This window comes from Podarcis gaigeae (genome assembly GCF_964106915.1).
Source record: "Podarcis gaigeae genome assembly, chromosome: 12".
In the NCBI taxonomy this organism is placed as follows: domain Eukaryota; kingdom Metazoa; phylum Chordata; class Lepidosauria; order Squamata; family Lacertidae; genus Podarcis; species Podarcis gaigeae.
The window spans coordinates 24,955,402-25,099,580 of NC_139688.1; the positions used below are offsets into that span (position 1 = coordinate 24,955,402).

Genomic DNA, 144,179 nt, shown 5'->3' on the forward strand with positions numbered 1-144,179 from the left:
GGAGATTGCTGCTTCAGTTATAAGATTTCTGATGGCTTGTTTGATAGTTCTATAATCAAGTTGGGAGCCACTTGAGTTAAATGGCCGGCTAGGTGACACTGTGCTAACATTACTGTGATCCAGCTAAGTGGCAACCATCCCATGGATGTTTTGTAGGAAGTGGGTCTGGCAGAGTGAGCAATATGTATATATATTTGACTTTGAAATCAAATATATGCTTCTGCTTATTAGTTCAGCAAAGGAGGAAACACTTGGGCCCACACACCTAGAGAAATCATCTCAAAATGCAATCTTCTATGAAGCGTCCAAGTCTAAGGACACATCCTATTAAAAATAGGCAGTGCTGTCCAAGCCTCAGCTGCTGTGACGTTCCCAGCTTGGAATGCTGTTCCTAGTTAACCTCCTTAATTTTCTCTCGCTGATCTCTCCTCATGCCATTCCAACATAATGGCATTTTGCCTGTCCTGAAGGCAGTGCTCCCGGCTACAGGATGTAGCAGATGGCAGGTTACAGAGGAGAATGCAGACAGAATCTGCTGACCAGTGGTTCTTCACCTTTAAACTTCTGCCCACCAAGGACACAACATTATCATCAAATGCTCCCCAAGTCATGAGCAAACAAAACTAAGTACAGTGGTACCTCGGGTTAAGTACTTAATTCGTTCCAGAGGTCCGTACTTAACCTGAAACTCTTCTTAACCTGAAGCACCACCTTAGCTAATGAGGCCTCCTGCTGCCGCAGCGCCACCAGAGCATGATTTCTGTTCTCATCCTGAAGCAAGGTTCTTAACCTGAAGCTCTATTTATGGGTTAGCAGAGTCTGTAACCTGAAGCGTATGTAACCTAAAGCGTATGTAACCCGAGGTACCACTGTAGTATTAGGACTACCAATGCTCTTGCTCCCAAGGGGACAATGGTAGAGAATCAGGGATCAAGCTGGGTCTCAGCACAGGGAAGGCATCTCTGAACCGGGGCTCTTCAAGGTGGCTTTGGGCTGGTGCAGGTTCCTTTATGTCTTCAGAGCGAGAGAGGTTTTTCCTGAGGGCCCAAGTTTTTCCAAGGTCTCTCCAGGAGATTGGCCAGGAGATTGACAGGTGTTGCCTATTGTTTTCAAGATGGAGTGGCAGAGCGCGGGCATGGGGAGTGTGGGAGGAAGTAAGGCTGGATGGATGGTCATGTAACTGTTCTTTCAGGTGTTATCAATTATACACACACACACATATATAAATTACATAATATTACATATACATTATACTTGTAAATTCACATTTTTCTTTTCATTATGTATCAACATTTAGTCATTTCTTACTTGCATTTTATCGTAACCCTGTGTCTTCCTTCCACCCGTGCATGACTTCCTAATTTTTATATTATAACTTTATTATTGTGATTGTATTCTTATATCTTAAAAATTTAAACATAACGTTCTTGTATTTCTGTTTACAGTGGTACCTCGGGATGCGAACGGGATCCGTTCCGGAGCCCCGTTCACATCCTGAAGCGAACGTAACCCGCGTATGCGCATGCGCGGGTCACATTTCGGTGCTTCTGCGCATGTGTGTGCCATCATTTTGACGGTCTGTGCATGCGCGAGCGGCGAAACCCAGAAGTAACGCACTCCGTTACTTCTGGGTCGCTGCAGAGCTCAACCCGAAGTTGCCTAACCTGAAGCGTATTCATCCTGAGGTATGACTGTATATTAACTTTGTGAGATCAATCTATACATATCAATAAATTTTTGTTGGAGCATCTTTTAACCATGTATTCGTCTACACACTTCCATTCCTGTTTGATATTTTGTTTAGATTGCATTCTAATTATTGCCATCAGTTTTGTTTCAGGTGTTGTTGGAATACAGCTTCCATCCTCCCTGACCATGCTGGCTGAGGAAGATGGGTTCTGGAGTCCCAACATCTGATGAACAGGTTCATCATCCATGTCTCAAGTGATAGAACAGAGAGGTGACAGACTCTGGTAGATCATACAAACAGAGAAACATGCTCAATACACACACACACACACACACACACACACACACACACTAATTTTTACCTGAGCCTAACTGGATTGAATTAGTCTCAGAAGCAAAAAGGCAGCTAATGTAATTCTTCAGGGATTGATATAAAATGCCAGCACTTCCCAGAAGAACTGACAAGGGCCTTATACATAACTGAGCTTCTGTGGTTAAAGAGCACTTCATGTTGACATTGTTATTTTGCCAAGATAGGCCCCAGTGTCGTGGGGTGAGCAGGCTCATCTCCCCCATCCCACTAATTGCCGGCATCTCTGCAAGACGACATTAGAAAGACTAGTGCAGGCTATGAGGTACAGTGCTGAACAGAGAGTTCACCCCCACCCCACATCTCTGCATCAGTTCATCAGTAAGCTGAGCTGTTTGACCTTTCTTCCTTTCCTCTCTAGACTCTCTCAGAGCAGAAGCTTCAGTGATGAGCCAGGTACCAGGTTGTGCGTGAGAAAGTGGATGCTCCCCTCTCTTCCCTCATGGTTAGTTAGTTTCAGTATATGCTTCCTATAGAATATCTCAAAGCCATTTAACTACAGAAACCACAACAATATAAAGCACAAAACCATTTCAGATGTAAAACCAATTGAATCAATTTCATCAGTAAAAACAATTTCAAACCTAATCCTGATACAGATTGGGATAAGAAGAAAAATACATCCACTTAAAAGGCTTGTTGAAAGAGGAAGAATTTCAGTAGGTACCAAAAAGCAACTTATCTGATGTGTAACAGGAGGGAGTTTCAAGGGGCAGGTCCTACCACACTAAAGGCCCACTTCCTGCACTGTACAGGTCAACTCTGCGTGAGATGGAACTCTTAATGAGACGGAAATGGAAGACCAGGAAGGATAAGGAAATAGGTTTGGTTCTCACTTCAATACAAACCTACCCAATGCATGCCTCCCAAAGCAATATGTGAACCAAAAGAAATCCTACCCTTTCCTGAATTTTGCAAAGCATTTCTCCAATCCAAAAACTATGTACAAAAGCATGCATCATAGGGGACAGTGGGCATAAAAATGCACATATTGTTGAAAATAGCATTTAAACGCATTATATGCTAAAATGTGCATATTAGGCAAACTTGCATACAAAAATGAGGACATCAGGAGCAGTGTGCATTAAAATGCTGACCAATTTCTGTTAGGACCTTTAAAAATAAAAATAAAAAATTGCAGACTGATGCAGAAATGTGACAAATTGCACTTAAGACTGTAAAACAGAGAAACCTGCATTGACAGAATCATCCATCCCTAATCCCGGACTAGGCAAGTCAGAAATAAATTGCACAATAGCTCTCATCATGACCTTGAATAACAATTCAGAGTCTTCTTTTGGAATATTTTCAGCAATTGTCTTTTGTCCTGGCATTCATTCATTCTGCACATTAAGGCTGAGGGCAAAAATAAAGTAGATTGGCAGAGCGGATTGGAGATATGATAATGGAAAGCCTGGCACTTCCTATTAGAGGAGCTCTTGCGGAATTTGAGAGATCTTGCTAATGTCTTGTCATTGCTAGCTCTTAACATATGATGTAGTTATACATATTCTAATGCATTTGCTCTGCATAAAGACAGGCTACACACAAGTTGGTTTTAATGAAAGCAAATTGTTACACATTAAAGCAGCAAATGATGTTTCCCAATTTGTTTTAGTTTTTACCAACACAGTGCATAGGAGGGGCATTCTGGGAAGCATTTTGTAGACAAGGGTGAGGAACTAGAAATGGCCACACGGTACAGGGGTTGCCAGATATTTTGAGCCAGTGTGGGCACATTTTGAGAAAGTGTCACGGGCACCAGTCTCAAAATTACCACCAAGGAATTGTGGCTTAATGCAAAATGACTGCTATTGAGGTATGTAATAATGCAAAATGGTTGGCATGATGGCGTAGCAGAAGGTCCCATGTAAAAGAAGAGGAAAAGAGGCAGGGGCATAAAATGTCATAGGCATGGCTGTCGTCAGCTCCTCACGTCAATGGGGTAAAGGCCCTGTTAGCCAGCACTGCATTTGCTCATAAAGGTAAAGGGACCCCTGACCACTAGGTCCATTCGTGACCGATTCTGGGGTTGCGGCGCTCATCTTGCTTTATTGGCCTAGGGAGCCAGCGTAGAGCGCACGGAAACGCCGTTTACCTTCCCACCAGAGTGGTACCTATTTATCTACTTGCACTTTGACGTGCTTTTGAACTGCTAGGTTGGCAAGAGCAGGGACCAAGCAACTGGAACTCACCCCGTCGCAAGGATTTGAACCGCCGACCTTCCGATCGGCAAGTCCTAGGCTGTGTGGTTTAACCCACAGCGCCACCCGCGTCCCGCATTTGCTCATAGAGAGAAGCTATTTACATCTCTTCTTTGTTTAGAATGGAAGGGAAGAGGTGGGGGCATCTAATGAAATATGGGCATGTTTAATGGGGCGTGCTTGGTGTAGGAGAGACCAAGCCAATGCAATCAGGATCTGTTTAGGGGCTATTGACTGAGGCTTTTATGGGCACCGTAGGTGGGTACACTAGCATCCATAGGTGTTGCATTAGTGACCCTCAGTCTGTGCTCTAGAATGAGCAGAAATTTCTTCAATGAGTTGATGCTGGGGAACTGTCTTCTGAGTCAGGTGCCACTGTGTACTTAGAGCCCAGACTCGGAACAATCACAATATTTCTGTTGTGTTTTGCTTTCTATCCATGTGTGTACTGAGATGAATAGTATTTCATTCTTCCACATCAGCTGTTTTGTCTGTAATGGATACTGTTTGTTCACTCAAGGTTTGTAGGGAATCCAGATGATCACTAGCAAACCATTTTCTGTACCATTTTCCCATCCCTTTTTAGAACTGGTGTGTGTGTGTGTGTGTGTGTGTGTGTGTGTGTGTGGAGCTTATATTGCAATTGGGAAACGGGAAACTAAAGAAGTACAACTGGTGCAGATCACAAAATTGTAGAGTTGGAATGGACCATAAGTGTCATCTAGTCCAACTCCCTGTAAAGCAGGAATCTTTGTGCCCAACATAAGGCCCAAACGCATGACCCCTGAGGTTAAGAGCCTCATGCTCTACTGGATGAGCTATGACACAGTGAGGTAAGCTAAGTGGGTGAGCCAATAAGATAAGTCAATGGATGATAAGTCAACGACTTGGATGATGGACTCAAGGGCATCCTGATCAAATTTGCAGATGACACCAAACTGGGAGGGGTGGCTAACACCCCAGAGGACAGGACCACACTTCAAAACGACCTTGACAGATTAGAGAACTGGGCCAAAACAAACAAGATGAATTTTAACAGGGAGAAATGTAAAGTATTGCACTTGGGCAAAAAAAAATGAGAGGCACAAATACAAGATGGGTGACACCTGGCTTGAGAGCAGTACATGTGAAAAGGATCTAGGAGTCTTGGTTGACCACAAACTGGACATGAGCCAACAATGTGACGCGGCAGCTAAAAAAGCCAACGCAATTCTGGGCTGCATCAATAGGAGTATAGCATCTAGATCAAGGGAAGTAATAGTGCCACTGTATTCTGCTCTGGTCAGACCTCACCTGGAGTACTGTGTCCAGTTCTGGGCACCACAGTTCAAGAAGGACACTGACAAACTGGAACGTGTCCAGAGGAGGGCAACCAAAATGGTCAAAGGCCTGGAAACGATGCCTTATGAGGAACGGCTAAGGGAGCTGGGCATGTTTAGCCTGGAGAAGAGGAGGTTAAGGGGTGATATGATAGCCATGTTCAAATATATAAAAGGATGTCACATAGAGGAGGGAGAAAGGTTGTTTTCTGCTGCTCCAGAGAAGCGGACACGGAGCAATGGATCCAAACTACAAGAAAGAAGATTTCACCTAAACATTAGGAAGAACTTCCTGACAGTAAGAGCTGTTCGACAGTGGAATTTGCTGCCAAGGAGTGTGGTGGAGTCTCCTTCTTTGGAGGTCTTTAAGCAGAGGCTTGACAACCATATGTCAGGAGTGCTCTGATGGTGTTTCCTGCTTGGCAGGGGGTTGGACTCGATGGCCCTTGTGGTCTCTTCCAACTCTATGATTCTATGATTCTATAAGTCAAGAACATGATAAAAATCCACGTAGCATTATCTGAAGAGGTCTGATTATGGAACAGCTTCTGTGAAGAATGTGAAGGGTCAGTTTGGATAGTGTCAAGGGACAAGAGAAAGGACACACTGTTGGCTGGAGGAGGTGAACACAAGTTGCTTTGCTGGGAACTCATAGATGCTGAGCTCTGGATAGCTATTCTATCAGTCAAAGAACAGGGAACCCCAAAGAGAAAGAAGTTAAAATAGACATAACTTGAGTGTGGTGTCCTATGTTTACGAGCATGTTTAAATCTGGAATAGAAAGCAATAAATTGAGAGAAAGAGGAAATGCAAGCTCAATATTGCTTCAATATATTTGATTTTGGAAGCCACTGCAAATGTTCCATTGGCACTATATGATATATGCCCTCAGAACACTGAACAGGCTTTTATAGTAATTCCCCCTAAAGGCTCTTTTACAGGAGAAATGTCATAACAATAGGAAACGAGCCTGCTTTTCTGTGCAAATTTTACTTAAAAAAACATGAACACAGTTGCTCACAAGTGCAACATAATTAACAATAAAACCCATTTAGTTGCATAGGGAATATTATCCTATTTCCATTGTGTTTTCCCTCTTCTTTCGAGGCCCTTTTTCTCATTTGGTTTAAACCAGAATCTGAAACAAGGGGGAAAGGCCAAAGTACATTTTGGATTGTTTTATCCTGCCAACCATATTTCATAAACACAATCCCAGCATGTTTCTTCATCAGGTGAAAATGGATTCTGTATAAACTGTAACCTGACTAGAGCCGTGTATATATTATTGGCTTAAAATGCAGTGAGGTTGTTTCTCTTCTCTGTGTTTCAAATCTTGTTCTTACATTGCTGTACGCACCTGGGAAGGTGTTTGTCTTCACCTAATGCTCAATACCTGATTTATTTCCCCATGCCTGCAGCAGGGGCTGGCTCACTCCTGAGGCAAAGTGAGGCGACTGCCTCATGTGGCAGGATTCACAGGGGCAGCACATTCAGCCTCCAAGTAATGCATCAGCACCTGTGGCTGCTGTGGTAGCAGTGATGGCTGCAGCGCCCTCCTTGGTCCACTCCTGAGGTTTTCAGTTTGGGAGTGCTGCTAGATCTAGCCCTTACTTTGAACTGGGTGTTGGTGGCATGAAGGCCTTTTGTAAGCTTTAACTGGTGCACAACTGCAGCAGCTCTCAGAGAGAGGTAGCCTGAAAATGTTTACCCATTCTCTAATATTATCCAGGAACAACTACTGCCGTATGCCATGTGTGGGGCTACCTTTGAAGATTTCCCAGAAAATTCGGGGTGCAGGATACTTCAGCGAGCCTACAAAACAGCAGCCCATTGTTCCAGTTTCAAAATAGTCATACAGTGCTGGCTTCCCAGACGCTATTGGGAACAGTTCAAAGTACTCTACACAAATCTGTGCATGTTTTACAACCAGGCTGTCTGAAGGACTGCATACCCCTGACTTAACTGGCCCAAAATTTTGAGTGAATCTGGGGAGACCCTTTTAGAGGTGCCCCACCACCCGAGATGAGCTTAGTGGGGATGAGGGATCATACCTACTCAGTGGTGGCACCTCAGCTCTGGAATGCCCTCCCTGGGCCCATATATACCTAACAGTTCCCTACATGCAGTGCTTTTTTCCTTAAAAAATGTTTGCGCTACTTTCATTTTGCCTCAAGAAAACCCCCATTTTATATTTCAAATTGGGAAAAATAAATACAGTAAATGGACAAAAGTACAAAGATTCACAAAATGTTTAGGGGTATGCGTACCCCTGTGTGGTGCCCCCCCCCCCGAAAAAAGCACTGCCTACATGAGTTTTAGGTACCAAGAGGTAACAAGTAGAAGTATGCATTTGTTCAGGCTACTTGGAGTTCTATTTGCTACTTTTAAGAGTTTTCATCTCTGCATTTTAGAGTTACTTGTTTTAATGTTCTGCTGCTAGCTATTTTTACCTCCTGCTTTTTTCTTTTACTTTACATTTATTCTAAACATTTGATTCATGCTTTATACAAACCTCAAAAAGCCTCTTAAAGAAGTGGAACATGAATCTATTAAACACACAAATTTGTCTTTTGAATCAGGGAAGATATTTATAGATTTATTATATCGGTACCTGTGTGAGGGGAGATAAAACTGTATTAAGTTCACACTGGATGGTGCTGATGTCCTTATTTCTTTCTCCCTCATTTGATATTTGTAAATGCCTTCGAGGACATGCAGAATGTTACACGGTGTACTACAGAAACTTAATACTGTCTGCTGAACAGAAGCAGTGAACGGAGGGGTTTCTAACAAGCACTAAAAGGCACTATACCAGACTTTCTGAAACATTTGATACCCAGGCCACAGGTTCGCCCCGCAACACTCCATCGCCCTTGATTAAAACTGGGTGGAAATGTCTTCCTTAGACTGAAGATGAAATGGGTTGGTCCTGTGTCACAGCAGGATTGAGCAACCTGCTTCAGACAACGCTGCGGAATAGATGGAGGCAAAAGTTTGTGTCCGAATGGTTCAGCAAAACATTTCCAAGTGCTCACCCTGATAGTGGTGGGTAGGAACATTTTGGGCTCCATTTTAGGCAGCAAAATGTATTGGGCCAGCAGTGGACAGTCACTGAAAAGTAGGGTTGTTCCAGAAGCATATTTGCTAAATGCAAGGTGCTTCCAGACAGGGACTTCATTTGGAAAATTTACATCATTAATATATTGGTTATTTGGGCTTTTCCCAGAATAGGAAAATTTCAAATTAAATGGGGCGTTTTGATGCCAACAACACCATGCGGTTACTGAAAAAATGAGCATTCATGAGGAGCACCAATCCCATAATAAATATCCATCTGGCAGCTCCCATAGTCCAAATGCTGCCTATTCCTTTCTGCTCATGTGAATGAGAATGGGGAAGTCTTCTACAAGTTTCAAGCAGATGCCTTGCAGATTGCCTTCCTTCATGATGTTACTGAGACCACATCCATACCATACAGTCCAACAAAAGCTGAGTGGTAAGTACTTGCCTGGTGCTGAAAATATGCCAGGGAAGCACATTTCAAGCATGTAGTTTCACACAGAGAATCCTGGGAACCATAGACCCCCCCCCCCATACAGAGCAGTTTACAAAGAGCAAGTATGTAGCAAGAAGTCAAAAATGTAGGATGAAATGCCGGAAGTCTGAGCACATAAACAAGAGTGGGGGTAGAGAATATTTATTTTGCAATCTAACATCCTCTAAACACGACCTAATAGGGAGCTGTGCCAGGGATGTTAATGGGTTCAAAGACTTTCAGAAATCATCCTAGACAGTTGTGATAATGACAGTCTTGGTTTAAGCGAGAGATTTAGGTGTAAATTATACAGTTATGCAAAATGCAAGCCCCCAGCTAGAAATGTGTTGCTGAAGTCCAAGGGCACACTGGGCAGTGGGGGGGGGGGGATGGAGCTGCATTATAAATGGATGAAAACACACACACGTCAAGTTATCCAATAACCCTTATCAAGCTGGTGCAGACTGTAATATAAAGTCAGGCTCACATTTCAGGCTCATGTTCCTTCCCCTTGCCTTTCCCATATTGGCCCGTGTTCTCCTCGACGTCCCCTTTCATAGCCAACCATAGTTTTTCATTACAGCCAAACTGGGCAAACATTCAAATATGAATCCAAAGACCTAGTTTTGATTTGCAGGCAGACTGTGGTTTGTGCAATGCATAGTTTGCCCACTTCAGATGTCCAACAAACTCTGGATTGCTGTGAAAGAGAAAGTCAGGCAAGCCACAAGGTGAGAGAGGAGGAAGCAAATAAGCCCAAGGTGCCCTCACATAACACCAGTATAGCATTAAATTCCTAGGGGCTGAGGTCCCCTTGCCCCCCCCCAATAAAATATTTGAGCCCCCACCAGTTGATGGGCATTGCCATTCAAATGGTGCTTGCGCGCCACATCTCGTGATCTATTATGTGGGGCAGGGCTTACTCCCCCCACCCTCAATATTTTAGTCAAGTTGGCACCCCTTATTCAAACCATTGGCTTGGAATGCAGGAATCAGATTTCCAGGGCCAGCCCAAGACATTTTGCTGCCTGAGGCACATAGCAATGTGACATCCTCCACAATCCACATACAGATGCTGACTGAAGTGGCAGCTGAATCTGACTTCAACACTGCATCTCCCATGAACCCTTGGGCAACAGGCTAACTTAGGAAGTGCAGGAAAGGTGGTGTAGCACACATAGCTTTGACTTCCAACAGAGAAGAAGAGTGGGGCCTTAGAAGAAATGCCTGGGGGCTGCTGCCCCTGCCCTTCCACACCACCCAGCATTTTCCATATGGTGGTGGTCACATGATGTTGGTTTCTGCTTCCTTCACTGAGCAGCGAAGTGCTTGTCACAAGACAATGTTTACATTCCACAGTCAAGTGCTGTTGGGTTTTCTCACGGGAAAGGAGACTGGATGTGACGTACACTGGTTTCCTGTTTTTTCACTGTTCTTTGCAGTTCAGTGTGATTCTCTCCGTGTTTTAGAGGAGAGAGGATGCCTTTCTCTGCTCCGGCAGAGGGAAAATGTTTTTCTGTAAATTACCAGTTTTGAAGTGTAAATAAAGTAATATAGAGCATGTTGGCACGTACTTTTCATCATTCCGCTGTGCACTGGACACTGCTTATCTCCAACATTTGGTTCCGGGCCCAGAACAACGCAGTGTTTTGAGAATGGACTCCAGAAGTCGGGCTCCTGGCAAAGGAACAAAGGAGCAAAGAATTGGAGTGCCGGCAAAGGATCGGAATGCAGAGGGCCGGATCGGACGATATCTCTGCGCGTCAAGATGATTTGATGAGGTATGTGCTACAGCTCCGGGCAGCCTGCCAGCTTCTAATTAATGGCTTTATGGCTGGACTTTGAACTTTTATAGCCGGTTTTGCCGTGGCACAGGCAAAAGGCTAGAAGGATAAATTTTTCCTATGCTGGGGGAAATCGAAAGTAAAGCAGCTGCAGCAGTGTCGCAGCATGAATTTAAGACAGCAGAGAGAACTTTCACTTTTGAACTTGCCTTTGGAATGCGGTTTGAAGCAGCTGCAGATAAGCAAAGCAGTTAAGCAGAAAGGCACAGGTTCACAGGCAGAGGCTGTTTTTTGAATTTGCTTTTGGAATGAAGCAGCACAGACACAGCTTGTATGAAGCAGCCTGATTTAAAGCAGCAGAGATGACGCAGAAGGCTAATGCCATAGTCATGATGGCTAGCTGCAGAAGGCTGGATGAGGCAAGTGGGGAATTTGATGCCAATCAGCCAAATGCTCAACTCACAGTAGCCTGTGATACTGCCATGATTCTGAATGAAGCAGATCGCCGGGGTGCTAGCTGCATGGGCAAGGGGGAGACTTCACAGACGTCATCCCATAGTGCAGTGGAACCACCAGATGGCGCCAAAGCTTTGAAGGCAGTGAAATGCTACTCGTGTGGACGTCTAGGCCATATGAAGAGGGAATGCAGATATCCCAGGGCCAAGACAGAGCAGTGCAGCGAAAGCTCATCGCGTGGAAAAGGCCGAGGCAAAGGCAAAGGTCCGGTGTCCAGGACAACGCAGCACAAGGCAATGGTCTCACGCTTCACTCCAAAGGTTGCAGAGGTCCAGAAGACGTCTAGATCTTTCTTCGTTGTTGATTCAGCGGCAACCCACCACATGTGCAACGATAAGCGACTGTTCGTGTCTTTTACACCACAGGAAGGTGCGATTCACCAGGCGGATGACCACACAATCCCCAGTAAAGGCTACGGAACTGTTGTTCTTCACAGTTTGGACTTATCGATACAGGATGTGCTTTATGTGCCAGATGCCAAGCATAATCTGCTCAGCGTTGGACAGCTGAATGAGCGGAAAATTGACGTTTCCTTTAAGAACAAAAGGTGCATCATCACAAAGAAAAATGATTATGTATTGCATGCTGAATATGTTGATCGTTTGTATGTTTTGTATTTTGATGATGTTGTGCAGGATGACACTTGTTGCATTGCAGGTTCTAACAAAAGTTTGCATGCAGAATGTATTCACGATTTTCATCGAAAATTTGGTCATTTGCATTTTGAGGCAGTATCTAAAATGCCTGCCTTGGTTGAAGGTATGACTATTAAACCCTGCAGGTACCACATGAAGTGCAAGGCATGCGCAGCAAACAAGGTAAAAATGGCTGTGAAAGGTAAGGTGTCTAGTAGGCAAGCTACAGAACCATACCAGGTTGTTCATGCTGATTTGGTTGGACCACTAGCGCCCTCTTTGGGTGGAAACAGGTACTTCATGGTTCTCATTGATGCATTTTCCAGGTATATTTATGTGTACAATCTCAAGCAGAAATCAGAGGCTTTTCCAAGGTTCAAGGAATTCTGTGCTTGGTTGGAAAATGTGCATGGTAAGAAGGTAAAGACTCTTTTCAGTGATCGCGGGGGAGAATTCACTTCTCAGCAGTTTGAAGCTTTTCTGACTGAGAAAGGAATTCAACACGATTTGTCTAGTCCTCGCTCGCCATGGCAGAATGGACTTGCGGAACGAGCAAATCAGACATTGCTTCAAGGGTTAAAAACCTTGCTGCATGATGCCAATCTTCCAGAGAGTTATTGGGCCGAAGCTCTCTCATGTTTCACTTACAGTTATAATCGCAGGTTATCTTCAGCGATTGGTTGTACCCCCTATGAGAAGATGTTTGGCAAGAAGCCATATATCAAACACATGAAAATTTTTGGTTCTGACATGTGGGTTCACTCACCACAAAGCTCCAAGTTAGACAAGCGTGGATTGCATGGTATCTTTCTAGGTTATCAGAAAGGGTCTTACAGAATAATGATGACTGACTCTAAGGAAATTAAGCTCACAAGAAGTGTTGAGTACAATGCCAAGTGGGGGGAGAATGTGGGAATTTTCCAATGTTATCCTGATGACAGTGATGAAACTGAGGATAGTCAAAAGCAACCGCAACAACCCACACCCACTGATGAAGGTTCTGATTCTGAGTCTGAAACTGAATCGGGTGATTCAGAGGATTTCAAGAGTGCGAAAGCCTCTATGCGACCCTCCGAAAGCTCTGATCAAGAATTGGAGGAACCATTGTTCACAATAGGTCACTTTTCTCCTAAGAAGGAAGAGGAGAGTATTGAAGACTTAAGGCTAATTCGCAGGTCACAGAGAGCAACAAAAGGCAGACCTCCAAAGAGATTTGCTGATGAGTTTGCTAAGATAGCAGTAACAGCTGTTAAAAACTCCAAGAAGGTGTTTGAACCTTCAAGTTTCCAAGAAATCCAGGATTTGGATTCAAAGGAAGCTGAGCCATGGTTAAATGCCATGAAGGCTGAGCTTGATTCCTTGGAAAGGAACAAAACATGGGACCTTGTTCCAGTAGTTCCAGGAATGAAACTGCTTGGAAGCAAATGGGTCTTCAAAGCGAAGACAGATCAAAATGGCAAGATAGTCAGACACAAAGCCAGATTGGTAGCCAGAGGTTTTGCACAGGTACCAGGTGAAGACTATCACGAGACCTACTCACCCACCGTGAGGTATGAGAGCATTAGGCTTATGCTCAAGCTAGCTGCAGAGGAGAATCTACACATTAGTCACCATGATGTGAATACAGCTTTTCTGTACGGATCTCTAGGTGAATCACTTTATATGCTTCCACCTGATGGCGTACAGGTAAAACAGGGATTTGTTTGTGCTCTGAAGAAGTCCCTTTATGGTCTCAAACAAAGTGCACGGTGTTGGCACACAAAACTCACTGAAGTATTGTTTTCTCTAGGTTTTAAGCAAGGGAAAGCTGATCCATGTGTATTTGTCAAAGAGGAGGGGCAAAAGAAACTGTATTGTTTGTTTTATGTTGATGATCTTTTATTCTTTTGGAAGGATGTCACAATGTACAATAATGCCCTAGCTCAATTGAAAGAGCACTTTGACATGAAAGATCTTGGTGAGGTAAACAACTACCTATCTCTGGAAATAGAGAGAGATCAAGATGGTAACATTCTAGTACACCAGTCACGTAAAATTGCTGATGTGTTAAGCAAACTAAACCTGATGGATGCTAACCCTGTAGACACACCGATGACAACAGGTTATCAGGTAGATGACACTGGAGAAGCATTTTCTGATACTACACTGTACAGAAGTGTGCTAGGCAAGCTAAACTTCATTGCCAGATGTTCAAGACCAGACATTGCTGTTAGCTGTAATTTGCTAAGCAGACAAGTCAACAATCCTACTGTTAAGGATTGGAAAGCTCTGAAACGCATAGCCCGGTATTTGAAAGGCACTATGCATTACAGACTGAGATTTAACAATCAGAAGTCTGGTGGTCTTGAGATATTTGCAGATGCAAGTTTTGGAAGTGACACTACAGACAGGAAAAGTACGTCTGGAGTTTGCTATAAGTACAATCAGGGTCTATTTGATTGGTCATGCAAGAAGCAAACAACAGTTAGCTTAAGTACTTGTGAAGCTGAACTGAATGCACTGTCTTATTCACTTAAGGATTGTGAATGGTTGTTACAATTGTGCAAAGACATGAAAATTCCTGTCAAATGTCCAATCCAGGTTTACCAGGACAACAAAGCATGTTTGGCTTTGCTGAATTCTGAAGGTTGTAAGCAAAGCACGAAGCACTTGCAATTGAAGTTGCAACATGCTAGGGAACGTATTCAAAAGGGACTCGTAACGGTGTCCTATATGCCAGGTAGTGAAATCCCTGCTGATGTATTGTCCAAGATTGTATCAAGGGATCAACACTGTACCTATGTGCAGAAGTTGGGTTTGTGCTGATATTGTACGAACACGCTGCCCAGTGATGTTCACAGAAAGGGGGAGGATGTTGGTTTCTGCTTCCTTCACTGAGCAGCGAAGTGCTTGTCACAAGACAATGTTTACATTCCACAGTCAAGTGCTGTTGGGTTTTCTCACGGGAAAGGAGACTGGATGTGACGTACACTGGTTTCCTGTTTTTTCACTGTTCTTTGCAGTTCAGTGTGATTCTCTCCGTGTTTTAGAGGAGAGAGGATGCCTTTCTCTGCTCCGGCAGAGGGAAAATGTTTTTATGTAAATTACCAGTTTTGAAGTGTAAATAAAGTAATATAGAGCATGTTGGCACGTACTTTTCATCATTCCGCTGTGCACTGGACACTGCTTATCTCCAACACACATCACCCTGCCTAGTAATAGTAGAGGCCGGCCCTGGCCTTTATTCCTTTTTTGTTAGCAATTAGATTGGATGCTGCCTGCACATTTCCCCTTATTTCTCAATATATAAAAGAAACAGAAACTTACTTTATATGAAATGACATCTCAAAATGCAACGAAATGTTCACATATGCCATTGAGAGGTCCCGTGCTATTTTTTTCTAGAAAAAGAGGTGCTGGAACAAACACCTCCCTCATTCTCTTAAAATGGCAATTGTACCCACCTAAGAGGTGCCAGAACTAAGATCTGGCAAGTTCCAGTTGAAAAAAGTTCTGGAGAGCTTGGAGTGGAGTGGAACAGGTCTAGACTGTCACCAGTTAGCTATGGCTTCATGATCTGCTTGTGTCTCCTACTGAATCCTGTCAGGAGAAAATTATTTGCTGGCCTAGGATTCAACCTGACTTCATTCCCTTCATTGCTACTGTACTCCTCTCTGCAGGGGATCGCCTTACATATTCTTAATTGCAGAGACAGCTTGTAAAGCTGGCAGCAGTTTGTACTTAGAAATGGATTTTAACAGTGTGCACTTCATTTACTGCCTTGGAATTGAGACCTGAATCACAGCACCCAGCAAAGGCTAAGCTGACAGCTCTTGTCACGGGGGGGGGGGGAGGGGAGGGGGGTTTAATGGAGGCACTAACATTTTACTGTAAGTCTCATGCTCTGAAAATGGATGGTCCAATGTGAAGGATCGTTTCAATGCTTGATTTTCACACCGCAAGACTTCTGACACATCTATCTAAAATACCAATTCTCGTGCCACTACATGTCGTCTCTCACAGCAAGGTGTTTTTTCTATTTATGGGAAGAGAATAGCACCATCTCCACAGTCAATATGACTAGTGGAAATGTGACAGTGCCAGAGCTGACCTTCCTTAGGGCCCCTCCAGCCAGGTATTTTATTGCAAGTGTATTCTATAGTCTGCCACGCGCTCTTGACCCAGTAATAGGGCATTAGTGGCGGACTTACTCTGCTTCAGCTTCTTCTGCAACGCATTCCCAATGCTACCACATTATTGCTCTCTGAAGGGCCTATAGTGCAACAAAAACAGGACAAAAATAAGCCAGAGCATTTGTGGTATAAAAGGCCACGAAATTTCAGCAGGAAGTTGTGGAATATGTGCTGATCAGAAATGAAGCAGTGTGACTGCCCCAAAAACTTTGCAGGTACAAACAGTATTAAAGTAGGATCCAGTACCACAATGAGCACACAAATAATTGTGAATGCGCAATAAAAAGGATGTCTGGGGGGCCCTTAGAATTTTAAGAATTGTCCGTGTAGTGTGTTGGGCTAGTTCCCCATTCTTGCCTGTCTGTGGCTGTCAGTACTGTCAGTGGCCCAGTACATAATTACTGTAGGACATTCACTATTACAAAATATGATGGCAAGTATGTCCACATGCCATTGTTTTGTTTTTAAAAGGGATAGACAAATGGCAGATACGTTTATCCATAATGTTTAGGCTTGACAAGTGGGATTTGCAACGGCATGGGGTACCTGTTTCAGCCAAGCAGCCATGCTTTCTTCCTGAATATTTCTGTCTTTCCTTCCCCCAGCAGATTTTGCGGCCACTGAACATGCTCAATACTCACCGAACAGCTTTGTGTGTCCCCTGCTACATTTCAAAACAATATCTTTTTCAACTTCTGCAAAAGTGGGAGTTCTCTGAAGCCTGCTTGAGTGTGGGTTGTGCCACTTTAGCATTGACAATAAGGATGGACAGGCCTGTCCATTTTGGTTCTCTTGGTTTCTCATTTTTTCCCTGTTCTTAAATTTGGTTCTCTACATTTCTTGGGCGGGGAATGCATGATACCAGTGGTGGGCAGAGCCAAAACTAGCATTGTCCAGGACCCAGAGCCAAAAGTGGGATGCCATCATTTTTTGTGCTCTCTCTCTCCCCCCCTTTTCTGCTCACATCTCCTAGGTTGCTTTTGCCAGAGGTCTGAACAAATCACTTGCAGAAGGCTTTTCCTCCTCCTTCCATTACTTCATCTGTTTTGGCTCCTTCCATTTTTCTCCTCCTGTCCTGCTTCTGTCCTTCCAAGAGCCCCGCATTAACACCCTTTAAATTATGCCAAGGGCTGCATGTAGCCCAGGCTTCCTCAAACTCGGCCCTCCAGATGTTTTTGGCCTACAACTCCCATGATCCCTAGCTAGCAGGACCAGTGATCAGGGATGATGGGAATTGTAGTCTCAAAACATTGAGGGCCAAGTTTGAGGAAGCCTGATGTAGCCCAAAGTCATAGGTTGACCATCCCTGCTATGTATTTATCCACTGAACTCAGTGGAACTTCCTTCTAAGTAGAGATGCATAGGTTTGGGATGTCAATTTACCTAAGGCTGAGTACACACTATGACTTACTCCAGCTCCTGTGCGCTCCCACTGTTGGCATGAATACACATGACATTAGCCGCAATCCTGAGGAAAAACTACTGTTTGCTGCACTTTCCCCTCAAACCAGCTTCCATTCGATTAGAAAATGGAAGCTGCAGCCAAGCTGAGGCGTACACAGTTCAGGCAACCATTGTACATTTGCAGATCATAGCTTCAGTGACTGAGGTTCAGCACAAGGAAACAAATCAGGTAATGGGAATAGGGTAAAGACATCCCCATGCTTTGTCTGTTCTGTACAGCAACTTAAAAATGCAACTTCAAACATAGTGAGGGGAAACTACCTTCCTGCATTTCAAGCCACTAATGTACATAGCCTAAATTTAAGTTGATGAGGCATTTGAAGGTGCCATCCATGAAAAATAAATGAGACCTACAAAAGATTGCCCTTCTATTTCTTTTGTTGAAAAAAAAATGTATTTCTTAATAACTGCTAAAGTCAGCCATCCACCTGTAATGTAGATTAGGAACCTCAATGCCCAGCATTTCAAGAAGGAAACTGATAATTCAACTCCGGGAATCTAAGGCCCCTTGAGCAGGCTATTCCATTGCAAGACATTAATTAAAATCTCACTTCTACTTTAAATTATTATCACGCTGCAAAAGCAGAGTGCTGAATTCATCTTTTGGCAAGCCAGCAGCAAGCTGAAAAGGAAGGAAAGGAGAAATGGTAATATTTATAGGATGACAGAAGGAAGATTTGGGACCATTTAATGGTAATAGCGAAGCCCACAGCAATCTGCCAATGTCAGAAAGAAGCCCGGCTATATTCAATATTAATGCCAATCGCAAATGGAACCGTCTTCCTAGATTAAGGCATGATGTAATTCTGTTTCCGAAAGAAAAGTTCTGTGATCTCTCTCCAGCTGCTGCAGCTCAAGTTTCCAAGTACAGCTGCTTCACCAGCAGCCCATGACTTGGAGAGAATGGAAAAGGTGGCAAGGAAATTAAAAAGAGGAGACAAAATTAAAATAGTTATTGCTTTGCTTTACTCTTTCTAAAGTTTCTCCAAAAATTAATCTGTGTTTGTCAATACTGTACACATCTTGCATGTGGTGTAGTGGTTAAGAGAGGTAGTCTCGTAATCTGGTGAACCGGGTTCGCTTCCCCGCTCCTCCACATGCAGCTGCTGGGTGACCTTGGGCTAGTCACACTTCTCTGAAGTCTCTCAGCCCCAGAGTGTTTGTTGTGGGGGAGGAAGGGAAAGGAGAATGTTAGCCGCTTTGAGACTCCTTTGGGTAGTGATAAAGCGGGATATCAAATCCAAACTCTTCTTCTTCTTCTTCTTTCATTATTGATAGCTGGAATTACTGCATTTTTCGCCCTATAAGACGCACCAGACCACAAGAAGCACCTAGTTTTTGGAGGAGGAAAACAGAAAAAAAATATTCTGAATATCAGAAGCCAGAACAAGAGGGATCGCTGCGCAGTGAAAGCAGTGATCCCTCTTGCTGTTCTGGCTTCTGGGATAGCTGCACAGCCTGCATTCGCTCCATAAGACACACACACATTTCCCCTTTTTAGGAGGGAAAAAGTGAGTCTTATAGAGCAAAAAATACAGTAAACTTGCATTTCAGTGTCTATTAGCATTATTCTTGTGTTTATATATATTTGAGGGGGAGGGGACAGAGCTTTGAGGAAGCAATTCTATGCACAATGACTCAGAAGTAAGCTTCTGAGTGAGTATACATAGGATTGCACTAAATCTGAATGTGAGTGCCAAGATGAGTGTGTGTGTGTGTGTGTGTGTGTGTGTAGAAGAAACCTCCAGTTTCTACCATGCTGGATTGTAGCCTACTGAACAAAGGTCAGGAGCCAGCCAGCCACTACAGGATTGGCATTTGTCTCCTGGAAGTTGTGTCACAAGATAACGTGGCTTCTGCTTTACAAATTCTATGCAGACTGACCTATTCTGTAACTCCCAGACTAACGTGAAGATTTGAAAATAGGTTTGATCCTCACTTCTCTATCATGAGGCGGTTTTCAGCTCAAAAACAGAATCATATTCTGACATAAAACACAATCAGAAATGCATGTTTTGAGAAGGAATACATTTTAAGATAAAGTAGATTTTAAATATATATATGTATTTTTGCATATTGATAGTATCACATTTATAAATTGTAATAAGTGATCTAACAGAGCAATCTATATACAAGGACCCTAGCTTGTGCCATTTGTGACTTGTTGTTTCATTAAATCAAATACAAATTGTAAAAGAAAAAGTAAGTAGTACAATATGCATAATGATGACGATAAAACACACAAGAAATGCCTATTTAAATGTGAATTTTCACACAATTTTTTTTAAAAAATAAAATTTGCAGAAAATGTGTCAGAACAGAAATGAACATTTGGGGAAGAAACATGGACTAGAAATAGACTGATCCATCAAACAACATCAGCGGCTGTTTTGTTTCTCCTATCTGAAGTATTTTGATCCATCTGGCTCAGTGGTTTATTAAGCATTGGCTTTGCATGTTGGTTTGGAACGGTTACCATGCCATCTAGTGTTTACTTTACCTTACTGATGGATGATGTGCAAAATGGCAATGACACAATAGCTTTCTTTTGTTTTATTAAAAGTGTTACAATAGCACCTCAGGAGTTTCAGGAGGTTTTTAATGTTTGACATTTTATTATGTTTATATGTGCTGGAAGCTGCCCAGAGCAGATGGGCAGGGTATAAATACTATCTAGTTAATAATAATAATAATAATAATAATAATAATAATAATAATAATAATAATAAATAACAACAACAATAATTAGAGTGGAACCTCGGTTTTCAAACATAATCCATTCCAGAAGGCCGAGGATCAATGGGCTGGCTGCAAAGTTAATGGGGGGGAAATAAAAAAATGCACCTCAGAAGCTGTTCAACTTCTGAGGAACGTTCGAAAACCAGAGCACTTACTTCTGGGTTTTCAGCATTTGGGAGCCGAAATGTTCATGAACAGAGCCATTCAAGTTCCGAGGTTTGACCGTAATAGTCATCTTTGGAAGGGATTTCTTCCAAAAGACCCTGTGCACTAATTTCTCAGGGGCACTGAAGGGAAGTCAAGGCACATTAAGAAAGATGTCATTCACCAGATGCCATTGGACTCCAACTCCCACCAGCATGGTCAATGGTAAGGGATAATGGGAACTGTAGCCCAATAGAATCGGGAGGGTATCACTTTGGCTATATTCCTGCCTACATGGTTTGCTTTTGAAGCAACTCAGCTTGTTCAGGTCCTTGTGTTAAGGCAGGATCCAGAGCCAGAGACACAACAAAGCCAGGAAGACCAGTGTTCCTCAGACAAAGCCACAACCCAAAGCACAAAGCCATCCACTCATCAATTTTATTGCATATACATATGTTATTCACACAATTACCCTGTGAGGTCATGAGTGACTGGCCTCAAGTCACCCAGTGAGCTTCATGGCTGAGTAGGGATTTGAAGCCTGGTTTCTTAGGACCTAGTATAACATGCTAACCACTGCACCACACTGCCTCTCTATATAGCCCCTTCTGAGTAGGCAGGAACAGTCGGGAGCCTAAGAGCCTTCTCTGCCAAATGGTTCACCACATAGGGCAGCTGCACGCAGAAGGGAAAGTTCCCAGTTGCCCCTTAATTTGCTGCAATTAGCAGATGAATAGTATATTTGCCTCCAAGCTATTTAAAAATAATAAGTCTCCTACATATCAAATCCTGTTAAAGGAACAGGAAAAAGACCAGGCCATGTTTATTTCCCTCGCCAGTACAGTGGTAGGCTTATTATGTCCATGTAGTGTTTATTCCATGAGCATCCTGTACCCCTGGCCTACCTGGAGGCAATTCCCGCTGGCATATACGGTACATCAAGTCCAAAGTTCAACTGTCAGGACCAGTGGTCTGGGGGTCAATCCATGTAAGCAAAGTCCATATTCAAACAGTCAGGAAACACAGTCCAGGGTCAATCCAAGTAAGCCAAGTCCAGAGTCAAACCTGAAGCACAGTCCCATTGTGCTTGTCCCAGGGGGAAGGTTACCGTTGGTGTAGTCAAAGTCCAGTCCTGGGTCACCAGCCTGGAAACAGTCCACAAGGAGAGGGGCGAGGTCCAAAGCAGGAAGCCGGGTGGGGACAGGAACACTGGAGGGTCAGGTCTGGGTCCGGGCAGGAACAGGTACTCAACAACGACGTTGCTCCCGCAACCTGGGACCGGGCTGACTGGCCTTTATCTTCTCTGAGACCAGGGGCGGTCCCGGCCCCCAGGAGACCCGCCTCTCCTGGCCTTAAGGCGAGCACTCCTCCTGGGAGAAACCAGTTCCCTTCGCCTCTCTGCCCTGAGCCTCTGCAGTTCAGGAGAGGCTGAAGGGTTACTGGGCCCAGGGGGAGACTCACCTGTAGGCACTGAGTCCTCAACCACCTCTGGAGCCAGAGTGGATTCACCTGGTGCCTGCTCCTGAGAATCCGGCACAGGTGCAGGCGCTTCAGAATCAAGGCCCTGCCCCAGTTCAGCCGGCCCTGGAGGCGGGGACTCCTGTGCAGGCTGGGAGTCCTCCGGTTCAGCCTCTGAATCAGATTCCCAGGCCATCACACCCATAGAGGTCCAGGAGCATCCAAGCCAAATTCCCTCAACATGGGTACTTGAGCAGATAAAGCACCTCAGCTCTGCTTCCCTTTTATGCCTTGCATTTTGATTGCAGCACCTGGGCATGATGAGGCATGTGACCTTCACCTGTCCTGAGCCTACTCCAGCTGAGGAATCACCCCTCCTTCCCAAGCTAATGAGCCCCACCTGGGCTGTGGGCCCCTGCCTACCTCAGCCTCCCAGAGCACGCCTCCTGCTGCTCCCTACGCCTCAGAGCTTGCCTTGTTCGTGGAGACTGTGGCCTCTCTGGCTCTGATGAGGGGCCTGCTCTTCTGGTCCCTGCATACTGACTCCCATCCCCTTGCCATCCTTGTATACTTTCACAACCCCAGCCTCTCTTTTCCCATCCCCGTCTTGGCCTGGTGGGTCCCAGTCGTGGCTGCACCCCTTGCTGGGATCCTCTTCCTCTTCCCCATTGTCCTGCCAGTTCATGGCAGTGAGGAATAGTCCTTCTCTTGGATCTCACCAGCCAGATTCTCCAACCTTCACCTTGCATTTGCACTGTTTGCCTTGACAAGACCTGGAAATTTTATGTGATGATGCGAAATTGACAAATGACTCTCTCCTCACAGAGGCCAGGGAGCAAGGGCTTTTCCTCACAATGCTGTGGCCATTTTGTGTTTCTGGAACAACTGAAGAGTGGTGATCCTCCCAGTGTTACTGGTCTAGGGCTGGGCCCAAAACATTCGGCTGCTTGAGGCGAAGGTGAAACTGCCTCCCCCTCCACAAACAACAACTGGCTGAAGTGGCGGCTGAATGTGGCCTTCAATGTGGGCAGTGGGACAGCATCCTCCATAAGCAGGCTATCTTAGAGAGTGCAATGCGGCATATACAGATATTATGTATTATGTGGCATATACAGGTCTGTTGCTATGCACCCCTCAGTATCTGGCACTCTGCCCTGTACCGGACTACCGCTCCCATAATCCATGACCATTGTCCATTATGTCTGAGGCTGATAGGAACAGGAGTCCTACAAGATCTGAAGGGCTGTGGGTTCCCCACCTTTGCTTAACAACAATGTTGTTTACCATGCTGAACTATGGTGAAATTTCAGTTAACAGAGGCATAAATGGGGGTGGGGGTGTGAACTGTGCTGATTTTCTCATGTCAGGTTTAGGAGCTTGACCAGAGATAGGGATAATTCTACTCCTTGTGGCTGAATTTAAAGCAGCCTTTTGTGCATTTGAATACACCCTCAGATAAATGTAGATGACTCAAAAAGATCAGAAGCAGCTGCAATCCATTAGCAGGGCAGTAGGTAACAGAGCAGTCCTTAATGCATCCTGCTTTTTGCAAAATCAGTTCTTCACGATTAGCTTCATGCCTATAGTGACTAAAGGCACCTCACCCTCACCCCTTTTCAGATTATCAGTTTCGATGCTAGTGGCTTTCACCACAAGTCTCTGTGCCTCCTGCTCCATTTCTTGACAACTGCACAAAACTCTTAAATGATGGCAATACATCTTGGAGGAAGCCGAAAGAACAGAATCTGCTGTACCTATAAATACTGTCCATTTTCTCTGACACTCCTATAAGAGCTTGTTTGTTTGAGTTGCAGGCATGCATGCATGATGAGTATTGAAAGCACAGGAGTTCTCAGTCTGTGCAGTATTTTCTCATCCACTATAGTAATTTCCGATAAAGCTGATTGTACTTCATGTATAGAAGGGAGAACAAAACAGAAAATTCAAGACAAGGTGATACGAAGCATGTTACATCTTCCACATCTTATAAACCCAGCTAGAATAAATAACTTTTACCCACAACATTCCACAGCTGATATATGTGTCCTAACATTATCTTGTACAAATCTTGTCTCCTTAAATAAATGAAACAAATATCACTCTTGAAGAAAACGACTATCATTCTAATCTCCCTGAACAGGTATGGATAATTGCTATGATCTTGCTAATAATTTTTACATGCCACGCTTTTGGAAGCTACTTTAAAAAATGGTGGACCAGGTGAGCTGTGTACCTGCTCAGTCTGCTGTCCAAGTGCTGTTAATGGGCAACTTTCAGGCCCCTCTGCGCAGGATGGTATCTGGGCAGCTTCTGTTTATGGGATGGGGTAGGACATCTTACTCTCTGCCTTGAGTAGCAGAATGTATTGAGTCTGCCATGCTGAAAATGAATCTCAGAAACTTAATGCTGTGATTTCTGTTTGTGCAACAGAATGTTCTCTCCCTTTCCTTTCCCCATGTAGCCCCTAAATCTGTTCTAGGGGTTCCCCCAACTCTCTAGGGCAAAATTGGGGAGGATGTGCATGGGGAGGAGGGAAGGAGAGGGAGGAATGTCTCATGGCGCAAGCAGAAATCCTTGCACTAGCGGGATGTGTTAGTTGGATATTGCTGCCAGTGGACCAAAGATTGAGAAGATGACAACTCTAGCCCTGAATAAAGTAAATCTCCCTGTCTCAGAGGCATCCTTGAAAATGACAAGACATGACCCTGCAGGAGATCTCAGGTACATGCTGTTTGTCTGGCTCTGATCCTGCCATGACTTATTTCTTCTTGAGGAGCCTCATCCTGCCCATATTAAACATGCTCTCCAAGGCCACTAGCCCTGCATCTATTTCTCTTTGTTCCATCCGCTCACTGTACATACAATTGTTAAAATTGGCCCCCTGAACTCTGGAAGAAGCTACTACAAATGAAAGGAAATTGTTCATATACTTCACATTTCCTTATACATCAAGGAGGCTCAGGGATGGACTTTTATTCATGAAGCAATTGTCAAACATCGGAAGTTATACATTACACAGCAGGTTAACATCTGAGTCTAATTAATTCAGATGAGCAGAGCTGTCCATATGACTAACTGGTGGGACGCAGGCAATTAGGCTCCAGAAATGATGCAAACTACTGAATAGTGCGTAATAGGATTTATTAACTCAAGCCAAATCTTCTGACTGCAATTAGGGCTTGTGCTAAAAGCCCCACAGATGTATTTGTATAAGTGTTGGTACAATATAAACTCTTAGGTTTGAGAGAGTATCTTATTAAATTCAATTTGGAGAAGACGTATGACGCTTCTTGTTTACAGAGTCAAACACGAAAACTCTGGTTTGATCCTAAGTATATGCAGGGAAAAAATCCATTCAAATAATTGGCAGTGCCTTCTATGTAAATGGATTTAGAAATGGATTTGGGTTGCATTTTCCTCTGAAAATCAGTGGGATTTCAGCAATTAACTCAGGGTTTGAAGCCCATTGATTTCAAAGAGATTTGCAGTGCAATTGCATATGTGTTTTCTTGGAAACAAGTCACCTTGTTTTAACAGGACTTGGTCCCAACTAAGTGGAAATAAGATTGCCACCTAGGCTATACCATATAACCACTTACCTGGGAGCAGGAATAGCAGGTGATGAAGGCTGTGGTAGCAGACCTGACCTCCCAGCCCTGGCATCACTGCTGCTTACTTTGTTGTTGTTTAGTCGTTTAGTCGTGTCCGATTCTTCGTGACCCCATGGACCAGAGAACGCCAGGCACCTCTGTCCTCCACTGCCTCCCGCAGTTTGGTTAAACTCATGCTGGTAACCTCGAAAACACTATCCAACCATCTCATCCTCTGCCGCCCCCTTCTCCTTGTGACCTCCATCTTTCCCAACATCAGGGTCTTCTCCAGGGAGTCTTCTCTTCTCATGAGGTGGCCAAAGTACTGGAGCCTCAGCTTCACAATCTGTCCTTCCAGTGAGCACTCAGGGTTGATTTCCTTCAGTATGGAGAGGTTTGATCTTCTTGCAGTCCATGGGACTCTCAAGAGTCTCCTCCAGCACCATAATTCAAAAGCATCAATTCTTCGGCGATCAGCCTTCTTTATGGTCCAGCTCTCACTTCCATACATCACTACTGGGAAAACCATAGCTTTAACTATACGAACCTTTGTTGGCAAGGTGATGTCTCTACTTCTCAAGATGCTGTCTAGGCCTGTCATTGCCCTTCTCCCAAGAAGCAGGCGTCTTTTAATTTCGTGGCTGCTGTCACCATCTGCAGTGATCATTGAGCCCAAGAAGGTAAAATCTCTCACTACCCTCATTTCTTCCCCTTCTATTTGCCAGGAGGTGTTGGGACCAGTGGCCATGATCTTCTTTTTTTGATGTTGAGCTTCAGACCATATTTTGCGCTCTCCTCTTTCACCCTCATTAAAAGGTTCTTTAATTCCTCCTCACTTTCTGCCATCAAGGTTGTGTCATCTGCTGCTTACTAGGACAGTGCAAAGGCAGGACAGGGTGGTGGCAACGTTGGGAGAGGGCAGTGTGGGCACACCAGAGGCAGCACTGGATTTGCACCACCCAGACCTCACTGCTGTGCCGCAGCTCAATAAGGGGCAGTGATGCTGGTGTTAGGAGGTCAGGTCAATTATAGTATCACTCCCTGCTGGGCATAAGGCTGTAGCACTGACCCCACTTACCTGGGATTAAACCCAACTGAATTCAGTAGGACTTACTTCTGAGTAGGCATGGTTAGGCTTGCACCATTCTATTTAATTCCATGTGACTTTTGAGAAGGCACATATAAGATTACACTGTAGGAAACATTTAATCTTCTCTGGGTTGCAGCCAATAACATCTTGTCACTTACTGTTTTCCTCACATTTCTTCAACTTCAAAGTTAAGTGGAATAAGTGTGTTATTCTACGCTGCATTCCCAAGGCTGGAATTGAATCCTATGCATATTAAATTGGGGATAAATCCACTGAATTCAGTGGGGTTTATTTTTGAATAAACATGTATTGGATTAGACTGCAAATTTCAATCTTATACGAGCTGCCCTGCCAAAAAGCAGGTATCCTTGGAGCAACAGAAATTAGCACCTACTTTTCATGATACTGAAGGCACAAAATCTTCAGCGACTGGGAGGTTATACATTTGGGGAAACTTTCCCGCTGCAGGGGTGGCAACAGTAGTCTAACAATGGTCCAGGCTTCCACCTGCTTGTCTTTGAGAAGGCTGGCTCTTTATACTTCCCTTTGTCATGGAGGTTTTATCTATTGAAATCACCTTGCATATTCACAGCTCAGAACAAATAATCATTGCAATCCTTCCTTTTCACCATGTGGCCTGCTCCAAGTTAGATAACACACACTTTCAATAAATCATAGTTGGGGGTCTGCAACTGCCAGAAAACTGCAGCACAGAGGGGTGGCTTGTAATGGCCCTCCTGTGAAGCTACTGGCACCGGGAACTACGGTAATATCTAAGTGTTAGCAAATACCTGGAACAGACAGACCGACCAGCTAGGCTGGTGGACACTCCCAGCAGCAAATTGCCTATGTGTTTATCTCCGAATTATCTCCAAATGTCTAATTGTAGACATTTTAAATTACATGTAAAAATGAACAGCTCCCCTTATGTGGAATGCGCTTTAGACCAGCAAATGACATAATTAACAAATAAGCATCAAGAAAAGAAAACAGAATAATCAGCAATGGTAAAAGGTACAACAAATGTTTCATCGGATGCATATATCTTACTATATAATAAAATTGTAAGGTTGTTGTCATGCTGCAGTTTGCATGGCTACTAACAGGACAAGACAGGCTGGGACAGCTCCCAAACAAGAATGCTGCCATTGTGCATGTCATACTGACACTGATATTTTGACCTCAGCAGCCGAGGTGGAAGACAGCAGAGGAGAATGGATCCTGGGGATCTGTCTCAGCCTGTCTTGCTTGTTCCTCTGCAGCTTGCCTGGGCCACAGTTTGGCAGAGCTGTAAGGGGAGGAGCATGGTTTGACTGAGCAGGCAGGCAAGTGAATGAGGCTAGCAAGGAGGTGAGGAGGAGGTAACTGGAGGCAGGTAGATGGAGGTGGGCAGGGTGGAAAGTAGAAGATCAGATCAGTGCAGCTGCTTGTGAGAGAAGGTCAGATCCCCTGTTGCAGCTGCTTATGGGAAGAGGTCCTTCTTCCCTTCATTCACCTGCCCTGTCACCACCACTGCTATAGATGATGTGTGAGTGCACTGGGTGTCCTCAGTTTCAGCAATCCAAACCTGTAATCAAGGTTTTGAGTGATTTGTAAGGGGGTGGGGTGCAGGTCTGGGCAATCTGTAAAGCGAGGGGCATGCAGCTTGGATGATCTCTAAGGGAAGTGAGGAAAGGTGTTGGGCTGAATTTGTCTTACCAGCCTTCCTTCCCTCCCTCTCAGTTCCTTTTCCTTTATGTGTCATGTTCAGGCATTGGTGGTCCAAGCACTGGTTACCTTGAGATGGGATTACTCCAGTGTGTTCTGTGTGAGACCAAGCTTAACATTGATTTGAAAGCTACAGCTAGCACAGAACATGGCAGCTGTCTGTTAATGGGTGTAGACAGCAGAGAACACCCTGGCTGAGGGATCTGCACTGGCTGCTGACATACCAGTGGGCCAAATGGAAGGTGTTGGTGCTGGTTTATAAAGCCCTAAACAGCTTGGGACCAGTTTACCCAAGGGATCATTTTATCCCACTACGTTCATCAATGGAGGTGCATCTAACAGTGTCATATTATGTCTGTTCTCTAGCCAACAGGAGCAGAGCATTTAGTGCAGCAGCATCAGTGTTATGGAGCTCCCTTCCCATGCATATTAAGAAAGCTCCCTCTGTTTTATCCTTTAGATGCTTGCTAAAAATGCCTCGTTTAACCGAGCTTCCCCTGAAGTGTAACCAGCTTCTGTATTATCCCTTTATTGGATTGCTGAATTGTTTTTAGCATGCTGAATGCTCATATTTATGCAATTCAGTTGTTCAGTGCTTATAGATAATTTTGAGTAGCGGTATGCAAAGTGGTTTAGGCCTTTCAGCAGGGACTGCCTGGTTACTGTCTGTTGCAAGCAGCTGTTGGTCTGAAGCGGAGTGCAAAAACACGGTAAATAAAACAAACAAACTACTGTTTCTTTTTTAGCTGGGCTCCACTTCTGCAGTCTAGGCTGCAAAGCCAGTTCCTATAGAAAAAAATGGCACGTTGAAGAGGACTGGGGAGCTGTAATTTGAAATGGGTTGTTTCAAAGCTGATTTGATCATGTCAATTTGTACTCTTAATGGCAGTATTAGAACTAATTGCCCTGGCTGGAGTTCAATATCATGCCACTGGCCAGTTAGGATCTGCTGGAGTGTGATGTGCTCTGCTTAATTTGCATTCACAGTGTGCTTCATAATGATTCCTTGAGAAGTCGTACTGCGAGTGTGTAGGAACAGCCGAGCAGATTTGGAAGATGTGCTGCAAATGCTCACTCGCAAAAGCAAGCAAGCAAACAAACAAACCCTTCGCTACCCAGGCTAATGTAGGATGTCTGGAATTGCCAGGATATAATGAAATTTGTACTTGTTTCTTCGTTTCTTTGTTGTGTGAGTGTCTGCACGAATACTGTATACAGAAAAATCCAATGATGGAGAGACAGGCCTTTGGGGATGTAGAGTGGAGCTGTGCTTGATCATTTCATGCTGCCTTCTCTTTAGAATTCTCCTGCATCCCTTCATATTCCTCCATGTGTGATCTGAGTGTGATGATGTCTTCTAAAAGCTCACCTCTAGGCAGTTAAGTGTGATGGGGCAGAATGAGGATGTGCAGGGCTTACAGGGACCTGGTTCAGTGCAGCTTGTCTGCTTCTGGGGACTGAGTACTTCTAGACCAAGCAAGATCCATGCACCATCAGATTCCAAACCAGAGCCCGCTAAAGTACGATTCATTTTTTGTTTAGTTTTCATGAAAAAGCCACATTCAAGTAGCTAGGCAAGCACTGTTCCTTTTCTGTGCAACCTCTGTATGTGTGTTGTGACAATATTCTTCATCCATCTAGAGAAGTTTGCTTACTTATTTGAGAAAGGCACTTAAATTTATCTATTTAAAGCACACCCAGGGCTGCTTAGAGAAGATCAGCAGCAGAAAAGACAGCATTCTCCCCCCGCCCACCCCCCAGCTTCAGGCTTACAATGTAAAAGACATGACTCAAAAGGAAAAAGGGATGGTGGGGTGGGAAGAAGTGGCGGGAAGTAAATTCATGCCCCAGGTCCTGGAGAGATGATCTTGCCGTGCTTGCTGCTTTTGGAATAGTATACTGGCTAAGGAGGAAAAACCTGAGACTCAGACTGTTTATTCCCCCACAGCTGGCTTTTGAATTTGTGTACCCATGACAGTACTCACGACACAGGGCTATCCTTGGGAAATATTGAGAGAGATATTTTCCAATGCATTTCAATTTTCAATGCATGTTCAATGCATTCCTCCTCAAAGCAGCTTCAATTCAAAAGCAAAACCCAAGCCACAGTCACCTTGTGTGTACATTTGAGGTCGCCATTGCACATGCGTGGATGACAGCACATGTGCAGGTGACAGCTTCAGGGATAGGAGTTGCATAGGCAGTAGATCACTGATGGTCCATGGTCCATGGCCTGTGGAGAAATAGAATGGCACAATAGGATGCAGGTGCCTCTCTTGTTTCCTCTGTTAGATGATAGCTCACGCTTCACTGAGTGCTTCCCAAATAGGCCTTCAGAAGCTGAGCAATTTAGCTGTTGTGAAATGAAAAGATGCAAAAGGGAGTCCATATGACTGACAACAGGAGTGAGCTTTATTCCATCCTCTGCACTGAAATGGAGAACACACAGGCTTCCCCCATTGTAAAAGCCAAGGCTATTTTGCAACTGCAACTGCAGCATCACCCGGTACTGTGTAACAATGGGGTCTTTCCAGATTACAGCTTTTTTCAAGGCGCACGCAGTCAGCACTCAGGGGTGATGGAGAATCCCTTTTCTCCAAATGAAAGGCATCCTCAGGAGTCTCCTCAAGTGACAGGATCCCCTGGGGGAGAATGTTATGTACTGAAGTTCTTAGCCTGGGCCAGCAGGGGGATACTGTAGATAGTTATGCAAATAAGGGATCGAAAGTGACGTTCAGTGATTGGATAGTTTTAGAAAATTGTTACAGTTACGTTGTACTGGAGCTCTATATAAGCAGGCTGGCTGAACCCTTCAGTTCAGTTCTGTTCTGGCCTGTGAATAAACAAGAGCTGTTTGAAGAATCGCTGTGTTGTCTGATATGTTCACCCACAACTTAACAGAGAACCTCTGGAGGTAATCCCAGTACACTGAGATTTATAGCAGCTGGCAGGTTGACGTGGGAAAGAGCAGTCCTTCAGATTCCCTGAGGTTCCTCCAGATGACCTGTCTAGTGAACATTCAGCCTACTTTGCTTGGCCAAAGCTTGCACAGAGATTATACAATGCCCAGTCTTCATTGAAGATTCATCCTGATTTATTTGTGTGGAAATTACAGTATATGACTTCTGGTCAATTTATCCCACACATTTCAGTTCATTTTACAATCTCAAAAGTATGTTGGTGGGTTGTTTTTTTAAAACTGAATTTGCTGTACCAGAACTCTTTAATCCACTTTAATTAAACAAAGCTAAATGTCTGGAATGTGACGAATCTCTTGCACAAAATAGTGACTGTCTGGAAGAGACCCAGATAAGCACCAGCTCTTGTAAATAGACTGAGAGCTCTTTATGCTCTGGCAAGATATGCTCCCAATTACCAGTTTAGGATTTAAATTTCAGCAACCCACTGATAATATTTTTCAGAAACCATTTAAAAAAAAAAGCTCTACTGTACTGTGTTTCCACATCCCCCACCCAATGTAAACCACCTAGGAATCCTTCTGGGTCAAAAATCAGGATAGAAATCAATTGATAATTTTTTTGAAAATCCAGACAAGATGCTGGTAGCTAAATTCTGGGGATGTCTAACACAGTGCTGTTTGCTGTTGTGGCTCTTTGGGTTGTGAGCAGTGGTATTTCCTAACATAGTTGTTGGGGTTTCTCTAGGATGGAGATGATTGAGATTGAGTCAAGGATGTTTCACATTTAAGGCCTGTTCTCCTGGAGAACTGAGCTGTGGCCCCTTCCCTTTGTCTGCATCAGCCCAGATATTGCCCTTGGCTGGAAGGCCAACTTCAATGAGGTCATTTGCTCACCAGAAGGCATCATCTAGATGCATCTTCAGATGCAGTCCTGGTCTTATTAAAACCAATGGGTAAACTCCTATAGATCTTAATGAGATGGCAGCTTGGACTCCGGTTACCAGTGTCTTCAGTGCATGACTGGACCAAGACATTTTTCTGTTTAAGGTATGTATAGCAAGCCATGAGGCACACACACCTCTGTCCTGGGGCCATAGGAAGAGGCTGCCTAATAGTATTGATCAACCAAGCTCAGTACAGTGGTACCTCAGGTTACAGATACTTCAGGTTACAGACTCCGCTAACCCAGAAATAGTACCTCAGGTTAAGAACTTTGCTTCAGGATGAGAACAGAAATCGTGCGGCAGCAACGAGAGGCCCCATTAGCTAAAGTGGTACCTCAGGTTAAGAACAGTTTCAGGTTAAGTATGAATGAATTAAGTTCTTAACCCAAGGTACCACTGTACCGGCAACCTTGACTGGTAATTGCTCTCCAGGTTTTCAGGCGGGATCCCACCTAGAGATGCTAGGGACTGGAACTAGGATCATCTGCTTGCTCTAGCAGTGAGCTATGGCTCCTTGTCCACATTGGACAAAAGATTCCTGCATTGCAGTGGGTTGGACTAGATGAGCCTTGTGGTTCCTCCCCACTCCTGTGCACCGGCTGACTCACTTTCCCATTAGGGCAGAGCCAGTCCTCCCTGAGATCTTTCATCTTTCAAATCAGCTGAAGTTGGAAAAGTGGATGCACTTTAAAAATAGGGTTCTAAAAATAGCATCCTCCATAATTCACAACAGGTCAGGTGATCTGCCTTTCTACCATGCTTCCTCTCGCTTTGTTCAAACCTGTTGTTTTTATGACACTGCACAGCAGCACAATAGCGAAATATTAACATAATTGGGAGATTCTGATTGAAGGTATCCAAGGAAATGGAATTTCTCCTTGAGCAGTTGATAGTTGGCTGCGTAGCGCCTATAGAAATGGACCTGAGAGGAGACCATCATCTTAGGCATACATTTGTGGTATATACATTTTGTTACATAAATAAATATCAGGGATTCCACTGAATCGATTGGAATTTGATGACTGCCAACATGAGCTTGTTCTGTACTTCATTACAAGTGCCTCCAGTCCTGTTCATATTTCTTATGTAAGAAGCATGCATGAGATAGGCTGCCCAGCTATGAAAGGCACATACAAGTGGACTCCTGTTGGAAATCCATTCAGCATCTGCAATAGCTGAATTGTCACACAAGCTCCATGTTCCGAAATAGCAGGCCTCTGAATGTCAGGTGCTGGGAATGGACAATAGTGTGGAGCTGGCATGACTAATGACTTGACTAATGACTTCACTGCATGCCCTGCGTGTAATTTTCCCAGAAGCAGCTGGTTGATCACACTGCTGGAAACAAAATGCCAGACTAGATAGACAATGTCCTGATTCAGCAGGACTCATTTTATGTACTTAATCTCTCCATAGACTTTTCCCTTTTCTTTCTGCTTTGCTTTGTTGAATGCCCTGTAGCTATTTCAAATTTACTGTAAACCAACTTGAACATTCCAGACACTCAGATCTGTCTGCATGACTAAATTATGCCAGAGTTTGTTCTGAAATATACTATTGCTGCATGTTGCCCCAATCTCCCCGCGGTGCGAGATTCTAGGGGGTTCTTGGTGGCTTACCCAGGGTTCCTGTTTCCCTTTGGAAATGAGGCACATCTGAGACTGTGGTGTCTTTATGATAGATGGTTTATTTACACACACACACACACACACACACACACACACACACACACATATATATATATACAGGGTGAGTCCTTTAAAAGAGGCCCTGTGGATACAGAGTACACAAGTTCCACAGGGCCTCTTTTAAAAGACTCACCCTGTACAACCTGAGCCTATGATGGAGCGGTTTGCAGCATTAATACTGCAAGAGGGTCTTGCTTCTCCTGTAGTTGTAGCCTGGGATCCAAACAGCCTATACCAGACTGCAACGCGTTCTCACATCACAGCCAACACTGAAAGCCCAGGAATTTGGTGTGTATATGTGTGTGTGCTCCCTCAACCTGCTCTCTTGCCTCATCCATCCCCATGATGGATGAACCCCACCTCCCTCTCTAGGGTTGTCAGAGCATCATCTCTGACACACCCATGGTGCTTGTTGTGCAACCCACCCTGGTGTTATCAGATACCCAGAAGGTGATATTTCACCAGTCCTGGCCACCTCTCTGAAGACATAGTCACCTCCCCCTTCACCTAGGTCCAGGAGGATCCACTATGCCGGCTAGGCATAGTGAGAGATTGTAGAAGATGGGTGCACCTCATTCCTACACCAAAGGTGTGTGACGGTGTTGCAACAACATCCAAAGTTTGGGCAGTTAAAAGCACTTGCTTTTGTTGCAGCTGTAGTTAGGATTAACCATGTGCACTGTCTGAAACCAGTGATTTGCATGTGTACCAAAGTGATCTAAACATTAAGGCCTTGGGAAAGAATCCTTCTTCAAGGCTTTTGTTTTTTCAGCAGCTGGGAGCCAGGACATCTACTATTCTACCACTCTTTAAGTTCATACGCTGGCACAATAAAATGCCCACTTCAGCAGGTTATGCCTGGGACTGACTTAGATCCCCCCCAGTTGAATAGGTACTTGGTGGACTCCTAATTTATGAGATGCCAAAAATAGATGTTCACTGGAGCACCAAAATCCTTCTCCCACCTTGTACAGACACCTTTGAAGGGCAGGAATAAAACATAGTTCCTTTCATTGGATCACCCTGATGAATATCTATTGCCCAGTGCCATCACTGTATTGTAGAAAATTCGATGACACTCACAAAAGCGGCCCAGGACATTCTGGCATCTCCAGATTTTTTCAGCACATCAGCCTCTTCTTATGACATTTATGGCTTCCCTTAAGGGACTCTGGGAATTGCAATTGGTGTTCGCATTCACAATGTTTATCAGATTCTCGTTGGGAACTCTCACAACACTGTATGTATATATATATATATAGCCTGCAAGATTTCTTGCATGATCAGGCACGTTTTCACACATGTAATTTAAATCACCTTCTGAGATTTCCTCATGCTCTTTAGAAGAATGTGTCATCGTATAAATCGAAAGCACTGATGTGGGCTGTCCATCCCCCTACCGCCAAGATTTCCCCTCTTTCTGTGCCACAGTACAATTAAAATACAATACAGAACAACAATACAGTCATTAAAAGCCAGTAAAAATTAATCACAGGCACAAGCCCTTGAATGTAACATGTATGGCAAGCATGAGGGTGAGGCAAAGAGTCAAATCTCTCAAGCCAAGCAGGGGAAAGGCCTCACCCTGGCTCCTCACATTGAGAGTTTCCCTGAAGGTCCCGAGAGTTTAACTGGACAGGGCAGAATGGTCTGTCTCCTCTGGTTAAAAGAGGAGTTTGTGACTCTGCTCTCCCTATCTCAAGGGTGCCAACTTGAATAAAATATTGGGGGAGCCCAGGTGTGAATAGAAATGCCCATCAACGGGGGGGGGGGGGGTGTTCAATTATTTTATTGGGGGGAAGGGACCTCAGCCCCTAGGATTGGCTCCTATTCCCCACTTTGTCATTTCCCCAACAGAAATCCTCCTAGGCTGCGATTTGCTGGGGGAGAGGCTGGAGGAAGAGGCAGATTTATGGCAGCAATCCCCCCCCCCCCGCGCTTCTTCTGCTAGTGGTAACTTTAGAGGGGTGGGCGCGATGGCTCATGGCAGCCGCCCACAGATGGGGGGGGGGGGATGGTTGGCTAGCCCTCCGCCTGGGCTGCGAGCCTGATCTCCATCCTGCCTCTTCCTTCATCAGCTGAGTTCCCGTCTACCTCTGGCCCTCCGCTGACTCTCTGCACATGCTCAGAGGCAGCCTTTGCCGTTTCCAATGAACCCGGGTCTTGTGGCTAGGAGAGCTCGCCCGCCCCGATCTTCCCAAGGCACAGATCTCCCTGAATCCCCCCCCCCCAACTTCCCCATCCCTTCTCTCCGGATCTCTCCTCCTGCCTCTGTGAGACACGAGCCAGCGAGAGTTTGAGCGACTAGCTAGGGCTGCCGAGGGGCTGGGATGAGCTGAGGCCCCTCCGGCGGCAGCTCGTCTCCCCAGACCCCGCAGGAGGCAAAGCGGATCCGCCAGGAGCCGGAGGGGGGCGGAGCCAGAGCGGCGTCGAGGGACGGGAGCGAGCGAGGGGCGGGGCGAGAGCAGGGGAGCAGCGCCGCCCCTGCTCTGCCGCTCGCCGCCGCCCCTGCTCTGCCCGACGGGGTCGCCTTCGCTGCAGTGGGAGGCGGGCGGGCGAGCGGGGGCAGCGGCGACGGCGGCCGGATCCCGCGGCAGGCAGGCAGGCAGGCAGGCAGGCAGCTCTCCTCCCCACGGCGGCGGCGATGCGGGCGGTCCTTGCCCTGGCGGCTCTGTTGGGCAGCCTGCTCCTCTGCCTGTGCCTCGGGTGGCTCTCCGCCGATGGCTCCGGCGGCTCGAGGTACTGGAGGGGTCTTGCCTGGGGGGGCTGCTGGGGGTGGCGGGATCCCACGCGGCGGGGATGCAGTCACGGTCGGGAGAGAGGCCAGCTCCAGCTTCCCTGCACGAGAGAGGCTTCCCCAAGGCAGGGGGCGCGCGTTTTTTGCGGGGGGGGGCGGTGCACGAAGGTGCCCAGGTCTTTGCTGTGGCTGGACTGGGCTCCTTCCTCGCGCCACTTAATGCTCTCGGCTGGCCAACTTGGGTTTGTCTCGCTTGCTTGCCAGGGGCTTTGAGAAGGAGGTCAGGGCGACGACGGGGGGCACCCCCAGGGTGATGCGATCTCTCCGGGCGCCGTCGGCACCTGCCAAGCTGGAGCCTCCGTTGGCCACCAACAGGTAAAAAGGCTGAGCTCGTGTTGTTGTTGTTGTTGTTGTTACGGCTTTTCTCGCCTCCGTGTTGGGTTGGACCGAGAAGGGAGAGTTGCGCTGGTCCAGCGTGAGAAAGGCAGCCGCGAACATCTGGATTGTGGATCATTGGTGTTCCAAGAAGGGCCGATCATCTTGAAAACACCCACGAGTTCCTGGTATTGTGGTTGGTCCCTGATTGTCCTGCTCTCACTTCGAGATCCCAACTTTCAGGGGTCAACATACGGTGACCTTACTTTTTCTTTTCTTTTTTTCACAAAACATTGTTCTTGTAACGTGCCTTTTGGCTTCACCAGCAGCGGTGAAAAGCTTGGCGGTAGATTATCTTATACCTGTATTATATCAGTTACTTTTAAAATTGCATTTTAAAGTGTTAACGATATATTGCAACTGAAGCAGCACAAGGAATCATTTGTTCATTTCAAATTTTGTAACTGGTGGTGGAAACCAGATTCCTTTCCAGGAAAAAATGAAATCAGAATTATTTCCCATTTAGGTTAGCAGAGGAGCCATCTTCAGCTTTGAAGATATTCTACCCCCACTTTTGTTTTCTTTATTCTTTCTTACTTACTTTATCCATCATCTTCGCTTCGCTTCAGTCCTTTCTGCTGTGACTCACCATCCTCAAGCTCAGGTGTTTCTCTTTCAAACACTTCAGCTGTGATCCACGAGACCACAGTAATTTTTTTCTTGAGAAGTTTCTTGTCGTCTCAACCCACTCATTAAACTCCCACGGCATAAATAACAAAAATAGTTTTAAGATTTGGTGTGAAAACTTGCAGAAATGGGAAATGTCACCAGAGTAAGATGAACATTTTCACACAATTTGACCTTTGGAGAGTTCTCAGGTCCAGCCCCCGCCTGCTTTTAGAATCCCAGCAGTTTGTGACTTCAATTCTATACCAGCCTCCCAATCCCATTTAACCAAGAAGTCTTACTTCTGAGTAGACATGTATATGATTGTACTGTAAATAGCCAGTTAGGTTCAGGTTTAAGAGGAAGATTCTGAAAAAGTTTTGCATGAAGAGAGAATTCAGATTGAGAACATTCTTGTGTCGGCAATCTTTTCCAGCTGTATGGGATTGATAAGGTTTCTTTTGGGTCTCTGTTTCCATTGTTTGGTTCTACTGTTTTTAAACCTAGTAGCTTTTATTGTAGGATTGTAAATTGCCTTGAGATTCATGTAGTTCATATAACAACAAAATGCTATATTGCCTGGAATGGACTTTTTGAGAAGATGCTTCAGAGTACTGTGATCATTTGTGTTTATAAGGGGTGAGACAATCTTTCAGGTGAACTGCTCCCAAGCGGTATATATGGTTTTATCCACCAAAGCCAATACCTTGAACATAACCTAGTAGCCGATTGGCAGCCAGTGCAATTTCTCCAGCAATAGAGGTAATGAGCGGTTGAGTCACTGCATTTTGCATCAGTTGCAGCTTCCAGAATCCAGATCAACCTCAAGGGTAGCCCCGCATGGAACACATTGCAGTAATCCAGCCTGGAGGTTACCAGTGCATGGACAGTAGGCAAGATAGGCAAGATCAATACAGCCAGGGAACTGACCAGTGTTAATTCTATTGAGCTTGGAGCTGATCACCATGCAAACTCCATCCCTTAACTGAGGGCTAAACAGAATGTAAGGGGTGGGTTATCTGGTTCGGAGCCTTGCATTACAACACTGATGGATGAGCTCACATTATGCCTACTAATATTTTGATCAGGGCTTTAAAGGGGAGTTATTGCCTTTGGGTGGGTTCAGCAGTAGGTTCAGACTCCACAACCAGAAGATCTGAATCCCTTTTCTGACGCTAGCAACAAATTCTGATTCTCAGGCAGGTCTACAGGTTATTCTTCCCCTGTATTTTGGGTGGGTTGGGGGCTTTCTCTCCGTATTTACATACCTCTTTTCCTCCAAGGAGCTCAAGTTGGTGTTGATGGCTCCCCCACATCCCATTTTATCCAACAACCTTGGGTGTTGAGAGATGGTGGCTGGTCCAAGGTCACTCAGTGAGCTTCATGACTGAGTCGGGAATTTGAACCCAGGCCTCCCAGCTCCTAATCCAACACCCTAACCGCTACTTCACTCTGGTGTTCAATTCCATATGTGACAGGATTCTCCTCAACCTGACATTATAGGCTGCTCTGCATTGGTTTTAAGTCTCCCTGGAGAGAGACTCGTTCTTCTTATGTAGCTAGTTCCTCAGCTGATTTGTGCCTTTTGCAAGTATTTCCCCCCAGCATTCGACTGACATTTTTCTATTACTAGTGCGCTTGCTTCTACAGCACTTCCAATATCGAATAAGCCTTCCCACCTAGATTTTGATGCTGATTAAAGGTATAAACGGAGGCCTTACAAGTCTTATTCCATTACAATTAATAAAGGATTTGCCAAGTTAAGCCGAGCAGTGATTACTTTCTTTTTTCCTTCTTCTTTTTAAGCCATGGCACAGAACATCCATTTTCTTTGTCAAAACTCTTTTACAGTAAAATAGAATGTTTTCCTGTCTCTTTGGCCTTCTGTGACTCCTGTAATTTCAAATTACTTTAGGGTTCAAAAGCAGTGAAGGACGGACAATATTTATTTCATTCTGTGATTGAATGTTCAACATTTGCTGCACTTCTGTAGAACACTGGGGACACCTCCAGGGGCAATAATTGTCAATCCACTTATATAAATCTCCCAACGGCTTTTTTAAGAGTTCCTTTTGTTTGCTTACATCTAGTGTTTAATTGTGTGGAAGGAAAGATAAGAAAATACTTTGCACAAAAAAGGCAACCACAGGAGTGGCAATGCAACAACAAAAGCCTTTCCCGGTAAGCCTTTCCCTACCAGGATGCCAGGTGCTGAACTGCAGGACACACAAACAGATGTGGTGCCTCTTACAGTTTCCCCCCAAACATTCTTGACTCTCCTGTCAGTTTCCATTAAAGTTTGCAATGTGCATGTTGTAGGAGCAGCAGTCTGGCAAGAGAGATTAACTGACTAATAAAGAGGGGAAAGCACCTCTTTCCAGGGATGAAACATTACATCGATATAATGCACTGGAATTATTTGGCTAAAAATTATGGCTGATTATTGTAGAAGTGCTAGCAAAGTCACTTAAGTAATGCAGATGGAGTCCAGTGAAAAAAGAATCTTTGTAACACTTTATTGAGGAAAACTGAGGGAAATGGTGCATAATTTAAAGAGAAAGGAACAGAGGGGTTCAGTCCTTGTTTTGTTCAACCAAATATACAGAGGAAAACTCTTTAACAGGACAGGACATTTGCCATCTCAGTGACCCAGCCAAATGGGTGGCGTATAAATAATAAAATTGTTGTTGTTGTTGTTAAAGAGCATGCCACTCTGGTTGCTAAGCAGTACCTCCACCCACCCCCCCCTCTTGGCTAGTTGACTTTAACATTAACAGAATTAACCCTTGAGATCCAAATAGAAATATCTCTGCTATTGCACTTCCAGAAAAGTGATCGTGTGAAATTCTTTCCACCAGTTGTCTACTCAGCAGCATGCTGCCACTCCTATTTCTAGGTCCTGTGTGAACTGTCTCTTCCCTTCTCCATCCTGTCTCCTGACTATCTCTTCATCTCATTCCTCTACACCCCGTTTATCTATACCTCCATATCCTCTATGCCCACTTCTGCCCAATTTTATTATTTTGTTTCTACTTTCTTGCTCGACAGCTCCTCTATACCACACAACCTCTCCAGGCACTTGGCCAGGCAAGAAGGGTTTTCTCCAAAACTGACACCACACCTCCCACACAGCTCCTGCCCTGATATTTGACCTTCCACAATGACAGACTTTGCCTATAGAGCTTAGAGTGCTTATAAACATTCTATGACATCACAGCAGCTCACGCAATGACCTGGCTTGTGCGTGGACACAAGAAACAGGGGTGGTGTGTGCTTATGTGATTGTTATTTTTTTCATGGCTCCTGTCTACAACAACAGACCCTTTTGGAGAGGCTGTGAAATAATTAACTAAATGTAATTAATTATTAACCGTGCTACAGAGACCTCTGTTCTTTCTTCTGTCAGAACGTTGTACCCCTGAGGGTAAAATAGTTATTACAAAGAATGGGAATAGTTACTTAGCACATAAGTAATGGACTGCAATATACATTGCTCAGCAAGCCTGGCAGCTGTGCTAAATTGACTGCCATCATTAACATTCTTATTTCCTCCCAGACTATGTCTTTAAGACACATTATGAAATAGCCTTTCTGGGGTGCGCCTGGTAGAACTGATATGCCGGAAAGCATCAGCCAGCTACCCCCACATTTCTCCTGCAGGGGTGTTGACTTCTGAACTCTCCCTTCTATAGCTGTCCCTTTAACAGGAATAAATAGGTGATTATGGCCACATTCACACGCTGCATTTAAAGCACTATGATACCACTTTAAACAGGCATGGCTCTCCCAAAGAGTTCTAGGAGCTGCAGTTTTTTTTAAAAGGGCTGAGAGTTAAGAGACCCACCCCCCACCCCGTTCCCCTCCCAGGGCTACAAGTCTCAGAGTGGTTTCACAGTCAATCCTCACAGGGAACTCTAGGAATTGTCATTCTTAGAGGGGCACAGCGGTCTCTTAACAACTCTCAGCACCCTTCACAATCTGCAGCTCCCAGAATTCTTTGGGGACAGGAACCATGGTTGTATAAAGTGGTATCGTAGCACTTAAAAGATATGGTGTGGACGAGGGGTATGTTCAGCTTCACTTGCTGCCAGTCATACATCTCTTCTGTCAGTCATACATCTCTTTTGCTAAAGGGGCAGAAAATAACCCCCACTCCTCTTTTCTTCCTGAATGACATCTCTACCCCTGACAAGTGCAGGAGAGGTGGAACTTAGCAGGGACCATGCTTGTCTTCCAAACGCAGAAATACTCTTGAAGAATCTGTGGAGCCCATTATGGAAATGAAGTTTGTCAATGTGATCAACTATCTCAAGTCAGTGTTCCACCTCAGGCTGTGTTGTGGGTGAGCTTGGGGGTTGGCTTCTTTGTGCCAAATTCCATCCCAGCACAGCCCTGTACGTTACTCTGCATGATCTTAAGACTCCACAGCTGCTACCTCTCTGCTCCTGTTTCCCCCAATCTAGCTGCATAGGCCACATCTTCCACCCTGTCTCTTGCATGTTCAAAAAGCACTCCCTGGATCTGAGGACAAAAGGCACCTCAGCTTTTCTGGAGCACATACCTTTGGAATAAGGTCCAACCCCTTTAAGCCCAAGCAATCCCCCCCCCCCCCCGTCCAGCTTGGAGGAAGCAGAGCTTGTTGTGCAGGACCACATAGATCTGCAGGTGGCTTCTGACACGTCTAGCAAATCTGTGAGGCCTGCTGCATGCCCTGATCTTGAATGCACAGTGAGCTATCCGTGGTCCTGGCTCTAGTCAGCAGATCCATGCTTTGGCTCCTGGCTGGCCAGAAGGCCCCTGCGAACCACAGCAGGAGCCCTGAGCATGGACAGGAGTGGGTTTATTTCAGAGCAGAGCTTAGGGCTCATCTACACTTGTCCCATGATTCCTAAGCACGGGCTTGAGAGGTCTTCCTTTTGTCTCACTGCTTTCCCCCGGAAAACACTGTATACAGTGGTACTTTGGGTTAAGAACTTAATTCATTCTGGAGGTCCGTTCTTGACCTGAGTGAGGGGTTCTGGGGAAGAGGACGTCATCCCATTCTCACCAGCTGCTGAACCCAGAGTAGCTATCAATTGAATTCAGCATTCAGTAGTGTTCTTGCCCCTCCAGGCAGAGTTCTGATTTGATTAGGCTCTCTTTTCACTGAGCTTGCTCATGTAATCTTTCTGCACCTGAGTTAAGGAAGAAAATAAGCTTGGTGCTTGAAGAGGAAGGAGATCACAGCCCTGAGGCTTCCTTGCTTCGCTTTATAGTCTCTGTGGACATCACCTTATTACCAAGCAATGACATAGTTCAGTAATTTTAGATTCTTAAGTTAATGGCCTTACAAAGGCTCTCTCTTTTAGGGGATAATTACTTTCCTTTGAAATGTGGTCATCCAGCCCTGCCCCTGTTGCATTTGAGGGGCCTTCCTGCTGCTGCTGTGTGGGGCCCTGGACCTCTGTCTCAGAGTCGGGCCCTGATGGCACTGCTGTTTCCAAGACTTTTGGGCACATGCTATCAGTTGGCCACCCCTGCCTTAGAGGAGAGTGACTTGTTGATGATCCTTACCACAGCATTTTCCGAGGGTCAGTCTCTTCTTTTCCCATGGCTGGAATGAGTCCTTGAACTTTGGTTAATGCACAGGGGCCTTTGCTTACGGCAAATATGCCATGCTGATCAGTTTATGGGACAGGCAGGGCCAGTCCTGCCATTAGGCAGAATCAGACACCTGCCTCAGGCACCGATTTTGAGTGCCATAAATTGGCAACAAACTGTTAGTTACTTAATTGATTGTGTCTGTATTTTGACTGACCGGGAATGTGGAGAGATACTTGTGGGATTTTCTGCCTTAGGTGCCAAATGAATTTTATTGGCTTTGTGGGGAGGAGCGGGGAAGCACTTTCTGCTGACCCAAACCAGCTTGGCTTTGTTTAAAATGTCCTGAGATTTTTCTGGATTTGCTGCAGAAACTGGAATTCAGAATGCTAAATATGCTTATTAATTCCCATTCCAGTGGCTTAAATAGTTTGAAGGTTTGATCTTGCTTGGGGCTGTCCATACTATTAGGAAGAATGAGGCAACCACCACAGGCAGTAGTTGCTGGGTGGGGTGTGTAGGAGCAACATGTCGGAAGGCAGATCTGAATGTGTCACTAGGCTTACTAGCCTGCCATCCTGATGTTCCCCCATTGCCAATGTCAAAGACAGATTCAACTGCCAATGCAGTTGGCTTCTATACATGGACTGTGATGGAAGGAGTGGAGTTCAATGGTAGGGCATCTTCTTTGCATGCAAAAGTCCTAGGTTCAATTCAATGGTCTGAGAAGCTTCCTACGTTCCTAAGAGTTCCATATTGATCTTTGCATCAGAAAGCAAAATGTCTTGAGTCAGCCATGGGGCGTGGGAAGCAGATGCCTGCCGTTGATGTCTGGCTTCAGCAACCTTTCATTGGCCTAAAACATTAGTGACAATTCCATTGGGGGAAGGGGGGGAGAGTGGGAAGAGAGTGTCAGACAACCTCTTACACAGTCGCCATGATTAATGTCGGAAGACAATTTGTTACTTCTGCCGTTTAAGATTTTACAGTCCATTTCACCGAGCATTTAGATTGCATATTACCTTATTAATCAAAGTGTCACGAACCCTAAAACAGCAATGCAGTCTCATTATCTAATTTGACAAAATTAGTGGCAGAATACTTAAGAAGTTAAAAGCATGTATCCTATTGGGGAACAACAATTGGTTTATAATGGCCATAGAGTAGCTGACTTAATAAAAATGGGAGAGAATGAAGAATGAATAGCAGTGTTAGAAATAGAAGAACATGGTAGGGTATTTTCAAAATTTATACATATTTTGTCACTTTGGGGAGTGTCAAAACTGTAATATGGGGGTAGGGAGCCTCAGGCCAGTGGCCAAATGAAGCCCTCCAGTTCTTTCTAACTGGCCCCCAAGCTTCTTCCCAGACCACACCCCTCATTGGCTCTACTTTCCACCCACCTTGAGTGTTTTCCCATGGCTGGAATGAGTCCTTGAACTTTAGTTAATGCCCCTTGTTTGTCTGGGATGGGTGATAGAGAGTTGTATGTGCAGAAACTAGCCTACATACAAAGGTATGATAACTTCCATTCTTCCACCCATGTCCCCTCTGGGCCTGCCCTCCATTGCCATGTGGCCCCAGGATGGTTACACAGAAGGGAATGCGTCCCTCAGGCTAAAGAACACATCATCGTCCCCAGCTGTAATAGCAAGTGAATCCTGGATTTGGGGAAGAAGGATCATAGTTGGGGTGGGTGTCTATCCAGTCTGTATGCCAAGATCCAGCTGCCCATGTGCCCATGTGCCAGGCATTTGAGACAAGTGTAGAGTCCAGAAGGAGAATTGTAGCCAGCAATCAGGGAATCTATCAGCTCTTTCCAATAGTTTTTGAAAGGAGAGGGGAAAGAGTGCAAATATAAAGAGCATGTATTGTGAGCTGGCACAGTTTTTGACTTCCCACTTGAAATCCAGAAGCTAAGATGACTAGAAGTAATGAGTTTTAGGCAGTATGAAAGTCAAGGCTAAGAAAGAAGGGAATGCTAATATGCAGAAAAGGTCAAAGTCACCCAACCTTTGAAAGCTGGAGATTATATTGTGATTGGGTAAGAAAGCATTGGACCAGGAAATATAATATTACCCAGCTTTTGGGAATCATTGGCTACCGCAGAGGAACTGCAGCAACAGAGCTCGTTTTTCATGTTATTAGCTTTCATTTTTCCCCCTAGAGGTGGCAGTCATTTGCACTCCCATGCACTCAGAAGGAAACTGAAAGCGAGATCCATGTTGTGTGTTTCCCAAGCACAAAATGTCAGGAATGGCTCCTGGATCTCAAAAACCTGAAGAACAAGAGCAAAATGATAGGTGGCCTGGAGACTGGAGCAGAACTAAGCTGAGTGACACTGGGCTATTTGCTTTTCTTCTATAAGTAATGATGGATTTTATTTAAAGCCTGTCACCACTCTTAGGACACTCTGAGGCCCGTTGGCTGTGGAAGATGGAGCTTCTTTGCTTCAGTCCCTTTTCGGCTTTACACTCTCCTCCAAAATATTTGAGCGGGCACACCTGTTTCTCATGACAGCATAACACATTTGCAATTCTTGCACAACCTCATGCTGGGATAGTTGTGAACTCGTGCTGTTCACAAACAATTGCATTCTAGCATGTTGACTTGGTCTGCTTTTGCACTGTCCCATTAAAGCTATTTAATAGAGATACATTCAGAGATAAACTCAGTGTTTGATTTTTATGGTTGTGTGTGTATCTCGGAGCCAGTTTTCAATACCACTTTTATTTTTAGTGCGGCACTCTATTTTCTCTTGTATTGTTGTGTGCCTGTCATTCATTCCTACTGTGAAGATGAAAGCTATGTATTTGGAGACATCATTGCCAGGGGAATGAACAGCGGTCTCCTTCTGAAGGCAGAACCAAGGTTGAAGGGGGAGAGGAATTCTGATCCTGAAATCTCCACCCACCTGACAGAACCATGAACTTATTCAGGGGATTAAGATGAACAGAGGTGATTTAGAGTAAAAGGGGAGTAGGGCCAGGGGTGGGCATGGGTGGGATGTCTAGGAGAACATTTGCCAACTTGGTGGCCTTCAGATATTTTGGACTGCGTGCTTTGGGTTGTGGCTGAATCTGGTGCACAGCCCTAATATCTGAAGAGAATGCAGGCAAATTAAATTTTCTGTGTGGAGCATTTCATGCCATGTTGAGGTGGTTGCCTGAAGTCAAGGCCTAGAAAGTAGGTTTAAAGCAGTAGGTGGAAGCCTTTGGTCCTCTGAATGTTGTTGGACTACAACTCCCATCATCCCTGGCCACCTGAAGGGCTGAAAGTTCCCCACCCCTGTCTTAAGAGCACACACAGCAATAACACTGCAGAAGTGAAGCAGCACAGAGTCTCAACATGATACAAACAAAAGGTGGCCTTGAGTTCAATCATGGAAGAAAGGCAAAGGTAACAAATATATCTATAATGATGCTATTTGAAATGCACATTCATATTTGAAATGAGCATCTTGGGTCTTTGTAAATGCCATTAATGTTTATTGTTAAAATAGATGTGCCTTTCTGAAATGCAATTATGTTGAAGCTGTGTGTGGTTAGATGATAGATAGCTAGATGATAGATAGATATCACATTTCTGATTTACATCAAAATCAACACAACACACCGAATAATTCAAGCAAAACTCACCTCTTTATAATAAAATATGCTTCTGGTGGCAACTCAGAGCAGCCCACTTCTGGACAGAAACCATAGAATGAGAGTGAAGCAGACTTTGCCATCCTGAGTTTTCTCCCCTCACAAGCTGGAGCTGCTGCTGCTTATCTTTCCTTCACAGCCATCCATTGTGCAGCTGCTGCCAAGACCATTTTTATTCTTTCAAAGACTGATTTTCCCTTTTATGTTAACAGAACGGCTCCCAATCAGACTGGAATTCAGAAGTCTGAGCAAGCCTCAAAATGCAAAGAGTTGTGGAACAACAATTGGTCTTCATCTATCAAGAAAAAAAGGTAGGGAGGTCTGCTTCTGTTCTTAAATTCAGTTGGTTTACATCCAAATACAGCTGCTAAACACAAACCAGGTTACCCAAATGTGTGTTGGCAGTAGTTCCAAGGGTGAGATGCTCAATGCAAAACCAGGGTTATAGTGAAGTCGCGTTGTAAAGAAATGAGTTACAAGACTGACTGAGGTTGCAGATCAAAGTGCAGAGTGGCCAGACCTGAATCTAGACCTGGAATCCATAATCTCCAAACCTGAGTCCCTCAGGCCAGTGACAAAAGATGGAGTGAAGGACTTGAACTGGAGCCTGAAGTCCACATAAAACAGGCACAGGTAGAATCCCAGGTTCCCAGTATTTATATAATTGACATCTTGGGGCACCTCTCAAGGCCCACTGCTGATGCTTGTCCTGGGCAACTGGGAGATTGGGTCTAGCCACCATTAAAATTCCCCCACAATGCCCTCAATATAGTATCACCCTGCGGAATTGTGGGAAAGATAATTGGCAGCTACTGCCATCTAATTTCTGTTGGAAGTGCAACAGCAGGAATTGTGCTGCTTGTAACTTAACAGTTAGTTCTGCTATCAATATGTCAGTTAACCAAGTTGGGGGGGGGGTGTTGTTTAAGCAACAAGGCAGAGTGGAATGATATTTGTTGAGGTAGCATGTGACATTATTGGCAGTGTGATTCCGAGGGAGCATTTCCTCTGTATGTTTGGTTGAATGTCTCCCTGCTATGTACAAGACCTCAACGAGAAAAGAAAAAACTTCTCTGTTCCTTTTTCAAATTTGATGCTGTTTTTGTGTTCCTCAGCAATGTGTTGTCAGGATTTCTTTTCTCTCTGGACTGCATTATTTAAATGACTTTGCCAGCCACCCCACCAGCCCCTATCAATGGCACCCTGGCAATCTAGGAGTATAATACTGCTGGTCAGGTACAAGGGTTGATGCTTCACATCTTATCCCTCTTCCTTTCGGTGCTTGAAGAGGCTCTGAGGCTGGAGCTCATACAGTTTCCATTAGTCCGCTAGCCCAAGTTCAACTCGGAGCAAACCCACTGAAATTAATCAAGAACTAACTTTGGATTCAACCTCAAGTCCCTGTCTACTTCACGTCCCAGAGTTCCTGGATGTATGGTGTTCTTTGTTGTTGTTTTTCTAGCCCAACAAGCATATTACTTCTAATTTCTTCCCTTTCTTAGTCCCAGAACTTCTGGTTCCACTGTAAAACAGATGAGCAACCTGTGGTCTAATTTCAAAAAGTCTTTTGCAAGCAGCCTGTTGAGTGGGAAGGAAGGAGCACCAGATGAGAGTGGGAAGCAGGCGGTGGAAAGAGGGACTGGAAGAAAGAAGGGTGGCAGAAAACAAAGGAGGTGGGCCTGCCTTGTTTTTGCTCTGGCCCCGCCTACCACTGGATTCAGCCCCCCCCAAGGGGAAAAGGTTGTCTCACCATGTCCTCTCACATGATGTGTCCACAAATGTTAATGCAGTGGTGCACAAGGGCAAAGCAAGCCTCTAACAAACACCCTCAGTGTTTTGTTCTTTTCTCTGTGTATTGATTTTTATGCTGCATGTTTCAACAAGCAACAATGACTATACCTATTTCAGTGAGGTATTTCATTTTGCTTCTCCTGAGAAGTCTCTCTCCCCCCCATTCCCTTTTTTTCTTGTTAGACTTCAAGCATTCCAAAATCCTTCATTAGGACAAAAAAACCATCAAGACACTATCTTCATTTAGGCTTCTTCTTTTTTAAAGTGTTTTGAACAGCAGATAACGTTTAAAAGTTTGCCTCAGTTGAATGAGATGCCTCTAGGTCCGCTCTTGCATTCAAATTGCTCTGACAAGTCACAGTGTGATGGAAGAGCACACAGCACAGCATATCAGAGCAGCAGCCCCTCGCAAGGACGTGTTGTGCAATTCTGGACCACCACTAGGGAGTGGGGAGCAAGGAGAGAAGTGCAAAGTCGTGATTCTGACGGCTCAGCTATGGTGACAGGCAAACTCTGCAGTAGTCAGCGGAGCAGCTTACTGGTGCAATACCTGGCTGCTAGGATGGGGTGTGGGGGAATTCCTGCCTATATCCTTAAGACCAAGGATAGCCAACCCATTAACACATTTGCAAACCATAGAAAATGTTTTGGACACCACCTCTGTGATGCAGATCTCTGCTTTCCAGGTGTAACCTCCCCTCCCCATAGCATAAAGGTAAAGGGACCCCTGACCATTAGGTAGGTCCAGTTGCAGACGACTCTGGGATTGCAGCGCTCATCTTGGTTTATTGGCCGAGGGAGCCGGCGTACAGCTTCCGGGTCATGTGGCCAGCAGGACTAAGGCGCTTCTGGCGAACCAGAGCAGTGCATGGAAACACCGTTGACCTTCCCGCCAGAGCAGTACCTATTTATCTACTTGCACTTTGACGTGCGTTCGAACTGCTAGGTTGGCAGGAGCAGGGACTGAGGAATGGGAGCTCACCCCGTCGCAGGGATTCAAATCGCCGACCTTCTGATCGGCAAGTCCTAGGCTGTGTGGTTTAACCCACAGTGCCACCTGCGCCCCCCCCATAGCATAATTAGGCTTAAAAAAAACTTTCTATTGGTTATGAAAAGCTTCTTTCACACTAGTTCAGATGGGAGCCTGTGGCTGTCAAGGGAGACCTGTTATAGCACATGTGTGCTCACAGGCATCATGTTGCAGTTACAGATAGGTAGCCGTGTTGGTCTGCCATAGTCAAAACAAAAAAGTTTTTCCTTCCAGTAGCACCTTAAAGACCAACTAAGTTAGTTCTTGGTATGAGCTTTCGTGTGCATGCACACTTCTTCAGATACACTGAATCATCATGTTCATGTTGAGGCATCATGTTGGTGAACCATGCTTAAGGCATGAATTGGGGAAAGGATGTAGCTCAGTGACAGAGCATCTCCCTTACATTCAGGGGTCCCGGGTTTAAACTCTGGCATCAATATATGTCTGTTATCAGAAGATTCCAAGGTCATTAAGGAGAAGCCTGCTTCCTAATGAGTTTGTAACATATGCTGGCTGGGAAGGAGATATCTCCCCTCTCCACATTGTGGTGTGCAGCTGTGTGCTGTCCCCATCATCTCTATCTCTCAGATCTACTTAGTTGCTCCTTGAAGGCTTCTGTGGCTCCTTAAGGCAACCGAATTTGCAAGCAAGTCACTCAGCTTACCCAAGCCCATTAGAGAGCCAGTGTGATGTAAAGGTGAGAGAGCCAGACTGGGAGATTGGGGTCCGAATCTCCACTCAGCTCACTGGGTGACCTTGGGTCAGTCACCTTGGACCACTCAATGCCTCTCAGCCTAACCTACCTCACAGGGTTTTCTGAGGATAAAATGAGGAGGGGAGACTGTTGTACACCACCTTGAGCTTCTTGGATGAAAAGGCATGGATAAATGAATGACAGCAACCAGAGAACAGCTGGCCAAGATGGGAAATACTAAACTTTGGCCACAGCTTTATTGTAGGGAGATTTGGGGAAAGGCAATGCAAGGTCATGAATGCCTTGCTGAAAAGAGATGTGTGTATGCAGGAGTGCCCAACACTGACGTGGTTAGGCCTCTCCCTTTGTAGAAAGCAGCCATGCTATGGCAAGACTAGGCCAAGTGATGGAGGATATGGCTTTCGACAGCTATTAGGCAAGATACATACTGTGTTTTGCCCCCATTATGTAGGCTACTGGGGGCTCAAAAATCAAAATGGAGACTGGAGTTCACCAGAGGTCACCTCACCATCCCTTCACTAGATCAATTGTTGGAATTATGTAAGACCGTAAGAAACTGCCATATACTGAATTAGACCACTAATCAGACAGCCCTGTCTAGACTTATTGGCGGGGAGTGTACTGCAAAGAGGTCTTTGCTAGCCCAGCTAATTGAGCTCTTTTCAGCTGGAAGTTCCAGGGATTGAACATGGGAAATTATCCATGCAAAGCATAGGCTTTTTCACTAAGCCTCTTCATTTTATATTTGTTCATACACATCTCCTCATTATCTGAATTCATTGTGTGTCCTACTAGTAGATCCTTGCCAACGTAAATGGAATTTCCATTCATTTAAATGTCTGATTAGCTGATCAGTTTTGATGACCTTTAAGTTATTTAGCTACCTGGGTTCCTTCTATTTCCCTCCATTATCACTATAAGATTGTCGCCTGCTGTTCACACTTGTGCACCGTTTTCTGCAGGCTGCATCTGGAGACATTGGTCCTGGATGTACCATTTACCCACATTTGAAGCAAAACACTCCACTTGAAACACCCAGTTCGTATTGGGTTGCATTTTGAATATGTTTGTAATCCCATGAACACTGATGGGATAAATGATTGTCATCTTATAAGAAAGAAAGAAAGAAAGAAAGAAAGAAAGAAAGAAAGAACAGCTGTCTTAAATAATTACAAAAATAACAAACAAAAATGACTGCCCTGGCTTTTCAAAACATGAATTATTATTTTTTTAAAAAAAATCAATGGAGACAGAATGAAGAAGTTTCAAAATGTGCTGTAAACTGAAATGCTTATCTCCTTCTGCAAAAGCTGTCAATAAAAGCCCTGAAGTCTCCTTGAGAAACAAATAGGCACTTAGAGACCAAGCAGAACTATTTCATGTTCAAAAATGAAAGGTAGGAGATTGAAGACTTTTTCCCCTTTTTGTTTAACTGGTATTGAATGGGCATTGTGCAGCACAGCACACAGTTAATGCTTGATTCTAACACAACCTCAATAAAACCTGTGAAACTCTCAGTCCTGCCCAATTTGAGGGGCTTTGTGGATTGACAGTAAAACTTCTAAAGCAATACAATACTTAAAGGTATCTTGTTTATTTCACATTAGGATCTGTTTTCTCCACCACCTGCCACTGGCTACAGATAAACAGCCAGTTTGGAAGCCTCTGTTGACTCAAAAGTTGGGTGAAAAAATTGTTGGTTCACTAGCATGGGGACATGCAGTGGAGGCTGCCTTCACCCTTCATTATATATACAGCACAAGAAGACTATGGCTTATCCTCCCCACCAACAGCATACGAATCAATATAGCTAATTTGACTCAGCACACACTCACCCCCACCCCCACAACCAAACTACACTGCAACCAACCGAATGCAACCAACCAAACTCTGGACCCTCCAATCTCTTGCAATGCCCACAAAAATAAATAAATATTTAAATAAAGGACCTACCCACGTGATGCTGATACAAAAACCCTGCACAAAGACTATGCAATAGAATGAAATATTGTTATCCCCCCCCTCTCTTCTCTCTTTCCCCCCAACTGCACTATGTATATGACTACAGTGTCTCAAACTGAAAGCAAACAAACTGTGAAAAAGATTCTATGAATGGAAAGTGGACACACTATATATGTACTTTTTAAGTTTAGTTTTATTTTGTTTGTTTGTTGCACAAGAAAATCTTTAATTAAAAACTAATTATTAGAAGTTGGGTAAAAGTAAGTAAATTTTAAGTGGGTGCTGCTGCATCTGTTGTTGCAAGAAGCTTTGCTCTCTTAATTCCTTTTATTCGACTTTTGTGTCACAGAAGTGACGATGGCTCAACTATTGCTGAGGATGAGGCGTCTATGCAGAATCAGGAAAGCTGCCGATAATCACTTCTAAACCTCAGGATAAATGGGACTTGGAGGGATTGGGATAGAAAGTGTTGAGAGCTTAAGGGAACAGAACAATGTCAAGGTTTATCACGCTTCCCTCTCCAGTTAGCATCTTCAGGGTGAGAGATTTGTTGCTCAAGGGCTCCAGTTGCCATTCTGAACTTAAGTTTCTTTCAAGAGTTGATGTTGCTATAAAGTCATGTGTGAGGAGACGTTGGGGTGATCCAGCTGGAAGGTGACAGAAAAGGATGAAGTGGGAAGAAGGTACTGATGATTCAGCCTGTTGGAGGATACAGGTGGGGTCAAGAGATGCCTTTGGTGGGGGTCCCAGATACTGAGAAAGAGAAGGGGAAACAGGAGCAGGTCAACTGACATATGGGAAGAGAAGTGGGATCAAAAAGGACAGCAGCAGCAGAGAGTATGGATGAGTTGGAAGCTAGGAAGAAGGAAGAAGAATGAAGAAGAGAGACTGAGATGAGCTGGAATGGAGAAAGGAGTGGGAATGTGTGAGTGAGCATGGAGGAGGAAATGGAGGAGGAAACAGAGAGTCAGGGAGTAAAGGGAGGGGGGACGGACAGACGCAAGGAAAGTAACAAGGGATGAGAGACAAACTATGTTCTCCAACATTGAGCTGATGTCTGCTAACTAGTCTATACAGTGGTACCTCAGGTTAAGTACTTAATTCGTTCCGGAGGTCCGTTCTTAACCTGAAACTGTTCTTAACCTGAAGCACCACTTCAGCTAATGGGGCCTCCTGCTGCTGCCACACCGCCAGAGCACGATTTCTGTTCTCATCCTGAAGCAAAGTTCTTAACCTGAGGTACTATTTCTGGGTTAGCAGAGTCTGTAAGCTGAAGCGTATGTAACCTGAAGCATATGTAACCCGAGGTACCACTGTACAGTTGTACCTTGGTTCTCAAATGCCTTGGTACTCGTACGTTTTGACTCCCAAACACTGAAAACTCAGAAGTAAGTGTTCTAGTTTTCGAACGTTCTTTGGACGGGGCTTCCGCAGCTTCCAACTGAGTGTAGGAAGCTCCTGCAGCCAATCAGAAGCCGCGTCTTGGTTTTCGAACAGTTGAATGGACTCCTGGAAAGGATTAAGCTCAACAACCAAGGTGCCGCTGTGTATCCCTGTACTTAATGTAATGGGCAGTGTGACCATGCCAGATACTTCTACAGGCTCAATGCTACATAGTTGGAAGGATTCTGAAGCTGTCCAACTTCCACACTAAACAAGAATCTTCAGTAACCTTTTTAGATTGATCTGTTATTCATATCATGTTCTACTTGAGCATGAGATGGTATAATCCATCTTCTGTGTTTTATTCTTCAGGATCTATCCCCTCACAGTGAATAAATTGGCTTATTTATTAGAATTATTTATACCCTGCCTTACAGCCCCCCATGGAGTCCCTGGAGCAGTCCACAAACATACATGTATTATACTAGTCTCTTTCTCTCTCTCTCTCTCTCTCTCTCTCTCTCTCTCTCTTTCTTTCTCAGTAGGTCCTTCATGTGACCATTGAGCTGGCGTCTAAACGGAGTGCTTTGATGTGCTTTGAAGCTAGACATTGGTTCTGTGGCTTTTTAATATGTTGCCAGTCCAATGACATCTCTTCCAGAATCTGACAGTTGTTCTCATTTTGTGATCTCCAACTTGCTGATGTCCTGAGGCAGAAGTCTGCTTTTAGAACCGTGCAGGAGTTTCCCCTCGACAGCATAATTGCCCCAAGTCACACACACACACACACACACACACACACACACACACACACACAGTGTCCTATCTGTTATATCAGCTTTATAGTCTTTCCCCTTAATTTATCAAGATTTTCCCCTTAGGCCTCAATCTTCTAAGTGAAATTATTTTGTGGTATATGATGATATTCAGCATCAAAGAATGGAACTGTCAAGCGGTTTTCCCCACAGCCAACTAATTCTCTTTCTGTCTCTCCCTGGCTGAACTGCAGCCTGCAGCTAATATAACCATACTTTTTATGTAAGTGGTTGCTTAGTAAAATCAGCTAAGTTGGAGTGACTTGGAGGGGGCTTGTTTTAAGAAATCTTCTTCGGATGTGTCTATCAGCTACAATGTGTCAATGTCTATTACATTGAAATGTGTATTTTAAGAACAATTCTGTTCTGCTCATCCTGTTTGTTCTGGGTCTCTCTTTTGCTAAGTGTCCCTTTTACAAAAAGAAGAAAGAAAACTATTCAGCAGAGTCCCTCGCTTCTTGGCTTTAAGGCTTCATGACCTGCTATCTTTATATGTGCTGTAAGGGTGCCTGACCTTCAAGGCAGAGAGAGCAGCCACCTGTCCTGTCATCTCAGATGATCTCACCCTTTACATACCCAGCCGATCACTGTACTCCTGCAGATCCCATCTCATCAGGAAAACCCTTTCCATGTAATGTAGGAACTGGGCCTTGAATGTGACAACACCCACCCGCCGGAACTCCCTCTCATGATATATCAGGCAGGTGCCATCGCCATGGTCCCTTCAGTCCCTATTGAAAACCATCCCTTCCAACGAGCCTTATCTCTAAACCACTGAGCCTCTTGGGCTTGCCAATAAAGAAGGTTGGTGGTTCAAATCCCCACAATGGAGTGAGCTCCTGTTGTTCTGCTCCAGCTCCTGCCAACCTAGCAGTTTGAAAGCACGCCAGTGCAAGTAGATAAATAGGTACCACTGTGGCAGGAAGGTGTTTCCGTGTGCTCTGATTTCCATCACAGTGTTCGGCTGCACCAGAAGTGGTTTAGTTATGCTGGCCACATTACCCGGAAAGCTGTCTGTGGATAAACACCGGCTCCCTCGGCCTGAAAAGTGAGATGAGCACCGCAACCCCATAGTCACCTTTGACTGGACTTAAACTTCCAGGGGTCCTTTACCTTTTAACTATCAGTGAATATTTTTTTAAAAAAGGAAATATTATCTGTATTGGCCTATGAATGAATGAATGAATATATATGGTTTATTATTTAGGTTTTTGTTTTTGCTTCAGGGTGTTTCACAGGAAGTGATTCGTGCATGAAATTGCCATCATCTCAATGATGGTTTTCTGGGGCTGATGTTCTGCTGGACGTGTTCCATTATTGGCTCCAGTTGGTAGGAATCACTTGCTTCATCCTGGCTGTGTAGCTGGTGTGGCAGAGAACAGTGATCGTTTGGAGGGGCCGCCAAGGATGGGAACTTTAACATGATAATTGCCAGAGTGTTTGTGAGTGGGATCTGAGGGGTCTCACTCTGCTCTTGAAATCCCCCATGCTACTTATTGCTAGCTAGCAGAGCTGCTCCAGCAGTGAGTGATTCCTGGTGGTCTCCTAGCGTTGAGTCCCCAGACAGTGTTGTTGGGGCATAAGATTGCACACACCCTTACTTTGAAAAATGTACACAGGTCCAGCTTAGACAACTTACAGTATATGTATTCAGGAGTCCAGCTTTTCTTGGTCCCTTCCCCCATTTCTTTTTAAATGGATCTTTCCCTTATTCCCAATCAAAGGAAGCTGCTGAAAGCAGGGAGCTGGGATAGGGAAAGATGTGTGAACCTCCCCAGGTATACCAATGTTTCCCTCCTATTTTAGAGCTGGGAAACCAGGACCCTGCACTATTTTTGGAAGGGTGCAATGAAAATAAGTTATGTTGGAGAGTATGGAGTTATGCAACCCTCCCAAGCAAAGGAGATAAGTAGATTACAACTTTTAGAAGACATCTGAAGGCAGCCCTGTATAGGGAACTTGTTAAAAAAAAATAATGATTAATTTTGTTTTTGTATATGTTGAAAGCCGCCCAGAGTGGATAGGGCTACCAAGTCAAATGGGCAGGGTATAAATAATAAGACGATGATGCTGATGGTGATGATGATTGAATAGGACATTCCTATTTTCATCGGAGAAATGTTGGAGGGTATGTACCCACTTGGAAGTAAACGTCACTGAACTCAATATGGCTGCACTTTCAAGGCACAAACAGAATTAGCACTGGCAGCCAACACACAGAATATTTGTTTTTCAAAGTCGTATGAAGTCTTGTTTGCAAGATGCTTTATCAAGGGGCGAAACATTTCAATGGCTTGCATCTTTGTGAGGCCTTCCTTTGCCACTGAGGCTCATTGCATCTGAATGTGATGTTCTGCTTAGAATGCGTCTCGGCAGACAAACATGCATTTTTGCAACAAAAATATTGAACAGCCTTGAACACAAAAGGGAAGCTGTTGAAAGAGCCCAAGAAATAAATAAATGAACATTCAAGGCAGCGCAGGGCGGAATGTTGCTTCACAAGGCTTGCCTGTCTCTCCAAACATCATAAATGTTTAAAAACCTGGTTCAACAAGAAGGAGATTATCTGTGGCACAAATGGGAAGAGATGTGTGTTTCAGAGAGACTGTTTCAAGTAGGGCTGCCAGGTTTTTTCTTCAGAAGCAATTCCATTATACTGTGGAGATCTGTGGAGCAATGTCCATGTTGCTCAGCTGGAAATTTCCAACTTGAAGAGCTCACATCACTTGCTGACCTTTTACCTGCCTGCTCGGCCTTAATTCAAAACCATTGCTCATCTTCTGCTGTGTGTTTTGGAAAGTGGTTTGTCTGTCTGATTTCTACACATCTGGACACCTCTTCAAATATCCAAATTTTACATTATTATTCCTGAGATCAAGGAGCAGGTTTTCATCTATGTTTAGATAGAATTGGATGCCACTTGGAATCAAGATGGTGAACTGTGCCATTCAAAGCAGTTTTTAACCAACATTTACATATTTGTTTCTGAGATCAAGAAGCAGCTTTTCATCTATGTTTCCCTAGGAAGAGGGACTGATTGTTAAACCTCGGTGGGAATTGTTGCTGCTAACAATTCTCAACACCCTTTACAAACTACAGTTCCCAGGATTCTTTGGGGGAAGACATGGCTATTAAAATGCTATAAGGATGCTAAAAACGCATGGTGCAGATGCGGTCTATGCCACACCATGTATTAAAGGGCAAAAAAAAAATAATGTATGCTTTTGATAACACATTATTTTAAACTTTTCAGATATTCTGAAGACTATTATTTGCAGATAGTTGGGAAACTACAGAATTGTACGTGGAAGAAGAAGCCACAAGAGTATGCCAGATTCAGGTAAGTTTGTTTCTTTAATTCTACAAAACTGTCTGCAGGAGAGCTGTCTATGAAAATGTGATATACTGAGATAATCAAAATCTTGGGGTTTTTTTTACATCTGTTGTACAGAACATACAGTTGTCTGCTTCTTGCTGCTTTGGGAATAGAATGCTATATTAGGGCAATTTTCAGCAGTGCAAAAGCTGAAGGAATGAATAGAAATACTGCTTGCTGCCCTGGGAGGGAGGGTAGGATATAAATTAAATACCTTCACTATATAAAGAAATGCATAGCAGAATTAACCCAAGCTATTTCAGTGGGTTCAAAAGCAGTGTTCGTTCTTTACATATAGAGAATGGGTGGCATGTGCCTTTCAACAATGACACAGATTCCGTAGATTTGTGGGCAACCGTAGGAGATTTATCTGTCTTCCACCCATGCCTTTGCACTTCAACCTTGTGGGCGAAGCTTTCCATTAAAGCAATTTGATATCGTTCCCGATACCAGAATCCAAGGAGATGAAGAAGAGAAGTCTTCCGACGTTTTGCAATTATTATTCTAGCAGCTGTTAACTAGCATAATTATCAAATCCTTAAAGAGTATGTTCTTTGCTGATGAGAAGATTACTGCTGTGGAAAACCTCAGAGGTCCTGTATAGAATTGCTGGGACACATCTGATACACACTAACAAAGATCTTAGTTCTCTGAGTGGTGGTCCTTATGTAGCCAAGGGGATGGGGAGAGAAGCACACCCCAGTATAGTGCAGTAGGAAAGTATCAGCAGAGCTAACTGTTTGCAGAAGAACAGAACCATCTTTATAGAGGAAGTAGGACTTGGGGGTTCAGAAAAGGGCAACCAGAATGATCAAGGAAATAATAATAATAATAATAATAATAATAATAATAATAATAATAATAATTCATTTATACTCCACCCATCTGGCTGGGTTGCCACTTCTGGGCAGCTTCCAAGACATAAAAACATCATAAAACATCGAACATCATAAATTAACCAAAATAATAACAACAAAAACATACATTTATTGTGTGTGTTTGTTTGTTAAGTAAGAAAACTAATAAAAAGCATGTTAAAACATAAACATCAAACATTAATAGTATCAATCTTATCCAATATAAATGTCACAATAACTTTAAAATAAGCAACTTATATCAAACAAAGCAACATTCAACAATCCATCTGAATCTAATAGTAAACAGTAAAATTAAACCTCAGCAAATAATAATTAAACAGTTCTGCTTCCATGGTCAGAGTCCCCAATGCTGCTTAATGTCAGTTGCTGGAAACCACAGGAAGGGGTGTTCTTATTGTGTTTGGGTCTTGCTTGCTGGTTTCCCACAGACATCTGGTTGGCCACTGAGAGAACAGGATGCTGGACTAGATGGGCCGCGGGCCTGATCCAGCAGGGTCTTATGTTCTTAACACTTTGGGGTGGGTGAAACTCTGCAAAGCAGCTGAACGAGAACTGGGCATGCCAGAGGCGCCAGCTTACGAGGGTGATTAGGGAAGGCAACGCCCTGTGATTAATGCTCTAAGCTGCACTGAAGTCTGAAGTTACTGAGACTATTACCTCTGAGTTTGATGGGCTTTGGGTCATGCCTCCGAACTCTTGATGCAGATGTGTGGCAATGAGCAATGGAAGCTAATTTTAAACAGTACCCGATAAACAGTTTGAAAAACTATTTCATTATAACTCGCATGCAGCAGCGGTGACATTATCTTTGTAGAAGGTTACCAATTAGTTGCGTTTCAAAAACAACCCACAGATTTACTTATTTTTAATGTGCTTTTCAATATAAACTCAAACTATAGGTTCTGCAACTGGAAGATAATTAAGAAAATGAGGCAGAATCTAAGGCTTTTGTTTTTGGTCTGATTTTCCTCTAATAGAATGAGGCAGGGTGACTTTTTGTTTCTGCATACATAACCAGCTGAGTTGCCGGTGGTTCTGAGGGAGAAATGTTTCTTTAACAAGTGCCTGTTTTCATGTAACTCCCCCTGCCCCCGCCCGATATCTTCTCCTTTTTGCACTTTTCAGAAACAGGATATTAAAATTTCACAGAGATCTTGCTTTGACAACACATCAGAGGCTGGCAAGAGTTCTGATCTTTTAATACATCTGAGAAAACAGGCTTCTCCTCTTAGAACCGACTACATCCCCTGAATTTCTCAGTAATTGTGAAGACACACATGTTGTGGATTGATGTCTCTGTGCCCCCATTAGAGAAGTAGATCAACCAACCATCTGGGGTGCCAACATTCTTGGGGAGTCTGTTTCCGCTATGGAAATGTCTTGAAAAGGAAACTGCTGCTTAGAGGAGGCTCATCATGACCCTTGGGTTGCAGTCTTCTACAAGCTTAGGAGTAAGTCCTACTGAAAGAATAGATCTCACTTTGAGTAGTAGAAGAAGAAGAAGAGTTTGGATTTGATATCCCACCTTTCACTCCCTTTAAGGAGTCTCAAAGCGGCTAACATTCTCCTTTCCCTTCCTCCCCCACAACAAACACTCTGTGAGGTGAGTGGGGCTGAGAGACTTCAAGGAAGTGTGACTGGCCCAAGGTCACCCCGCAGCTGCATGTGGAGGAGCGGAGACGCGAACCCGGTTCTCCAGATTACGAAACTACTGCTCTTAACCACTACACCACACTGGCTCTCAGTAGATGCCCATAGGATTCTGCTCAGTTGCTCTCCTTACAGCTGTGGCATAACTGAGACTCTTCTCATTTTTTCTGGCTTCCCAGCACTGAGCCAGCAAAGATGATACTTGGAATGGCAATCCAGGCCATTTGCTGCCTCTGACTGTCTGTGCAAGGATGCTCCAACCAAGTGTAATTTCACACATGCAATATGATGCGCACAGCAGGCGCCTGGCTTTCATCTGGAAGTCAACTGTAGGTTTTTGGCTGACACTAGCAGGCTTTTATGCAGATAGACCAGAGTTGGGGAGCATTCTCTTGTGGACAAACCTACAGAGGTGGCCACATGCCAGCTCTGGGGGTGGTCAGAAGCAAAAGTGAGCGAGGCAACTGATTCCAACCTTTTATACAGTAGGCTACGTTCCAGCCAAGCAGAAGTCAAATGTTCCACGCGTGCACACAGGGGTGCCAACTTGAGTGAAATATTGGGGGGATTCAAGGCAGCCATGCCCTGTATAATTGATTTCAAGACATGGCACGTGCACACCATTTAAATGGCAATGCCCATCAATTTTTTGGGGGACCCTCAAATATTTTACTGAGGGGGGAAGTGACCTTGGCCCCCAGGAGTTGGCTTCTATGCACACATGTATCTCTCCATCTGGGCAAGCAAGAGGCATTCTCACACTTAAAAGACACTTTTTGGTCAAGCAAAAGCACTTGAGAATGCAGAGCTGGTAAAATATGGTTTAGATATAGGTGACGTGGCCCGAGGTCCCCCATGTTAGTGGAATCGTTTGAATAATGCAGACAGAGTCCAGACAGAAAAGAAATTGATAAAACTTTACTGAGTAAAGAACAATGTATAACACAAGGAGATAGAAACAGAGGGGTTTGGTCTTTCTTAGGTCAGGCGTTATTCATAGCAGGAAAACATGCAAGGGGAGAAACCGTCCAAACTGTACAGCCAATCAAGGCATGAGTTACTTGAAGTAGTCTGATCTAGGTGGCAGCAACACACCCACCAGTTGGCTGACTGTTGACAGAAGTAACCCTTAGTTTACTAACTGAATGATCTCTCCTGTTGCACTTCCAACACTCTATCCATGGTATATAGACCATGTGCAGATGAGCCATCCCTAAGCCCGTGGCTGGCTTTGCAAACTGACTCCATGCAACAGAGTGAATTAGTCCTTTAAGTCCTTTAAGGGGAGAAAGCAAGTGGCATAGTGTGGGTTGCTGGTGCCCGGGGGTGGGGCAAGTGTTGTGCCCACTGGGCAGCTGGGAGGAAGTAAAGAAATGACGGACATTGAAATAAAAATAAGCAAACTGCATGCCAGTCAGCTTTTGTTAATTCATATTACTCATTGTCTCATTGCTCAGCATATGAGAAGGACAGACCTTGGGCTTTGCATGTTGATCACCAATACTTGTTGCCAGGCACAGGTAAAGCCACCAGCAAGCAGCTCTGGCAGTGTTTTCTGGCAGTGTATCATTACATTAGGTAAGAGGTATCAATGCGTGCAGATATTTGCATCAGTGTGGGATCTGCACTCCCATGCATAGCAGAAAAAAACAACCATGAACACAATGGGCTGAGTTTATATTGGATCTAAACAGGCTAAGGAGGACAGCCATGACACATCTGTAGCAAGTTTATAAATACAGACCTGAAGATAAAACTTGGAAGTAGAAGAAATCAAAGCTTTTCACATTTCCTTCTAAATATTAACAGGGTGTAAAGGACTTACACTGCTATAATCACCATGTTAGTGACTTGCTTTCTTGAAGCCTGTCACACATTCCCATCTATTATTGGCACTGTATCGAACATGCAAGAAGACCGATATTTAATTAATGAGCAGCTTGCAGTGGTGATCACGCAGAGAGGGCTTGACACATCCATCACCAGCAAATGTTCCCTGACACATAATTTAAAACCAAAAGTTTGAAACAGGGGAAAATGTCAATCACAGAGCACAGTCACAAATCAATTCTCTCCGGCTGCTCAGTGAACCACACGACATACTAATTAACCTACATTTTTGGTGTCTGTTTCTGCCCTAAATACAGGGCCGTTATGACTCTAAGCTAAAGCAACTGTTGAAACAGGAAGGAAAGGTTGAGGGCAGAACTTGATGCACATCAAACAAAAGCAGCAGGAGGAAAGTACCATATTTTTCGCTCCATAAGACACACTTTTTTCCTCCTAAAAAGTAAGGGGAAATGTATTTGCGTCTTATGCAGCAAATGCATGGTCCCTGGAGCTGAATTGCCCAGGGGTGAAAAAACAAATTGTGCTTTTTTTTTTTAAAGAAAGAGGGAAGGGGGTGTTGAAAGGAAGCCAGTGAGCAGCTGATCGGCAAGCGATCAGGAGGGAGATAAGGGACACCAGTGATAAAGGAGGCTGCCTGGGAGGGGGGAGGTAAAAGCACATGGATCCTCAGGATTTTTGCATTGGGTCATCCCAAATTCACCATCAGATCACATAGCATGTCCATGGCTACAGCCTGCACAACCCCTCCCCCCATGCACCCACTGTTTCGTGGGACTGCAGTGGCGCAAAAACATGGTTACAAAGCACAGATCCACATGGATTCTCAGGATTTTTGCATTGGGCTACCCCAAACTCACTGTCAAATCACATATCATGTCTGTGGCCACAGCATGAACCACAAAAATCATACATCTACTGTTTCGTTCAGAATATATTTCCCCCCTTGTTTTCCTCCTCTAAGAACTAGGTGTGTCTTATGGTCAGGTGCGTCTTTTGGAGCGAAAAATATGGTAGCTTCGGGTGTGGGTGATATTAAGCAGTGAATCAACCTGGGGAGGAGTGCTTATCCCTTTCCCTGCCAGCCACTTCTCCACTATAACCCCACTTAGCTGCTGCTTCCTACCACATCCAACAGTTCCACAGGGAGCTTTGCATTTGCCTACAAAGGTCTGCAATATGGGGAGGGCAGGGAGTAGTCTTGGAGGAAGCAATTCCAGAAGCTGCACAGAGGACATGGGTTAAGTACTCTTTTCCCCCAACACGTCTCCACTCAAAACCAGCACCTCCCAAAGCCACTCTTCCTTAGGTCAGACAGCTGTGTGACTTTTCTTTAGAAACGTAATGTATAGTTCTCTGTAGTCTCCCCATATTCTTATTTGATAATAATAATAATAATAGACACAATCTACATCTGATGGAAGGAGACCCATTTGCTTAAGCCCACATTAGTCCAGTCATGCACAAAATAGGGAAAGGGGGTCCAGGTTTTAGAGAAAGGAAATTTTGTGAGGGTATACTGAGCACTTGCTCTGCTTGCAACCCCATGCTTTTCTCCCAAGCCAAGCTGGAGTTGGGAAACTGAGTCTGCCGGTGGACCCTTTTATCTTCTGCCCACCATGCTTGTGCTCTACTACTGAGCTATGATTCTTCGGTAAAGGATGAGCCTTTTTGAACTTCCTCAGGAGCAGGCACCAGGTGAATCCACTCTGGCTCCAGAGGTGGTTGAGGACTCAGTGCCTACAGGTGAGTCTCCCCCTGGGCCCAGTAACCCTTCAGCCTCTCCTGAACTGCAGAGGCTCAGGGCAGAGAGGCGAAGGGAACTGGTTTCTCCCAGGAGGAGTGCTCGCCTTAAGGCCAGGAGAGGTGGGTCTCCTGGGGGCCGGGACTGCCCCTGGCCTCAGAGAAGATAAAGGCCAGTCAGCCCAGTCCCAGGTTGCGGGAGCAACGTCGTTGATGAGCTGTTTCGGCCAGCATCCAGTCCTGTTTCCTCCAGAGTTCCTGTCCTTGCCTGGCTTCCCGCTGTGGACCCCGCTTCACCTGAGGAGGACTGTCTGCCGACCCTCAATTCAGGTCCTGGACCTCGCCCCACGGTAACCTCCCCCCTGGACCAGCACAGTGGCGCTTTCAGGATGAGGGAGCCGGCGTTTGTCCACAGACAGCTTTCCAGGTCATGTGGCCAGCTTGACTAAACCGCTTCTGGCACAATGGAACACCATGATGGAAACCAGAGTGCATGGAAACACTGTTTACCTTCCTGCCACAGTGGTACCTATTTATCTACTTGCACTGGTGTGCTTTCAAACTGCTAGGTTGGCAGGAGCTGGTCCCCCATAATAGAATACATGGAGCATATTTATAATGGTGTCAGTATAATTGTGGATGTTTCAAATGCCCTAATGCCATTATACCATGTGCAGAATGCAAACTATCCAATTTGGTGGGAATATCCAATAGTGTGGGAGTTCTGGAACGTGGGGTGTTTGCAGATCATCAGTATTTTCAAGTGAGATTCCATCACATACTGTTAAATTCAGGTTGTGTCATTAAAGTCTTGCACCACAAACCTGCTTCCCTGAAAGATAAGATTTTGTGATAAGAAAAGGGATGGGAAAATGCACTGAAACATATGAGATAATCCTTGCTTTGCCGCATCACCATCTAACCTTCCTGCAAACCAATTCAAATGAATGCTTAATAAATAGTGAATGTCATTTAATCTCCCTGCAAAGAAATCAGGATGAATGCTCAGTAAACAGGCCATCTAGAAGTGACCATGACTGCTGGTTACTGCCATAATTTTTTTTTAAGCATTGGATTATAGGTAACTCCCAAAGCCATGGTTCTCCATCATTTTGAATCTAATGAGCCTGAATTTCTGCCTAAAGACCTTCTTAGTCAATTCAACGCAGCAGCAGAGCTGTTCATAGCATATCATTGGAAGCAAGCTTCAAAACAGCAGTGGATTAATAAATGTTTGAGAGACCATTTGCCTGGGCAAACTTGCTGAGCAGGTGCAACAAGCAAGGAACCCCAATTCTTTCTTAAAAGATTGTATGGCTGTCACTTATATAGCTGCTGGTGAGCAAGCTTCCCCTAAAGCTGAATTACTCTAATTGTCCCACAAGTTTATACTGAGGGCTGTAATTAGTGAAATGATTCCCAGAGGGTGTTAGCCTCTTGCAGCAAAAAACAACAACAGAGAGTCTTCTTTTGACACTTTAAAGACTGACAAATTTATTAAGACGTAAGTCGCCATAAGCCATGAGCTTTATGCTAATATGAATTTGTTAGTCTTTAAGGTGCCACACGACGGGGTGAGCTCCTGTTGCTCGGTCCCTGCTCCTGCCAACCTAGCAGTTCGAAAGCACGTCAACGTGCAAGTAGATAAATAGGTACCGCTCCGGCGGAAAGGTAAACAGTGTTTCCATGCACTGCTCTGGTTCGCCAGAAGCGGTTTAGTCATACTGGCCACAAGACCCAGAAGCTGTACGCCGGCTCCCTTGGCCAGTAAAGCGAGATGAGCGCTGCAACCCCAGGGTCAGCCACGACTGGACCTAATGGTCAGGGGTCCCTTTACCTTTAAGGAGCCACAAGATCCTTTGTTGTCTTTGCTGAAACCAGCGGTTTTCCTTGAAATAAGTGGGATAAATATTGCATTGTTACGTGTGTTCTTCCTTTTCACTGCCTGTATTTTGAGCTTTATTTCAGAATACATTCTGTGCTGCAAACTGGACACGTTTCAGTTGTGTGCTTCAGCCCAGAAGCAGGGAGGCAGCGAAGGCTGGACCTTGAGCCACAACATAGGGGACCCAAAAGACTGCCCAGAAAGCAGCAGGTGATGATGGTTGTGGCAAACAGACCCACAACATCACTTTGGCTGGCATGGATGTGCCAGAGCCCCCTGGGACTGGTGCTGGTCTCCTCTTCTTCCCTTTCTTCTTCTTTACTTGGGGGGGCTGGCCAGCTGGCACATCCATGGTTACAGATGATTTTGTTATTGTTACTTTAAAATTATGCCTACAACAAAACGATGCTCTTTCCCAGGTAAATGTGCTTAAGCATCAGGCTAATCGGAAGTCAACTGTAGTCATGATGGTGTTGTGATTTAAGCGAGTTTTTAAAAAATAAAATGCAAAACTGCATATTATTATTTTTTTAAAAAAAAACATGGTTAGCTTGATCTTTCTTTCTCTCTCCAATGTATCAGGAATGTAGAAACAGTTGTAAAGTACAGAATGGTGGTGTTGGGAGAACAAAAGAAATATTTATTTGCTGCTTTAGAGATTTCAGAGAATCCCAATGGAAACAGAAGCTGAAATTGTCCATTTTGCCTTATTTGTCCTATATCCAGAATGAAAATCAATCCAACAAATATGCTCAGTATTCACTGTTGCTGTTTTCAGTCTGCAAATGATACATAATTGTAGGTGTGTCCCATTCCCCTATTTGCATTGCATTTCCTTTGTATTGAAATGAATTATCCTTTCAACTGAAATTAATGGTGTAGAATAATGTTGCCTCTGTCAGAAACTGAGCTGCAGCGGAATGGAAACAGCACTGCATGCACAGAACACAGGTTGGAACAGACATAGGCAAACTCGGCCCTCCAGATGTTTTGGGACTACAATTTGCCATGGAGCAAATTGTGATTTGTGCTGCAACATGCGAAGCTGATCCATAGGATCTGGCTGCAAGAAAGAGAGATAAGACGGATGAGCTCAGTCTCAGTCTACAAAAACAGCAGGAATAGCTCTAGGGTACACAGAAAGGTATTTGCTCATTAGATAATGCCATTTTTTTCTGTAAACATCAGAACTGGTCTGATGCAGCCTGCCTCACACAACCTGTGAGTTTGCCAGCAGTGAAAACCTTTCAGTTTAATAAGGGTGCCATTGTCAGCCTGAGTATTTTAATGAAAATTTTGCTGTTGCTGGTTTTATGAGTTGTGTTTGTTTTAAACCTTAGTGTTTCTTCTGTTCTGTTCTTTTATTTTGCTTGACTTTGGACATTTTAATGATTAGAAAAGCCAACTTATTTGTTTCATAAAGCATTATAAATGATAATAAACTCATGCAAAGTCCAATGTCAAGGATGGTTAAGTTGCTGGGAATTTAACTGAAGGGACCTCTACTCATTGTATATGATCCCCCCAAAAGAGAATGTCTCTACTGCAGAACGTCATCAAGTTTTATTGTGTTTATTGATCTCTCAAGAAAGAAAAATGAATAATTTCAAACTGCTCTTCTGTTATTCCCTTTGTGGCACAGCGTTGCGTCGCATTAATATCGCACTGCCTGACTGTGTTTTATCACATTAGCTAAACCATAACATTAATTGGAAACAATTCTTTTCTTATTAGTTCTTTTATGCTAGACTGTTTCCGATTATATTGAAGCATTCCCTTTTATGCTGGGGGCAATAAAGAAGAGGTGTGCACCATCATTGCTAATGAACGTTATCCATCACAAAGGCATTTCAGTTGATGCTCAGATCTTGAAAGCCCAAACGTGAACTGTGCTGCCCTAAACTTCTCTTTGGATTGCATGCAAAGACTCCAGAATACCTTTGGAAAGCAGGAATTCAGCTTAGAGCTGCATTGAAATGGTCAACTTCATAGGTTCAATTTCATATTTTTCTGCCATGACTTAACATTGGCAGCTCTGCACCATATTCTTCATGGTAGTGACTGGGCTGGTCAAAGCATGAATGAAATTTAAAAAAAAATAAAATTGCTGGCACAACAGACAGCCAAGAGAGCTGGCGGAAGCAGCATGGATGCAAAGCACTTCCTACATATTCAAGCACTTTCTTGGGGAGTGGGGGACACAAATGTCCAGTTTAAAAATGAATCTTTTTTCTTTCTTTCCAGGGAAGTAGTTTTGTATTCAAAGCACTTTCTCAGTGCCTGGAATGCAAACTTTTTCTGCAGAGGGGGAAATGCTCTAGTGTTAGGAGCACCTTCATTTAACTGAGGGGTTTTCCACACTTCCGTCCAAGTAGTTTTGCCTTTCCCCTGATGCTGCCTCCACCCTGCAAAACCTCCCCACTGTTTAGCACTAAATCAGAACAGCAATTGAAAACCTGATTGCTGTTTTCCAAAGCAACATGGCAAATGGAGACGTAAATGACCCCTCACAATCTGATGACCATCAGTTAAAGGGAGCCTCTTTGAAGTTGAGTTTTCAGTGTTGATCAGCTAAAATGGAAAAAAGTAAGGTCTCAGACTTAGAGCCTAAAAGGATACAACAAAAAAGGAAAGCGGATTGGAAGGAAGGAGGAAATAAGGAAAGTCAGATGCAAGTTCTTTGTTCCAAGTTCTTCTGATGACTATCGTGGAAAAATTCAAAGAAAAAACTCTGTGCCTCTTTGCTGTATGGATGGGGTGGTTCCTCACCCTTTTCTTTCCTCCTTTACTGGAGTGTCCTGGGGCAGCTTCTACCAGGTGACAGGTGATGGAGCGAGGAGCCTGGCTTCTCAGCAGAGTTGTTTGTGGTCTTGCATCCCTCCTCTTCCCTCCTCTATTACAATCAGATGCACTGGGTGCTGCCAAGGGCCACGCGTAATAAAGCTGGTTTTGTTTTGTGTTTCTTTGCCTCCCCCACAACATTTATTATGCTGATCATTTATTTATTGTTGTTGTGCAGGTCAGAGCTTGCCTCGTGCTGCGATGCTGCTCACAACTTTATCGCTTCTCAAAATAATACCCCGCTGGGAAGCAACATGAGTTATGAAGTGGACAACAAGAAAACCATTCACATCACAGAGGATATATTCAGAATGCTGCCTGAGGTAATAAGAGTTCCTTGGATGGTTTCATGGCCATAAAAATGTAATCTGAAAGACACACACACCTTCAATCCTTTGGTATTCTGTGGGTGCCTCCAGAACCAGTATTTTGCAAGAAGGGCTCAAGCACATATCAAGAAGTGTAGGTTTGTGTAATTAAAGTAGATTAAAGCAATCTGTTGCCTTAGTGCAACAAATCGTTTAAAAAACAACTTTTTGTGATTAGGAAAGTGATGGGGAAATCCATTGGAAAGGGTGGAATGAATGAATGATTCATTGGGAGATGCATTAGTACCCAACAAGCAACTCAGGATGAAAGCAGGAGGAATGCTCTGTGCCATATAAGCTCTCCACAAATAAATCAGAATAAACAATAAAGTTGGCATAGTTTAACCTCCATGCAAGCAAATCAAGATGAATACTCAATCAAGTGGGGCATCTACAGGAAACCTCTGTGGTGCTGTCCCTCAATACTTTTGCTCTATTCCTCTTTTTTCTTCATTTATCAGTAACCTAATAGCCAGAGTTCTGTGGGTGATGGGCCAATTAGAACCAAAATTCCCAAAGAAGCCCAGTCAAGAGCAACACAAAAAAGGTGTAAATCGAAACAACCACGTCAAAGCAGAAATTAACACAGTTTAAGGCAAATGTCATAGGATAGAGAGAGCCATGAAATGATCCCCACACAGTTGAAAGCCACCACCCTAACTCTCCAATTAAGATAGAAATTAAAAAGTATAATCAATGTGTTGTATTCAAAGTTAGTTCTGCTCAAAGTACATTCACTGAGATTAATTAACATGACTAACTTGGGTCCATCAATTTCAATGGGTCTATTCCGAGTAGAACTTGAAAGACCTAAAACCTTTTTTGCTTGGTGCCTAAAGAATGTTAACAAAGGCACCAAGGTGAGCCTCTCTGGAAAGGACATTCCACAGAAGAGGTCATCTCCTTTGGAGCCACCCTCTGCATCTCAGATTGTAGGGGCCCTTGAAGAAGAAGGGTCTCAGCTGATGATCTCAGGGCCCAGGAAGAAACCATAGTTCAGTGGTAGAGCATTTGCTTTGCATGCAGAAGATCCCAGGTTCAATCCATGGCATCCCCATGTTGGGTTGGGATAGACCTCTGCCTGGAACCCTGGAGAGCTACTGTCAATGTAGACAATAATGGGTTAGAAGGAATAGCAGCCAGATCCTATATAAAGAGATGTTCCTAGGCATATCTGACTGATTCCAGCATCCCCAGGCTGTGAAGGCTCCATCATCATTTTCAGACCAATGATCAATAAATAACTTTTATAGCAGCTTATTAGAATTAGTGGTGGTGGACACAGGACCTATGAACTCTTGGTTCTGCTATGCGAGAACAGAGTGCACCCATTGTTTGTGTTTTTAGTCACAGCCCCTGGATTACCCATTCAAGAACTGTGCCGTGGTTGGAAATGGGGGGATCCTCAAGAACTCCAGCTGTGGAGCAGAAATTGATAAATCCGACTTTGTATTTAGGTAAGAAACTCTAAACTGTGATGCATACCTTGCACAGGGACATAGGCACTCTGACACCGGCATCCTTATTTTTGCAGTTTTTCTTGCCCGTTTTCATAAGCCTCAGACATGTTATCAGAAGTGCATGATTTCTACTTAAGGACAAATTTCTGGCCACTTTGAAGAGCAGAAATGTGCTCTGAAATATGTAAGTAGCTCACACGAGCATATCTGTGGTCAGTTCCTAGGTGACATTTCTGTTCTCTTAGGGTCTGTGAGAGCTGAGGCTAATAGTAGTGAGAGACAGGAAATTCAACACCCGCTCCCTGTTTGCTGTGGTTCAGACAAAAATGTCCCAATGATGATGATGATGAAACCTGGCAGTGGCATCTGCATTTAGTGCCACATCTAGTTTAACTCTTAGGTTTGCTTTTGTTAAGAGAATGGCTACTATGCACAGAAAGAGGGGTCTCCTGTTGCCCTGCCACTGTTGTGTGTGTGTAAATATCTACATCAGGATCTGCTGTCCCTGTGGATCCTGCCACCTGAGGCAGTCTCCTTACCTTGCCTCATGGCTGGACTGGCCCTGTGTGTACAATATTTACAGCAGATGCATGTTGAAAGTCCCACTGCAGACAATAGAGCTTGCTTCCTAGTTACGTGTGCCTAGGACTGCAGCTGTAGGGAACAGACTCAAGTGACATGTTGAAGAGATGTCTGGATGCTATAACAATCGTATGTTTGAAGTGGCTCCTAAACGGCTCTTGTAAAACTTCAGGTGTAACCTTCCCCCAACAATGGGAAGCATCAGTCAAGATGTTGGCAACAAGACAAACCTTGTGACAGTCAACCCGAGCATCATAGCACAGAAGTGAGTATGACTGCAATGTTCTTTGTGTGACTCGTGTTTAATTGCTTGATTCTCCATTAGAGAAACGCATCGGCATGTCACCACTACAGCCACTGAATTGCAATTGCTTCGTTAGCGGTCCCAAGCTCCCTTTTAACTGGCAGCCTAATGCAGATTGAAAGCCCTTAAGCTTTTCGTGCTTTTGGAAAGAGCTGAAGCTTTGGTGAAAGGAATAAAGCAGCCATTTGCGATTCTGCTCCCACAAATTCTCAGCTGTGCGGCAAAAATCATAGCCACCATCTAAATCAGGGGTGACCATTGGGGGGGGTGTTGCATGCTAATGGTGGGGCAGTGGCAGAACAAGGGGTTGGGGGAAAATTCGATTCAGTTCCCATTTCAAGGCTAATCTACCTAATTCACATTATCCAACACATCACTGTCCTTTGAAATTCACACTTCTCCAAATGTTGCAATGCTGTGCTCCAGCCAATTCATTTTTACCAGGGTGAGGGTGTGCACAGAAATGCAAATATTAGTGAAAGTAATGTTTTGTTAGGGGAAATGACATTGAAAAAAAATGTGTTCATTGGCTTAAACTATGTACAAAAATATGTATATTAGGAGAAATTCACACTAAGATACACTGAATTTTCTTGAGGACATGAAACAACGGTCTGTTGTTAATACATGAAGAACTGAACTTAAGACTGGAAAAACGAGAAACTAAACTTCAGGTTTTTGCCCATCCTTAGTCTGAACCTGCACTCTCTCTTTTTCCGCCACCCCCATTTTCTCTCCATTCTTTCAGCCTCTCCTTTGTCTCTTTCCCCCTTTTCCAGCAGGCTGCAGCAGGTGGGACATACTGCTTTTGCAAAGGTTCTGAAATAATCACTTGCAGAGGACTTCTGCCATCCCAGATCTAAATGGCAGTCAGGTTCTGCTTCCAGAATCTTTCACATTCACCAAGTTATTTTAATGTGTGTGTGTTCATAGAAATTATATAAACCACTTGAGAGAGAGAAAAAGTCTCCAAGTAGCTCAGAGTACTGGCCTAGCTCACATGTGGCACTAAGCCAAACTATGTATGGTTTAACATGAACAAGCAATCATGCTAGTGCACAGTTTTTTTTAAAAAAAAAACCACACCTACTTCTCCCTTGCCACACCATTGGGAGCTAAGCCATGGTTTCACTCCAAGCTTGTGGTTAAGTGCTTGTGGTTACTTTGTAGGAAAGAAACCATGAGCTCAGGCACTCATGACCTATAACATAAGACAAACCATAGCTTACTTCCTAGTAGCGGAGCAGCAGCAGGACTGTGAGAGAAGTGAAGTGGCCTCATTTTTCTTACTGTGCACCACCACACTTGCTTGTTGTTGTGTTTGTTATTATTTATTAAATTTATATACTGCTATGGCTTAGTCATGCTGGCCACATGACCCGAAAGCTGTACGCTGGCTCCCTCGGCCAATAAAGCGAGATGAGCGCCACAACCCCAGAGTCGGCCACGACTGGACCTAATGTTCAGGGGTCCCTTTACCTTTTTAAACTATAGTTTGGCACACAAACACTACCACCATAACTCAGTACAACAGCTAGTTTTGCCATACAAAGTGTGTTGATTAGATAATAAATAGCAAATAAACAGAAATGGGGCAACATTTAGTCTTCTTTTCCATGTTATTTGCTTCCAGGGGTGGGGTGCGGGAACCATTTGCAAATAATATGGAATTGCGCTATATTCCATGCTGTTTCTGGAAGCGGCTTTCGCATCATGTAAAAGCTCAAATATAATATGAAAATTAAGGAAATGCAGCTAGAGTCTCACAGGACTGAACAGGGCATCGCTCCTGTTGTTTATATAGGTGGGATTTAATTCTCATTCTGTTTCCAGTGGTGAGCAGTTTATAAAATATAATAATTGACCCCACTCAATCGCACCCAGAGTATCTGTACTGATGAAAATTTTTCACATGTCTTTTCGTCTCTGCAGATATAACAAACTGAATGAAAAGAAACTCACCTTCCTGGAGAACATTGCAAGCTATGGTGAAGCTTTCCTTTTGCTCCCTGCCTTTTCCTTCAGGAGCAACACAGCAGCTTCTTTCAAAGTGCACCAAACTCTGAAAGAGTTCAGCGCAAAGCAGGAGGCCATATTTTTCTATCCCAGATATCTCAGAAATCTTGCCCAGTTCTGGAGGACTAAGGGCGTCAAAGCCTATCGGTTGTCTTCAGGCTTTATGATCACCAGTGCGGCTGTGGAACTGTGTGAGAACGTGAAGCTCTATGGCTTCTGGCCTTTCTCAAAAAGCATCGAGGGCATGCCTATTAGCCACCACTACTATGACAACCAGCTACCCAAGCCTGGCTTCCATGCAATGCCTAAAGAGTACAGCCAGATTCTCCAGCTCCATGGAAGGGGTATCCTCAAGCTGCAGTTTGGCAAATGTCTAACTGACTAGGCCAAGGTAGGTTTCTTTGTGGGAATGTCCTGCATTTCATTAAGCCAGGGGAGTCCCATGCCTCGCATCGGGGATGGGGAACCAGATGTTGTTGGACTACAATTCCCAGCCCTAGCCAGCATGGCCAATGGTCATGTACGATGGGATTTGCAATCAAGCAACATCTGGAGGGCTAAAGTTTCCCCACTTCAAATGTTTTAGGCAGAAAATTCCAGCCTGGCCTGGATGTTCTTGCAATGATTGAGCCTGCTGTGTAACTTGCAGGGCAGCCCTATAAGGTGGCCATTTCTTGCTTTAAAAGAAAAAGTGAGAGTGGCCAAAATTACATTATGTTTGATTAATCACCAAATGCCAGAGAAGCAATAGGGGATTTTAAATTGAGACAAAACTGAAGTGACTTGTCTGACTGCTCATTCATCAGTGAAGTGATGCAAGCTGATTTATTCATTTGGACTTCTCTTTAACCCCTCACCCTTTTTAACCCAGAGGCAGATAAATGCCAACTGTAGCTTGTGATGCACATGTGGTACGGTTTGCTCACAAATTAATAATAGTCGTGGCGTATTTTCTTCTTTCAGTTCCAGAGTGATGATTGCTAAGAAGAGAATTTGTATGCACCGCTGCGGTTTGATGTTGGATTTGATCAAATGTCAACTTGTGAGCATTAAATTGTGCTACTATAATTCAGAAGTATTTTGCACTTCAGGATGGCAGTCTTTTCCTTTTTTTTCCTACCATAGTGGCGTGTGTGACTTTAGATTACTGTAACCTGCCCTTTTTCTTATATGGAAACAAAATTTTTACAAAACCCAGAATATCCACGAGAGAGAACAAAGCCAAATCTCAGGATGATAGCTGGCAGTTACATTTGTAAAACTATTTATTCTTTTTGTTTATGCCATCTAAGAAGCAGTCTGTCTTAGTATCTTGCAGCTATAATATGACTGCACCATTTTGCTGATCTGCAAACAATTACACGTGGTTACATCTTCAGCTGGCAGTCTGAAGCGCCGCAACCCACAAACAGTTTTACCTCCTCATTGTTGTATACAAAGGACTGTGCTCCAGGTCTCCTACATTTTGTCATAATGATTTCTTTTAACATGGAGAAAGGGCTTGAATACCTGCTCGAGCATCTCCAGCATCTCCAGCATGAACAAGATGTGACAGGCCAGCTAATTTATCCTTTATTCTCACTTGTGGCATCAGAGCTGGAGCTGTGGTGGGGTGGGGCTGTCTAAAACAACAAAGTGCAACAAGGAAATATAAGCAATTTTATTTCAACTTCCCCCTTTTCCATTTAAAGAGACACCCACACCCACTTCGTAGTTGAGCTGAAGAGGTGTGTGGAAAAATATCTGTTTGTTGAAAGCCAGGCATCCTCCAGTCATACAGCGTATTGTTCCAGTTTTAAGAGCCAATGGGACTTTCGGGTGAGGAGAGTGAAATATTCCCCTTGCCTGTGTGAGGAGCACAAAATTCTCCCCCTTGCCTATGGCTTACCTCCTTGCAGTTTGACCCACAAGGTGATGCTGCCTCCAACTGGACTTAAGTTCTGGAAGTCAGCCCTACTGGGAGGAAATTATGGACTACACAGATGACATAATGAAGGGAGGCAAGTTAGAAGGTAAAGCAAAATTAGATTGTTAATTGTTGGCCTATGTGTTAGGATGGGGCTGTGGGCAGGACTCTGAGGTGAGCCAGGAGCTCAGGAAGACCTTGTTGCTCAAAAGGGCTAACTGGAATAGGACACTGTCTCATGTTCCTTTCTATCTAGTTTAAGTGAACAGAGTTAGTGCTTCACAGAGAAACTGCCACCTGAACATCATGTTCTCGCCACACGGGGCAGCTATCCACAGACCCCATCAGCTCATGAGAATTTCTGACTTACCAGCTTTCTGTCACGAAAGGTTGCTGTGGTTCCAGGCTCCATCTTGTGCACCTGTGAATCAAGGTATATTTTTCAAAAGCTACATCTGTCTCTAATTGATGCATGTTTTACAGAAGAGCTTCACACTGGGCTTCTACGTTTAAATTCTTAATGCTCATTTCATCAGACTACCTATTAGAATTAAATTATTTAAAAGCCCTGATTAAATTTTCTTCTATCAATATGAGTCAAGAGGGAATAAGGTACATAATGTTACCTAATAAAAAACCATCATATGCCCCTAGAGTAACATTTTCAGGCCATTTGTAGACCTCTGTCATCTAATAAGGAGCATGGCTTCCGAAATAACTCTGTGGGTTGAGTCTTCCCTAGGTGAGGAAAACGAGGGAGGGTTCTTTTTCACATGGACATAGACATAGCAATTTCAGAAATGGAGGCTAGTTCTATGTTGGGCTTAATTTGGGCAAAACAAGCAGAAAGCAGTCTAACCTAGCTGTGAATGGAAGTCCACTGGGGGCTTGATAAACCCAACTTTTTCCTCTGAGACCGTAAATGTTTGGCTGGGTGTCAGACATCTGGCAGGCCATAAGACAAAGGACACCTGGCAGTCCTCTGGCACCACCAACACTGGCTGGCATATGGCCCCCAGAAGGTTGCCTGAAAAGAATGTGGCCCTTGGATTGAAAAATGCCCACCACCCCTGCATTGCATGCTAACACACACACACTCGATACTGCACACTGTTTACATTACTGGACGTATAGTATCACCAGAAACCAGTGCTTTTTTTCCTTCTAAAAAAAACAGGAGCCAATACTCACCATGTTGTTGTTACAGTACGTGCCACTGTACTGTTGTTTTTAACAGCAACAAAAAGGTGCTGGTATTGCGTACCCTTGAGTACCCCCTGAAAAAAAAGCACTGCCGGAAACTCAATTTTTAAAGTTTCTCTGCAATCGTGAGTATGGTACAGTGGGTTTAGAATGTGAGGAAATGGGTTGTTGGGACAAGATGTGTCGTCCGCATCTGACACAGGGTGTTTATCTCCCACAGACACAGAGTTGTAGAATTTTAGGATTGCAGAGTTGGAAAGGATCACGAAGGTCATCTTATCCAACCCCCTGCCATGCAGGAATATTTTACTCAACATGGGGCTCAAACTTGTGACCCCGAGATTAGGAGTCTCACGCTCTTCCGACTGAGCTATTGAGCTGTGAATCCCACAGAGGGTCAACTGCTGAACAAGGTCCTTACAGGGAATCCTTATACAGACTTTTCTCGCCCTGTGACGACAACAACAGGCGTCTTTCATTTATAGTTGAAAGGTTGTCTTTAAAAGACCATTTTACGTATCTCAGTAAATATTTGGATATCCTTTCCTTTCGGCATGTGATACTATCAGGCTTCACCAACCTGGTGCCCTCTGGCTATTTTGTACTAAAGATTCAATCACATGCCAAAGTTAATGGGGATTGAAGTCTAAAACAGCCAGAGAGCAACAGGTAGCTGTAGGCTGGCCAAGATTGACGAACGTTGCATTTCGGGATATTTATACTTGAAAATTGTAGTAACTACTTGCAGCTTCTTGTCTCCTACAACTCTCACTGTATTGGGACCTCCCTTTTTCATGTTACTGTATGAACAAAAGAAGAGCCAGCTGGATCAGGCCAATGGCCCATCTAGTCCAGCATCCTGTTCTCACAGTGGCCAGCCAGCTGCCAATGGGAAGCCCAAGCACAGCATCAGGGCCCAAGCACAACAGCACTCTTCAAACCTAGGATTCCCAGCAGAGGTAGAACATAGCCATCATGGCTGGTAGCCATGGATAGTCTTCTGCTCTAGGAAATCTCCTCCATCGAAAGGTCCGGTGTTGCCAGGAGGCATTTGATGCTTTAAAATCTAAATGTGATATTATGGTCTGTTTGAAACTGTTGCTAAGCGTCTGACTGTATTAATGTATGGATAACTTCTCTTTCTGTGTGATGTATTGAGAGGAGTGCTGTGCCATACTTCTGTTTTTAATTTTATTGTACTTTGAGGTAAAGTTTTATTGTCAGCCAGATGATGTCGTTGATGCTCTGTATTGATGAAGTGCCTCAGTGCCAAAGACTGTTTGCTTTCATGTCATGGTGTATACAGTGGATGTTGCACTCATTGGATGTTGCACTAACTAGATGTGAACTGGAATATTTTTGCAATTTTATTTGGAAATTAAAAAAACAACAACGCCTTGTTATAGCCATGTCTTCCACTAGATTATACACATGCCTTCAGCCAGATCAGTAAGACTCCAGTCCTAAGCACACTTACTAGACAGTAAGCTTCAAAATGGACTTAAAAAGGTAAAGGGACCCCTGACTATTAGGTCCAGTCGTAGACGGCTCTGGGGTTGAGGTGCTCATCTCGCTTTATTGGCCGAGGGTGCCGGCGTACAGATTCCGGATCATGTGGCCAGCATGACTAAGCCACTTCTGGCGAACCAGAGCAGTGCATGGAAACACGTTTACCTTCCCACCGGAGTGGTACCTATTTATCTACTTGCACTTTGACGTGCTTTCGAACTGCTAGGTTGGCAGGAGCAGGGACCGAGCAATGGAAGCTCACCCCATCGCGGGGATTCGAACCGCTAACCTTCTGATTGGCAAGTCCTAGGCTCTGTGGTTTAACCCACGTCCCTTCAAAACGGACTTACTTCCAAGTAAATGTGCATAGGATCGCACGGGGAAAACATACCTCACCTGGGATTTCTTCTGCTCTAGCTTTGGTGCTCTTGCACAGCTTCCATTTATTGCAATGAAACCCAAATCATGGACCTTGATGGAATCACTGGGCAGGGCCAGCCCAAGACAATGGAACACACACACAACACACCCATACCCTGCACACCCTGCTTCCTCCTCTTCCACTGCCTGGGGCAACTGGAGGTGGCCCAGGGAAGCCCTGGCATGCTGAAAGCAGCGGGGAAGAAAGGTTGGACAGGAGTAGGCAGCAGCGGAGGGACTGTCTCCCTCAGGGTTACTGGGTTGGTGGCAATGGCAGCCACTCCTATCCACAGCCAAAGGAGAAGTGGAATTCCTCTTTCCAGATCTGCCATCCCTTCCAGCTGCCCCAGCCTGCCGCCTGAGCTGACTGCTTTGAGTGGGCTCTGCCACTGGGTTTCTGGAAAACCTGTTTGGAAGCATCAGCCCATTGAAAGGTTTACACACCCTGATTCTGAACATTTGTGGCTCTTCCTCTCTTCAGCTTAGTCATCATAACCATGCAACCAGTAGCAAAACCAACAATGAGCACTGTAGGCCTTTGACAATGGCACATCATGTAGGGAAAAACAGGCAAGATTGTGGACCTTGGACATTCAAGAAGACAGGAAGCTGCTTTACGCTGACTCAGACCATTGGCACATCTGGGGCCATATTTTCTTCACTAACAGGCTGCAGCTCCCCAGGATATCAGACAAGTGTCTCTTGCTGCCCGACTTGGAAATGCCAGGACTTGAACCCGGAAATGCCTGCATATAAAGCAAATGCTACTGAGCTATGGCCCTCCTCTTAATAGTGTTCCCTAAGGCTGCAATCCTATGCATGCTTACCTACAAGTAAGCCCCTTTGGACTCATCAGGATCGGTTTCCGAGTAGACATGCATGAGATTGCTTTGTAGTCATGGATTTGTTTGGATGTGTAAATCGGGCCACTAGTCAATCCTCCTGCTTTTCTTTGATTAACTGAAGAACAAATAAGCTTAAATAATTTTTTTATGTTGGCCAAGTTTGCATGGTTGAAACTCCGTCCAGCCTCACACAGCCCTTTTGCTGCCGCCTTTACTTTCCCCATTGCATAAGCAGGGAAACAAGCCAGGAACTTGCAGTTAATAGCAGTGCAATGAGTCTTGGCCAGACAGTGAGGCAGTTTGGCTCCTCACCCACCCCGGCTGCCTGGGTTTAAGCCCCAGTGAAAAGGTGTGGATGGGGCCAATTCTGCTTTATAGGCAGAAGAGAATGTTGAGGAAAGAAGACAGAAGCAGGAAGGATTAGCTGGATGAAGTTTGTGCAGACAGTGTGAATTAGGTAAGTTCAGTTCAGATGTGAACTGAAACGATATTCTTTTTCCATCCAGTGACATCAAAGAGGGGGCAGCGAACTCTCTTAAGATATTGTGCTCTTATGGGGAACACCAAACGTGCCTTCCCATCCTGGGCAAACCAAGAATGGTAGCTTGTGATTTGTAAACAAGCCAGAATGTTGATGTTGTTTAGTCGTTTAGTCGTGTCCAACTCTTCGTGACCCCATGGACCAGAGAACGCCAGGCACCTCTGTCCTCCACTGCCTCCCACAGTTTGGTCAAACTCATGCTGGTAACCTCGAAAACACTATCCAACCATCTCGTCCTCTGTCGCCCCCTTCTCTTTGTGCCCTCCATCTTTCCCAACATCAGGGTCTTCTCCAGGGAGTCTTCTCTTCTCACGAGGTGGCCAAAGTACTGGAGCCTCAGCTTCACGATCTGTCCTTCCAGTGAACACTCAGGGCTGATTTCCTTCAGAAAAACAAGCCAGAATACGAAACCATAATTTAAAGTTGACTTGCAGATCTTGCTTGGAAACTCTAATTCCTGGCTCACAGGTTAACTCTTCACTGCAACTTCCAAGCTTCTTTTCTTGCTTGTAGGAGGACTGAGTTGTGCAAACTAGGCCATTGTCTCACTGGAAAATATTAAATTGTTTCCCCTCTTGGAACAGCAGGAGGGAATATTAACAGTCCTTGACAAAATTCTGCTAAGCACATCCTGAATCAAGTGAGGGAACTAAATTGTTTACCGTGCCATCAGCACCTAGGACTGTTTTTGCAGGTGACAGCTCTGATTAAAATTTGCTGGGAAATTCTCATTTGCATTGCTTAATTAATTAATGCTCTCGGTCCTAGAAATAATGAAGGGGGGGGGGAGGAATGAGAGGAGCATCTGCTTTGATTCCTTTAAAATGTTTGCTCTGTTCAGTAGCAGTCTGCCTTTTTTGTAAAAATCAAAATAAGAAAACCTAGCGGGGGAAAGTGAAGCATAATCCAGGGAACTTCCAGGACATTTGACTTTGGTTTTTTTGACCCCCATTCAACCACAAACATGCACATACACACTGCAGCACAAATCAAATCCAAGTTAATAAATAATAAAGCTTTGTTGCTGTGCTGATCTTGATTGCAATCTGCCCACAAAAGAGGCTGTTAATTTATGGAGTAGGTTGTGTCTCTAGCCTTTTCAGACTCAGGAACCACTTTTAACCAAACATCCCTCCCTTTTTTTGCTGTATATCTGTGTGGTGGTAGTGCTGCTTTTGCAACCCTTATTATTATTATTATTATTATTATTATTATTATTATTATTATTATTTATTCACCCTTCACCCTAAGGTCTCAGGATGGGTTGCAACATTGAAACACAGTGCTAAAAACAGCCTAAAACAACTTACAACCGCAAAAATACGTGGGTCCTAGAATATACATCTCAAATGACAACCCGGGCAGCTGTTCTAAAACAGGTGTTACATGAGAGCTAAAGGAAACCCCGGTCAGGAATCTGCTGCTAACTTTTGAACCAACAGAAGTTTCCAAGTCATCTTCAGGGACGGCCTGTTATAGAGGGCCTTGCACTGATCCAACCTGGAAGCTACTTAGATCAAGCTACCCTCAGATAATGTGTCCCAACCCAGCAGTTTAAAACTAAAGCTTTATAAGAAGGTCCCTATAACAAGGTTTCCAACAGGGGCCAGGCAGATGTTTCTAGGCCGCTTATAAGCAGCACATGAAGGCAGTATTCTTATTTAACCCCCACCCCCAGTTGTCAACAAGTAACCGGCATATAGCCATACTGCCCCATTCTATGGTTCCCAGCAACCAGTATTCAGAAGCATACTGCCTTCCTGGTCCATTGAGGCAGAGCATAACCCCCATTGTGAACTTGTCTGATCCCTTTTTAAATCCAGCCAGTTTGATGGTCACCACTGCCTCCTGTATGAGCGCAAATGCATAGGGTTGGACAGTCATTTCCTCCTTGTGGAAAGGCACGCTGCAGATGAGCGAAATATTCCACTAGCTTGTCTGTACATAGAAATGTACAGTTCCGTCCATGGAAAATCCACAGAAGTGGGAGGCTGTGGATTCGTAGCTTTGCTAAATTATATTTGCATTTTCCCCCATCAAAAGAAGCCATTTCATATCATTTCAATTACTGGAAATGTTTATTTGATGAGGCGCAATTTGACTGACGGCCTCATACACTCATTTGCAAATCTAAGAAACCCCCACGGAATTTGCTATTAGCCGTGTTGATATGAAATAATTGCCGAATATTCTGAAGTGCAAATGTTAGTTTCTCTGCTGCTGGTTAAGTGAGAATTGCATGGGAGCAATTGCTTGGAACAGCCACATCGGAAAGATGAAAAATAATAATGAGAAAGTTGGTTTGTGGGACAGGAGGCAAGGGAATAACTCCCCCCCCCCCCGCCCAGATTTGCTGTGCAGAAAGCTCTCAAAAAGGTGAGCACATGCTCCAGATACTATATCCTCTGATGTGTATTTTTTGTTATTCTCCCCTTCCCACCAAGAAGATTGGGGCTATACGCATGCCCTCCCATGACAATCCTGCAATGTAGGCTAGGACTGAGAGAGACTGGCCCAACAGGAGAACAGTGTGTCGCACAGCGGTAAATTAATCAAAGCAGAGTCTTCTTCATAAACAGAATAAAATTTTACTGAAGAAAATAAACTTCTTCATAAACAGCATAATCCAAGAGCATACACAGAGTGCTCATAATAGCTAGCTGACTCTTCACAGAGGCACAGATCTTAGTTACTAATTAACTGGAGTCGCTCTATCTTCAACAATACAACATACTGGCTGAGACACACACACACTACACAACAAACTGAGCACAGACTCTGAAGGCTGGTTACATTTATAGGGAACCCAAGATGAGTCACGAGTCACAGTGACACAGCATTTTACTGGTAACGGTTAGGCTTGGAAGATTTGTGTAGGCCTCTTAGGCCGCACTGCCTAGGCCTTGCCTGCTTCTGCTCTCAAGAACCTTTGTCTCATGGACCCATGTGTTTGCTTCCTCACATCCTCCCCAAATCACTGTGACTGAAGTGCACTGGGGACATCATTCACATGATTAAAAACTAGACCTGCCAATCAAAAGTCCCCCCTCCCTCTCAAGCTCTGAGTGTTTTCCCAATCATCTTGGTTTCATTGCCTCACTATTTGGGGTACACCCACAACCAATAAACACACCTGTACTAATTTCTACACCACACTGTCTCTCTCAGAGAGGGCTTTCCTATCACCCAGGAGAACACAAAGTGTCCTATGGCAAGAAAAAGGCAAGACGTCTGCCGTGCGAACCACTTGCCGCTCGCCCCCCCTTCATATTTGCACTTTTCTACCCTGAGGGTAGATGGGCAACTTTTAAAATTGCTTCTGTGGGCTGCATTCCCCTGGGGGGTGAAGGGAACAGGAACAGGGTCAGAGCCAAAGGTGGAATAGGGTAACCCTCCTATCACTGCCATTCCTTTTTCTCTCTCTACTTCTCCTTTCTCCCACCCCACAACACACATCCCCATTTTCTCCTGCTATATTTCCTCCTAGGTGCCAGCATGAAATTGGCCTGATGCTGCAGTCTGTGTTCCCCAGCTATAGCCTTTGACTCGACAGTGTTTGGGGAGTGCTCCTGATGGGCACAAACAAAAGAAGCTGCATGCTCAGTGCTGGGAAGTTGTAGCACACAGCTCACAAAGAGTGAAAAATCATTAATGATTGAGCTTTTTGTTGTGCAGTAGTGCAAGAGTCCAGCTGGACCATAAAGAAGGCTGATCGCCGAAGAATTGATGCTTTTGATGCTGGAGGAGACTCTTGAGAGTCCCATGGACTGCAAGAAGATCAAACCTATCCATTCTTAAGGAAATCAGCCCTGAAAGACAGATCCTGAAGCTGAGGCTCCAATACTTTGGCCACCTCTTGAGAAGAGAAGACCCTGATGTTGGGAAAGATGGAGGGCACAAGGAGAAGGGGACGGCAGAGGACGAGATGGTTGAACAGTGTTCTCAAAGCTACCAGCACGAGTTTGACCAAACTGCGGGAGGCAGTGGAAGACAGAAGTGCCTGACATGCTCTGGTCCGTGGGGTCATGAAGAGTCGGACACGACTCAACGACTAAACAACAACTAAACGACTAAACAACAACAGCAGCAGCAGTGGCAATAATGCAGTAAAAGAGAATCATCGCAGAACAACTAATAAATTTGAAATATGGGTGGGTGGTCCAGTATTGCATCAATGACATGTTTGCATTTCAGCTGCAGGTATTGACACAGGCAAAAACACAGCACATGCAGGCACTAGCTGAACCTGCATTCTTTCTCCTGTGCATAATAGCACCCACACACACCCTAGCCTGAGTGGGGGATATGCTGCAGAATTAAGGGGGAGCTGAGACCCTACATGGAGTAACAATTCAGTGTTTCTTCCTCCAAGTTCAAGCCAAACTTCTTTGCACAGTGCCACCCCGTGGCTCTTTTGATTGTAATCACCACATCTCCTTTCCTCCGGAGAAAGAAAATGAAAAGCATACAGGAAGATGAGTTAAAAACATGACAGGACTAATACAGAGTCACTGTCAGGATTGTTGTCAATTTCTATTTTCTGATTGTCCTTACATATGTAGGCTGTGGAAGTCAGGCTGGAACTAGGATGAAAAACGGAGTGGAATCTAATTTCTCTTCCTTCAATAGCTTTGTCTGGCTGATGCCTCTCCTCAGCGGTCTTGATTTATCAGCCACCTAGTGGCCTTTGTGCTTATTTACACTTATTTAAAACTTTTCATGCTCTTTCCCTCAATGTGAGCTCAAGGCTGCCTGCAAGGCAAAAATTCAAACACCCCCCCCCCTTTAAAAAGAGTCAATAAAGCTAACTGTCCAATGTATAATAATGGTTAAACAATCCAAGAGCAAAGTGAGGCAAAAGCAATGAGGCATCAACAAATAATAAAGAAAAGCCCAAGGAAATAAAAGAGTTTCCACCTGGTTTTTAAATAATAAATCAGCCACCCCAACCTGGTGGCCTGCAGACATATTTGGATTACAGCTACTGTCATCGCTGGCCATTGGCCATGCTGATGGGCATTGCAGTCCAAAACACCTGAGGGCACCAGGTTGGGAAAGCCTGTGAAGTAGGCATTTCTGAAGTGGGCTACAAAACAGGAGGCTCAGAACAGGGTTCAAGGTGTTGTTCCATTCTTACCTGGATTTGCTGGGTAGCTCTCTTCTTGCTCCTGAAAACGATAGATCTAGAACCACATCTAGTTCTTTCTTCGGATGGACTTAAAACCTGTTTGTCCTCTGCTTTCTTGAGGGGTCCCTGCTTGTGTACCTAGGTGCTGCTCAACTGACAATGCAGAGTGCGACTAGGTGCTTGCAAGATCATTCACATCATTGTCAGCTTTGTCACATTTCTTTTCTCCAGCGATGTGTGTGCATGTGATTTGGCTTTGCAGACACTGTTTGCTCTCCAACCACTGCTTTGGGAAGTGGTGTGCACATGACATCCGCCACAGTTCACATCTATCCTGTTGTTTGTGCGGCAGTCACAGGTGGCAGCCTGGGAGGGCGGCAGGAATGAGCACAACCAATACACCTTTGCAGGATGAAACAGGCCACAACCTTATTGGGCTTTATGCAACAATGGGCTTGCAATTGTATTAGTGCAAGGATTTTGACTCAGTTACAATCTGTTCTTGCTGCCAAAATGCTATTGCCACTTGGTTAGAAAGTCACTGGAGCTGGCCTGTGATTCTCCTGAGCAAGGGCCATGATGTGAATCATGGAGGGAAAGGCAAAAAAAAAAAGCCCTTTGGAGGGTTGAATTCCTTTTCAACCCTGTCAGTCAATGACCCAAGAGTTCAGTGAAGCTCAAGTGTTATGGGTGGGCTGGCTTTTAATCTCGGGTATATTCCCCCCGCCCGCCCCCTTCTGTGAGTGTTTTGGTACTGCCTTTCAGTGTTTTCATTGTGTCTTTTATTAGTTATTACAAACCATCCCGGAAATGTTGACTTGAAGGGCAGGATGGATATATATATATATTTAGTATGTGTGTCTAAAGACAGGATGACTATTTGGGAGGGCTGATAAAATACAGTCAGCACTAGGAATTCTGAAAGCCAGGCTTGAAACAGAGGCCATGTTCACAGGGAGTGAATAAATACCATCCTAAATGTTAATATAATTTGCAAGTTGACACCATATGAGCATTGGTCTTCAAATGCCATATTTTCCTCGCCTACCCCTTTCATATCATATCAATTTATACAAATGAAATATTAATGTGTGGCATTAATGTTAATGCTGCTCAATCAGAAATAATGGCTTTGAAGATAAGAAAAGGTTGCCCGGTAAGAGATGCTTAGTAAAAAAGTAATTGGAGGCTTCTATCTTTTATATAGTCACTTAGGTGGGATATTTTCAACAACGGGAAAATAGAAAAAGAAGATGGGAGTGCGTTCTCCCAGCTATATTGAATCCAGTCTAGCTTGTTTGTTTAAAATGAATGGGTGTCACTAAGAAAAACAGGGATATAGACATAATTTCAGTGCAGCTTCATTTTCATTGTAAGCACATCTGGAATTTTTTTTAAGGGCATAGTAAAAACAAACTGGATTTATAATGCTAAATGCCTATAGTAATGGTTATAATAACTAAGCAGCAAGACCCAACAACCTTTTGTTCTCACACTGTTCTAAATAACAGTTCTTAAAGAAAAAAAAATTGAAAGGCATTGCATCAACTGCCCACCTGTTCTCAAGCTATCATTAAGAGCTTTCGCTCCATAATAAACAGAAAGAGGGGTATTTATAATTTTTAAAGGCCTGCTCACCCATGCTCTTGAAGGCTGGGGTAAGCCACATGATCACCCAACAAATGATTATATTAATTTACTCTGCTAACACTACCGGAGGCTTGACTTGCGTGAGACGAACTAGCAATTGGCTTTGTGGTCCCTACAGGGCCAAAGTCTGCTGGGAGGGAACAGGGCCTAAGCCTTGTTCTCTGCCAGTCATGCTGGCACCACAAGCCCACCAGGGAAATAATTTGTGCTATGCAGACAAAGCAGATGTGAGCAAAACAAGCGCTCAGCTGCAAGAGCAAATGAATGGAAGCTAAACCAGCCATGAATACTGGCACGCAACACACACACACAGACAGAGGTCAATGTGGTATAATGGCAGGAGTGTTGGGACTATGAGCTGGGAGACCAGGGTTCAAACCCCCAATCAGCCATGAAGCTCCATGTATGGCCTGAGACCAGTCCTACCTCACAGGGTTGTTGATATTTAATTCATGAAGTTTATATACCTCTTGGTGGTGGGAAAAACCTCAAAGCAGTTGTGAGGAGAAAAGGAGGCAGGGAGAACCATATGCATCACCTCGAGCTGCTCCTAAAATAAACCCATTCACGTGTCCCTGTTAAATTAGTACATAAAGTGGCATGAATGGTTGCCTGCAAGTTTGCTCAATTTGAAACTGCACATAACAAGATATACAGGAAGCCTGGCACTACGTATATGTACATATGTGTTCTGTTTACTCCAGTCAATGAGACAAATGGTGACTTGTGGCACTCTCACGTTCCTGAGTCAAATTGTGCTGTTTACTAGACATGGGAAGGCAGGTCAGGGAGCTGCAAAGAGATAAAGAGCCTTACTGGTTTTCACCCCATACCAATGAGGGCTAAATGAGTGCACCTGAGCAACAACAAAAGCAGTCTATTTTTAAAAAGACTAGAGAATAATATGCATCCCATACCCACATTGTGGAACAGGCACCATTCAATAGATGGTTTGTAACATCAAGCACATTCCATGCATGTTACTATTGCAGCTAGTGATGTCAAAATTGGTGAGGCTATAAACTTCTGCCCCAAGCACTGGCTTATAACCAAATTGACCAATGCCTCTTCCCTTCCCCAAAAGTTCACCAGAAACAGTGGCAATGGCAAGACCTATTTGCCTTCACAGGCTCTGGAATGACATGGCATTATTTTAGGCACCTGTGGGAAAAAGTAGCTTGCAGGACACCCAAAATCTGATAGATAATAAATGCTTATTGGGCCACTGCTGTTGCATATCTAACGCAAGGGGTGCAAAAGTCTCGTAGCTACCTTTCTTAGGCATCTCCAAAGGCACTGCTGCCAGGTAGGGTTGGGGGAAAGAGAAGATGCTCAGATCAGCTTATGGGAAACACAATAGGGTCTGGGTTTTTTAATGACTTCAGGTGAGTGCAAAAAAAGAACTTCACAGCTTTGGGGAAAGAATACCTCACTATCAGTTCAGCCCAGTATAAAAGCTGATCTGAAGGGAGCGTGTGTCTTGGTCACTAGGGGCAACTAGTGAGGGGGGACACAGTCCACTTGCAGAGCAGATGGTTTGCATGCAAAAGGCTGCAGAGGTTGGTTCAATCCTATGTCTCTCCTTGTAGTGCTAAGACAGACAAGCTGTCTCAAATGCTAGAGAGCGTATAGAGTAGGGGTGGGGAGCCTGAGACTCTCCAAATGTTTCCAGGGCTGATGAGAGTTGAAAAACATCAGCAATGTCACAAGTTTTCCATCAATACCAGCCTAAATTGACCAGTGGTCTGATGTGGTATGAAGAAGCTTCCTATGAGAGACACCTTTTTCCTATATTAAAACAAATATCACAATGAGGGTGCTGGAAAAGGAATAGTCAGGTGTTTATACTCCAAGGAAAATATATTTATCCCCTCAATAGTGTATAATTACTGTGTAAGAGCTAATCTTGACAGACATCAAGTTTCAAAGAGCAGGTGTAGATGTGTGCGTGCGTATTTTCCATTAAAAATAATAATCCTGGAAGCATTTCTTGCTGCTACAATGAAAGTAGATCTATGATTGTTGCTAAAAACATGCTGCAAATTAAGAAGACATGAGAAAGCAATTTCCCAAATGTTTATTGAAGCAGTGAGAGGTTGCTCATCATACTGTGCTGAAAAAGCAGTTTTATTCAATTCAGAAACTTAAAAAAAACAACAGTATTGCAGCACAAGATAGTGCTATCTGAACTAGACTCCCTTTTTTTTAAAGCTCTTCTAACCCATCAAGAGAGTCAGTTTTGCATGATCTAAGACCTATATCTTCTAGCATAACCACCTTGCGCTCTTGGAAAAAACTGCAGAAAGGCACTTGAAAAGCTGTTTCTCTTTTTTTAGTTTTGCTGGTAAGGGTTCATTTCGGCACAAGGAAGATGTGCTGTTCTCTTCTTCACTCCAGTTCATCATGGTGAGAAGTTTCATTGATAACCTATTAAGACAAGTATCATAAAGCATTAGAAGGATATTTAATTGTCAATTGATCTCAGCTCCTAAAGCTTTCACAGGGAAGCTTAACTGCTGCTTGAAATATTTTCCACTTGAAGCTAGTGACTAGGAATCTTGCTCAAACACTACTATCTGGCTTGCCACATGGTCCACAGATTGTATAGGCAGCAAAGGGAAGGTGCAACTCAACAGGCTGGTGCAACACTGCGCCCACCTCCCCTCGTCCTCCCCTCTGATACCTCAAAGCATATGGAGGGACACCAGAAAGTCTTCCCAGCTTCCCACCACCTGCTCAAGATATCTACTTGGGAGCCAAGGGGGTGTGTGGAGGGGGGAGTTTAAAGCAAGGCAACTCAGCAATTTAGAGACAGCTGGCCTTCTGTCACCACATGCTTAAACCTGCCCAAGACATCCAACAAATGCAGAGCAGTCCTTGGAAGTGCTACACCACACAGCATTTGAAGCACAGCATTCAATGGAAAAATTATTCACATTGTGGAGGTTTTGAACAGAGACAGCAGCCTGAATTAAGGGCTCAGAAACCAGGGCTAGATAGGCTTGTTGATGACTTTTGGATGGAATTCTAGGCTTAACCTGGAATCCTTGTAGAATTGAGTCCCATTCATGCAGGTTTTCATGCCCCGTCACCAGTATCTATCCCTCCCACCATTCCAATGAAACAACAGCAAACGCAGGATCTAGATCCTTCACAAATTTGGAGGTAGACACTCGACTTTCATTAAGCATCCTGGGCATAAAAGGTTGACTATTTCAACGGTCTTTGTGTGTGCATGCACACAGCCAGTCCAGAAGAGAGGAAAGGTTATCCCCATAATATATTCCAATATGCTAAAGTAGTATGTTCCACACCCCTAGAAGATACGTTTAACAGCATAAATGTAAATATGTATGTATATATACAACCCCACATCTGTAATTGTTTGTAGCACTCACTTGTCCATCTCTAGTTTCAACAGTCTTGATAAGAAGTGTTCTCTTGGAGTGGGTGTCTATTGGGATAGACTCAAGGTTTGTTTCTGTAGATAAGAATAGCACAGTTAGAACTCTGTAGAGAATTCTCACTCATGTTATAAAGATACCACAGCAATGCTGATCTTGGAGCTTGGGTAATATTGCTATGCAAAACCAATGCGATATCAGGCCTTTTGAAAGCTCTCTGTTTAGGTTACCAACAAAACAATGTTTGAAAAAGCAAACAGCCAAGTCAGCCCTAAGTCAGGACCATCCACACCCACCCGCTGGCAAAAGGCAGGACCACCCAGACCCAGAAAAGGACACTTCAACAATTCTAGTCCCAGATTACACATCTGATGCAAGGTGGGCATTGCAACAAGGACTCAAGAGTGCATCAAGGGAAGTCCAGACCCTTTACATACATCAGATGCCAAAACCGAGACCTTCTATTGCCGAGTTAATGTTAGTACTATTTACATTAAAATGGTTAATACACCAAGGACGCCCAGCTACCAGATATAGATGGCAGTTGCTTACCTCTCAGGTTCAGGGAAGCAAAAGTTGGAATGGGCATTGTGATTCTGAAAAAAGAAGACAGAAGTCATATTTAGATAAGGTGGCTGAAACTTTTCAGATATGCCTGCTGAGGGTGCACCGGATGAATCTAGTACCTGCTCTCTTCTCCCTCCAGCAGTTTCCTGTAAGTGGCAATCTCAATATCAAGAGCCATCTTGACATTCAGCAGCTCTTGGTACTCGCGCAGATGGCGAGCCATTTCTTCCTTCATGTTTTGGATCTCATCCTGGAGTCGGGCAATGTTGTCTTGGTAGTTAGCAGCTTCAAGATTAAAGTTCTCCTCCATCTCACGCATCTGGCGTTCCAGGGATTCGTTCTGGAGAGATTTTACAAAAGCATACACTGAGGCTTCAAGCGATAGCATTCAGTTCATGGGTAAAATGGTGAAATCAATAGGCTGTATCCAAGCAAGTGGACCCGAGTTAATAACATCTATTAATCCAAGCAAGTGGACCCGAGTTAATAACATCTATTAATTTCAATGAGTTTATACTCCAGTAGGATTAAAGCGGAACTAAACCCAATGGCTCAATTCATCCCTGGCCATTAAGCAATGCTGCCCAGGGCTGATTCAAGTTCACATATGGAAAAACGTATTTTTTAATCCAGAAACATCTGGAAGACCACATGTCTGCCAGCCCTGGTGTAGACAATCCTGAGTGAGATACAACTGTCTGCCTCAGTGTTAAGGCAGATTTATATGTTCCCAAGTGTAAACAAGGAAGACAGAAGGCTCCTTCACTTGCTACAAGAATGTGCAGAATGGACTTAAGAGTCGTAAGATTAGATTCATTTTACCAGTGCAGAACATTTTGCAAAGACAACAGCTCAGCAGCAGATGACATGCATAACGAGGCTGTACATTCAATCACTAGAATCTCCAATTGAAAGAATTTTTAGGGTAGCTTGAGATCTTGGCCCTAGTTTTATCACCAGTTTGAGATCAGAGACAGAGGTGAACCACAGGCTTATTTTCACGTCAGGAAGCCCAGCTGGGTATAAATGCAGGGTATAAATAATAACTTGTTGTTGTTAGGGCACATGCCAACTTTATTGTTTGAAAGGTCTCTTTTGCAAACATGTAATATTTAAGTTGCGCTATTCCGAAAGAATAGCTGAGAAATGCAGACCTAAACATACTTTTCTTCTTAAAAAACTACCACCACCTGCCAAAGCCTTCCCCTCCAAGCATCATCTTTCACTTACAGTTCCTTTAAGTGCATCCACTTCACAGGTGAGACTCTGAATTTGCCTGCGGTACTCATTCGCTTCTTGTTTGGCCTGGCGCAGGGCATCATTGTTCCGGGAGGCTGCTTCAGACAGATCTGCAAACTAACAACCACACCAAGGTTAACTAGATGAACTTTTTCAAGAGCCCACCTTTTAGCTAAGACACATATTAAGGACTGGGAGAATTAAACTCTGGTACCAAAGGGCATGATTGAGGAGCAGACCTCAGCTGATTCGCACCTTACAGGACAAGTCACTTTGGGTGGGCTAGGCCTCTGCGTCATGAAGACTTACATGCTATAACCCTGTCTTTTTTAACGGGCTCGTTTCACAATTGCAACGTGACCTCCTTATATATGTGTCTGTGAGACATTTGTTTACCATGCAGAGAAGTCCCTACAGAATTCCAACTGCTTTTAACAACATAACCAAACCCATCTGCAGCTTGCCAGATGCTCCTTAGCAACAGGACACAATACTTTTTTTAAAAAACAAACCAGAATGTTACTGGCCTGCAACTATCCCTTCAAGACACATCAAGGTACAAAGACACACGATCCTGTCACAGGATTCTAGTTTTATGGGGAATTCCATATTTTTCCGTGTATAAGACTAGGGGGTTTTTAACCAAAAAATTAGGTTTAAAATTGGGGCTCGTCTTATACACAGGTAGTGCTCAGGGGTGTTTTCTTAATTTGGAGTCCCCCAAAATACACAGAAAAATACGGTATATTCTTAGAAGCATTGAACTTACAATGCTGCACCTACATTTTGTACATGTTATTAAGTGCCACTTATCAAGGAACATCAGGTACCACCCTTATTTTAAAAATTGAAAAGATGTTTTAAATTTAGAAATTCCCAAAATATAAATTAAGAAAATTTATATAACACTTATATGACAGAAAATCTCTAAGAGGTTAAACCCAAGCAACATTTTTTTAACCAAAATATAAAATAAAATCAGTGATTCTAACACAGATATAATGTGTGTGTTTTCATGGCCCACCCTATTCCTGCAACTGTATTCTGTCTTAACTGATTTTAATTCTGAATTTTGAATTGTTGTAACCCACCCTGGGACCTGCTGGTTAAGGGTAAGCAATAAATAAGAATTATAAGAAGAATTCTAATGCTGATGATAAGAAACTAAAACTGCATCCCTGGGCAGACTTGCCAAGTTCATGTGTTCACCTAATTCAGTTCCGGCACGGTTTCTGAAGTTGTGTGTTGTGTTACTTGGAGACTATGAGTTGTTTCTTAACTGTTTCTGGTATTCTCTTTGGGGCACTGGAGGTTGGGAAGAGAAGAGTGTACACCTTACGTAACCTGAGCTGAGTGTAGCTTGTAAGTGTCCCTCTCTTAAAACGAGAGTGAAATGCTCTCATTAGTAATTATGATTTATTTTTAATGGATTGCTTTTAATGGTCTCATTTTATTAAATAAGTAAGCTACCTCTCAGAATCCTTTTTGTGACAGAAAGCGTGGAACATAAATCTTCTAACATACACACAAGTTTTATTTTATTTTTAAAAGAAATCTGCAGTATACCACCATTTTGAGGCAGTGCTTTCTGTAGTATCAAGACCTACTGTAGATCCCCAATAGTCCCATGACCCTCACGTTCAGACAACTAAGATGAGCACTCTGCATCTGAATGACAAAATGTAGAACAACTGCTGAACTAAAGTCTATTTTATTTTATCCTCTAATTGAAATATAGTATATAGGGGGCGGTGATAGTCAGGCCATTTGCTTACTTTGGATTTGTACCACTCTTCAGCTTCCTGGAGGTTCTTAGCAGCAACACTTTCGTACTGTTGACGCACATCACGCAGGGCAGCAGTGAGATCAGGTTTGGCAACATCCACATCGATCTGGATATGTTGTTCCTGGATCTGGGCCTGAAGCTCACGGATTTCCTTCAAGGGAAAAAAAGATGACATTCCATACATTGAATGTTTTTACCAATGCAATTCATTTCCCCCCTAAGGAATCACATTGAAAAGCTGGTGGGAGTTCAAAAATTACCTCATCATGGAGCTTCTTCAAGAAGATAATCTCTTCTTGCAGAGATTCAACTTTGCGTTCAAGATCCAGGCGGCTCAAGGAGGCATTGTCAACATCCTGAGGGAGGAACAACAGGGGGAAAGGGTGTCAGAAACATTCATAAGCTAACTGGGAGAATGTTGTAATATGGGGCAAAAATGTCTGCAATGAACAAACTACTGTCTAAATAAGGAACGGCTTGATTTCACTTCCTTCCTTCAGCAATTGAGGTGGAGGTTTGACATTTCTCCATGGAAGATTGTCTACAGCACAGAATCTGACCAAAGCTCTCCACAGCTATATTTTTTTCTGCATGCAATTTTCCATTTTTAGAAAGTCATTGTTTCGTAACATTAATTAATGATCAACGAAGTCTAGTCAAATCTGAAACTGCAATCACTTTTTCTAGGGAGCTATCTTCAGAAAGGCTGCACAGCTTTCAGTCAAAAGAGGGGGGGGGTATAAATCTTATTGGCACCTTCAATTGTTTTATTAATTAAAAAAAATACTATTGTCATGTCATGTCTTGATCATTCCACTATCAGTAATTTCCAATAAAATTTTTGATTATAATATTTTAAGTACAGCAAGTGCACTTTATTGAATTCCCTAACTCTAATTCAGTATTTCAGTTCAACTATTTTTGGCTACTGAAAAAACTTTAAAGTTAGTATGACATACTTTTAGTTTGGCGTATGAATACCAGTTTGAAACATGCAGAATCAATATGGAGTAGCAGAAATTTTCCAGTATTTTTTCTGGAAAGCCAGCATCACTGTATCTAGGTGATGTCAACTTAGACTAAACACATTTGACCACCAGAAAAAAAGTTTAGTTTAGATAGAAGTTGTATGCAGTCCAAGATAAAATGAATCGTGTGGCAAGTTTTTGTGTGGTTAAAGTAACCTATTTACACACTAAATTCATTGCAACAGGATCAAAGGCATACAAGTACTTTAGGAACTTTAGGATATTATGTCAGAAAAGTTATTTGAAATATTAATGCACCTGAAACAAGCTACTAATGAATGCCCATGAACTTTATCATTCCATTCCATTTAGGACAGCAGGTTTGTTACACAAAAGAGATAGTTGGTGTCATTTAAGACTCCAGGCAAAGGATTAGTTGGGCTGGAGAAGGACGGCAAAATAGAGTAGGGCTCAGCCACAACAGAAAAGCAGATAATGTTTTGTTGTGTGTACTTGGCAGTAAGCAAAAGAGATTAGAGCTCATCTCAGAACCTACTTTTGTTTTCTCTGCAACTGTGCAAAGCTGCCAGTTATTTCACACAGGAACTGAGCAATGCCATTTCAGAAGTCAGATTGCATGCCTGAAAGCTCACTGCTTATCCCAGACAAGTGTGAGCCCATGGCAAGAATTCATATCCTCCTCTCAAGGCACCTGTTGCAAGTATAGCTGAAAAACGAACACGCTCGGTCCATTGAAAGCTAATGCAGATTGCTCCAGATGCACCAGGCTAGTGTTAGAAAAACAACACCTTTAGGCAAAGAGTGAAAGACTACCATTGCCAGAAGATGTTTCTGGAGTGTTGTAAGTGGTCAAGCAAACTGTTATTTATTTTACTGTTAAAAAGGGGAGATGTTCTTGTGCGATTTTCAGTCTCAGGTGCTAAAGCAGGAGTAGTCAATGTGCTCCCTTCCAGATGTTGCTGTACTCCCAACTCCATCTGGAGAGTACCACCATCTGGAGAGTACCACATTGGCTACCCCCATGCTAAAGTAACTTCGCAGGACAGGGGTATTGCAGATTTTTATCTGAGAGTCTAGGAAAGCAACACAAGCTCAGGCAGCAAAAGTATTAGCCCAGTTGTGGCTAGCACTAAAAAAAAAAAAAAAAAAAAAATCCACATGCAAGTGTAACCAGAGTGCACTCTTGCAGCTTGATTTGAGATGACAGTCTGGGCTTGAAGTATTGGGGAAGGAGTTCCTTTGAGTCCAATAAGCAACAGGTGCTGGCTCTCAGTGGAACACAATTATGGAGAAAGCAAAGAACTATGAAAGAAACTTAGAGGGCATGTTCATGTAGACTGCAGAGAAGAGAAGAGCCAGTTTTAGCTCTGGTGTTGCACCTTCAACAACCACATGGTTCACTCTGCCTGTAGAAGAACGCATGTGCAGCTGCAAGCTGGAGCACATGCCTGGCACACTGCATGGAGCTCCTTGCACACTGGGCTTTTTTCTACATGTGGAGCATGCCATTGTTGGGGGAGGTGACACAATTTGGGGGGAGGGAAAGGTAAAAGCAGAGTCCCGCTCTATGTAACTCTGCTTTACTTACTCAAGTTAACATGTGCAGAAGGCTAAGAACTCACCTGTATATATATACATATAGAGATGCATTATGTTGAAGCAGGTCACTAGCCAAGAGATGCTGGTTAGGAACAAAGCATTGCTGAGTAATGGAGAGTTGAGGTTTTATGCCTAAAGACAATGGCTGGGGTGGGCAGCCCTGGATGCTTCAGAGGTTGCAGGACCACGACTCCCATCATTGCCTGAACACTGGCTATGCTGGCTGGGGCTGATGGGAGTTGAGGAATCCTACAACAGCTGGAGAGGCCATTGGTTCCTCACCCATTTTAGAGGAATGCCCTGAGACATTTATGGAATACTAGAGGAATACAAGCTTTGCCCCCCACCCTCCAGCTTCAGGGATTTAGCATTTTCCTTCCCCATGTTTCAACCTAGGGGAACGAAGCTTATCCTTCCTAAGCTGTTTCCAGCAGGACACCCTCATCTCTTTCAAGTCTCATTTTACAGACTTCAAAGACAGTTTGCTGAACACACCCATTGTGAGATGCTATTTCATTCTGAGCCAAATTATGGGGAGGGAAGCTTGACACCACACACACACACACACACACACACACACACTTCACAGCCTTAAACCCCTATATTTGGGAGGTCACAATCAAATTTGGGATCCATAGTAAATTAAACTTGTAAAGGTATCTGGCAACTTCACTGCTGCAAAGAGTTGTGGCAGTTAGGCTATTTGGATGTGTGTGCTGGTTCTTCCATGGCCTCCATCTGTCAATCATGCACAGTAAAATGAGGAAGCAATTCTTACAAGCAGACCAGCCTGAGTATGTGAAGCTCTTATATCAAGTCAAGCTAGCCCAGTGAACTCCAGCAGAGTTGTTTTAGGCCTGCTGCCAAAGAGCTTGTCAATTGACAGTAACCTAGGACCCTTCTGTCTAGGACAAGCTATGACCCTGTCCCAAGTCAAACGCCCCCTAAATGCCTGAGCAAAGTATATTTCATTCTACCTCTCTACAACACTGGTTTCTCTCTTCCTTCCCACAAGGTGTCCTAAGCATACCTGGAGATAGCTGGGAAGGTGGAAGTGGGGAATCAGCCTAGGGGCTTCCAAAAGCTAATGCTTAGCCTAATGTTAAGGATTTTAATGATTTCACCACCCTAAGTAGTTGTGTTCCAAGTTCCTGCTTTTTCTCTTTCAAATGCCCAAGCTATACAGTGGTATTGTACCACATGTAACATCTCGCCAGCAAAATGCATGCAGCTTCCTACATGGTAAGTGTTTTACCAGATCAGATATTGTACCCAAAGGTTCACTTCATTACATCATCAGTGCATGACCATCTCTTATCATATTCTTCCATGTGCTCAAGAACGCTGGAACATCGCCAGTGTGCTTTAGGTTTACAGTATGGCAGAGATAAAAGTAAAAACAGAATAAGCTCCTAAATGTTGCATCTGCATTATGGGTCTGGGCTAAATAATCCTCAATCAACATTGCAAACACATGAGGAAAGAAGACACAACACCACTGTGCATTGTTCCCTTTATTTATAGCTCCCCCAGTCACGTGGCTCGTGTAGGATAGATCAAGAGTCCCAGCAAAGCAAGGGGAATGAGTCAAGAAGGCTCAGTATTTGGTAATCTTTTTCTGCCTGACTGGAAATCTTTGAGAATACCCACAAGACAAATGTGGTCCTAGCAATGTGCTATGTTATCCCGTAAGTCATCCTTCTTGGATTCCCCACACTCAGAGGCAGACAACCATGCAAATGGAACTATCAGGCTAAGCACAAAGGAGCTCTGAGCTACACAGAGACTGAAGCTCTCTGCAGTACTAGACATATCCAAAGAGTACCAAGACTCAGTTTAGGGTCACTCTGGGGGCTCACACCAGTTACTGTAGAAGACAACTCTGCAAGCCACATGTCTCATTCATGCTTGCGCACCCAGCTCTCTCGAATTTCACCTTCCTCTTCTTTTACTTGAAAGTCTCAAACCAAATGCACTGTCCTGCTTCAACTCTAAAGTAATTCCCAAAGGATTCAATGGGCTTAATACAAGGTTGCGTATAGAAATATGGGCTAAAGATGTTTCTTCCACAAACTGAGAATCTGGCTCAAAGGGGGGGGGGGGGATATAGTCAGCAAAGTTGCAAACATTTTTATTTTAAGTTAATTGAAAAATGCAACTTATTTCATGAATTTTGCCCAAACTCAGACTCTCACTGTCTTATGGAGATGGCTTTACTTAAAAGGATCCATTTCCATCTCACATTCTCCTTTGAAATAGAGGTTTGAAAATTAGTTATTGTATTAAAAATTGGCACACAAAGAACTTAAGGCAGAAAAGCTTCATTTTTCAAAGCAAAATGGCTAAGGTTTGAAAGGCTCCAAATGTTATTTACTTCAAATGTCCAGTGAACCAGTCTAGTGGGATGAGAAGGAATGCCTGAAGTATTAATTATTATGCAGTCCTAAATTAACATCCTTGTTGACTTTAGGTCGGTCTTCATGTCAGCAATATAATTAGTGGACAATCTTGTTCAATAATCAGTTAGAGACTGGACCAGCTGAAGTGGCCAATGCTTTAAATTATGGGTTTCTAAATATGCTTGCATCATTACACATCCAGCAAGAATGCAGCCTGCCACAAGCACCCCCAGAACACAAAGGCTCCTATTATTTCAATCTGCTGCCACCACAGTCGCTGTTAATGCCTGCATCGGCATTCCATAGTGAATCCCATAGAAACCATTAATACCTTTCAGCCAAGCGAACAGATGGCTCCCTTTCACCCTTACCAATCTGAAAAACCGATTCCACAGAGCTTCTCTGGGTAACAGGCTAGACGTTGATAAAACAGAAACAATTCTTGGCTATGTGCTTGTAAGTGCCTCTGCTAAATTCAAGCACAGCTCAAAAAGCTGGACACAGCTGGTGTTAACATAGTGCCTGAAAGCATGACCAGCAAGTTTAGTTAAAAAGTTTCTCCGCCACAAACTTACTACTTGGCCTTTGGCAATATGCTATCCTTTCATCTTCAGCATCTGAATGCAACAATGCTGTTATATGACAATGTGTCTAGATCAAGGTTAGCCAATATTGGTGCCATCTAGATGTTGTTAGACTACAACTCCCATCAGTCCCAGCCAACATGGCCAATGGTTGGGGGAAATTGGTTTAGGTCAACATCATCATGGTGGCTACCCCAGTATAGATCTTCATAGTTACTAGTCATCATGGCTAGATGAAAACTCCAGGAACAGAGGCGGTGTGCATCAGACTATAAGTTGCTGGGGAGCAACCAAGGTAGCCAGCTTCCCAGAGGAATCCCATTAGCCACTGTGCAAAAGCAGAAAACTGGTCTAGACTGACCTTTGGGTTTGATTGAGCTGGGCTCTTATGATCTTAACATTTCAATACTGCTAAAAAATGCAGAAATACTGTTTCGTATGAGTCAAAACACAAGGGAAGTGAAAGAACTACTTGAATTTGTACCGAAGAACCAGAACACTCCCATTATCCATTTTCAACCACCAGGTGGCTTTCCATTCCACTTTTTTCTTGTAAGCGTTTAAGCACTAGAATTTAACAAACACTTAAAAACTTTAATGGGGGTGGGGGTGGTGGGATGTATGAAATTACAAACCTGTCTGAAAGATTGCAGGTTGTTCTCAGCTTCTTCCCTCTGAAGCATCTCATCTTGAAGTCTGGAAAAATTAAAGGACCCATTCAAAGAAATGAAAAAAGCTGACCAAGTGAAGGTCAGATTTGATGGACAGTCAGCCACACCCATGAGGGAAAGAAGCAAAAGGGGGAAGAGTGTGGGAGGGGGAGGTCTTCCACACAAAAGCACCCCATGCCTCCATTTGTGTGGCTCCGTTTTCATTACAGTGTGACCAGACTTGGAGCAGAACTCTTGCAGAAGCAGCAGCGTTAAATCCAACAATAAACATAAGACCAGCAAAAGGGGGGGAAGGATACCCCGCTTATTCAACTAGCTGAGTGGGAGGGAGAGCTGACCTGCAATTGTGGATTGTTTGCCTAATACATTTTGTTAAAACTGGAGGTTTGCAGCAGCTCCCCAAACCATAAATTCAAACTTAGCCCTGATCTAGACCTTATAATTCTAATAGCAATGTGGCAAATTACCAGGCACTTGTAACCATGCAACTTCAGAAAGTACCAGCATAAACTGATTCAACAACGGGCAGAGTAATAGTGCAATCCAATCTATGCAACTTTACACAGAAATAAGTCTGAGGAATTGCAGGCTAGCACCACAATCCTCTACAAGTTTACTCAGAAGAAATTCCCACCCAGTGCAATGGGCCTTGCTTCTAGCAAAAAAATGCAAATTGAAGCCAAAGTAAAGTCTATTGAAATGGGTGGGGCTAGCAGCCCAATTCTATGCACACTTACATGGGAGTAAACCACACCTCTCAATGTTTATTTGCAAGTAATTCCCCTTTAATGGAATCACCCTGCTAAAGCATCAGAGTAAAACAAGAATGGAACTTCATCCCTTCTTTGTGCTGCAGAGTGTGAATAACGGGACCCACCACACTGCAGATCCCTAAGACAAAGGCGCTTGCCCAGCTGCCTCTTCAGTGCCTCCGGCCAGCTCAGGCTCAGCTGTGGAAAAGTTTTCTGAACTTTTTCACATGACGAGTCCTTCATGCTATTCACAAAGTGAATGTGATCATTCTGAATCAGCCCACGTGACTGAATTCACAAGCTTTCTGAATCAAAGGAATGAATGAACGCTCAGACTTTTATATTTGCTTAGCGCTGGTGCGACAACTTCATTCCTAAGGGGAGAGGAATGGATGGAGACAGACAGAACGAGGGCTGTAACCTGAATGGGGAAGTGTTAACCATCCAATCAATCAATCAATCAGTCAGTCAGTCAATCAGTCAGTCAGTCAATCTCCTGGCTGCATTCGCACAAATTTGCAGGCATTTTGAAACGAGAAGCACATTTCCTTTGTTTGCAAAGGATGCGCGCGCGCCATCACAGACGGAACCACTACTCGGAGAGCAGGAAGTCTGCCAGGGCAAGCCGCTACTCAAACCCCAAGTCCCATTGGGGCCAATGTAGTTTACTCGCCCAGCCCAGCCCTCGCCTCGGACCCCCCCCCCCGCCCCGTCCAGGGGACCCGCGCCTTACTTTTCCCGCAGGCGCATGATGTCTTCGGCCAGGTTGTCGCGGTCCACCTCCACGCGGGCCTTGTCATTGGTGAGCTGGTCCACCTGCCGGCGCAGCTCGCGCATCTCCTCCTCGTAGAGGTCGCCCAGGCGGGACGTGCCTTTGCCCTTGAGCTGCTCGAGCTCGGCCAGCAGGATCTTGTTCTGCTGCTCGAGGAAGCGCACCTTGTCGATGTAGTTGGCGAAGCGGTCGTTGAGCTCCTGCAGCTCGGCTTTCTCGTTGGTGCGGTTGGCCTTGAACTCCGTGTTGATGGCGTCGGCCAGAGAGAAGTCCACGCCGCCATCGACGCCCAGCATCCGCATCGGCGGCAGGCTGCTCCGCAGGCGCACGGCCTTGGAGGCGTAAAGCCCGCCGCCGCCGGGCGCCGACGACACCAGGCGGACGCTGCTGGGCCGGGCGCTGCCCAGCGAGTAGCGGCTCGACGACGTCACGTAGCGGCTGCTGCTCGAAGAGCTGGGCCGCCCGCCCGCCCCGCCGAACATGCGGCGGTAGGAACTCCGGCTGCTGCTGGTGGTACTCATGGTTGTAATCCCAGAAGAGGAAGGTGGGCAATCCCGGGGAGAGAGCGCGAGAGAGCAGCGCCGTCGAGCAGCGGGAGGAAGAGGCGCGGGAGAGCGGCCGAGCGGGCTCCGCGCGCCTCTTATACGCCAGTCACGCCCTCCCGCCCCGTCCAACAAAAGCCAAGCCCCGCCCCGAGCGGCAGCCAACCGCTGCCCCACGGGGTCCCCCGGGACGGGCGGGGCGAGGTTGGTCCCCCACAATCCCGGCCCATCTCTGATTGCAAAAGCAAGAAAAGCTTCCTGCTCAAAGGGAGGGGATGATTAATAGGGGAGAAAAGCCACGACGGGGGGGGGGGAGGGAGGCGGTGCCCACCCCCTGGCCTTGCAATCTCCTGATTTGTGGCTGCGCAGGGTGCAGGAGGGAGGAGGGGAGAGAGAAAAAAAAGGATGGAAAGGACGGGGGCTGAGAACGCGGGGGGGGGGGGAGACACCGCAACAAGGGGGGTGGAGAAGTTGGAGGGATCTCAACGAGAAACAGATGTGGGGAGGTTGAAGGCGAGACGTGGAGATCGGAGCCTGTGGAAAGTGGAAGGAACTGGCTGTAGGATGAATACCGTGGGGGCGGGATGGGGAACCGTCTCGTCCCTTTTTCCTCGCGCAGAGGTTTTGAGAAGCGAGGAAAACGAATCCGAAGGGAGGGGGGTGCTGGGCTGGGTGGCGAAGGAGTTCCCCTTTGCTGTGGGGAGTCCCCGCGTGTCGAGGCGCCTCCAGCCCGAGGAGAAGGAGCCTCTTTGCCTCGCGAGCAGAAGCGAGCCGGGTTTCCTCGGGACAGGCGCTTGCAGAGACACAAGAGGCTGAGCGCGTCATTATCAATCCCTTCCACATGGCACCAGCCGGGACCCTATCTGAGGCGCCGGGGCCGTTATTTAGCTGGTTTCTCTCTCTCTCTTTTCCTTAAAAAAAGCAAAAACAAAAAAACTTTCGCAGCGGTTGGGCTGCATTTTCTGGTCAGTGCTTTTCCTGCACGATCGGAGACGCATCCGAAAAGGGAAGGACGTTTAAGTTTGCAAGTTCCCTTTAAAGCTATGCGCCAGACTCGGCACCCACGCAGCCTATTTTCCCTGGAGCAAACTCCGCTGAACTCGGTGGGACTTGCTTCTGAGTAACAGCTGCTAATGGCAAAAATCGGTGCGGGGAAGGTGTGCCCCCCCCAGATGATGATGGGTGCCTATCCAGTCCAGCCAGTGGGATGAGGATGGGAGTGGGCGTGAGCTTTGAACCCTGCAGGAAAGACTACCTTTCCCCTCACCCCCCAGCCAACCTAGTCATAACAGCCCTGTGCTTGTTTTACTCAGAAGTAAGCCCCAGGGGACTTAATGAAACATAAGAAAATATCTGATGGATCTTTCCAAAGGTCCACATAGGGCAGTGTCCTGTTTTATGTAGCAGCAAACCAGTTGCATTTTAAGAAGCCTGAAGAAGGGCAAGCACAGCAATAGCTCTCTCCTGCTTCTCCTCCCATCAGTTGACACACTGTATCTGAACCTAACTATTCTGTATAACCCTTTTCACGCAGAGGGTCACATTCCCATCTGGGAAATCTTTGGAGAGCTGCATGCAGTGGTGAGTGGAGCCAGAGGCAAAAATGGCAGGAGCCTTTGTTCTGTCAGCTTCATGCTCTCTTATCCGCCATCCAAGCAAGCATTATCAGAGTTCAAGGGCACCTTCTAGCCAGGCAAAAACACTCGGTGGGGATTGTGATGCAGGGCTAGTGAAGCATGTGGTTTGGAGAGACAGTCTAGAGAGACTGGCGGGGGTGGGGAATGCCCAACATTAGGTCCCTGGGCCTGAGATGTGCCACCTCTGTGCATAGTCGCCAAGGAATTTGCCCAGTTTGGCCTTCATCTCTACAGCCAAGGGGCGTTTCAGCGCAGTAAGCAGTGAAGAGGTGTATTGACATGCCACATCCTTGGCTGAAGGACAGCAACACAAACTTGGCCCTTGAGATTATAATAACCGTACATAGCTAGCCAGGGGGAAACAAAAGCCCAGTGTCTCATGCAGAATTCTTTACTGATAATTTATGCAGTTGACAAAAGTGGTTCCCTGCCCCATGTGCTCCTCTCTACTTGTTAAATCTTTAAAGCACCCTGATATGGCTCCTGTTTTCTTTGCAAACTACAATTTAAACTTTTAAAAATAAAATGAAAAGGCAGATGAAAAATATTAAACTTATTACACATGTCGTTATTGCTCTTATAATCCATGCTCCTTCGAGGGAGCTCAGGATGGTGCAGTGTTTCTCAAACTTGAGTCTCCAGCTGTTGTTGGACTACAGCTCCTATCATCCCTGACCACTGGTGCTGCTAGCTAGGGATGATGGGAGTTGTAGTCCAGCAACAGCTGGAGACCCAAGTTTGAGAAACACTGGTAGGGGGTTTATTTTTTTCTTGTGAGGAAGGAAAGGGGTGGGGACCTTCTAGCCCAGGAGCCTAATCGGGCCAGTTAGACTTCAGGCTATTTTGCTTAAGCCGCACCCACCTGCCCTACACCTGAAGTCATATACAACACCAAATGAGCAGGCCTCATTAGGTCCAGAGGATCCCATTACTGGTCTATTCTGATGACCTCAGTCAAATTCCAGCTGCTTGCAAACATTTGGCACATGAGCTGGTCATCTGCATGCTGCTGCCATGTGTCACATTCAGCTTGAATCAGCTCTGGTCAGGCCACTACAAATGTAGCTTGTGACTGTCTCTAAAAGGATGAATGCTGAAATTGCTGCTCATGGGAGCTATTGCAAAATGTCAATCCCAGTAATGGCCATGGGATACAGTAGATCAGTGTTTCCCAACCTTGTGCCTCCAGATGTTTTTGGCCTACAACTCCCATCATCCCTGACCACTGGTCTTGCTAGCTAGGGATGATGGGAGTTGTAGGCCAAAAACATCTGGAGGCACAAGGTTGGGAAACACTGCATATTGAGTCAGAGCAGGGAGAAGTGGACAGAAAGGACAATTTGCTTACACATGTAGAACTTGTTTAGAATGCATTGCTAATTCCAGTTCAAATTCATAGCATTTGTGAAATTTCAGCTTATGACTAGCTGAAGGTAAACAACGTATGACATTATCGAGACAGATTAACCTTATTCCTGTGTGTGGACAAAACAGCAGCAATTGCAGCAGTGGAGACAACCTTCACATTCCTGCCCTACTGTTCCATAACTCTTATGAAGACCAAGATACAAGCTGACCATGAACATGTTGAAATCCCAACGGTGTTATGAAATTTTCAACACCGAGGCAGCTTTTGACAGGAAGCAAGTGCTTAACCCATTCTCTGCCTGCTATAATTCATCGTCTTTTCTAAGCGACTCTTCCTATGCTACACTCCCCCACAGGAATCCAGGAGAATCCTGTGGCAATCAGGAAGCACATGCCCCAATCACATTACACAGTGCACAGCCAGAAGTAGGGAACTGGATCTGGGCAATGAATCAGCTGATTGACAGCATCAGCAAGCTTTACTTGCAAAGGTACAATGGGAGCAATCCCATTGTACAAAGGTACAATCAGCGAGCTTTACTTGCAAAGGTACAATTGCACTTTAAGAATGCAATTCTTTCTATAGAGGTGTGCCCTTACCTGCCCCACACCTGATATGACACCAGGTATAGGTCAGGTGGGCATGATTTGAGGGAAATTCCCTTCGGTCCAAATGCTACCTATGATGGGCCTAATTAGAGCTGTTGGCTGAAGTATCCCCACGCCTGGTTGTACACTATCTCACACCCTGTACAGAAGTCCACCAATCCAGTAGAGCCCATGTTAGGCAAAAGATTCCTGCATTGCAGTGGGTTATGGTCCCTTCCAATTTTTAGTGTTCCTTTGGTTTATACTTCAGCAAAATAAGTGTGAAGGGAAAATAGCCCGAAGCACTCAGGACATGTACCCTCTTCAAAAGAAAAGGGCTGCAAAACAAGCTCTTTAGGAGGCAAGTTTTAATAGGCATTGTGGAAGATTTTTATTATGGGGTGAGGAGGCCATTTGTATTATTACATGCAGTAATTAATTTCTAGCTAACAGTTTGCTCTAATTCTCTGCTTGTCTTTAATACTGACCTGGCTCCCACTTGAAAGCTACCTATGCCTTGGCTTTGACAGAAGCTACTTGAGAGATAGCGGAGGCAGCTCATAACCTTATAAGGCCAAATAACCATTTTCATTATGGCTTAATAACTTTTTGGGCTTGTGACACATTTAAAAAACGCCCAGAGTCCATGCACTACCCAATTCATTACCTAATTGCTTCCGCTGATACTGAATGTTGATCCGTAAGCAATGCTGATGCAAAGGGTGACTGTTTCACAGTGCACAGCCTTCACTCACTCTGTTCCCCAAACCTAGCCAACTTGTTCCCGAACAATTTCTCAGACAAACTTGAGCAATGTTGCTATATGCATTCATGGTGTTCCTATAGGGGCGGCTAGGGCTTTTGGGAGCCATGGTCCAAAACAGCTGAAACAGGGAACCTCTGGGCCACCTGATGCTGCTGAACTACAACTCCCATCACCCCTAGTCTTTGGCCATGATTGTTTGGAGTTGCATTCAACAACATCCAGAGGGCCAAACATGCCCTACACCTAATCTAAAGGGTTGGCAAAGGCTGGCTTAAGCCTTGCAATTTCACATCCTACTGGTAATTCGATAGATCAGGAGTGAGGAACCTCTAGCCCAGGGGTCAGCAAACTTTTTCAGCAGGGGGCCGGTCCACTGTCCCTCAGACCCTGTGGGGGACTGGACTATATTTTGAAAAATAAAATAAAATAATTTATATGCCCCACAAATAATCCAGAGATGCATTTTAAATAAAAGCACACATTCTACTCATGTAAAAACACGCTGATCCACGGGCCGGCTTTGGAAGGTGATTGGGCCAGATCCGACCCCCGGGCCTTAGTTTGCCTACCCATGCTCTAGCCCTTTGGATGTTGTTCAATTCCCATCAGCCTCCTTCACAGAATCATAGAACTGTAGACTTGGAAGGGACCCTGAGAGCCATCTAGTCCAAACTCCTGGAATGCAGGGATGTGAACACGCAGCCCCTCATCCAATTTGAAACCATACCAGACCCTACTTAGCTTTGCAAATGTCCTAGCAGGGTTTTTTTATTTAAAAAATTGCCGGTTTAGGATGATGGAAATGGTAGTGCAGGCACATCTTGAAGGATACTCTGCATAGAATTATGAACAACATGCTCCTGTTTCAGTGCCAAATTTATTGCATTTACCGTATTTTTCGCTCTATAAGACGCACCAGACCACAAGACACACCTAGTTTTTGGAGGAGGAAAACAAGAAAAAAAATATTCTGAATCTCAGAAGCCAGAACAGCAAGAGGGGTCACTGCGCAGTGAAAGCAGCAACCCCTCTTGCTGTTCTGGCTTCTGTGATAGCTGCGCAGCCTGTATTTGCTCCATAAGACGCCCACACATTTCCCCTTACTTTTTAGGAGGGAAAAGGTGAGTCTTATAGAGCAAAAAATATGGCATATACATTTTTATCCCCCCTTTCCTCCAAGTTGCTGACAGCGGCATACATGCTTCCTTTCCCTTTTTCCATGTTATACTCACAACCACCCTGTGAGGTAGGTTAGGCTGAGAGTGAGTGACTGGCCCAAGGTCACTCTGTGAGCTTCATCGGATTTGAACCCTGGTCTCCCAGGTCTTAGTCCAACACACTAAGCTACCTCTACACCATGGGGGCTCTCATTGTTCTAAAAACGGTGGCCTTGTCAGAAGAGAAATGGTGCTGGTTTTAGACGTGCCGATAGCAGGGCACCACTTATTAACAGATGCCCAGTTTAAACTTTTGAGAATTGCGTCACTGAGAATTGCTCCGGTTTCATCTGGAGCCCCCCCCCCCGAATTGCTTTGTCAATGTGAAGGACTAACTTTTGATTCTAGATGGGACACACAGGAGTATAATAAGGTCGTTTTGCAACTAAATAAAGAGATTTGTTTTAGCCCTCTGGGCTAACTTTATTTTGTTTTATTTGTGTCAAGCAGTCGAGAAAACGAAGCTGACGAGCCTGAATTGAAGGAGTATTGGTAGCGCAAGCCCCATACAGAAGTCCATTTTGTTCTCTCATTCAGTGGGGATCAGAGGTCGCACGGAAAGAAAACATTGCTGGGCCTAACTGTACTGGCACCCAGGACTGTATTTTGTTGAGCTGTCCAGTTCTTTGAGAGCTCTTTAGTTAAGCCGTCAAGTTTGAGCTATAATCCTTTGTGAGCCTCCCAAAACTCCTGGTACAGGCAAAAGAAAAAGAAATCCCTACAACGATCCTCTGCAAAGAAAAAAAGGATGAGGGCAAGGCTGTTCAAGCACTTAATGAACAGGCTCTCCTCTCAGGCCAAATATCCTCTGAACTGGTAAGTGCTCATGTTTGTGATTCAGTACAACAACAATCTTGCAACCGTTAGAAACAAACTAGTAGCCAGAGTTAGTCAGACTTAATGTTAGTCATGATTTCTGCGAGACTAATCTAAGTATGACTAGGCCAGGATCCAACCCTATTTCTGCAGTATAGGTTTCCCAAATCAAGGAAACAGACAGTTGTGTGTAGCCTAGCAACCACTCAGATGTGCTCATCCTTCTGAGGTAACTCGAGCTCTACTTGGTTTGTGACCATGCCTATCTCCCCCCTTGTGTAGGCCTTTAGAATAAGGCAAACCTTTGCATATTTCTCCTCATGTTGCACTGTTTTGTTCGGTTCACCCTCAGTAAAGTACTACCAGTTTCTTTTCTGTCTGCTTTATTTCTGCCACTCTGTTAACATACCCGATCTGTGGATGTCCACTGTTCTTCCAGCTTAGATATGGCAGCTTAGATATAGCAAATAACATACCCTAAGATAATTTAAATAGAAATACTTGCAATTACCAGATTGGCTTAGGATTTAAATATGTGTTGTTATAGAGCAATATGTTTAAAGTTAATATGAAAAGAAAGAAAGATGTTACTTGATTAAGTAAATTTTATGAGATATTAGTTTTGGAAAACTGTTACAATGATATACATTGAAATTCAGCCAGGGGGATTTGAGGAAGTCATTCAATAATGTTAACAAAAGTGGAATTATTACAGTTAGGATTTTTGTTTGTTTGTTTGTTTGTTTATAAATTTGGAAAATCAATAAAAAATAGGAAAAAAATAACATACCCTCCAACATTTCTCCAATGAAAATAGGAAAGTCCCATTCCATAATGATAATTTTACTCTTTCTATCCCACACATCTTACTGGGTTGCCCCAGTGACTCTGGGCAGCTTCCAACATACATAAAAACTGAATAAAGCATTAAACTTTTTTTTTAAAAAAACCTCTATACAGGATTGCCTTCAGATGGCTCGAGGGTCGGATAACTCCATACCCTCCAACATTTCTCCAGTGAAAATAGGGACATCCTAAGGAAAAGGAGGACATTCTGGGATCAAGTTAGAAATTGGGATGGCTTCTCAAAATCAGGGACGTCCCTGGAAAATAGACTTGGAGGGTCTGAAATAAATACAAGGGAAATAAGTGTTTTTAAATTTTTGGATCACTGTGTTGGTCAGCTGTTTTTGGTCTTGCAGTTATTTCCTTCAAGTGTAGGAAAAAAGTTTTTTCTTCTCTGTTTCTTCAGGAACATTCTTGGAGCTGATGGCCCATGTAATTGCTGGTAGTAGTACTGGTGTGTGCATGTTTATGGGTTTAATTTGTCCCACAGTGAAGTTTTGGAGAAACCAAAGGTGCCAATCTTGAAAAAATACACCTCAGTTCATTCAATCTTTTGGTGCTTATTGGTAAGCAACATTTCTTTTCCTTTCTTGGTAATAATTTATTTAGCAAATGGAACCAAATACTTTTTTCCCCGGTTGCCATGTAACCCCCCCCAAACACACATAACAGATCTCTGAGCAGTAAGCTGGTGATTTAGCAACGGAAATGACTAGGTTTTTTTTCCTCTGTTCAAAACTATCTCTCTCTCTCTTTGGTCTACATCTATGACTCTCTCACTCTTTTTCTTATTCAGAAAGGAAGCACCCTCCAGATGATTCATTCTACACAAACCATACTGGTGCCATCTCCATAGTGATTGTGTTTGGTTTCTCGTGCTCAGTTCCTCTGGTCTTTCAGCTTTACTTTTGTAAGCTCTACATATGGAATGGAAAGAACCTTATCCAACTGCCTGCTGACCTCCATTCTTTCCTTATTTTACCCAACACAGACCAGTCTACCTCTGGAAAGAGTTGACGTGAGAAGTTTAGTCGCTGCCATATAGGAGGTTCTAACCCTTATGCCACATAATCCCCGTTGACTAGCATAGACTTGCTCAAGAGTCCAGTGGCTCAATATTATGAGTCACAATGAATGGGCAATAAATATGAAGGATAAAGTGCAAGGGTTTCATCACCACTGCAAATGTTGCAAGTTGTGCTGGTGCACCAATTTGATGAGGCAGACCCAGGGTATTTTGTCAGTGGTGCAGCAGATGTTCATATTGATCTGTCGCAAGCAACAACTGCTATTATTGTTATTTATGGCGTATCAGCAATGTAAATTCTGCTTTACAAAGTAATGTAAGTAAAGTAACAGTGCCCCTGTGTCTCCAAGGACCGCATAATGATTTACATTTAGACAATGTACATGTGTGGGTACAGGGGGTAGAAACATAAACAGGAGGGAAGAGGCATGGGAAATAAGACAATGTAGGGATAAGGCAATAAGAACAGCAACAACATTAAGTGATAAATGCAGGAAACAGTTACATTAAGCCAGGGATGCAGACCATGTGGCCTTCTAGATGTTGGGACTTAAAACTCCCATCATCCTTGACTATTGTTTATGCTGGCTAGGGGCTGAGAGCTAGAGTCCAATATGCCTGGAAGGCTTTTTCAGAGGGGAGGGCCCACGTTCAGCTTACAAGATAGAAGTTTTCAGCAAAACATTCAGAACTTCCTGATGGCATGAACTGCTGTGGCAGGGGAATAGACAGCATTGGAAGATGAGAGAGGTGGCATCGTGTTATGTATTCACAGAGGGCTTTTAAATGGCATGGTGGAGGCACCGAGCTACCACAACATTAATATGTCATTTCCTGGCAGGGGAAACCAAATATGGCCCTCCAGGAGTGAGTCTCTATTCAGTTCCAGGCTAGCTCCCCTCCCCATCCCCTGCCCCTGCCCCCAGGCTATACCCTTCACCATGAAATGATACGATCACCAGATGTTGTGTAATTGGAGGACTTGGGGACATGGGTGGCGCTGTGGTCTAAACCACTGAGTCTCTTGGGCTTGCTGATTGGAAGGTCAGTGGTTTGAATCTGTATGATGAGGTGAGCTCCCATTACTCTGTCCCAGCTAGTAGTTCAAAAGCACGCCAGTGCAAGTAGATAAATAGGTACTGCTGTGACGGGAAGGTAAATGGCATTTCCATGTGCTCTGGTTTCTTTCACGGTGTTTTGTTGCACCAGGAGTGAGTCTCTGTCCAGTTGTTGGGCTTCCCCTCCCCAGTACCAGCCCCTGCCCCTGCCTCCAGGTTACATCCGTCACCATGAAAAGATACGATCACCAGATGTTGTATAATTGGAGGACAAGAGATCTGCAGATATTGAGATCTTCTGGCTGCCTCATATACATCCACTGGTGGAGGAACAGGGGTGCAGAGGGAGTGGACCGACCTCGGCACCACTATTCCGGTAGGGTGCCATCATGGCGGTCCCCCTGGACACGCACTGCGCACTCCCCGCACGCTGAGCGCCACACCCCCACAGGTGGTGCATCATGCCCCCAGAACACGCTCCACGCCCCTGTGGATGATGTGCCATGCCCTCACGGGCGGCATACCATGCCCCCACCTGCTCTCCGCCTCCAGAAGCAGAGCATGCAGCTTCGCCACTGAATACATCTGCACCTACGTGCTGTGCTGGCCAGTCAACAATGTCCAGATATAATTCATTACAATTAATAATGTGTTTTAGAATGAATTCAGAACTAGGGGCTCCAGCACGGGGCCTGCAGGCAATACCCACCTTGCACTGTGGTTACTTCCTCCTCTCCAAAAAAGACCTTGAACTAAAGCAGGAAGTGAGAAGAGCAATATCATTTCCCGCTTCCTCTTTCAGCTCTTACTCCAGCTCTTACTCAGATTGAGCAGCTGAACATAAAACAGAGAGCCTGAAAGGGGTGGGAGGGAAAGAGGAGAGCAGTCTGAGAGACTTGGGGGAAGAAAACAGGGTGACTGGGAGGAGGTGGGGTGAGAAAGTAGGGAAAGTAGGGCACTACAGGAGCTGGGAGGAAAAGGGAGTGAAGCGCCAGAAAGAATGAGGGGAAGGGGAGGAGGAATGGTGTCCTTGAGAAGGGGATGAAAGGTACATGTGCATGTGTATATGTGCCATTTAAGGCTGTGTGCTCACTATACATTTAAAGCACATTTTCCTCCAACCCCCCAAAAGAATCTTATGAACTTTTTGTTAGGGGTGCTGAGAACTGTAGTTCTGTGAAGGGATAAGCTACAATTTCCAGGATCCTCATGAATTTTACATTTTTTTCACAGACCTCAAACCACTATAAAATCATAGATGACATCTATCTCCATTTACTGAACTGTACAAATCAGGGCTCCAGTGCTTTTCGGGCCTGCCAAGAATATAGCTCCAAGGCATGGATCTTCATAAAGTTTACAAGGCACCCCCTCAAACATACCATCTGGTCGTAGGTTACCTCTGTGTCACAGAAGTGTTCTGTGATTTCTTGGTAGCTTTGTTCTCACCCTATGCAAAATAACAAGAAGGATCTGTGCCTAGGATAAATGTTGTTTGCATTGCTGGCAAGCACTGGGTCTGCAGTGTTTACTGCACAATCTACCAATGTAACCCATTAATTTGACAGTGCAAAACCATACAAATTCAGGAGGATCCATTTTTAATTTTGCTGGGTCTAACTTTTATCCAGACCCAATGAAAAAGCAAAGCGTGTGTGCGTGCAGACACGTTTTCTCTCGGGGGTGGGGAGCAGGAAGAGAAGGGTGGTGCCCATGGCACTCTCCCAAAGTCCCAGAAAGTTGGAGAGCCTTGGTTTAGAATTACACAGTACACTAAATTATGTGATTCCTTTTCCTTCCAAAATGTTTTTCTTTTTTTAATAAAAAAAGGCAGCTGTGTTAAAGGCTGCAGTTTGAAACAGAAGACCAAAACAGGGGGAAGGGGATAAACTAATATTTCCCCTTTGTGCTGTTTCTCCACAAGAGGAGCCCTGCTGGATGAGGCCAAAGACCCATCTAACGCAGCATCCTTTTCTTACAGTGGCCAGCTAAGCTGCCTATGGCAAGCCTGGAAGCAGGACCTGAATGCAACTGCACTCTCCCCACTTGCAATTCCCAGAAACTTGCATTCAATGGCCTACTCCTGCCTCTGGCAGTGTAGGGAAGAAATAGTCAAAGTGGCTAGTAGCCATTGCTAGCCTTCTCCTCCATTAATTTGTCCGATCCTCTTGGAAAGCAACTGGGCAGCTCCCAACAAAATATTGAAAAAGCAATAAACCATCAGACATAAAAAACTTCCCTAAACAGGGCTGCCTTCAGATGTCTTCTAAAAGTCAGGTAGTTGTCTATTTCCTTAACATCTGGTGGGAGGGCATTCCACAGGGCGGGCGCCACCACCAAGAAGGCCCTCTGCCTGGTCCCCTGTAACCTCAGTTCTTGCAGTGGGGGAACCACCAGAAGGCCCTCGATGCTGGACCTCAGTGTCTGGGCTGAACAATGGGGGTGGAGACGCTCCTTCAGGTATACTGGGCCGAGGCCATTTAGGGCTTTAAACGTCAGCACCAACACTCTGAATTGTGCTTGGAAATGTACAGGGAGCCAATGTAGGACTTTCAGGACTGGTGTTATATGGTCTCAGCAGCCACTCCCAGTCACCGGTCTAGCTCCCGCATTCTGGCTCCCACAGCTGTTGTTACCCACCTGGGGTAGTTCAATGATTTTAGACTCTAGATTTAATTAAATTGTATAGATGGGGGAGGAGATGTTTAGATGCTTGTGTACATTGTTTTATTTGCTTCGAAAAGCATTAAACCAGCCCAACTTCCTTTGGGACCCTCCTGCCCACTGGACCTTTGCCCACAAATCCTGTTATGATGGTGCCACTGTATTCCCCACCCCTGGGAAAAGACGTTCCTGCTCATATCCGCCCTTAGGCTGCTGCTGTAGCAACAGAGGGTCAAGGCAATGCGATGCTGCATTGCATATCTGTGGGGCTAAGAACCGAGTTCCATTGTTCTATCCTAGGCCAATAGCAATTTGGTTTCTATGGCTACAACCCCCAGATGACTTGCATCATCCTATTGCAATCAATAGGAGCTCGATGTAAATGATTTAAGGTTTGCAGCTCACTAGGTCCCTTATGGCATACACCTGCTTCACTGCTCTCTTCAGTGAAACAAAAAATAAAAAAATGTAGCTCTCAGCTGTTTTGGAACAATTGCTAAAAGCCAGATTAGATATGTGTAACATTTGTACCATGATACTTTAGTTTTTTAAGAAAATAAATACAACTTTGCTGTTATATATTGTATTTTTTTAAAATGGAAAACAGCCTCAGGAGCAGAAAAATAACAGGAAAAGCAGCTAGTGGGGAAATAGTTAATGACCCCCCTCCCCAATTCCTCCTCCACTCCTGACTGCAGCCACTTGAGATTCCTTTCCATTAAAATAAAATATCCAGGATACTTACATGTAGACATGAGCAACATCTAGTATGACCTTAAGCTGCTGCTAGATTGTTGCAGTCCACAATTGCAGATGTGAGCCAGCTCTGTTCCCCACCAATTCTCAAAAGATGCTTCCACCTTTTTGCAAAGGCCGTGGTATATATTGAAAATGTGTAGGTGAAAAACAGCCCTCATTTAGTTCTCTGGAGATGGATGGGGGGGAGCAGCTTGAATTGTTGAAGAAGCTCCCTGAGGGCTGAGTTAGCAGGAGACAGGTCCTGTTTTTCATGACTGTCATCCCCATTTTTTAAGGATTAGAGAACCTTCCTTCCATAGCAATGATGGGCCCTCAAAAGTTCCCCAGAGGTTGTTGAGCTACAGATCCCATAAGTCCCAGTCAGCATGGCCCATGGTGTCATGGGCCAGGAGTCTGCTTCCCCTGCTAAACAGCAGCCTGAAGGTAGAGAAGGTGGAGTGACTCTACCTGCAACTGATCAGGAGAAGGCACAGATGAGAACCAGCTATCTTCTGACTTCTGGCTTCTTTCTGGTAGCAGTCAGACACTCGGAACAATGCCTGTGATTCTCAGCTCTACCTTGCTGCTCCCCACTCCCTGTTTGGACCCTTGGCTTCATGTCCATTTGGATTCCATGACCCATGGATTGTTGGATTACATGGGCAGCTGTTTGCCCAACCCTTGGAATGGACTGGACTTCACATATGGATTCTTCTTGCAGATAAGCATATCTCAGAGACTCCTATCTCTTGTTTGTTTGGCCTCACATCCCACATAGCTCTGCAGTCCATTGTTCAGCAATGGGATTTGAGATAGAGCTATGACACATTGGTCAGGGATGGTGGGGGTTGTAATCCAACAACAGTGTGGTGCAGTAGTTAGTGTGTCAGATTAGGACCTGGGAGACCCAGGTTCAAGTCCCGTCAGCCATGAAGCTCATATGTGTGTGTGTCTTGGGATAGTCATTGCCTCTCAGATGAACTTACCTCATAGGGTTGCTGTGAGGATAAAATGAGGAGGGAAGAACCATGTACAGGTATGCCACCTTGAGCTCCTTGGAAGAAAGGTGAGATATAAATGCAATAAATAAGCAAGCAAGCAAGAAAGAAAGTATATATAGGACCATAGGTTCCCTGTCCCTGTACTTTTCTTTTTTTTAACCCAAAGTTAAAGATGTGCATCCCTTTTAGAAGGCCTGGAATTTATTTTTAACATTGTTGTACAGAGCAATGGTAGAACCATATGCCCCATTCAGGAGAACTGGCAGTCAACTGCTGTTTAATTTCATTTTGGAAGGTTAACAGAAATCTGACTTAAGGGGGTGGTTAAGCAGCAGCCCAATAGATTTTCTAGGAAATGTGTTTAGATCAGATCCTCCTCCCTCCATCACCTATGCAGAACATAACTAACAGTAGAATGTTTTTGTTAGGTGGTTGGAAATGATGATGCTATTCCTAAGGACGAGGCAGAGCCCAGTAATGGAATTGCTTATCTGGCAATGTCTGCCTCTTCCTCTGAGATGCCCCAAGCCAGCCAGAGCAGCTGCCATGTTAAGTGACGGCAGTGCTTTCGGCCAATTCCTGGTGCCAAGTGCCCAAGCCAAATTCTCTGTGCCAAAAGGACTAGCAAACTGGCGACATGCTGATCTGGCTATTTGGGGGTTGGTAGACAAAGGGAGGTAGGGAGTCTTATAGGCCCCTCAGTGAGAGGCGGGCCAGTGGAGCTGCTCTGTATACAGGACATGAATGCTGTTCTGTTATCCCTTTTTACCCAGCCTATATGTCAAGGGAAAGAGATACTTTCCCCCCTCCTTCTACCAAGGACTGCTTTATCTCAGTGTACATGGTTGGAGTGGTTGTCAGTGGGCAGGAGCAGTGGTGGATTGGGTCCAAAATAGGAGTGTTCTGATCTGTCAGTTTTTACTTCTCTCCGTTTCTCTTTTGCAATCTTAAATGAAGGTCTCCAGATTTCCACATTAGTTTATCATCATAATTATTTTCTATAAAAAACATCCCTATGAAAATTTATCAACATTTTAGTGCAAATTTCTCCTAAGGATTGCATGCAATTTTGCCCACTTTATCCATTTTTAAAAAAGCATTTCCATACACTATAATGCATTTTGGGGGGTTATTTTCACTAATGTTATTTTTGTATGTTATTTTCATATGTGGTTATATGCACGCTCTACCCTGGCCCATGCATTTTTGTGCATGTCGCTCAGTTGGAGAACTGCATTGCAAAACTCGGAGAAGTACAAATTTTAAAGGAGCGCTGTGTTTTGGTTCTTATATTGTTTTGGAAAGGGCAGATTATGTAGGTTTGCATTTAAATGAGGATTGAATCAAATATCACCCCCATCCATAATCCAGAGTCAGAGGTGAGTGGAGTATCCAATTTCTGTTTTTCTCTCCCCCCCCCCCCCCACTCCTGCACTGGTGCCAGACACTGGGTGTGTGTGTGTGTGTAAGATGGCATTTTGGTGCCTTTGGGAGGGACAGATAGCAGGAGTCCAGGGCTCAAAGTGGGTGGAGGTGCCCCTTTTCTCTCTGTGGCCTCTTTTTCCAGGCCTGGCACCAGTTTTGGGGTTCAGCTGAAGATTTTACCTTGGCACAGGAGTAGCTTCCACATGTTTTCTCTGCCATGACTCCCACTTTGTTTATATTAATTTTTTGTATTTTTATTTTTTATATATATATTCTTTTTTATATCTTAATATTCACGTGTTAATTGTTCAATTTCATTGTGTCCTTTTTACGTTTTATTTATTGTTTAGGACTATTTTTGTTATGTTTGTAGCTATGTAATTTTTTTATGTTGTAAGCCGCCTTGGACATGGTTTTAACTTTGGAAAGAGTATATAAATAAAATGGTTGATTGGTTGATTAGCAGAGGATGAGCTGAGACTGATTTAAATGGCAGTTAACAGTGGTGTCCGCTGACCATTTTAAATTACCTAAAATGTAAATTACCCCAGCCCAGATATAGGACCTGCATAGATTTTATAGGTCTATAGTCCTACCCATGCTGAACCTCATTTCACACTCCAAACCAGATAACAATTTCGGGAGGAACTTTGCTTGATTCATGAAGAGTTGGACAAATTAACATTCCAAGATGGGACCACCTAGTTTTGTGCAGATTTGCCTAGCCCAAGAAGGAAGTATTAGCTGTAACTTAAATTACAGGATGATGACATCAGCTGGAATATTCCCATTTACTGAAGTGGGCTTCTGAGTTGAAAGCATCTATGATTCCAGAGCTTGCATTCCTAAGGAAACTTCCTTGAATTTAGATATATGCAATCACTGCTCCACTTTCCCCAGTCAAAAGAGAGTAGGTAATGAAAGTGATGGGGAGGTACTTTTGTTAGAATCGTGGGCGATTTAACCCATCTGCTTCTTTTGTCTTTACAGCACACTTGCAATACTGTCATGTCAGTAAGCAGATTCCATCCTGCTTGTCTCTGGTATATCACAATCATGTTCAAATGCCAAAGAGAAGGCAGATGATTTCTGGTCCTGTGTTCTCAAAGTTTCCCCTTGGGGAGAATCGGCTACTCATTTGTTCAGTTAGAAGGGTCCCCCCCCCCTCCTTCTTTATGATGTTTCCTGTAAGCCCACAATGCTGGTAATTTCCAACGTTGGTTGCAAAATTTCCCTTCTGCAAAAATTCTTAGAAGAAATGGGCAACTGTTAATGTCAGGTTCCGATGTGGACTGACCGTACCAGAAACCTATTTTTCTCTTTCTCTTGCTCGTGTCCATGGCACTCAGCATGATGCAAAACACAAATCTGTGAAAAAAAGGTGTATTGTTGATGAATTCCAGTAACACCCTTGGCATACTACTGGGAAGAGCCCACAGGCTTCCCTTGTCTAATCGCCCCCCTTAATGTGATTGCCTTCTTGCCCTCAAAAGTGTGATGTCTGTCTTTGAAGTGTTGAAAATAGATCACTCCAACAGCATTGCCAAGCAGGAGTAGGGGGCAGCAATTCTCCCACCTACACAAAGCCTTTCAATTAGCAAGTGGTGTAGACTTCCACCCCTGCAGCCCTTAACAGAGCAAACACCAAAGGTGTGTGTGTGACGCGTGTGTCCAGTACGATATCATAGCATTTTCTCAGTTATACTTGGTGGCAGGCACAAGTGAACTTACAGCAGATGGGTGGGGTATAAATAAACAACAACAACAACAACAACAACAACAACAACAACAACTATTATTATTATTATTATTATTATTATTATTATTATTATTGAATCAAAACCAGAAATCTGCATGTTTGCATCATCAATTCTGCAATAAGCTGCTGTCTGGAAGAAAAAGTCTGTCTAACGTCTGAAAATACAGGCATTTGGCCACATCTTCAGGGGAAAATGCTTGCATCATTGGTCAGTGTACCATGCTTGCTGCTGATCTTTCTATTCAATGGGTCAAGTTATCTAATTTCATCTTCAGCATTAGAACTCCTATTGTGCATGCATAATCAAACAGGTTCTGGGCAATGTCAACATTCTGCATTTGTTCATGACTGTGACAGGTGAACAAGAGCAGGTGCAAATAGAGAGGCCAGCTGGGATAACAGAGATGCTCCAAATTAATAGACACCAGATGCAGGAAAAACAGGCAGGGCAAGGGGAGAGTTCAAAGGCAGTCCGCAGGGGACCGGAGGCCCCTCTAAAAGAAGTGATGATAGATTGCACATAGATAGAAGTGCATGCTTTAATTAGATTGTGCAGATAGAAGGGCAGACTTCCATTACCAAAGTTTGGAATGTATTGAGAAAAATAAATTTACTGTGCCAGACTTCTCTTCTTGCAGTTTATGCATCTTGATGCAGGAAGTATTCCCATGTCCTGAATGCTTAAGGATGTTAATTTGTGAACTTGTAGCATAGGTCTGATACACAAATGCAGCCAGAAAATTTAAAGCAGGCTCTGAAGTCACGACTCTGTTGACGAGTTCCACTATGTGGTATAAGTTTATACAAGGATGGGTATAATCTTTAGTCCACTTGCTTCTATGCAACATCACCAAAATAATCAGAATATAACTTACCGGTAATTGATGTCCATGGAGATAAAGAACAAAAATGGATGTGGTTTTTTAAACCTGTTTTCAAAGAAACCACAACTTATCAGTAAAAATATGAAGGGGTGATGTTTTATATCATGTGCTCCCAGAAAGTATATCTTGCGCATAATCTGTCATACACAAATGCAAGCGGAGGATAAACTCCCCTTGGATGAAAGTAATGATTTATGATGCCTAACAGTTTGCTGGATTTGAAGAAGGTGCCTAGCATAAGCGATGTATCCACCTTGTGTTTTCAGTTAAAAGGCTCCCCTTTAGAATGTAATCTTGTTTCTTTCTTCCTTTCCTCTTGCATAAACCGCTTGGTTATCATATTTTTATTTTTTCTTTCTTTGCTTTCTTAAAAAAGCATAGGAAGCGAAACAGTTTCACCACTAACTTCCTTCCTCTCCTGCTAGGCAGAAAAAGAAAAAAAAGAACGTTTAAGAAACAATGTTACTCAGTAAAACCATTGCTATAAAAAGAATGAGACTGAAATGTGGCTTCCAATAATTGGGTGGGAGTAGAACAAATCTTTTGTTTTAGCTCTGTGGTTTGCATCACCACTGAAGACATCAGTGCATTGATAATTTAATTGCTTCCAGAGGTGCAATTCTGCAGCTGGGAGCAAACTACACCAGGGCTTTTTCTCAGCTGTAGGGATCACTGCAAAGGTTCTCAAACTTTGCCTATCCTGGTTAGATGACCAAAGACATTGCTTCTGACCAATGTGTATGTGTGTTGTAGTTTACACACTTTCTTGTTATTGTGTCTTAAACGCTGTGACCCATCTAACAGTTTTGCAGCCCCAAGAAGTTACCTATAAGTTGGATAAGCATTTTCACTAAAAGTATGAATCAATTTTTGTTCCCTATTCTGAAGTGAGGTACATAAAGAGCTAAAGTTTCATGGGCAAATGTCACATTTACTATTGGAAACTGTAGAGAAAAGGTTTTCTGGCAAATGACCCGTGACCAATGTAACATGTGAAAATCCAGTGACAAGACAACCACAAATAGATGCCCCCAAAGCATGATCGTGTGTATGTGACACTTTATTATGCATTCACAAGTTGCTGGTCAGCATCAAGTCCATGTGGAAACTTGCAATGGCCAAGGGAATTTGCACTTAGCTATGGCAACACCCTAATGAGTTGGGTTTTTTTTCCAACATTGTAATGTAAAGACTCAGCTTGATTTATTTATTACCTCTATATTCCCCTGACGTGTACATAATTATCCCCCTTCTGCATTTTAACCTCATAACAACCCTGTGAGGTGGGTTAGAGTGAGATGCAGAGAGAGAGAGAGAGAGAGAGAGAGAGAGAGAGAGAGAGAGAGTATGAAACACAGAAAACTAAAAGGATACAAGTCAGTTGGTTGGAGTGCAGTGCTGATAAGGCCAAGAGGTTGAAGGTTTGATCCCCGTATTGTTTAGTCGTTTAGTCGTGTCCGACTCTTTGTGACCCCATGGACCAGAGCATGCCAGGCACTCCTGTCTTCCACTGCCTCCCGCAGTTTGGTCAGACTTATGCTGGTAGCTTCGAGAACACTGTCCAACCATCTCGTCTTCTGTCGTCCCCTTCTTCTTGTGCCCTCCATCTTTCCCAACATCAGGGTCTTTTCCAGGGAGTCTTCTCTTCTCATGAGGTGGCCAGAGTATTGGAGCCTCAGCTTCATGATCTGTCCTTCCAGTGAACACTCAGGGCTGATTTCCTTAAGAATGGATAGGTTTGATCTTCTTGCAGTCCATGGGACTCTCAAGAGTCTCCTCCAGCACCATAATTCAAAAGCATCAATTCTTCGGCTATCAGCCTTCTTTATGGTCCAGCTCTCACTTCCATACATCACTACTGGGAAAACCATGGCTTTAACTATACGAACCTTTGTTGTAAGGTGATGTCTCTGATCCTCGTATTAGACAGTTGCATATTCCTGCATTGCAGAGGGTTGGACTAGATGATTATCAGGGTCCCTTCCCTTCTATTATTCTATGAAATAAGTAAATGTTTACTTTCCCCCCCTGGGGGGGGGGGGATGATCCTTATAAATGCTTTTAAAAAGAGCCAAAGCAAATGTTTGAGGCATGTTCCATTGAACTTAAGGGAACATGAACATCAGAAAGACTTTGCATGCCCAGACTCTGATCCTCACCTTACCCGAGTGGGTATGAATGATGGACACGACACACCTAGATTAAGATCGAATAAGGCCACAATTTTATTTACAATGGATGTCAGAGGTTTGGCAGCTCTCCAGTGAAAATAGGAATGTCTTGCCATACCCTCCCTCCAACATTTCTCCAATGAAAATAGGGACATCCTGAGGAAAAGTGAGATGTTCTGGGATCAAATCAGAAACCAGGACAGCTTCTGTAAAACTAGGACTGTCCCTGGAAAACAGGGACACTTGGAGGGTCTGCTAAAACCATCTGTATTAATGTTAAAAGCCCATTAGAAACACACATTTCCAGATATATTGCAACTGAGCAAGGAAGAGCCAGTTTGGCAGGAGTGTATATTTCAGTTTATGCTGTGGAAAGTCCTATGGAAAGCTTAAAAAGAAACACCACTACAAGCATTTCATTGTATTCTGGATTTGTAGGGTGTTGTACTTTTCTGTAACAGCATTTTTTACAGCTTAGGTTTTTTTAAAAAAAAATTAAAAGAAGAAAATCGTTTTCTGCACAGTCAAAACTATAGGTATGCTACAATGACTATTTTGTGAAAACTAGGATTTATTGCTCTAGACACTGGTTTTAAAAATGGATAATAAAATGCTTCCTATGCAAAATGCTATATACACTTGGTCCCAGTTTATGCACAATCCCATCATCTTGGTCAGGGGTGGGGAACTGGATCTGCCTGGTGGGGCAGGCCCCACCCCCCACTGTCAAAGTTTGGCAGGTAAGGAACATGCAGGCAAAGGCACAGCTTGTAAAGCGTTGATAAGCATCTGGTTGTGGGGGCTTGCAAAGTCCAGTGCACAGCATTCTGCAAGACCCAAAGATTCTAGGTTTTATGCACATTAGAGTGTAGGAGAGAGGATGGGTTCCCTCACCAAACAAAAAGAAGCTTCAGTGTGAATTTAGGTCGACACAGGTAAATGCTGCAACTAGTCCATCACCCCATTCCTGCACAGTTGACCATCTGTCCCCTTTTTCTGGTGAGCAAGTTAGTGATTCACACTGCAGGGTCTATATACAGCAGAAGTTTTTTTTAAAAAAAGGTAAAGGACCCCTGACAGTTAAGTCCACTCACGAACGACTCTACCGCTCATCTCGCTTTACTGGCTGAGGGAGCCGACGTTTGTCTGCAGACAGTTTTTCCAGGTCATGTGGCCAGCATGACTAAGCCGCTTCTGGTGAAGCAGTGCATGGAAATGCCATTTACCTTCCTGCTGGAGTGGTGCCTATTTATCTATTTGCACTTTTGGGTGTGCTTTCGAACTACTAGGTTGGCAGGAGCTGGGACTGAGCAACGGGAGCTCACCCCACCGTGGGAATTCAAACCACTGACCCTTCAGATCGGCAAGCCCAAGGCTCAGTGGTTTACACTACAGCACCACCTACGTCCCACAGCAGAAGTAGAGATGTGCATATCTGAGTCCCCACCCCCACCCTCCGGTTTGTAAAAATCTTCTGCTGAGGCTCATTTCAACCAGACCACAGAAATATTTCTGGGGCTTGCAAGATATAATTGCATCCATTAATGTGTGAAAATTGCATGGTCTTTTGATATTCAAAGATGTATTTTCATAAAGCAATATAATCTTTTCATTTTAGCAATGTCCCCCTTTCAGTATTGTTTTCTTTTGCTTTCCTTTCTCTCTCTGTTGAATCTCTCTTCCAGCTGAAATTATGCAGAAGCTGGTTGCATAGATTTAGTCAGTTTCACTGTGCTTAAAAGCGCTGGATGAACAGAATGATCACACTGTAATGCTTTCCATCAGAACACCACATGATGGATATTCCAAGCAGCAGCATATTCCATGTGATAAAAATAATCATGTGATTATTTTTAAGAGCATATCTAGGGAAATGTCCTGAAACATCTTTATACATAGTGCAAACTGGGCATTTGGTTTGCAGACAAAAAGTATTTTAAAATCTGGACAGAATACAGGAATCACATACAAGATAATATCCCCTCCAGTGTTTACCATAAGCTAGCTATTGCATTGGTATTGTACAAGCATTGCATTTGTTTATAAATTAAGAACTCATCTGCTGAAGCTGATTTATTGCCCCACACTAGGTGTCAGTGTTAACTTACCTGATCTGTCATCTCAGGTACTGGCTATCACTGTACAGAGCAAATTAACATACAGGTGACTAGTAATACAAGTACAAAGTACTGTTCTTGCTGCTCATCTGGAATGCTAGAGAAGACAACAAAACATGCTGATTTTAGAAATGTTTATTATAGTGGAACTTCTATATCAGATCACCTGTTGCTTCTTCCTTGTGAGGTTTACATCCTGTTTACTGTGAAATATGAGGTGCATCTCTGCAAAACAACTAGGATATGTGGGATTCCTTGAATGTAAGCTTTGATGCAAGGTTTTACTTCCTAGCTCACAAATACAATTCCTCTTTGCTTAACATTTAGTTATCAGCAGAGTGGCCACTTTTTTTACCGGCCGTGTAACAGCAACCCACTGTGCAAATGTCAACAGCCTGATATGCAGCTGAGACCATTCCCTGTGTCCCACCTCAAAAGATGCATGGAGGGTGCCCATCAAAATACTGGCCTTCTCTGCAGTGGCCCCCTGTCTTTGCAATGTTTTCTACAGGGAGGCCTGCCTGGCACCAACTTTGCTATCATTTGCATTCCAGACTGAAACATTTCTATTCTCCTGGGCCTTGGGGCAGCTTTAATGATATTGTTACAGTTACTCAAACTGGGATTCTGTGTGTTCTAATTATGATTATTGCAGCAATACTCTGCATTGTTTAATAGGTTTTTATTACATTTAGACCCAGTTGGAGGGGACTGCAAGCAGGAGAGCACTGTTGGCCTCATGTTCTGCTCCCCAGAGGCATCCATCTGGCCACTGCAAGAACTGAATGCTAGATTAGATCGGCCTTTGATTTGTTTCAGCAGGGCTTTGCTTTTATGCTGTTTTGTTCATTTCCACTGCCTTCCTTCCAGATGCCACCCAGCACACAGCTGTGTTGAAGGGCGACTTTACTGACCCCTTTGAGCTAATTGATTAAACTGAAATAACCTTCCACAGAGACATGTTTGGTTTCAAGGGAAATAAGGGCTGGTGCTCATAGTTTTGCTTGTTGGTGTCCCGCCGACCTTGAAAGCCCTGAGGCTCATGGCCTTGTACAGCTTATTGGAACAGCACGGAAGCAGAGTTTGCTTGAAGTTTTCAGTGGCTGCAGATTTTAAAAAGTCATGACTGCTCTGTTTTCCATTGTGACAGCTTCACCAGAACAGTTGGCTAGCAGTTTCATTTCAAGAACAGGAATAAGCACAACTGACTTTATGAAGGATATGATTCTTAACTAAATGACATTTTAAAAAGAGAAAGGGATGGCATTGTTCTGAAGCTGACTTTCTCCTAATTGTCCCTGCTTGAATTCTAGCAAGTGGCAGCCTTGCTGAAATGGTTGCAGTTGTTGTCAACACAGTGGCTAACGACATTTACATCCACAACTTCCCTACCACCCAACTGTGGCCCAAGACAATTGAGGTGAGGAGTCAGGATGATGCCAAAATCTTTTGGGTTTTTGATCCCAGTCAATGTTGACTTGAGAGGTCAGGTTTAGTAAGAAAGCAAATTGGATGTTCTACTCCTGGAGCAGTGGCATAGGAAGGGGGGTGCAGTGGGTGCAGGCCGCCTCAGGTGTCTTCACGGGGAGGGGGTAACAAAATAGCAAAAATATGTGTTTTTAAAATAAAAAAAAATGGGGGACTCACGACACTTCCCCCCCGAAAAAATAATATTATTTAAAACAAGCTTAATAACTTCATCTGACAATTAAATAACCTCAACAAGTCAGCACAATACATATTGAAACTTTTTAGTTTAGTCAACAAATTCAACGAAATGAGGCTGAACTCGACGCTATGTAGTGGAGAGCATATGGATAAGGAAGGGGAGCGGGTGTTTATTTCCACTGATTCGTTGAAGTCTGTCTGCAGTTTGTACCCGTGCGAGACGTAAATAACCGGTGACTCATCCACAGCCAATCCTATCCACTGCCATGCTGGTCAGTCACCCCCACGTCATTCTGTTGAGTTAGTTGTGCATTATTACTGAAGCTTATACCGTATTTTTCGCTCTATAAGACGCACCTGACCACAAGACGCACCTAGTTTTTGGAGGAGGAAAGCAAGAAAAAAAATATTCTGAATCTCAGAAGCCAGAACAGCAAGAGGGATCACTGTGCAGTGAAAGCACCGATCCCTCTTGCTGTTCTGGCTTCTGGAATAGCTGCGCAGCCTGCATTCACTCCATAAGACGCACACACATTTCCCCTTACTTTTTAGGAGGGAAAAAGTGAGTCTTATAGAGCAAAAAATACGGTAAGTGCCGTGCTGAATTTATTTTTGTTACATTTTTTAGTTCATTGATTCATTGTGATCGTCCTCTTCTCTATGATATTGAGTTTGGTAAGTAACATAAACGTCATGATGCATGCTGTTTGTTTGTATTTGTACGTTAAGCCAAAGCTGCAAAATAGCAAAATTAAGTAAAAAAAAATCATTCACCAGAAATTCCCATCACGAAAAAAAGGTTTTAAGTGTTTGTGCTCACAATGTTAAATAAATAAACCAGAAAATAACACTTGCAACTGTATCTTATTTTTCCTTCTTTTAATAATTTCAATGTGTGGGGATGGGGACAAGAAATTTTCCGCACCGGGTACCATCTGGCCTTGCTACACCACTCTTCTGGATTGCATCTGACCAAGCCACAGTGACCCATGTGCTGGTAACCTTGAGGCTTGATTACTGTAATCCACTCTATGTGAGTCTGCCCTTGAAGCTGGTTCAGACATTGCAGCTGCTGCAGAATGTTGCAACTAGGCTCCTGTGGCCTGCTGTGAACATATATCACCCATCCTGAAAGAATTGTGTTGATGGCCAAGCACCACTGTTTAAACATTGGTAACTATCTTAAAAATGCAGTTTTTGCTTCTTCTAGCCATTTAAATTTTGACACTGATAATGTTTTGAAATGTGTCCCCCCCCCCTCATTTTTGTAGTGAGCTCACCGTAAATCTCATTGGAATAGTTTTGGAGCTGTTCCTGCTGTTCTGTTAAAGTGATTAGCTAATAACATTCTGGGCTATGCACATTCCTGCTGACATCACTATAGTGGCTGGCCTTTGATATGACTTAACTGCAAATCTGCAAAGAACATTCTCTGTGTATTAGAGAACGGCCACCATTATGACAAACACATGGCATTAGCAGTGTTACTTTTTTAAGCTAAGGTGGTACTGCAGCATGCAATGGAATGTGAACACAATGGAATTTTAACGCAGAAGCAAAGAACGAAAGCATCCTATTCGTAATGTAAAATGCTAAATTAATTTCTTTATATGGGGAATATCATTACAGAGGTTCAACAGATTGTCTTTTGCTATGATTTTGATCAGCCCTCCTTGTCAACACTTTATGAGGTGCATGTTTCAAATTCCCTTCTTCTGTTTAGAAAGAGAGGAAAACATGCATTGATGCACATTTTGGAAGGTAAAATACAGCTCTCCAAAAGGCTATATGATTGCATTTTTAAAACTTTTTTTTAATGATGTACAATACTATGACAATTAATGGCATTTAATAAATTTTTAAGAAGATCAGATGGGAAGAAATAAAAGCAGAAGTGCGAACCAGCTTCAGCACAGCTGGGTTACTGGCTGTCAGATTTGTGTTCATCACCTATTATGAAAGGGAGCTCTCCTGTTCACTGGGCCTAATGGTGAAATAGAATGTTATGTTTAACTAGGTTTCTCTTGGAGTAGACCCATTGAAAGCAATGTCTCTAAGTAAAGGATGTCTGTTGATTCCAATGGGTCTATAGTGAGCAGGATTTCCACCGAATACCACCCAAAACTGCAGTTGGGCAGTTTTCAAGCTTTTCAATCGTAAGGCAAAACAAAGCTGAATACAGTTAACTTCAGGCTTGCTTGTGGATGCAGTCACAAGAATGAAAATTGTATCGTATATAGTGCATGTGAATGAACAAAAACTGCAACTAACCTCTTGACTGGGGTCTAGTATTTGTGTGAAATGAAAGCCTAGCAATTATCCAGTCTGAATTCAGAGCTGTGTGCACAAAAGTCATGTTTGCTTATAGCTTTGACTCTGTTCTCTTTCTCTCTATAGAGTTGGCTGACAGGGTGATGTTTCTGACCCCAGGACCTGGAGTTTTGTCTATATTCTTGATATTCTTCCAAGGTAATTGAATCAAAACTTCTAAAGTGATTTTGCCTTCTTTAGAGTTTTTTTAGGTAACGACAATAGTGTCCCAAACCAAACCAAGCGTATTGCACTGCCAGCCTAATACTTGTCAGCTCTCAGATTAATAGGCAAAACACAGGGTTGCAGTATAAAATATTGCTGCAGAGTGAAGTTGTGTTGATGCAGGTGCTTTTGCAGGAATCTCAGGGAAAGGAAAGGCTGTCCCAGCAAAGGCAGCTGTGGCCCATTTGTGTCAGTTTCTGACTGGGTTGTGATACTGCTCTTACCAATCATTGTATCCCATAATAAGCACCTGAGACCTGTTTGTTGCCATTAAACGTGATGATTTAGCATGTAAACGCAGGGAAAAAAGCATTTGCATGTTGACTCCAATCCAGTCCTTGTCAATATCCTCTGAAGCAGGGTAGGCAGTTTGGTGCCCATCAGATGTTATTAGACCAGGCATGGGCAAACGTGGCCCTCCAGAGACTACAGTTCCCACCATCCCTGACCACTGGTCCTGTTAGCTAGGGGTGATGGGAGTTGTAGTCCCAAAACATCTGGAGGGTTGAGTTTGCCCGTGCCTGTAATAGACCATTGTATCATCCCTCATCATTGACCTCTGCCTGCTGGGTTCCCTTCGTTTTATGACTTCTGGTGTGCTAATCTGCTGCAGACAATAGTGGACCTTGAAAGCCAGAGGCTTCATCACTTACCCCACGCTACGGCAGATGACATAGCTGCTCCTGCTCTGAAAAAAGTCCTGTGCTGTGCTTCCTGCTCCCATTTCCCCTCCATTACATTTCTGATTCCCATCTGCTACATGATGACTGTCTCCATCAGGGAATCTAGAAATGAATGAGAAGAACAGAATGGGGTTTAATGCTGTTTCTCGCTCAAAAAGCTCACACATATGTGACGGATCTCTTCTTAGCAATGCTTATTCGTATATTAAAAATTGTTTCTGGATTATTGTTATTATTAAAAGCATATCTTTCTTTTGCTTTTCATACTTGATGACGTTGTCACAGTGCCTGCAGCTGAGATAACACCGCCTGTCACATGTAGTCATGATGACTGTTAATAACAAAGTGCAGAGCGCCATTGACTCCCCCATGACCTCAAGCAACACTTCTCTGAATAAGGTTGGGTGGGTTTTGTTTTGTTTTGGGTTGTTGTTTTTTAGCAAGGCCATGAATTTCCCTTTCTCTGAGTAAGAGACCGTGCCATGGGTACTACTTTCACCTTTGCCACAGTCACCTCCAATATTATTTCTTTATAGGCATTTCTATCACCCTTCACTATGCAGTTCAGGGCAGCTTACATATAGCTCTGTTATTGTTGTTAAAGAATTTATACATTTTCAATAACAATCTTCCAATTAATGATGAATTAAATCAAATCAATCCAAATTACAATAATAACAATACACCAATTATATATTCCAATTCTAAAAAATTTCTTGGGACTTCCCATGTTCCAGCTGTCTGGAGATAATCATCCTCATTCATGTCTCTGTATTTTGGGTATTTTTCAAATTCAAAACTAATATTATCCATCCTTATTCTCAGTCTAATCAGCTGTTGTTTTTGTGACTTGCATCTTCTGTAGCAAAATGTTCATGTTGTTAACTCACAAGAGGCAGTTTTTAAAATCATTTTATTCTCTGTCCAATTATTTGGTATTCAGTCCTCTTATCTCTCCTTTGTTCATCAAGTTCTCATTAAAGGCACTGGGCTTTGTTCCAAAAGTAAAGTTTATAAATGGCAAGTCAACAAATTCTCTCTGATGTCTTTTAATTAGCTGGTGTCCATATAGGTCTGTATATATTGCTGTATTGTGGGACGTGCTTCCTAGCTGTATATTATATGAAAATTATTTAAACCCCCTCTGATAACAAAAGCCCCCCCCCCCCAAGATCCTCTGGGCCCTAGAAGAGTTAGCAGGGATCCAGCAGTCTCCATCCTTCTGTCCACAATCATGTATAAAAATAATCCATACAGGTTGATATATTTTTGAATGAAATACACCCCAAGTCCAAAGAAGCTCTCTTCCATAAATATTCTTTCTCTTTTTTTGTAACTGCACAATAACGATCGCCATTTTGTTTCCGTCTTCAGCTTGATTAGGGACGCAGGTGGCGCTGTGGGTTAAAGCCTCAGCGCCTAGGACTTGCCGATCGAAAGGTCGGCGGTTCGAATCCCTGCGGCGGGGTGCGCTCCCGCTGCTCGGTCCCAGCGCCTGCCAACCTAGCAGTTCGAAAGCACCTCCGGGTGCAAGTAGATAAATAGGAACCGCTTACCAGCGGGAAGGTAAACGGCGTTTCCGTGTGCGGCTCTGGCTCGCCAGAGCAGCGATGTCACGCTGGCCACGTGACCCGGAAGTGTCTCCGGACAGCGCTGGCCCCTGGCCTCTTGAGTGAGATGGGCGCACAACCCCAGAGTCTGTCAAGACTGGCCCGTACGGGCAGGGGTACCTTTACCTTTACCTTCAGCTTGATTGGGGCAGCTTACATACAGCTCAATACAAGGAACCCATGTCCTGCTTTGGGGGTCATCCACACTTGTCCCACTTCCACAGGTGTGCTTTGACCTGATGTTAAAATCTATACATTGAAGAGGCCAGATGCACCTTGGAAGGGAGGACGTTCCATAAGCTGAGACCCACTACAGAGAAGGCCATTCCATGCACAGGGCAATGGAGCTCTCAATGGGGAGAGGCATTCCTATCTATATTTGGGGCCCAAGCCATTCAGGGCTTTGTATGTCAGCATAAGCACCTTGAATTGCCCCTGAAGCACACAGGCAACCAGTGAAGGTCTTTAGGAACTGAAATAATAGGTAGCCAGCTATGTGCTCATAAGTATTTAATAACCTAAGCAAGAGAAAGCAGAGATGAAATGGTACATTGTCCAATATCTAGAAGGCAAGGAGTGAATACACTGAAGTGTTAAAGTTACACGCTCCAGGTTATGCAGATCAAAAACCAACCAACGACAAAACTGGCCACAGTTGGAAACTAAACCTCATAAGTAAAATTTCAGCTAATACTGGACACCTATAAGTCCATAGTCCTGATTTTGTCCATTATATTAGGGCAGGACAAACCTAATATTGTGTGTGGGAGAGGCCCATCATCTCATCCAGCCAGGTCCCTCTAAACCAGGGATTGCTTTCTCTTCCCTGCTCCCAGCTGCTTTGTTGTTGTTGTTGTTGTTGTTGTTTTAATATTCCTTTCCCTATTCACACCTGTGGAAGGGGAAATGTCTATTCCAGCTCCAGGCTGGCATAGCTTAGGGGCCTGATCCATGGGCATGTCAGGGGAGCAAGAGGGGTTGAATCCCAAGTCATTCTTGATTAGATGAAACACCCTGTTTCATCTCTTCGCACTGGCAGGACCTTTGGAGCAGGTATGAGCCTTGCTGGCAGACCTCCTCTCTGTCATCAGATAGGCAATTCTGCCTCACACCAGCTCTTCTTATCCAATCTTTCATAGGGATCGCTCTGTAAATCATTAGCTAGTTAATTAGCTGTACAGCAGCATTCTCTGCATATGTTACTTATAATTAAGTGCTACAAATTCCACTAGCAGTTAGTTCCAAGTGAATGGAACATATGAATGGAACTTTAGATACTTTTATGAATATTCTGTGGGGGGAAAACATTTTGCCAACCCTTTTTAAGAATGTAATGTTTATTTATCAATTATATCATCAGCGTTTGAGGTTTTATATACATGGTAATAAATATATCTAGTAAAGGAGAGGTTTTTTTTAAAATAGCATTTCCTGCCATCAATGCTTTAGTGCTGAAATGTAGAATTTTGAATGGTGCCTATTTAAATTATAGCATCTCTTTGCTTACATGCAGAAATATTGTTTGGTAAGCAAAGCATTTCGTGTAGCCTCTCCAACCCTCTGCAGCCTGAGAAGAGTCTAGTTTGGGTGGGTGACGTTATCTGGAAATATGCAAACGCACTTCTAATCTTCCTTGGCCATGCGTTTCTGAGTGAAGCTGCAAGCACTCAAGTTCCAAGGCTACAGTATTTCTTTAGACTCCCCCAGCTCTTGTGTGTTGCTGACATGCTTTCATTGCCTGGGGCTCCTGACTCTAGAAATGTTGAACATTTTTGTCATTGTTTGGCAATTAAAAAAAATAAAAATAGGGAGGGATAAATGCACTGTCACACTGTTCAGATGTCAAATGTAGAAGGCATATTAGCCTAATGGCCAATTTGATCCAAACATTCTTGCTTTATATCTACCCTTTAAACAAATTGTTTTGCAGATTTGTAAAGCTACCCAAATATTTACTTTTAGAAAATGTCAAAGGCTTTGAAACATCTTCTGCCAGGCATGGTGGAATTACACTTCTTTTCTAATTTGCTGGCAAGCTGGAGGGGTGGGAGGGAATCAATCGAAAAATAACAAAAAGGTATTTTCAGGCTGAAAAAATGCTGTTTCCTGGGGACAGAATTGACATAGAAAATAACAGAAGATCTGCACTGGAAAGATGCTTGGTGGTCTTCCAGTCCAAGAGCGACTACCCTGTTGTCTCCCAGATGTTGTTTGACTCTCATCAGCACCAGCCAGCATGACCAAAGGCCAGGTTTGATGAAAGCTGTTAACCACCCTGATGTAGTCCTTCCTACATCCAACAGTCATGCAATTATATTTGACTTTCAACCATAGATGCGACTCCCAAGATGACAGGATATAAGGATAAGGTACATAACTCAAATTCCAGACTCAGAAGCTTTTCATGGTGGATTTTAGTGGTCAGTGGAGGCTGGTGGTCAGTGGAGCAGCCTCTATAATTCTAGATTCACAATTGCCACCAGTAAATTTTAGGACATTTTATGCTATTGATTTTTTATATATATATTCTGAAACTTGTGTTTATAGGGAAGGACATATTGGCTTTCATATAAAATTCAGCATTAAATCCTGACCCAGTAATGTGAAGAAGATGCTGCAGAGATGTTATCCTTTCACTTTCTCTTAAGCAGATAAGAATGACCCTGCTGGATCAGACCAAAGGCCTATCTCCTTCAGCATCCTGCTCTCACCCAGGATTTTTCCCACAGGCCATAAAGGTTAGGGATGTAATCGGGACAGAAAGGAAAAACAGAAGGCTGAACTAAATCTCTTGATGAGAATTGCTGACTCCAAGTGACTCAGCAAGCATAACAGTTTATCAGCAGATAATGTCTGGACAAAATACAAAGACTTATTGGAAAATAAAACTCCAAGGTGGCTTTCACCTCTGGAAGCTAAGGCCCGAAAAAGACCCAATATGGAGGCCAAATGGCCAAAATATTGGGAAATATTAGAAAAAGATGGAGACAATTGGAAATTGCAGAGTTTGGAGAAAATGAAGGATAAAGTGCGAGACTGGTTACATTATGCTCAGATTAAAGAAGTCTTTAAAAACGACAAAAAGCTAGGGTTCCAGGTGGAGAAATCGAAGTTGGAAACAGAATTGTTAGAACCAAAGACTAAGGTACTCTCAAGAATGTATAACTTGCTGTTAAAATGGAACACACAAGATGAAATGGTTAAATCAGCTATGATAAAGTGGGCACAGGACATTGGGTATAATATCATGTTCGAGGATTGGGAAAGGTTGTGGACCACTGGGCTGAACTTCACTGCATGTAATGCTTTGAAGGAAAATGTAATGAAAATGATATATAGATGGTACATGACCCCAGTTAAACTTGCCAAGATATACCATTTGTCTGATAATAAATGTTGGAAATGTAAAGAAAATGAAGGAACATTCTTTCACCTCTGGTGGACCTGCCCTAGGGTGAAGGCCTTCTGGGAAATGATATATAATGAGCTGAAAAAGGTATTTAAGTATACCTTCACTAAGAAACCAGAGGCCTTTCTTTTGGGCATTGTCGGTCAGAAGGTGTTAAAGAAGGACCGAACATTTTTCATGTACGCAACAACGGCAGCAAGGATACTCATCGCTAAGAATTGGAAAACTCAAGATCTACCCACGCTGGAAGAGTGGCAGATGCAACTGATGGACTATATAGAACTATCTGAGATGACTGGCAGAATCCGAGACCTGGGAGAGGAGAGGGTCGAAGAAGATTGGAAGAAATTCAAGACTTATTTAAAAAAACATTGTAATTTGGTTGAATGTTAAGAAAGGATGCTAGATCATAAATAATTGTGCACCACTAAATTAGATGGAATTAAGATGATAAGTAAGTTTGAGGAAAAATTATAAACCTATTGGAGAGCTAACAGATTATATTTAAATGAACCTGACACAAGAGTGTAAACAAGATGATAAATTGCGGGCAAGAATTGACAACGATGCAAATGGGAGCGGGAGGTGTGAGGGAGTCCAAAGATGTTAAGAAAGTATGTTATGATATATGTTATTCTGTTTCTTTATCTTTGCATTTTTATTCAAAAATCTTAATAAAATATTCTTTAAAAAAAAAAGTTTATCAGCAGAATATGTATTATACATATAGCACAACCTGGGCATTTAACATGCCATAGTGCAATTCGTGTTTTGATTTTTTAAAAATGTATTGCCAGAGGTGAATTCATACAAACACTGGAAAACTATGGATTTACATATCAAGAATTTTCTTGTCTCCAATTTGCATGAGTAATGTCATAATTAAAAGACGTCTTTGCAAAGCCTGCTGACAATTAATTTAAAAAAGATTGGAAGGACTTTATTGAATATATACAGAAGCAATGTTAAGGTTAATACATTAGCAGGATTTTAGAAATACTTGTAATGACATTATGAATGGACAGTAAGTAATATCAATGATTTTTCAATTTAAAATGGACATGCGGTATGATGATAAACCATGGAACGAGGGAAGGAACTAGGGGGAAGCCAACTTTTTTCTTTTTTCTTGTTTGATTATGAAGATGTACTGTTGTTGGGTTTATTTTATTTTTTATTTTTGGAACATTAATAAAATATTATTTTTAAAAAGTCCTCTTTGCAAATAAATAAATCGAATCACATAATATATCATTTGGAGTAGCCCTGCAATGACAGCCAAAGAACTAGTGTGTTTCTCTTAATCCCAGAATAGAGAAAATTTCTTTAATTGCTTGCACATTTTTGTTGGTGTTGCTTGGTATTGACAAGATTTCCTGAGCTCAGAGCCAGCGGATTCAGAGGTGTCCAAAGGCCCTACAGACTTGGCAGAACACAGCTCCCCAGAGCCTACGAAAGTGCCAGACTCTAGTTATGACAATGATGGCAGACAACACCCACAGAAGGAGGACATTCTTTTCAAGCTCGAAACAGTGGGAGAACTGGAAAGCGGACAATGACTTCTCTTTGCAAATGCTGAAAGAGGACCTCCAAGATTATGTGATGGAAGCCCTGAGTCAGTACTTCCTGCCAGGAAAGTTATTACTGCGTTACGCTGTTCTTCTAGACATTGTTCCACCCTCTTGCAGAAGATCTACGTGCTTCATGAAAGGGTAACCCTCTCAGAAAAGAAGTGTTGGTGAATATTATTCTCATATTAGAATACAATATTTTCTTTGTATTTTTTCTTTTTCTTTTTAAAAAAGCTAGCCAACAAACCAGACTATTCTGGAACATATTTTTCCTAACTGCATTCTTCCTGATCTAATAAAAAAGAATTAACTCGCCTGTGGGAACACCCAGCCCAAAACAGTGCTCACAAAGGACAATGCTGAATGGTTTTCAAAGAAACGTGGCTATCCCTCATAAGAGCGAAGCCATGCTATGAGTTGCTGGCGAAATCATTTATTCATGCACTTCATATGGTTTCTTCAAGACAACGATGCATTCTGCAGAGTGATGTATCTAGTCCTCATTAAACTGCCACTGCTTCTCAGCTTGCTCAATATCATGAATGTCGACTATGTCCAACTATGTCTAGTTGAATATCGGAAGGATTCCAAATGCCAGCTTCCTCAGTGATGGCAGCTGCAATCTGAGAGGCAAAACAGGAAGTGCCTCATGGAGAAAAATATAAATCACAATTGCATTGTTGAATCACATCAATTGCTGCACAGTCCAGTATCCTGTTTCCAATAGTGGCATTTCAGGTGTGGCATGTTTTGTCCCCCTGGAAACACACATGTTTATTCCATATATATAACATCTAAGCATAGGATAATTTCTGGAAACGCTAAAACTGGTTTTGTACAGTGGCTCTCCACCCTCCTGCTGTTGATCTTGCAACAGTGATGGGGAGAGCTGATGTCCATCTGTCAGTCACCTGGCATCACCATGCCACCAGGCGAAGCATTTTCCTTTGCCCAAATCAAACAGGACTGGCAAGGAAAGCGAGGTTGGCAATCGCTGCCAACCAGTAGTAGCAGCTGCAGACCCTGGTTTCTTTGTGCCATTGGAATTGAAAGATGAGGATTTCCAATCAGCTGATCAATACTTGCAGCAAGCACCACTTTGCTCTGGGATAGGCTGCACTACAGTGTTCCCAGGAGTTGCAACCTTGTCCCCTCTCCCCATATCTGTTTGTTTTATTTGCAAAGTCAATTGCTGTCTAGGACAATAATTTAAACTCTTGTGGAATTCCATGTGTCATGCATTGTGGTCTTTGCCAGAGTTCCTAGCTGACCACAGCCTTCAATACATAGACTAAGCATTTCGCATTCCAAGTAGCATTGATGAAACAGTTTGCTAGCTACTCACTGTACAGATTCCACCCCTCCTCAACCTAGTGCAAACATTTACCTTCCTCTCCCCAGCATGCACCTTTTTAAATGTTTTCTATTGTTATATGCTTTTGCTATATGGGCAAGAGATCTAAAATGCGCTTTCTAAAACTGCGTCTTTCCTCAGCCAGTTCTTCCAGAATGGTTATCAAGGAAATCAAACCCATTTCTTAGATCCTTGTTCTATAATTAACATTAAATGACAGCCTTCAAGAGACTTTTGTTTACACAAAAAACCTCATTGAATCTAGAAAAAGCATAGCATCATTAAAAAAAATTGCTGGACTCTCATTGTTAAGTGTAGGCATTTGTGTATGTGTGTGTGTGTGTGTCTTTTGAAATAAACACGCTCAACATTAAGTTGAAAGTACTGATTAAAAACAACATCTGGTTGAGTTCATTGCTCTGGGTCTTTTTTGAAATAAAACCATATGTCTTTTACTAATGGTTCTGTCTGAATATCAGTGAGCCCAAACTTCTGAAGTGGCCCTGCTTTCTGTGTATACAATAGGAAATGCATTTAGTACATCCGATGAAGAATCTGTAGACATTTAGCCACCGATTTCAGCAGGGCATGGCTGCCATTCAGAAGAAGCATGAATCACACAAGCGCAGAAGAGTCGAGTGCGCACTGTATTTTTCATTTTAGCAATTGCCCATAAAGCTGTTTTTTAGAAAACTGAAAGGGAGGAAATGAAGCAAACACTACAGGAAATTCCTGGCTCTGAGTACAAGCTGGGCAACTGGGAATATATCCCCTCTTTGGATTGATTGCATTGTATGGTCTTCTATTTTTAAAATTCATACTGGCTAATTTTCCAATCCCCCAGATCATCTGCATTCAATAATAATGTTTTGTGCAGATTCTTTCATTAGGCTGTTGTGAGCACTGCCCTTTTAACCCCTGCACACAATCAATACTGGAAATCTCACAGGAATCTTAATATCTTGTCCTAAATTGATTTTTAAAATGGTATGGTCCCCATATAGAAGGAACTGGCTCAGTGTTACAGACAGCAGAGAATATTCAGGTAAAGTAGCCTCATATATATGTTCCTAGATTATTTTAAGGTGTATTTAGGTGTGTTTTCACTGCATTAGTTAGTCTGGGGATATAAGCAGCAAAACACTTGACAGAAATAAACCTGGAATCCCAGATTTCATCAAATACAAATGTGGATTTGTGCAATCAATTCCAGGTATATTGTTTGCAAGAGTGTGAACATCTCACTTGCAGGGAAGCATGCAATAGCCCTTAATTTTCTGCAGTTGTAAAATAGAGGTTACATTATGATAGAATGTAAGAATAACACATGGCCTTTCCCCCCGGAATAGACTACTTAAACACAAAAAAGCATGTTCCACCCTCAATCTGATTATCTTAATATTATCCATTGAAGTTCTCATTAAACTGCTCCCAGGGAGAGCATTGGTCCTAGTCATTCTTGGGCAGTTATTGTGGCCTATGTGCCCTGATACTACAGCTCACCAGCACAGCTGCATTGATGAAGAGCTGGGAAGCCTTTTTTTGCTTCTCATGGGCCAACTCTGACAGGTGAGAAAGACAACCCACCTGAGAGTCACATGACATCATTATGATGTCACAGGGTTGGCAGGCAGGTGTGCTTTCCACTTATTGTAGTAATTTTATTTACGGCCATAGGCCCATACAGGTAAAAACGACACATAAATAACAACTTGTGCACGTGGGAAAAACAGCCGCTAAAACACCACTATAACAATAAAATACTATAAGATAGAATGGCATACTACGCCTTAGTTAGCTTGTAGTGCTCCTTGGCGTCGCTTTTGGGTAAGGACAGCGACCAGGAACCTTGCCACTTTCAGGGTCGTATGAGTATCCTTATCCTGCAAGATTTGGGCAAGGTGGAATTTTGGTGGGGTACCCTCTAGTTTCTGTATGATTGATCCCAACAAATTTGCCCGTGGCACATTGAACAGGGGGCAAGTGAACATAATGTGCTGGAGAGACTCCGGTGTCTCCTTATCACATTCGCACATGGCGGGGGCTTGGCCCTTTGAGAATCTATGTCTCAGGACATTGGAGGGAAAAACGTTGAACCTCGCTTTGGTGAAGGCCAGTCTATGGGCAACACTCGAAAGGGAGGAGAGGTATGATGGAACGCAGTAAGTTAAAGTGATACCAATGTTCTGAGGCGAACAAACACCTCCCCCCAGCATATAATTTCGCTGTAGATCGATGTCATCCAGTCTTTGGCGGATCAGTCTTTGAGCAGTAATTTGGTCTAGTTTTAGGGAATCTAAAGGAGAGATTCCATAACTCAGGAGTTTGGCATGAATTCTACTAGTCCAAAGGCTAGAGAATTCATCTCGCCATAAGCATTGGACAAGGTAGTGGTTTGGTAATCTATGCCACAATGATAACCAATAATTGAAGACTTGCTTCCACAGGCAAGTTTCTAAGGATGCGATCTTCAATTCTAGTCGCATGGTTGCGTTGCTTACGCACAGGGGGAGCATTAGGAGCCGACGTAGGAATTGATTTTGCAGTGTCTCAAGAGGGGCAAGATCTGTCATCACAGCCCAAAGCGGGGCAGCATAAGCAAGCACGGCAACCACTTTTGCCTTGAACACCTTTAGGGCCGAGGGAACATGCAAAGCTCCATCCGAAAAAAAGAATCGGAGGAGCGCATATGACAGAGTTTTGGCCTTGTTAAGTAGGTGTTGAATTTGAGCTTTCCACCCCAAATTGTATTGAAAAATAACTCCTAGGTATTGAAATTTTAGAACTTGCTCTATTTTTGTTCCACCAAGCTTCCATTCGTATAATCTCCGGCTTCTGGAGAAAATCAGAATCTTGGATTTAACATGGTTGATGGTTAATTGGTTGAGTTGACAATACATGGCAAAGATCTTCAAAGCTCTGGTTAGTCCAACACGTGTATAAGATAGAATTACCGCGTCGTCCGCATATAAAAGGAGTGGGCAGCGGTAGTCCGCTAGTCTAGGCGTGTGTGTACTTAGAGATGAGTTAACTAGGGGTGCTCGCATGTCGCTGATGAATAGGTTGAATAGACAGGGAGCCAATATACATCCTTGGCGCACTCCCTTGTTTATTGGTATTGAATTTGTGAGGTCGCCCGCAGGAGTAAGTCTCACTCTGGCAAGGGTACCTTCGTGGAGTTGACTTATAAGCCATAAGAGTCTTCTATCAATGCCCTGTTTCACAAGTTTCTCCCATAGGATGTTTCTAGGAACGCTGTCAAAGGCTGCCTTTAGGTCTAAGAAGGCAGCACAGAGGTAGCCCCGGGGAGGAGAGGAGTACTTCCGTGCAAGATGATAAAGAACTATCGCATGATCGGTTGTAGAGCGTTTAGTTCTGAACCCTGCTTGTTCGTGGCCAATCTGATTAGTCTCATCTACCCATCGCAATAGTTTAGTCAGCAAAAAGCTGGCATAAATTTTCCCTATGATCGAAAGGAGGCTGATGTATTTCCACTTATTCAAATCTTTACACAAGGATTGCAGAAACGACGGAGGGTGGGAGAGGAAGAAAGGGTAGTTTTGAAAGCAAAAGCAACGGAGGAGACTTCTGGAGCTCTGCCTTTTCTTGCAAAATGCTCCAAAACACACCCTAGATATCCAGAACACACCTTTCTTCCTTTCCGGACTAGGATGAAGGGAGAAATGAGTGTTTGCAAAACAACCCCTTCTCTCTTCCTGCCTCCAAGCCAAAAAACAACAACCCAGAGATCTGTTACTTTCAATATGCTCTCCCACAGCCAAGTTTGAAAAGGAAGAAATATATTGGATATCTAGACTATGTTTTGGATCTGTGATGGGGCAGGGGGAGGAGAAAGGAGCCTTTTGCCAGCAAATGCAATGGAGAAGACTTCTTCTGAATACTCTGCCTTCACTTGCAGAACACTTTCTTCCTTTCTCCTGATGCTCAGGGACGTCTTTTGACTTGCCTTGATTGCCTTCTTTGGCTCTGTTCTCCAAGCACATTCCCTGTCCACATTTTAACATAGGGCGGCACAGGAGGGGAGGTAGAGGGTCATGTGCTGCACAGACAACAGGTGGTATTCAGTGCAAGTCCTACTCAGAGTAAGCCCATTGAAAGTATTGAACCTAAGTTAATCATACCCATTAACTTCAGTGGGTCTACTCTGTGTAGGATTAGCCTTGAAAAGCATCCAAATAGCTTTCCCCTAATATTCCTGGACCCTCGTGGTTGCTTGAATGAAAACCTTGGCCTTTTGTGGCACTGCTGCTTGGTCAACCTCTTCCTATCCATTTCACAACCCAGAATCCAATGGGCAGTAGAGTTTCAGCTCAGCTCCCCTAAAGGAGTGTTGTTGTGGCAAATGTGGCATGAAATTAATTGCTAAAGAAGTAGTGTACAAATGTAAGAATTATGTAAAGTGATTGTCTACCCAGAGCAGTTAACTTGTATGTTTTTTCACAGCTTGATGGGAGTTGTAGTCCAAAACATCTGGGGGGGCACCCATTGGGGAGGGCTGTTATATACTAACAGTGAGCTCATTCTCTGAGTGCGGAACCTTATGTGGCCAGTTGGAACAATAACTGTAGCTATAGATGACTGGCCACTCTGCAGTACCTTTTAAAATCCATGAAGTGGTCCATAATCACAATTCATAGTCTCTTTAGCTATTAAGGATGGATTTATTGGTCCTCCTTTCTTCTGGATACAGGAGAAGCAGCTCTGATGTGGAGTCATAAACTCTTCTAATTGTTTTATCATCATTAATATAATAGGTCTCCAAAGATTGCTGAAAAAACATCATTATTGACCAGGATGTTCTTGCACCTGCGACTAGCTTTCAGAAGGATGACATCAGATTAGTCATAAGGTTTTTCTGCTCCTGAACATAAGACAAGAGAGTAGGGAAGTGAGGTGCAGGAATGATTGGTTGACAAGCAGGCTCGAGAGAGGATTACTTCACTTTTCCACTTGCAAACAAGGGATGCTTCAGAGTGTAGCATTTAGGACTTGAGCCACTTGAATCTAATTTCTCTGCAGGTCACTGGGCATGGATAAAAAGTGGAGAAAAATTACTCCAAACTAGGCAAACATATTCTTTGCCAAGCAGCCGTGAGAAGGCAAAGCAAGACAAGTTGTTCCCTAAATGGGAACACTCTGAAGAGAGCCACTTTTCAGTGTTGCAAATTTTACTGCTGGACAGTTGGTAAAATCAATATCAAGAAGCGTTGTGGGCCTAATTGTAGTACATGCTGGATTTCTATTTTTTATGGATCAGGTCATGTAGAGGTCATGTGCATTGGGTATTAGACATCAGGAATTCCAAAACAGAGAGACGTTGGCCACAGAAGTTTAAGGTCCAGTGAAGGGACTGGATACAGTGCATGTTATACATGTCAAATCAGAAGAAAGTCCAATTGATGTACCTCTGAGTAGAGAACTGCACTGCGGGACATATGTAGTCAAATAACCAATTTTTAATGCACTTAATAGCATCTTAAAAAGCAGAGGCATCACCTTGCCAACAAAGGTCGGTATAGTTAAAGCTATGGTTTTCCCAGTAGTGATGTATGGAAGTGAGAGCTGGACCATAAAGAAGGCTGATCGCCGAAGAATGGATACTTTTGAATTCTGGTGCTGGAGGAGACTCTTATGCTACTTTGGCCACCTCATGAGAAGAGAAGACTCCCTAGTGTTGGGAAAGATGGAGGACACAAGGAGAAGGGGGCGACAGAGGACAAGATGGTTGGACAGCATTCTCGAAGCTACCAGCATGAGTTTGACCAAACTGCGGGAGGCAGTGGAAGACAGGAGTGCCCGGTGTGCACTGGTCCATGGGGTCACGAAGAGTCGGACACGACTAAATGACTAAACAACAACAATAGCTGCTGGAGATGATTGTGGCTGATTACAGGGCCATAAATCGACAGTTTATATAAAAATTCAAAGATAAGCTTTTATAGTATATAATTGATGCCATATCTAAATGAACTTTATGGGTAAATGCAAATGCTTAACATCCCTGACAAAATGTTTGTTGGAAGAATAACCCTCTCTTAGTTTACATGACTGTCGTAAGACAGTTGTGGAAATACAGAGTGTTACTCAAAATTAATACTATGTTTTAATTTGCAGGCACTATAACCTACATTTGTTAGTGACAAATAAATTTCTACATTCTGTTAAGGAACAGTTCACATTTTTATGTCAAGCCATCTGCATGTTTCTGCACCTAAGCAGAATGTTGAGGTGTCAATGCTTTAAATAAACAAACTATTTTGTAAGAAAAGTCATAACCAGCTGCAATTACTTAGTATCACTATAAAAACATTTTTAAAAAACCACAGAGTTCTAGTGTTGTGAGAGAAGGTGAAAAGTGCTTCACTTTCTTCATACCAGGCATAATTTTCTGTGCTTTTATCCTGTCACCTTTTATTCCTATAATTCATCTTAGTTTGTTCCTAATTTAGAACTGAGCCTTCATCTAACAGATTTGGCTAAAGGCTTGAATTGCACTGTGTCTCCATGTATCATTTTTAAAAACTGAAGTATTTGGCAATTAATTACGGTCAGATATACTTTCCTTTTCTGCTTTCCACAGTTTCACTATACTTATCCTAATGTAATATTTTTTTCCACCCTGCAGGAGACTCTCAATATCAAATTCAGCTCAATTTCCTGTGTAAGTTTGTTTAAAATCAAAACCCATTAGTTGTTCAATATATCTTGCTGCCCCGATATATGAAACCTCTTAAGTGCTCTTGTGGTCTCTGGGTTTATAAGTCCTGAATCAATAAAGATAGCCTCTTCGGTCTCTGGCAAGGTGTAGCATACCCTCCTGGGCGCATTCGTCAACAAACAGTGATTTAGTCACAGAATTCAGAGTCTAATATGCATAGAAATGGCAAACAGGACAGATAATAAGGGCGTGCAGATACACAGATAAAGGATTGGTGGCACCAATTGGTGACCTTTGTTTCACCCTTAAAAGCTGTGGATTTGGCAGACATACCCACTTCTGTGAATGAACAGTGTTTACTAGTTAATAACTTTGTAGAAAAAGAACAACAGGAATTATCTAAAAGAGATGGAAATGTTCTCAGACAGGATCAAATGCACCATCACAGCATCTTGAAAT

General features: G+C 43.8%; 2 protein-coding genes across 3 annotated transcripts; one reads left to right on the forward strand and one right to left on the reverse strand.

The window, feature by feature from the left end:
* Window positions 1-36,425: 36,425 nt before the first annotated feature.
* On the forward strand, window positions 36,426-78,137 carry ST8SIA6 (ST8 alpha-N-acetyl-neuraminide alpha-2,8-sialyltransferase 6). Of its 2 annotated transcripts, none has more exons than XM_083705070.1 (9): window positions 36,426-36,707; window positions 36,970-37,080; window positions 47,186-47,284; window positions 57,926-58,012; window positions 69,072-69,216; window positions 70,609-70,718; window positions 71,476-71,568; window positions 73,540-74,014; window positions 74,593-78,137. In XM_083705070.1, the coding sequence occupies exons 1-8, from the start codon at window positions 36,613-36,615 to the stop codon at window positions 74,006-74,008; spliced, it is 1,209 nt and encodes a 402-aa protein (XP_083561196.1). In that variant the 5' UTR covers window positions 36,426-36,612; the 3' UTR covers window positions 74,009-74,014; window positions 74,593-78,137. The 2 variants fall into 2 exon arrangements, with proteins under 2 accessions (XP_083561196.1, XP_083561197.1); XM_083705071.1 differs by having other exon boundaries at window positions 74,587-74,839.
* A 10,749-nt stretch (window positions 78,138-88,886) lies between these two features.
* Window positions 88,887-102,496, reverse strand: VIM (vimentin). The gene is made up of 9 exons (XM_083705057.1): window positions 101,549-102,496; window positions 100,028-100,088; window positions 94,082-94,177; window positions 93,811-93,972; window positions 92,027-92,152; window positions 90,916-91,136; window positions 90,782-90,825; window positions 90,224-90,306; window positions 88,887-89,252 (listed from the first exon to the last, which is right to left on the reverse strand). Exons 1-9 carry the CDS (start codon window positions 102,106-102,108, stop codon window positions 89,214-89,216), a joined length of 1,392 nt encoding a protein of 463 aa, XP_083561183.1. The 5' UTR covers window positions 102,109-102,496; the 3' UTR covers window positions 88,887-89,213.
* Window positions 102,497-144,179: the final 41,683 nt, after the last annotated feature.

What these genes read in the sequence shown, in the direction of transcription:
- ST8SIA6 (XM_083705070.1), top strand. Translation starts at nt 36,613, where the DNA reads ATGCGGGCGGTCCTTGCCCTGGCGGCTCTGTTGGGCAGCCTGCTCCTC. An exon ending in TCATCTATCAAGAAAAAAAG is followed by an intron (nt 47,285 to 57,925) that starts GTAGGGAGGTCT and finishes TAAACTTTTCAG; the next exon opens with ATATTCTGAAGACTATTATT. An exon ending in CCGAGCATCATAGCACAGAA is followed by an intron (nt 71,569 to 73,539) that starts GTGAGTATGACT and finishes TCGTCTCTGCAG; the next exon opens with ATATAACAAACTGAATGAAA.
- VIM (XM_083705057.1), bottom strand. Translation starts at nt 102,108, where the DNA reads ATGAGTACCACCAGCAGCAGCCGGAGTTCCTACCGCCGCATGTTCGGC. An exon ending in TGAAGAAGCTCCATGATGAG is followed by an intron (nt 93,973 to 94,081) that starts GTAATTTTTGAA and finishes TTTCCCTTGAAG; the next exon opens with GAAATCCGTGAGCTTCAGGC. An exon ending in TGGATGCACTTAAAGGAACT is followed by an intron (nt 91,137 to 92,026) that starts GTAAGTGAAAGA and finishes AAATCTCTCCAG; the next exon opens with AACGAATCCCTGGAACGCCA.